At 45.4% G+C, this 121896-nt stretch overlaps 1 protein-coding gene and 1 long non-coding RNA gene across 9 annotated transcripts; one reads left to right on the top strand and one right to left on the bottom strand.

Annotated features, from left to right (window-relative positions):
• Positions 1-930: 930 nt before the first annotated feature.
• LOC143940564 (uncharacterized) lies at positions 931-85681 on the bottom strand. Of its 8 annotated transcripts, none has more exons than XR_013263892.1 (9): positions 85416-85675; positions 82703-82793; positions 74182-74256; positions 73262-73394; positions 69772-69862; positions 32095-32169; positions 31181-31322; positions 24064-24154; positions 931-1381 (listed from the first exon to the last, which is right to left on the bottom strand). It is a non-coding gene; the product is annotated as an uncharacterized LOC143940564 (long non-coding RNA). The 8 variants fall into 8 exon arrangements; XR_013263894.1 differs by lacking the exons at positions 931-1381; positions 24064-24154; positions 31181-31322; positions 32095-32169 and adding exons at positions 62412-63543; positions 63660-63725; positions 67761-67836; positions 68108-68444 and having other exon boundaries at positions 85416-85681; XR_013263888.1 differs by lacking the exon at positions 931-1381 and having other exon boundaries at positions 23683-24154; positions 85416-85673.
• Positions 55980-58958, top strand: LOC143940556 (P2X purinoceptor 7-like). The gene is made up of 4 exons (XM_077462049.1): positions 55980-56101; positions 56208-56273; positions 57543-57913; positions 58718-58958. The coding sequence occupies exons 1-4, from the start codon at positions 56099-56101 to the stop codon at positions 58905-58907; spliced, it is 630 nt and encodes a 209-aa protein (XP_077318175.1). The 5' UTR covers positions 55980-56098; the 3' UTR covers positions 58908-58958.
• Positions 85682-121896: the final 36215 nt, after the last annotated feature.

Below are 121896 nucleotides of genomic sequence, written 5' to 3'. Positions count from 1 at the left end.
TCTCAGTCTGATATCTGCTGCAGATAGGGGAGACAGTAGGGTTGCAATCTCTGGGGGTTTAGTTAATCTTTGGTAGAAAGTTCAACTGAATAATTTTTTCTTTAGCAGAGATGATCAGTTTGGTTTATTGTGAGTACAAGAGGCTTCATTGTCATAATCAAACAGTGAAATGCCCCCACCCAACCCTCAGGAGACTTCACAAGGCACTCAGGAGGTCACCGTGGACCATCTGGCAATCTGAGACTCCATCTCCATCCTAAATTCTGGGCAGTCTGCGACTCCTGCTCCTCCTCCTCACCATCCATAAATATTCAGACTATAAGTCATTGATAAGATAAAAAGGTTTGGGGGAGAAGACATATCGAGAGCGACTTCAGGAACTTAATATGTACAGTCTGGAGTAAAGAAGTGAAAGGGGAGACATGATTGAGGCCGGATTCTCATATGTGTGGCTGCAGGTTTCTGCCTTTTCACCGATTTAGGTGCGGACTTTTGCCTGAATTTGTACCTGACTTGGACACAAACACGCACAAGACCCTTTTACAATCCGCTCCCCGGCCAACCAAGACCTGTCTAAACCTGCTCCATTAAGAGCCAGTCTTACTCGCATTTCATGCAAATTGGATGCGGAGAAACACTCACATATATGAAGCCAGCCTTAAACCTTTAAATACATTAAAGGGAGTGTGAACAAGGTTCAGAAGGGCAGTTTTCTCAATAAAAAAACAAAAGCAAGCAAATGGGGACATGACGGCAAACTAACTGGAGTAAAGTTCAAAACCAATCTTAGAAACTAACATTTTACTGAACGGGTAGTTGATGCTTGGAATAAACTACCAGCAGAGGTAGTGAGACAGTCAACAGTAAATGGCTTCAAACATGCTTGGGACAAACCTAAATCTATACTATAACATAGCAAAACAAAAAATATGGACTGTTTCAATAAGTTTTATTAGTTTTACAAAAGACAGTAATACAATTTAATAAACATGTTTACATTACTGGGGCCTATCAAGAATGGTGAAGGCCTGCCTTCACTTTTTTTACGTAGCTAGGAATGAGCACCTCCTAATCTGTGATGTTCACCCCCCTCCCCTTACCTTTCTTAAGGATCACCCTCCAAACTGTGACTCCATCTTACATCCGCACCTGTACCCAATAACCTGCAATGTACCGGGCCTATCATAAGGGGCACCTCACAACCCTGTAAAGTAAAACCACCATTCCCCGATACCAGACAGCTGACAATCTATGTACTTGTGTAAGATGTAGTAGATCTGTTTTTAATATCAAATAGTGCAGGTGACCCATTCAGATAATCATGCCAATTGGCTTCAGAGGTGGTCTCATATGGCACAACAATCCCACTTCCATGAGGGTCCTGGAAGAAATCCAAAAACATAAGAAAAGCAGTTAGTGCCACACCAATGTTTGTAGAGTCCAGAAAGAATTAGAGCATTATAGAGAATTACACCAAGCATACAGGACAAGAGAAGTGGTACTGTGCTGATTCCTTACATGCCGAATAAGAACAGATACTGAGAAATATACCCAGCACAGGGGGCAAGAGAAGTGGCACTGTGCAGTGTATATACAGACAGAAAAAGAATGATGTGCTCAGGAGGCGACACTTATGGGCACTGAGGTGGCACCGATATGCAGCATTGATAATCAGTGCCCTGATTATCTGTACAGGTCTCACCTGCGAGGCTGCTGATTGGTTCTCCTCTCCTCAGACACTGTCAATGTGAGGCGAGGGGAATCGATGAACGGAACTTCCATATTTACATGTGATTGGTTGTGATTAGACACAGCCGATCACATGTTTAAAGAGCCGTCATTGGCTCGTTACAGTGATCGGGGTCTCGCCTCCAAGCCCAGACTTCTCCTTCATCTGGCACAACTTTCTTTTGGGACTTGTAGTACCACCAAGTCACTCAGTTTAATGTCTCCAGATGGGGACTACATCACCCACAAATCCCTATAGTTCCCAGCAGCCCTACGTGGTTCCCTGGGTGAACTTTCCCTTCCCAGGATATTCCTGCAGCCAATCCTTGCCCTCCTGCTGTCTGAGTGTTAGGTGGGACCGTCATCCAGAACCCGCAGAGTCCTTTTTCTCCTCTTCTCTAGCCCAGCAGCTCTGGCAGGGAGAAGTAGAGAGTCTGCAGGGTAAGCTGTGTGATGACCCATCATGCAGAGGGACAAAGCAGCACCACTGCTCAGGCTGCAAAAGCACTTATGTATTCAAATAACACTACATGGATTTAACCACTTCAAGACCAGGCTTTTTCTGACACTTGGTAAAGTCTGAATTTTTTTTTTTTTTTAAGTCTGAATTACTTGGAACCCCCAAAAACATTATATAGTTTAGCAGAGACCCTAGAGCATAAAATGGTGGTTGTTTAAATATTTTATGTCACTATTTGCGCAGTGGTCTTTCAAATGCAATTGTTTGAAAATAAATACACTTCAATACAGTACTTAAAAATCTCCATAGGTGATGCTTTAAAAATATTTTTACACACACACACACACACACACTATATACAGTACTTCTATAAGGGTGTGAGAGAAAGTAAAACAAATTTTAAATATCCAAAAACGAGGGGTGGAGAGGAGGTCTTTCGGTAAAGACCACTTCTCAAAATTGGGTGGAACTCCGCCTTAAAGGAACTTTAGCCACAGCAAAATAAAAGTTATTCTCTGGAGTAGAACAATTTTCAGAAAATAGATTCTGGAGCAACAATAGTTTCTGTACGACTATATTTATTTTTCCCTGCCCCCCCCCCCCCCCCATGGGTAAAATTAAAAATAAAATATAAAAAGCACCCCTCTAGGTTAAAGCCTCTTCAAAAGTTTAAATTAGTATATACATACACACACCAATCAGCCATAACTTTACAACCGCTCTCCTAATATTGAATAGGTCCATTTGCAGCCAAAACCACCCTGACCTGATCCAACAGATTCCACTAGACCTCTGAAGGTGTGCTGTACAGATGCTCAACCTGCGGCCCTCCAGACTTGTAGTTGGTTGGGCACCCATGCTGTGTGTCCAGCACTGAGCCATCAGTAGCAGATCCTGTAAGTTGTGCTGTATGGCCTCCATGGACTGGGTTTGTTTTTCCAGCACATCCTACAGATGCTCAGATGTCATTGTAACAAGATAATCAGTGTTATTCACCTTACCTCTCAGTGGTCATAATGTTATGGCTGTACAGATCACATTATTTATGTGTAAGAAACTGCGCAAAAGCAACATTATATTGTGTAGCCCATTATAGAGTATTATATATAGATGACATTATAGAGCAGGGATATGCAATTAGTGGACCTCCAGCTGTTGCAGAACTACAAGTCCCATGAGGCATTGCAAGACTCTGACAGCCACAAACATGACACCCAGAGACAGAGGCATGATGGGACTGGTAGTTTTGCAACAGCTGGAGGTTCACGAATTGCATATCCCTGTTATAGAGTATTATATCATACATAGATGACATCGTATGAGAAATAAAATGATATATAGTGCCCATATAGAGTATTATATATAGAGGAGATTCTAGAGTATATTATTATATATAGATGAGATTATAGAGTATAATATTACATATAGATGACATTATTGTATGTACTATTATATCTCTAGTATAATAGTAGAGGTATAGAAAAGTCATGCAGTGTGTAGATGGTCTGTCTGGGATCGCACAGCCTCCAATCACAGGGCGGCTCTCACCATTACTGTCCCGGGACTCCCCATGTCCACAGGAAGAAGCGGATCCGCTCCGGTCTCGGTAATTCTTCTCCAGGGAGGCGATGAAGTCCGGCTCCGCGCGCCAACTCCGATGCAAAGGGCCGAGCAGAGGGTCCGACTCCATCCCGGCACAGCAACACTAATCCTTTCCCCAATTGCTGCCTATGTGCCTAATACAGAACACGGGGCGGCGCGCTGCACTCTGGGAGATGTAGTCCTCCGGGCTCAGATCCTCTTCTGTGTGGGGGGGCGGCCGGCACAGCTGCGAACTACACTTCCCAGAAGGCAAGAGCTTGTATCAGGAAAACTTTATTGAAACCCATAAACTTTCAAGAAGTTTGTGAGTGGCTTGTTCAGCTGAAGGGGCGGGGGTCAGGGTAGAACTACTATTGGCCAGATGTCAGACAGCCGGGGAGGAGGGGGCGGAGCCTGGAGGTACCCCGGGAGAACGAGAAGTACAGAAGACAACTGACTGCATGTAGTGTGCTGTGAGTACAGCGGGGTGTATGGGGGATGCATGGAGTGTGGTGTACAAGAGTGTATGGGAAGCACATGAAGTATAGGATAGTCTATAGGAAACCTATGGAGAGTGTATGGTGGGCACATGGAGTGCACTATGGGGTATAGGTGAGTGCATGGGGGACACTTGGAGTGTGCTGTAGAAGAGTGTATGGGGAATAGGAAACATGGTGTATAGGAGAGTATATAAGGAGCACACAGGGGGTGCAGTAGAGGAGATGGGGGGGGTTTCGGGTTTCCTATGAGCCCCCATACTATATATAGGTGCGGGGTCAGTGTGGTGTGATGGGGGAGGGGAATGGATGGAATAGATCCCAGGATTAGTATGGAGTGTGGTGTATATGAGGAGAAATGGATGGGGGGGAGACATTCTATCACAAATTACAGAAATGTAATTACCATTCACAGATATCATAAGGAAATCATTGTCAGGGAAAGCACTGCGGCTTTTTAAAAATGTCAGCAGTATTGTGTTATGTGGTTATTACAAATAAACCATCAGAGACTATTGGAGTTTTATTTCTATTTGAAATGCAGTGTCTGCCTGAAAGCAAAGGTCACTTTTACTGTCACCATGGCAACAAGCCCACTGTGACAGTTGGTGATGACATCATAGTAGGAAGCCCACTGTGACAGTTGGTGATGACATCATAGTAGGAAGCCCACTGTGACAGTTGGTGATGACATCATAGTAGGTCTGTGGCTATAAACAGCTGTGCAGGAGAGCCGGTAGAGCAGACCAGCAGTGATAGGAGAAGGAGTTAGCAGCACATTGTTAGTTCTGAACCTTGGCGAGTTGGTTATTTTGCAATTTCTTTGTTATTTCCTGAAAAGATGGGAAACTGCTGTAGAAAAAAACACACTTATGTTGATGAGACAGCTTACTGTCCCAAGTCACAGGCAAAATCTACATCTAAGCCTTTAGTGACTGGAACACAACAGACATATCAGTCTGCTGTCTCTCTCCACCATGATGTGCCCAAGGTGCCCAGTGGCGCTTGGCCAACTGCCACTAATGGCAAACCAGAGCAGTCACTTCAGCTGGAAACACTTCCAGTGATCTATACTGATGTAAAGGAGTTTGTTCATTCTGAGAGAGGCAGTAGCCCTCAACTGAACATTCCTATTACCGATGAAGATACATCTGTTCAGTCTGATGGAGCCAGTAGCCCTCAGCTAAACAGTCCTATAAGCTATTCTGATGAAGAGGGGTCAAAGCCTGAAATTTCTCAGCTGAAAACTACAGTGGCCTATTCAATTGAAGACACATCTGTTCAGCCTGATTCCTCCAGTAGCTCGCAGCTTAGCGATGGAGAGGTGACCTTTTCCGATGGTGAGGTGACCTTTTCCGATGGAGAGGTGAGCCTTTTCTCCGATGGAGAGGTGACCTTTCCGCTTTTAACACTTCAGCTGAAACCTGGAGTGACCTATTCTGACACAGCTGTTCAGTCTGATTCCTCCAGCAGCTCACAGCTTAACAGTACTGTAAGCTATTCCGATGGAGAGGAGGTCACATCTGAACTAGAGGAGTTCACTCAGCCAAGCAAAAGAAAAGTGGATGACAGAGGAGCAATTAGCCAGTCTAGTTCTCCTGTTGAACCCACTTTCAAAATGCTGAGTCCCTATGAATCACCTATCTGCACAATGAACCCATGTGTGGAACCATATAACCTCCATATTCTGAGAAGAGACCTGCAGTACCTTATGGAATATGGAAATGAAAGCTATGCCTACAATCGGAGCATTGAACACCACTTCCTACCTGACAACTGTCTTAATCATACAGAACTGGATGAAGAAGACCGAAGGAAGATGGTGCGCAGACTGATCAAATCACACTCAAAGTACTCCCTGAGCTTGGAGTCCCTGTGTCTGGCCATAAACTACATGGACAGGCTCCTACTTAACCTCACGATGAAGCGGTCCACCTACAACATCATGGCCATCACCTCAATGGTACTTGCCTTGAAAATATCAGAAACATATACCAAAGAAGTGCACCAGTCAATTCAGGATTTTCGCACGTATTACACCAACACCACTATGTGGACTATGGAGGCAATGATCATGAGGGAACTCCAGTACCGGCTAATTGCTCCAACCACCAACTTTTTCTTGGAGCATCTCATCATGAAGCGGATGGCCAGTGCAGAGTTCACCGCACAGACAGTGGAGGAGAACCATAGGCTGATGGTATGTGCAAAAGCAGTCGTTAAACTCTGCCTGACAGAGTACTATTACTGCTCTATCCCTCCATCACTGCAGGCCATCTGCTGTGTCAAAGCTGCTGAATGGGTGCTCTCCCCAAACGACACTGTCACCATCACTGGTGTACAAGGATACCCAAATGAAAGGGTGCAGGAGGTGCTAGTATACACGATTACTCTCATGAATGACAACCAAGACTACTTCTGCAGCCTCATAGGATTTGAAGATTTTTACCCAGTTCACTACTGAGTACTCCACACAGAGAGTGTGTGTGTGAGAAGGGGTGGTAAGAGAGAGGGGGGGGGGCAGAGAGAGGAGGGGATAGAGAGAGGGGAACAGAGAGAGAGAGAGAGAGAGAGAGAGAGAGGGGCAGAGAGAGAGGGGGGAGATAGAGACAGGGAGGGGGGCAGAGAGAGATAGAGAGAGAGAGGGCGGGGACAGAGAGAGGGGAACAGATAGAGAGGGGGGAGAGGGGGGGGGAAGAGAGGTGGGAGGGAGGGGGAAACAGAGAGAGGAAGGGGAGAGGTCTTGCTGAGAGAGGGGGGGAGGAGGGGGCTGAGAGGAGAGTGAGTGGGGAGATTGGAGAGAGACCTCTTCAAATAAGTTTCACTGGCTGTGTGGGAGGTGGGGTGAGAGTATAGGGCATTGGTTTACATTTTAAATTTAATTCGGAAAGCGCCAGCGGGTCTCAAGTGAGCACTCCAGACCAGACTACAAAATGTGGTCACAAATTCAAATTATAACAGAAAAACACTCACCTTTATCTATTATATAAAATGACAACCTTGTCAGAAAAAATGAAGAGGTAAAGAACACCCAGCACCCTCCCCACTGTACTTACCTCCATGGGTGATGGGCTGATAGCGCTCACTCAGCAAGTGTAGCGGTCTGGGGGGGTTCGATATCCTCGGTCTCCTTCACCTTCTTTTTGAAGTACTTCTGGGACAGATCAGAGAAGTGCTAATTTCTCAGGGCTGTACCATCCAAGAAGCAGACAGAATGACAATGACAGCTAATCATCCATGGAGGAGCAGAGTACAAAATATAGCCACAAACTCAAAATATAACAGCAAAATAAACATATATGCAAGTTGAGCGCTGCCACCTAATGGTACGTGATATATCTGTATTTATCAACAAAAACAAACAAATATAATGTAATAAAATAAAATGTAAACGTAAAATAGGAAAGTGAACAGAGAGTTGCTGATATCACCTATGTGTTCTCACATCAACAACAGAAATGTTATGAATATGTAATATGTGATGGTGCTGCTCAACCACCTCCGGACCGGCTCACTCCGATATACGTCGGCATTTTGAAGAGGGATATCGTTGTTATGGTAGCAGATAGCTGCCAAAAACCCGTATCTTCTTCAGTGAGCGGCCCGGTTTCCGATAATAGTGGTCTCTCTGGGCGGATTCGCCGCTCTCCAGTGGTCTCTGCCGGTAGCGGTGGAGACGATGGATTCCTCCTTTTGGCTTGGCATGGAAATGAGTGAGGGGAAGATGGCCCCCACCCATCTCCATACCATTGCTGGGCAGAAGCGACATCAAAACGTCACTTCCACCCATAACTCTTAAAGCAATATTTTTTTTTTTTTTTATTAATTTCATTTTTTATTGCATTTTAGTGTAAATATGAGATCTGAGGTCTTTTTGACCCCAGATCTCATATATAAGAGGTCCTGTCATGCTTTTTTCCTATTACAAGAGATGTTTACATTCGACTTACATTTTCATTCGCTTCTGCGCACGCAAGGCAGGTCACTTTATATTTTGAGTTTGTAGCTACGTTTTATAGTCTGGTCTGGAGAAAATAAGAAAAAAAATGAAATGGCAAAACACATTATTTTTTTTAAACCAGAGTTTGATGTCATTTATTTAACATCTTACAAAGAAGGAGAGGTATTGGCCGACTATAAGGGGAGGAGGAGGTCGGATTTTTTTTTTTTGCAACGCTAAACTATATCCTTATTTTATAGTAAAAATCAATACACATCCACTAGGAAATGGCCCTGTTATCTAGTTTACAGAAAAACAAACAAAAAAAAAATTGAGATTTTTGGGTTAACAAACACATACATGAATTGGATGATTACATTCCTTGTAATAGGAAAAAAAGGTGATAACATTTTTTTTTTAAAGAACAGTTTAAAAATAAAAAAGGTAAAATAAATAAGAAAAATAAATATATATATATATTTTTTTTGAAACGCACCCTGTCCCGCCGAGCTCATGTGCAGAAGCGAACGCATACGCGAGCAGTGCCCACATATGAAAACAGTGTTCAAACCACACGTGTGTTATCGCTGCGATTGGTAGAGCAAGAACAATAATTCTAGCTTAGACCTCTGTAACTCAAAATATGCAACCTGTAGAATATTTTAAACATCGCCTATAGAGATTTTTTTCAGGGGTAAAAGTTTGACGCCGTTCCACGAGCGGGCGCAATTTTGAAGCGTGACATGTTGGGTATCAATTTTCTCGGTCTAACATTATCTTTCACAATATAAAAAAAAATAAAAAAAAACATTTGGGCTTTACTGTCGTCTTATTTTTTAGTTCATAAAAGTGTATTTTTTCCCAAAAAAGTGCGCTTGTAAGACCGCTGCGCACATACTGTGTGACAGAAAATATTGCAATGACCGCCATTTTATTCTCTAGGGTGTTAGAACCCCCAAACAATATACATTTTTTTCTAAGTGGATATGCGATGCTGTACCCAAAAAAAACATTAAAGTCCTTTTTTTACCACACATAGAGCTTTCTTTTAGTGGTATTTGATCACCTCTGCGGTTTTTATTTTTTGCACTATAAACCTAAAAAAGAGCGACAATTTTGAAAAAAAGACAATATTTTGATGGTCAGAGAGTGTGCTGAAATGGTACAAAAGATGGTCAGAGACTGCAGACATAGTATAGGAGATGGTCAGAGACTGCAGACATAGGAGAGGAGATGATCAGAGACTGCAGACATAGTACAGGAGATGATCAGAGACTGCAGACATAGTACAGGAGATGATCAGAGACTGCAGACATAGTACAGGAGATGATCAGAGACTGCAGACATAGTATAGGAGATGGTCAGAGACTGCAGACATAGGAGAGGAGATGATCAGAGACTGCAGACATACTACAGGAGATGATCAGAGACTGCAGACATACTACAGGAGATGATCAGAGACTGCAGACATAGTACAGGAGATGATCAGAGACTGCAGACATAGTACAGGAGATGATCAGAGACTGCAGACAGTACAGGAGATGATCAGAGACTGCAGACAAGATACAGGAGATGATCAGAGACTGCAGACAAGATACAGGAGATGGTCAGAGACTGCAGACATAGTACAAGAGATTTTGATTTTGTGTATTTAATTGAAGCTTGGACCCCTGCGTGGGATTCCTGGATGGACCTTTGTTTTGTTTTTCCCTTTAATAAACATGGGCTACCAGGCCCTTAACTATAAATGCCTGTCTGATGTGGAGTCACTGCACCAAAATGCATCTTTCCACTTGAGATAAACACCCCAATATCACAGTCTATAAATCATAATTAATATTCTGCCGTCTTCATAGCAATCATTGAATATTGCCAGATGAATGCCTACATATATTTATTTTCACCTTCTTTTTCAAATATTTATTGCACTGTAATCATCACCTAAAGTGGTATGGATTGTATTATGAGTTCTCACGTTTTTAGATATTTATTTGCTCAATGTCACATTATTTGAATTACCATTATTTACATCCTTGCACACCAATGTTAAGTTATCTTTCTTGCATAAATTAATTTGACAGTCACTACAGCAGTGCAGCCCCACCAATCACATTTAGATACGGATAAGCTATAAGGTGCCTACAGCAGCGAGTCACTTGCCATCAGTATATCCAATTCAAAAATTCAATGTGGTAGTATACACTACAGATATGTCCCCCAATCCTGCCTCCCAACTCACATCCCACTCCAATCCCTCCTTTCAGCCCAAATCACTTCTAGCACAACCCCTCCCCCCCATCCCTCATAGAGTTAAAAGCCAAAAATGACCTATGGATTTTGATAGATATAACCGATAAATGGAAATATTTTAGCATTGAAATCAGTGGGCAGCGCCGTGGCAGCAGCGCTTTGAACCCTTTATTTGGCTGCTAGCAGGGGTTAAAAGCGCACCGCTAGCGCCCAAAAAGCACGGCAAGGACGATGGCAATGCGTTTTTAAAAAAAAAAGTTAGAAATGGATTTACATTTAGTGAAATAAGCATTTGACCCCTTTGCAAAACATGACTTTGCAACCACAGAGGTCAGACGTTTCTTGAAGTTGGCCATCAGGTTTGCACACATCTCAGGAGGCATTTTGTCCCACTCCTCTTTGCAGATCCTCTCCAAGTCAATAAGGTTTCAAGGCTGACATTTAGTAACTTGTACCTTCATCTCCCTCTATATATTTTCTATGGGATTAAGGTCTGGAGAATGGCTAGGCTACTCCAGGACCTTAATGTGCTTCTTGAGCCACTCCTTTGTTTCCTTGGCCGTGTGTTGTGGTCATCATTATGCTGGAAGACCCATCCACGCCCCATTTTCAATGCCCTGGCTGAGGTTCTCACCCAAGATTTGACAGTACATGGCCCCTTCCGTCATCTCTTTGATTCAGTGAAGTTGTCTTGTCCCCTTAGCAGAAAAACACCCCCAAAGCATAATGTTTCCACCTCCATGATGGTGAGGATGGTGTTCTTGGGATCATAGACAGCATTCCTCCTCCTCCTCCTCCAAACACGGCGAGTTGAGTTGATGCCAAAAAACTTGATTTTGGTCTCATCTGACCACAACACTTTCACCCAGTTCTCTGAATTATTCAGATGTTCATTAGAAAACTTCAGACGGACCTGTACATGTGCTTTCTTGAGCAGGGGGACCTTGCAGGCACTGCAGGATTTCTGTCCTTCACAGTTTAGTGTGTTACCAATTGTTTTCTTGGTGACTATGGTCCCAGCTGCCTTGAAATCATTGACAAGATTCTCCCGTGTAGTTCTGGGCTGATTCCTCACCGTTCTCATGATCATTGAAACTCCATGAAGTGAGATCTCGCATGGAGCCCCAGACCGAGGGAGATTTACAGTTATTTTGTTTTTCTTCATTTGCAAATAATCGCACCAACTGTTGTCACCTCCTCACCAAGCTGCTTGGCGATGGTCTTGTAGCCCATTCCAACCTTGTGTAGGTCTACAATCTTGTCCCTGACATCCTTGGACAGCTCTTTGGTCTTGGCCATGGTGGAGAGATTGGTATCTGATTGCTTCTGTGGGCAGGTGTCTTTTATACAGGTAACAAGCTGAGATTAGTTGCACTTCCTTTAGGAGAGTGCTCCTAATCTCAGCTTGTTACCTTATAGAATAATCCTGGGAGCCAGAAATCTTGCTGATTGATAGGGGATGAAATACTTATTTCACTCATTAAAATGCAAATCCATATATAAAAATTTTTTCAAATGTGTTTGTTTTTATTTTGGATATTTTTGATATTTTGTCTCACTGTTAAAATAAACCTGCCATTAAAATTATAGACCGACCATTTCTTTGTTAGTGGGCAAACGTACAAAATCAGCAGGGGATCAAATACTTTTTTCCCCTCACTGTAGAGTACATACCGTATATACTCGAGTATAAGCCGAGATTTTCAGCCTCTTTTTTGAGGCTGAAAGTGCCCCCCTCGGCTTATACTCGAGTCATCGCTGTCTGCCCGCTCGATCAGCGTGTCGAGCAGACAGACAGCGGCCATTCTATAATTCAAAAGCCGCGCCTCCGGCTCCGCCTTCGCCTGTGATAGGCGGAACACTGAATTTCCCAGCAGCCTGTGTTCCGCCTATCACGGGCATCGTCTCATCCTCGTACTACGGACGAGGATGAGACGATGCCCGTGATAGGCGGAACACAGGCTGCTGGGAAATTGAGTGTTCCGCCTATCACGGACATCCGATAGGCGGAACAGCAGTCAGTGGGAAATTGAGTGTTCCGCCTATCACCGACGGAGGCGCGGCTTTTGAATCCTAGAATGGCCGCCGACGAAGAGCTGAAGGACGGAGGCTCGGCTCGGGACGGGACGGGCCGGGCCGGGCCGGGACGCAGGCTGGATGGGACGCAGGCTGGACGGGACGCAGGCTGGACGGGACGCAGGCTGGACGGACACAGGCAGGCTGGACACAGGTAGGCTGCACGGACACACACACACACACACACACACACACACACACGGATGCATGGACACACACACACACACACACACACACGGATGCATGGACACACACACACACACACACACACGGATGCATGGACACACACACAGGGATGGATGGACCCACAGGGATGGACGGACACACAGGGATGGACAGGCATGTCTCACCCTCGGCTTATACACGAGTCAATAATTTTTTCCAGTTTTTTGGGGGTAAATTGGGGGCCTCGGCTTATATTCGGGTCGGCCTATACTCGAGTATATACGGTATACTGTATATTTTTCTAGGTTTTCACATGGGATTAGCGCTTCTCTCCATTTTTTTTATTATGGGGCTAACATTAAAATTGACTGTATCCACTTCCCTACCGCAAAAGGAAAATAACGAATGAACAATGCCATAAAGTCTGGAGGACTACCAGACTCAGCAAGCCTACTATGGGGAAAATGTTGAATATGATATAGCAAAGGTAAAAAGAAAAAATATCGAACAGAAGTTCTGCATCCAAATGATAAATAAAATAAAAAAATCAATTTGCTGTGTGCAGTGTGTGCCCGGGCTGGACATCCTGGTCTGTGGGCTCTCCAGCATTTCTATGAACTGCCCCCAGCTCAGCACCCCTTCTCCCCACTCAGCCTCTCCTCCAGCCAGAGGAGCAGGGTGCTGTGGTGCTGGGAAACCACTGACTCCAGATCCCCCATGTTCCTGATCCAGGTTGATGTCTTCCTGAGCAGAGCCACCACCTCCCGCAATACCCTGGGGGGGGGGGTGGCAGCAGCAGTGGGGGTGACAGGCCACCATGGATCCCCAGCTGGACTTCACTCTGCTGGCCGCTCGCCCCTCCCGCAGTGTCAGCAGCTGCTCCACCACTCTTTTCCTGCTCCATCTCTGCGCCGTTGATCATGTTCACTAATGTTGGTGGTGCCAAGCAGCACTCTGTCCAGAGGGCCTGTGATGCCTGACCCGCCTCCACCTTCCTGGCCAAGACCCCGCAGCCTGCCCTGTAGCAAAAGCACCTGTCACTGACAAAAATCACAGGTGCCAGGGTGCAATTTCTAGTCGCCGTGGTGGTCCTGGCACCTGGGATTTGTCAAGCCACAATTTAAAAGCTTAAAAAAAAACTTGCCGAAAGCTCTAGAAATCCTTCATCAAAGCTCGCTGTTCACACTGCTCTTATACAAGATAATCACTTCTGGACTGCCCGCCGCCATTATACGTCAGTACTTTGACATTGAATACCGTTGTTATGGGAAGTAATATCTGCAATAACCCCAGTATTTTTAGAAATGGCAGGTGGTTCGCTCCCAGATAAAAGTGGTCACCACCAGATCACTTTTATCAGCGGCGGGAGAAGTATGGAGATTTTTAAGTATCAAAATTTGTCGCCATTCCACAAGCCGGCACAATTTTGAAGTGCGGCAAGTTGGGTATCAATTTAATGGGCGTAACATTATCTTTCACAATGTAAAAAATTGGTCTAACTTTACTGTTGTCCTATTTTTTTTTTAATTCAAAAAGTGCATTTTTTTTTTCAAACAAAATTGCGTTTGTAAAAGTGCTGCGCAAGAAGGGCGTGACAAAGTATTGCAGCAATTGCCATTTTATTCTCTAGGGTGTCTGAAAAAAAAATTATATATATATATATATATAATATCTTTGTATATATCCTCCTATCTGTTTGATTTTGGCACACAGCTGCATGATCCATTCACATTCTGAAGAAATTCATGTGTGTTTGTCTGTGTTCCTGTACTGAGTGGGTCTAATGGAAGTGGTTTCATAATTATCAGTCAGCTGTGGCAGCTGCAGGGCACTAATGAGGAAAGCTGCTGGGCCTGCATCCCTTTAGACGTGTTCCTATTGGAAATATCTCATTAAAAATTAAATTTTTGTTGCAGGGGATGCTCCATGCAGCCATATTGCTTTGCATTTATAGAATATTACAGCGGCTGCAGATTGAAAAGGAAAGGTTGTTTTTAATAGCATGGAAGTACAACATGACTTGTATCGCAATAGTACACGCTGTATTATTTTTTTCTTTATTTGCTATTTTTTTTCCCCACAAAAGTGGAGTTACCACTTAAAAGTGGACCAAAGACATTGAATTGTAGCTGGCCCTGCGCTTCACATCACTAAATAATCCTGATTCCAGCGATCAGAGAGATTCCATGTAGACCCAAAACAGGAACTGTAATCTGTGCAACACAAAAGAGCATATTTCATACTCCTATCCTTACCTGGATTGCATCTTCAATAAACACAACAGCTTGTTTTAAATGAAGAAGATCACACACAACACCGGAGGGGGGGAATAAATAAATAAATAAATAATTAGGATGCATTGAGGTGAAAATAACACAAGAGATTACAACTTTAAGATGTGTCCATTGTGTTGATTCTTCTTCTTTTAGTAGAAATCCTCCATGCCGCCCCCACCTCTGTAATCTTCGGGTGGGGGGGGGGGGGGGGGGGGGGTATAATACAAATAAGAAGCTGTCATAATCGCTCTTTAGAAAGTGTTAATACTGCAGCTGCTGACTTTTCATATAAGGACACTCACCTGTCCTGGAGTCCAGCAATGTCGGCACCGCAGGTGACGTTTCCATCAGCTATGGGGTGTTGCTGCTGCCGCAATTGCCTGTAAGGGAACCCAACAGTGAAGCATTGCGGCTTCACGGCCTGGTCTCTATTGTGCATGCGTGAAGCACGTTGCACTCTTACTGGCCCGGCGGTGGGGGAAGGAGGAGGGAGCCCTTGCCGTACCTTGAGCGGAAGTTCCACTTTTGAGTGGAACTTCAGTTTAAAGCATGTTATGCAGCACAGTGTTTGTGCTGTGTTATTTGGCCCCCCGCCCTCCATATCACCTGAAATACCTTGTTCTGCCCTGCCCTTTGTGAAACAGCTCAGGGTTCATCATGGCTGCTGAGCCCTGACACCCTGGTCAGTTTACTTGCCTCTTTCAGCCGAAGCTCCCCTCTGCCCTCCTGCCTGTCTGCTCGTGACAGTGTCACTCCTGCTGCTATAAAACGATCGCAGCCACTGTACCCATAAATTTCCTCCATGTCTTCTTCCGTCCTCTCTCAGGCATCCAATCACAGCGCCTGATGTTGCTCCTGATGTTTCAACCAATCGGGTAACAGACCCGAGCACCTGATTGGCTAAGAGGTGGTTCAGTATTAGCAAATCAAATTCCTTTGCTTACACAATGCTAAATGAACAGCGAACGCACAGAATGACGCCCGCTGTTCACCTTTTTTGGCATCTATTAGAGCCTATGGCTCTAATCAGGTGCTTGCAAAATATACCCAACCACTGTAATTCAGGATTACAATGCAATGCATGAATCTATCTATGGTGAAAGAGTGGTGCCAGGAGAGACGGGGCTGTGCCCCTTATGGACGCAACACCACTGTTCTTTGTACTCTTTGTTCTTTTGAAAAGTGTGCTGTAGATAGAGCATGTCAAGCTGTAGCTGTGCTCCCTGGGGATATGCTGATCGCCCATCCGTGCTGCTGGAGGGAGCCCAGACAACCATAAATGAGGGACCTGCAGGCTTGGTCATGGTGAGTCCACCCCATATCACACTCTATCTTCCACGAGGACAGGGACTCCCCTCTTTCCTGGGGACAGAGTCCCTCCTTCTCCCCTGAGGACAGGGGCCCTCTTGGCTACTCACCTGGGGACACGGACCCCCTGATGATTAACATAATTAACCACCTTTTTCCCCTTATTCCCCCTGACTGGGCACCCTGCAACTTTTCCAAAACAGCCCCCCAGTCTAACCCTTCCTCTACCCAACATGCCTGAGATTGTTATTGTTCCATCTCTTCTGGTTGCTCAGCTTTTACTGACTCGGGTTGGTTTCTGGGCATGTTTACCTCTGGGGGTTACCATCTCTTGATCCACAATACTCTCGTGCCTGTGGTAGTATTGGCACCGCACCTCATCCATTCAGATTCGGGCATTGGTAATCCAAATAGACCCTGGGCTGCAGGCAGTTCCTAGTCTTAAACAAAGTAAAAAGTCCTGCGCAAAGGGTGCCACTAAAAAATAAATATATAAAGAAATATAAATGTATAAAAAAATATAATATAAAAAGTCAATAAATCAAGGTGAACACACCGATGAGTGAAAAATAGGAGAAAAGGCGGGACCAGCTGTTCCAAAATAGATAAATCCAGGCTCTCAGAACTCTCACCTCAAAGATGGAATAATCAGGCAAAGTAACATAACCCCAGAGGATTCTCCTTAACCACTTCAGCTCCGGACCAATAAACCCCTTAAGGACCAGAGGTCTTTTTGCAATTTCGCACTGCGCTGCTTTAACTGGTAATTGCGCGGTCATGCAATATTGCACCCAAACGAAATTTGCGTCCTTTTCTTCCCACAAATAGAGCTTTCTTTTGATGGTATTTGAGTGCCTCTGCGATTTTTTTTTTTTTTCGATATAAATGGAAAAAGAGCGAAAATTTTGAAAAAAAAAAGATATTTTCTTCTTTTTGTTATAAGAAAAATCGAATAAACTAAATTTTAGTCATACATTGAGGGCAAAATTTATTCAGCCACATGTCTTTAGTAAAAAAAAATGTCAATAAGCGTATATTTTTTGGTTTGCGCAAAAGTTATAGCGTCTACAAACTAGAGTACATTTTCTGGAATTTACACAGCTTTTAATTTATGACTGCCTATCTCATTTCTTGAGGTGCTAAAATGGCAGGGCAGTACAAATCCCCCCCCAAATGACCCCATTTTGGAAAGTAGACACCCCAAGGAAATTGCTGATGGGTTGTTGAGCCCATTGAATATTTATTTTTTTTGTCCTAAGGGATTGAATAATGACAAAAAAAAAAAAAAAAAATTTTTTTTACAAAAAGTTGTCACTAAATGATATATTGCTCACACATGCCATGGTTATATGTGGAATTGCACCCCAAAATATATTCCGCTACTTCTCCCGAGTATGGGGATACCACATGTGTGGGACTTTTTGGGAGTCTAGTCGCGCACGGCACCCCGAAAACCAATCACCACCTTCAGGATTTCTAAGGGTGCAAATTTTTGATTTAACTCCTCACTACCTATCACAGTTTCGAAGGCCATAAAATGCCAAAATAGCACAAAACCCCCCAAAATGACCCCATTTTGGAAAGTAGACACCCCAAGCTATTTACTGAGAGGCATGTTGAGTCCATGGAATATTTTATATTTTGCCACAAGTTGCGGGAATATTACAAACTTTTTTTTTTTTTGCACAAAGTTGTCACTAAATGATATATTGCTCACACATGCTATGGGCATATGTGAAATGACACCCCAAAATACATTCTGCTGCTTCTCCCGAGTATGGGGATACCACATGTGTGGGACTTTTTGGGAGTCTACTCACGCACGGCACCCCGAAAACCAATCACCACCTTCAGGATTTCTAAGGGTGCAAATTTTTCGGGTGGGGGATCGGGGGGGGGGGGGGGGTTTGTGTGCCTGTGTGTACCTACATGTCAGTGTAGTGTTGGTGCACACTTACTATTAGTCTTCTCCTCGTAGTCCGGTCAAAAAGACCGCCCCGAGGAGAATGACATCACTTCCTCCCCACTGTGTATTGTTTACACAGGAAGAGGAGCTTCTCATTGGCCAGGAGCGATCCAGAGGGGGTGGCCGAAAACCAACGGCCATCCCCTCATCACGGAGCGCTCCCGGAGGGAAACAGACCGTCGTATCCAGCGGGAGGGGGTCCGATCGGACCCCCCACCCACTGGAAGGCATTCACGTACATCTACGTGATTGTGCCTGCCTGTGCCATTGTGCTGACGTACATTGGCAATACGGCGGTCCTGAAGTGGTTAATATTTCTCTATGTAATAACCAGGGAATTATAGATGAAGCCTGTAGTACATCCTTCTGCCACTAGAGGGCCATTTCCAATACTTGAATACAACACTGCAGCTTGTAATTCCGTGGTATAGAGCTTGAAAAAAACACAGAGGAGAGGGGGAGAGGGAGAAAGAGAGGGGACTCCAATAGTGTAGTAGTTGAATGAATGGACAAATTTATTAAAGCATAAAAAATGGACTCTCACATAAGCAAAAAAAGGTAACACAGAGAAGATAAAAATGAAGACCTTGCGTTTTCAGCCAGTCTTACGCTGTTTCCGGTTGTCCTACGGCCACTCCCTACGCGTTACGTCACGTCATGTGACTTCTTCGATGGGGATGACGTGACGTAACGCATAGGGAGTAGCCGTAGAACAACCGGAAACAGCGTAAGACTGGCTGAAAACGCCAGGTCTTCATTTTTATCTTCTCTGTGTTACCTTTTTTTGCTTATGTGAGAGTCCATTTTTTATGCTTTAATAAATTTGTCCATTCATTCAACTACTACACTATTGGAGTCCCCTCTTTCTCCCTCTCCCCCTCTCCTCTGTGTTTTTTTCAAGCTCTATACCACGGAATTACAAGCTGCAGTGTTGTATTCAAGTATTGGAAATGGCCCTCTAGTGGCAGAAGGATGTACTACAGGCTTCATCTATAATTCCTTGGTTATTATATAGAGAAATATTAAGGAGAATCCTCTGGGGTTATGTTACTTTGCCTGATTATTCCATCTTTGAGGTGAGAGTTCTGAGAGCCTGGATTTATCTATTTTGGAACAGCTGGTCCCGCCTTTTCTCCTATTTTTCACTCATCGGTGTGTTCACCTTGATTTATTGACTTTTTATATTATATTTTTTTATACATTTATATTTCTTTATATATTTATTTTTTAGTGGCACCATTTGCGCAGGACTTTTTACTTTGTTTATTCTTATGTGATAGTTGGTGTTAACTATTTTGTCCCGCTGCATTTTTTAGCAACACTTGCACTTTTGTATCACTTTCACTGTGGATTTTGTATTGCTATAATTTTTACTTTTCCATTTTTTGACACGTATTTAGTCACTTCTGCACGTTTGAGCACTTAATAGCGCGAGGGTCCATCTTTCACAGTTCCTAGTCTTGTTTAGTGAATTTTTGTTTTTGTTTTTTAAGCCGTTTCCAAATTCCCAAGTTTGACTGCTTTTGAATGTCTCAAATGTATCATATATATCTATATATATCTATATATAGATATATATATCATTTTTTTGTTTTTTAAGTGCCATAAAATTAATTTCTTGGGGTCCATTGGGGCACACAGTTCCAGCCCTATGTTTTTGTTCATGCCCTTGGTATTGCTTTACCACAGGACTGGGGCATGTTGGGTAGAAGAAAGGCTGGGGGTCCAATCTTCCTTGTAGGCAATAGTACGGTGTAATTCCTGTGATCCTCAAGGCTCAAAAAAATAAGGAATATCTAAAGGCCACCCCTTTTTAATAGCGTGAAAGGTAAACTGCTGTTTTTTTTTTTTTTGCCTTGTGTGTCTCATTGGGGAGATTTTCTTTCACTTCCTGTAGGCAAAACAGGTGGAAATCTCTACAAAGCAAGGGGAAAATCCTCCTATTCGTTGTCAATAGAAAAAGTATTCCCATTGGAAAATGTCACTATTCCTGTTCTGGTGACAGCTCGTGATTTAGAATTTTCCTCACTTTCAATCCTGGTGTAAATGGTTACCAACACACAGTGTAAATCTGCCCACCAGGGACAGAGAGAACATTAGAAACCAGACCCGGGTTCCAAACACTCACCACTTTATCCAAAAGTTTTTTGTTTTATCTTGTCAGAGCATGCACATCTCTCAGAAAAAATAGCTATTGATCTGACAGAATTCCAGATTTCCCAGCTTCCTTCCTCTGCTGCACTAAAAATCCCAACCAGCATTGTCAGCCCCGCTTGTGTTGCAGATCTCCACCTAACCCCACCAGTCTATCCCTCTCTACATGTACTGTAAATTCATACACCCAGGCGGAAAAATTCTTGTATGACCCGTCTTGCATTATATTATCCGCCTATGCATATAAAATGCACACAAACAGGGCCATGTTGTGGATGGTCACCAAAAAAATAACCTTTTGCTTTGTTTTGCACGGGTTCACCTTAGTTGAAGTTTAAGAAGAAATGTTCCATGTCATTGGGGTTGCACATTTCTTCAGGTGCAGTGGGCCCGTCAGAGGAAGGAACAGCCCATGTTGTATCCACAATGTGCATAAAGGGAGTGGTTGCCGGTGCTCCTGGCACATGGTGAGTAATTGTCAATTTGCGGAGATTTGTATAGAACCAGGTCTAAGGGGAGCCTCATCTTAAAATGATGGTCCAAATCAAAGCAATGTCATTGAATTTCATATCTGTCTGGATTTTCCTTTCCCCTGTTGTAGGTTAATATGCTGCATGTTAAGTAAGCATTTCATTTCCATGTAAGTATTCAACTGCCTGTTGATATTATTATTATTTTTTTGCACAAAGGTATTATTGGGTAAACAGGAACATACAATGGAAAAGTTCCAAGTACAGAACAAAGATTGCAAATTAGGTACAACATGTGGCATCATCATTTCCCACAAGAAAGCAGCGAAGAATATACACTGCAAAAAAAAAGTGATTTACATGATGTAATGTAGCTTAGATCTGGAATTACGTACTTGATTAAACCTTAGTGCCCTTTGTGGTATAGGAGTGTGTGTAGGGATGCATGTAGTGTGCGCTATAGGGTATAGGAGAGTGTATGGGGCATGCATGGGGTGCACTATGGGGTATTGGAGAGTATATGGGGGATGCATAGAGTGTGCTTTGGGGTGTAGGAGTGTGTATTGGGGAAGCATGGAGTGTGCTATGGAGAGTATATGGGGACACATGCAGTGTGCTATGGGGTAGCAGCTATGAGTAAGCACTAGTCTTAGTGCGAAACACGTCAGCTGTTAGCATCTTTTGCTGTGATGTAATTTGCTGTGTCCTAAATATTATTTGAACAAAGCATCATTTTAGCATTGGAGTGCGGCCGTCCAGAGTCCTGTCATTATCCACGTTATCTGCATGCTGTGGCTCGCACCCGGATCCCTTCACCTGGAGCAATTATCTCTGAGTTCCCAGGCCCTGCGTTTGAGCGGTGGTGTATATCTCTCTTGTGATTCTCTGGACTAAAAGAAATCTCTATTTGTGTGAAGAAATTGATTTAAAAATTCATTTGGGTACAGTGTTACATGACTGCGCAATTGTCGTTCACAGTGCGACAGCGCTGAAAGCTGAAATTTGGCCTGAGCAGGAAGGGGGTGAAAGTGCCCGGTATTGAAGTGGTTACTGTATGACCTGCTGTAGGGCTTAGAATTTATTTTATAAAAAAAGTGTATGGATGTTAAATATGTTTGTATTTTGTTCTGGAAACTCCTCGCAGTTTAGTCTTTGGTGTATGTGTTGAAATGCTTGAAGTCATTTTATAATTATGTTATATAAAAACATTTTGTATCTATGTAAGCACTTTTAATAAAGTATTTTGACACAAATAGGTTTAGTTTTTTTCTTGGTTTTCATGGAAATTGATGCGACAATCCTACAAGCCCCAGGAGTCCTGAGGGTGAGCTCTTTGGAGTGGGAGGAAGTGCTGTGTACAGGTGTGTGAATGGTGACAGAAGAGTGGAGAACTCCCCTGTCATTGCTGATTTCTCCAGCGTCCCTGTATGGAAAGGTCAGTGATTGTGCCTGCATAACAGTGATACATTTACTTACTGCAATGCTGTGGGCTAGTAAGCATTGGCAATGAGCGAGTTCTCATCCAGGGGTGCAATGTGCTAGTCCAGGTAAAACCCCCATTCCCCCCTGTCTATGGAAGCTGTAAAAGGAAAGATGCAGACTTATGCAAGCTGAGTGACTCAGTTGAGGCCACCCATGGGTGAGCCACTCAGTTTGCACCACCTGTGACCCACCCTTTACAGGCAGCACGTTTGAAGATAGTCTCTGCTAAATAGAAGAGGAGCCATAGAGGAACTTTATAAGTTAAGCAGAAGATCAATGGATTCTGTTGCTTGGACCCGCTTGCTGTAGCTCAAGGTGACCCCTGCCGTTGCCCAATTTGGGACAACTCCACACCATGTGATAAAGAGTGCCTATCTCAGTCTGATATCTGCTGCAGATAGGGGAGACAGTAGGGTTGCAATCTCTGGGGGTATAGTTAATCTTTGGTAGAAAGTTCAACTGAATAATTTGGTCTTTAGCAGAGATGATCAGTTTGGTTTATTGTGAGTACAAGAGGCTTCATTGTCATAGTCAAACAGTGAAATGCCCCCACCCAACCCTCAGGAGACTTCACAAGGCACTCAGGAGGTCACTGTGGACCATCTGGCAATCTGAGACTCCATCTCCATCCTAAATTCTGGGCAGTCTGTGACTCCTGCTCCTCCTCCTCACCATCAATAAACATGCCGACTGTAAGCCATCGATAAGATAGAACGAGTCTAGAGACGGGTAACAAAAATGGTGAAAGGTTTCGGAGAAAAACCATATCGAGAGCGACTTCAGAAACTTAATATGTACAGTCTGGAGGAAAGAAGAGACATGATTGAGGCCGGATTCTCATATGTTTGGCTGCGGGTTTCTGCCTTTTCACAGATTTAGGTGCGGATTTTTGCCTGAATTTGCACCTCACCTGGACACAAAACACGCACAGGACCCTTTTGCAATCCGCTCCCCGGCCAACCCAGACTGGTCTCAGCCTGCTCCATTAAGAGACGGTCTTACTCGCATTTCATGCAAATTGGATGCGGAGAAACACATATATGAAGCCAGCCTTAAACCTTTAAATACATTAAAGGGAGTGTGAACAAGGTTCAGAAGGGCAGTTTTTTCAATAAAAAAACAAAATCAAGCAAATGGGGACATAACCGCAAACTATCCGGAGAAAAGTTCAAAACGAAAATTAGAAACTAACATTTTACTGAACGGGTAGTTGATGCTTGGAATAAACTACCAGCAGAGGTAGTGAAACAGTCAACAGTAAATGGCTTCAAACATGCTTGGGACAAACCTAGATCTATACTCAGGTAACATAACAAAACAAAAAATATGGACTGTTTCAATCATTTTTATTAGTGTTACAAAAGACAGTAATACAATTTAATAAACATGTTTACATTACTGGGGCCTATCAAGAATGGTAAAGGCCTGCCTTCACTTTTTTTTTTTTTTTTTTACGTAGCTAGGAATGAGCACCTCCTAATCTGACGTTCACCCCCCCCCCCCTTACCTTTCTTAAGGATCACCCTCCAAACTGTGACTCCATCTTACATCCACACCTGTACCCAATAACCTGCAATGTACGATTCCCCATCCATTCCTATCATAAGGGGCACCTCACAACCCTATAAAGTGACCCACCATTTCCCGATACCAGACAGCTGACAATCTATGTACTTGTGTAAGATGTAGAAGAACTTCTGTTTTTAATACCAAATAGTGCAGGTGATCCGTTCAGATAATCATGCCAATTGGCTTCAGAGGTGGTCTCATATGGCACAGCAATCCCACTTCCATAAGGGTCCTGGAAGAAATCCAAAAACATAAGAAAAGCAGTTAGTGCCACACCAATGTTTGTAGAGTCCAGAAAGAATTAGAGCATTATAGAGAATTACACCAAGCATACAGGACAAGAGAAGTGGTACTGTGCCGATTCCTTACATGCCAAATAAGAACAGATACTGAGAATTATACCCAGCACAGGGGGCAAGAGAAGTGGCACTGTGCAGTGTACATACAGACAGAAAAAGAATGATGTGCTCAGGAGGCGACACTTATGGGCACTGAGGTGGCACCGATATGCAGCACTGATAATCAGTGCCCTGATTATCTGTACAGGTCTCTCCTGCGAGGAAATTCCACCAATTGGTTCTCCTCTCCTCAGACACTGTCAATGTGAGGCGAGGGGAACCAATGAACGGAACTTCCATATTTACATGTGATTGGTTGTGATTAGACACAACCGATCACATGTTTAAAGAGCCAAGTCATTGGCTCGTTACAGTGATCGGGGTCTCGCCTCCAAGCCCAGACTTCTCCATCTGGCACAATTTTCTTTTGGGACTTGTAGTACCACCAAGTCACTCAGTTTAATGTCTCCAGATGGGGACTACATCACCCACAAATCCCTATAGTTCCCAGCAGCCCTACGTGGTTCCCTGGGTGAACTTTCCCTTCCCAGGATATTCTGCAGCCAATCCTTGCCCTCCTGCTGTCTGAGTGTTAGGTGGGACCGTCATCCAGAACCCGCAGAGTCCTTTTTCTCCTCTTCTCTAGCCCAGCAGCTCTGGCAGGGAGAAGTAGAGAGTCTGCAGGGTAAGCTGTGTGATGACCCATCATGCAGAGGGACAAAGCAGCACCACTGCTCAGGCTGCAAAAGCACTTATGTATTCAAATAACACTACATGGATTTAACCACTTCAAGACCAGGCTTTTCCTGACACTTGGTAAAGTCTGGATTTTTTTTTTTTTTTTTTTAGTCTGAATTACTTGGAACCCCCAAAAACATTATATAGTTTAGCAGAGACCCTAGAGCATAAAATGGTGGTTGTTTAAATATTTTATGTCACTATTTGCGCAGTGGTCTTTCAAATGCAATTGTTTGAAAATAAATACACTTCAATGAATTAAAAAAAAAAACCTAAGCAGTAAAGTTATCCCAACTTTTTGCATAATATGAAAATGATGATGTTACACCGAGTAAATAGATACCCAACATGTCATGATTTGAAATTGCGCACACTCATGGAATGGCTACAAACTACAGTACTTAAAAAATCTCCATAGGTGATGCTTTAAAAATATTTTTACACACACACACACACACACACACATTATATACAGTACTTCTATAAGGGTGTGAGAGAAAGTAAAACAAATTTTAAATATCCAAAAACGAGGGGTGGAGAGGAGGTCTTTCAGTAAAGACCACTTCTCAAAATTGGGTGGAACTGAGCCTTAAAGGAACTTTAGCCACAGCTAAATAAAGTTATTCTCTGGAGTAGAGCAATTTTCAGAAAATAGATTCTGGAGCAACAATAGTTTCTGTACGACTATATTTATTTTTCCCTGTCCCCCCATCATGGGCAAAATTGAAAATAAAATATAAAAAGCACCCCTCTAGGTTAAAGCCTCTTCAAAATTTAAAATTAGTATATACATACACACACCCATCAGCCATAACTTTACAGCCGCTCTCCTAATATTGAATAGGTCCATTTGCAGCCAAAACCGCCCTGACCTGATCCAACAGATTCCACTAGACCTCTGAAGGTGTGCTGTACAGATGCTCAACCTGCGGCCCTCCAGACTTGTAGTTGGTTGGGCACCCATGCTGTGTGTCCAGCACTGAGCCATCAGTAGCAGATCCTGTAAGTTGTGATGTATGGCCTCCATGGACTGGATTTGTTTTTCCAGCACATCCTACAGATGCTCAGATGTCATTGTAACAAGATAATCAGTGTTATACACCCTACCTCTCAGTGGTCATAATGTTATGGCTGTACAGATCACATTATGTGTAAGAAACTGCGCAAAAGCAACATTATATTGTGTAGCCCATTATAGAGTATTATATTATATATAGAGCAGGGATATGCAATTAGTGGACCTCCAGCTGTTGCAGAACTACAAGTCCCATGAGGCATTGCAAGACTCTGACAGCCACAAACATGACACCCAGAGGCAGAGGCATGATGGGACTGGTAGTTTTGCAACAGCTGGAGGTTCACGAATTGCATATCCCTGTTATAGAGTATTATATTATACATAGATGACATCGTATGAGAAATAAAATGATATATAGCGCCCATATAGAGTATTATATATAGATGAGATTCTATAGTATATTATTATATATAGATGACATTATAGAGTATAATATTACATATAGATGACATTATTGTATGTACTATTATATCTCTAGTATAATAGGAGAGGAATAGAGAAGTCATGCAGTGTGTAGATGGTCTGTCTGGGATCGCACAGCCTCCAATCACAGGGCGGCTCTCACCATTACTGTCCCGGGATTCCCCATGTCCACAGGAAGAAGCGGATCCGCTCCGGTCTCGGTGATTCTTCTCCAGGGAGGCGATGAAGTCCGGCTCCGCACGCCAACTCCGATGCAAAGGACCAAGCAGAGGATCCGACTCCATCCCGGCACAGCGACACTAATCCTTTCCCCAATTGCTGCCTATGTGCCTAATACAGAACACGGGGCGGCGCGCTGCACTCTGGGAGATGTAGTCCTCCGGGCTCAGATCCTCTTCTGTGTGGGGGGCGGCCGGCACAGCTGCGAACTACACTTCCCAGAAGGCAAGAGCTCGTATCAGGAAAACTTTATTGAAACCCATAAACTTTCAAGAAGTTTGTGAGTGGCTTGTTCAGCTGAAGGGGCGGGGGTCAGGGTAGAACTACTATTGGCCCGATGTCAGACAGCCGGGGAGGAGGGGGCGGAGCCTGGAGGTAACCCGGGAGAACGAGAAGTACAGAAGACAACTGACTGCATGTAGTGTGCTGTGAGTACAGCGGGGTGTATGGGGGATGCATGGAGTGTGGTGTACAAGAGTGTATGGGAAGCACATGAAGTACAGGATAGTCTATAGGAAACCTATGGAGAGTGTATGGTGGACGCATGGAGTGCACTATGGGGTATAGATGAGTGCATGGGGGACACTTGGAGTGCACTATGGGGTATAGGTGAGTGCATGGGGGACACATGGAGTGTGCTGTAGAAGAGTGTATGGGGAATAGGAAACATGGTGTATAGGAGAGTATATAAGGAGCACACAGGGGGTGCAGTAGAGGAGATGGGGGGGTTTCGGGTTTCCTATGAGCCCCCATACTATATATAGGTGAGGGGTCAGTGTGGTGTGATGGGGAGGGGAATGGATGGAATAGATCCCAGGATTAGTATGGAGTGCGGTGTATATGAGGAGAAATGGATGGGGGGAGACATTCTATCACAAATTACAGAAATGTAATTACCATTCACAGATATCATAAGGAAATCATTGTCAGGGAAAGCACTGCGGCTTTTTAAAAATGTCAGCAGTATTGTGTTATGCGGTTATTACAAATAAACCATCAGAGACTATTGGAGTTTTATTTCTATTTGAAATGCAGTGTCTGCCTGAAAGCAAAGGTCACTTTTACTGTCACCATAGCAACAAGCCCACTGTGACAGTTGGTGATGACACCATGGCAACAAGCCCACTGTGACAGTTGGTGATGACATCATAGTAGGAAGCCCACTGTGACAGTTGGTGATGACATCATAGTAGGAAGCCCACTGTGACAGTTGGTGATGACATCATAGTAGGTCTGTGGCTATAAACAGCTGTGCAGGAGAGCCACTAGAGCAGACCAGCAGTGACAGGAGACGGAGTTAGCAGCATATTGTTAGTTCTGAACCTTGGCGAGTTGGTTATTTTGCAATTTCTTTGTTATTTCCTGAAAAGATGGGAAACTGCTGTAGAAAAAAACGCACTTGTGTTGATGAGACAGCTTACCGTCCCAAGTCACAGGCAAAATCTACATCTAAGCCTTTAGTGACTGGAACACAACAGACATATCAGTCTGCTGTCTCTCTCCACCATGATGTGCCCATTGTGCCCAGTGGCGCTTGGCCAACTGCCACTAATGGCAAACCAGAGGAGTCACTTCAGCTGGAAACACTTCCAGTGATCTATATTGATGTAAAGGAGTTTGTTCATTCTGAGAGAGGCAGTAGCCCTCAACTGAACACTCCTATTACCGATGAAGATACATCTGTTCAGTCTGCTGGAGCCAGTAGCCCTCAGCTAAACAGTCCTATAAGCTATTCTGATGAAGAGGGGTCAAAGCCTGAAATTCCTCAGCTGAAAACTACAGTGACCTATTCAATTGAAGACACACCTGTTCGGCCTGATTCCTCCAGTAGCTCGCAGCTTAGCAGTCCTGTAAGCTATTCTGATGAAGAGGAGTCCTTTCAGCTTGAAACATCTCAGCTGAACACTACAGTGACCTATGCCTTTGAAGACAAAGCTGTTCAGTCTCGTGGAGCCATAATCTCAGAGCTGGACAGTTCTGAAACCCTTTCCGATGGAGAGGTGAGCCTTTCTGATGGAGAGGGGACCTTTTCCGATGGAGAGGGGACCTTTTCCGATGGAGAGGGGACCTTTTCCGATGGAGAGGGGACCTTTTCCGATGGTGAGGGGACCTTTTCCGATGGAGAGGGGACCTTTTCCGATGGAGAGGGGACCTTTTCCGATGGAGAGGGGACCTTTTCCGATGGAGAGGGGACCTTTTCCGATGGTGAGGGGACCTTTTCTGATGGAGAGGGGACCTTTTCCGATGGAGAGGGGACCTTTTCCGATGGAGAGGGGACCTTTTCCGATGGTGAGGGGACCTTTTCTGATGGAGAGGGGACCTTTTCCGATGGTGAGGGGACCTTTTCCGATGGAGAGGGGACCTTTCCGCTTTTAACACTTCAGCTGAAACCCGGAGTGACCTATTCTGATGAAGACACAGCTGTTCAGTCTGATTCCTCCAGCAGCTCACAGCTTAGCAGTACTGTAAGCTATTCTGATGAAGAGGAGTCCTTTCAGCTTGAAACATCTCAGCTGAACACTACAGTGACCTATGCCTTGGAAGACAAAGCTGTTCAGTCTCATGGAGCCATAATCTCAGAGCTGGACAGTTCTGAAACCCTTTCCGATGGAGAGGTGAGCTTTTCCGATGGAGAGGTGAGCTTTTCCGATGGATGGGTGACCTTTTCCGATGGAGAGGGGACCTTTTCCGATGGAGAGGTGAGCCTTTCCGATGGAGAGGGGACCTTTTCCGATGGAGAGGTGAGCCTTTCCGATGGAGAGGTGACCTTTCCACTTTTAACACTTCAGCTGAAACCTGGAGTGACCTATTCTGATGAAGACACAGCTGTTCAGTCTGATTCCTCCAGCAGCTCACAGCTTAGCAGTACTGTAAGCTATTCCGATGGAGAGGAGTTCACATCTGAACTAGAAGAGTTCACTCAGTCAAGCAAAAGAAAAGTGGATGACAGAGGAGCAATTAGCCAGTCTAGTTCTCCTGTTGAACCCACTTTCAAAATGCTGAGTCCCTATGAATCACCTATCTGCACAATGAACCCATGTGTGGAACCATATAACCTCCATATTCTGAGAAGAGACCTGCAGTACCTTATGGAATATGGAAATGAAAGCTATGCCTACAATCGGAGCATTGAACACTACTTCCTACCTGACAACTGTCTTAGTCATACAGAACTGGATGAAGAAGCCCGAAGAAAAATGGTGCTCAGACTGATCAAATCACACTCAAAGTACTCCCTGAGCTTGGAGTCCCTGTGCCTGGCCATAAACTACATGGACAGGCTCCTACTTAACCTCACGATGAAGCGGTCCACCTACAACATCATGGCCGTCACCTCAATGGTACTTGCCTTGAAAATATCAGAAACATATACCAACGAAGTGCACCAGTTGATTCAGGATTTTCGCACGTATTACACCAACACCACTATGTGGACTATGGAGGCAATGATCATGAGGGAACTCCAGTACCGGCTAATTGTTCCAACCACCAACTTTTTCTTGGAGCATCTCATCATGAAGCGGATGGCCAGTGCAGAGTTCACCGCACAGACAGTGAAGGAGAACCATAGGCTGATGGGATGTGCAAAAGCAGTCGTTAAACTCTGCCTGACAGAGTACTATTACTGCTCTATCCCTCCATCACTGCAGGCCATCTGCTGTGTCAAAGCTGCTGAATGGGTGCTCTCCCCAAACGACACTGTCACCATCACTGGTGTACAAGGATACCCAAATGAAAGGGTGCAGGAGGTGCTAGAGTACACAATTACTCTCATCAAAGACAACCATGACTACTTCATCAGCCTCATTGAATTTGAGGTCTTCTACCTAGATCTCTACTGAGTGCTCCACACAGAGAGTGTGTGTGTGAGAGGGGGTGGTAAGAGAGAGAGGGGGGGACAGAGAGAGATAGAGGGGGGGGAGAGGGGGACAGAGATGGGGGGAGCGAGGGGGGAACAGAGAGAGGGGAACAGAGATGGGGGGGGGGGGGCAGAGAGAGGGAGGGGATAGAGAGGGCAGGGACAGAGAGGGGGGAACAGATACAAGGGGAGGAGGGGAGGGGGGAACAGAGAGAGGGAGGGGAGAGGTCTTGCTGAGAGAGGGGGGGAGAGGGGAGGAGGGGGGCTGAGAGGAGAGTGAGGGGGGGAGATTGGAGAGAGACCTCTTCAAATCAGTTTCACTGGCTGTGTGGGCAATGACAGCTAACCACCCTCGGGGCAAGTGCAGGGGGTGGAAGGAGGGCAGGTGGGGTGAGATTATAGGGAACTGGTTTACATTTTAAATTTCATTCTGAAAGCGCCAGCGGGTCTTAAGTGAGCACTCCAGACCAGACTACAAAATGTGGTCACAAATTCAAATTATAACAGAAAAACACTCACCTTTATCTATTATATAAAATGACAACCTTGTCATAAAAAATGAAGAGGTAAATGAACACCCAGCACCCTCCCCACTGTACTTACCTCCATGGGTGATGGGCTGATAGCGCTCACTCAGCAAGTGTAGCGGTCTGGGGGGGTTCGATATCCTCGGTCTCCTTCACCTTCTTTTTGAAGTACTTCTGGGACAGATCAGAGAAGTGCTAATTTCTCAGGGCTGTACCATCTAAGAAGCAGACAGAATGACAATGACAGCTAATCATCCATGGAGGATCAGAGTACAAAATATAGCCACAAACTCAAAATATAACAGTAAAATAAACATATATGCAAGTTGCGCGCTGCCACCTAATGGTACGTGATATATCTGTATTTATCAACAAAAACAAACAAATATAATATAATAAAATAAAATGTAAACGTAAAAGAGGAAAGTGAACAGAGAGTTGCTGCTATCACCTATGTGTTCTCACATCAACAGAAATGTTATGAATATGTAATATGTGATGGCGCTGCTTAACTACCTCCGGACCGGCTCACTCCGATATACGTCGGCATTTTGAAGAGGGATATCGTTGTTATGGTAGCAGATAGCTTCCAAAAACCCGTATCTTCTTCAGTGAGCGGCCCGGTTTCCGATAATAGTGGTCTCTGTGGGCGGATTCGCCGCTCTCCGGTGGTCTCTGCCACTTACCAGAGCCGTCGGTACCGGTGGAGACGATGGATTCCTCCTTTTGGCTTGGCATGGAAACGAGTGAGGGGAAGATGGCCCCCACCCATCTCCATACCATTGCTGGGCAGAAGCGACATCAAAACATCACTTCCGCCCAAAGCTCTTAAAGCAATTTTTTTTTTTTTTTTTTTTTTATTAATTTCATTTTTTTTATTGCATTTTAGTGTAAATATGAGATCTGAGGTCTTTTTGACCCCAGATCTCATATATAAGAGGTCCTGTCATGCTTTTTTCCTATTACAAGAGATGTTTACATTCAACTTACATTTTCATTCGCTTCTGCGCACGCAAAGCAGGTCACTTTATATTTTGAGTTTGTAGCTACGTTTTGTAGTCTGGTCTGGAGAAAATAAGAAAAAAAAATGAAATGGCAAAACACATTATTTTTTTTTAAACCAGAGTTTGATGTCATTTATTTAACATCTTACAAAGAAGGAGAGGTATTGGCCGACTATAAGGGGAGGAGGAGGTCGGAATTTTTTTTTTTTTTTTGCAACGCTAAACAATATCCTTATTTTATAGTAAAAATCAATACACAGCCACTAGGAAATGGCCCTGTTATCTAGTTTACAAAAAAAATGGAGATTTTTGGGTTAACAAACACATACATGAATTGGATGATTACATTCCTTGTAATAGGAAAAAAGGTGATAACATTTTTTTTTTTTTTTAAAGAACAGTTTTAAAATAAATGAGAAAAAATAAATATATATATTTTTTGAAACGCACCCTGTCCCGCCAAGCTCATGTGCAGAAACGAACGCATACGTGAGCAGTGCCCACATATGAAAACAGTGTTCAAACCACACGTGTGTTATCACTGCGATTGGTAGAGCGAGAGCAATAATTCTAGCTTAGACCTCTGTAACTCAAAATATGCAACCTGTAGAATATTTTAAACATCATCTATAGAGATTTTTTTAGGGGTAAAAGTTTGTTGCCGTTCCACGAGCGGGCGCAATTTTGAAGCGTGACATGTTGGGTATCAATTTTCTCGGTCTAACATTATCTTTCACAATATAAAAAAAACATTTGGGCTTTACTGTCGTCTTATTTTTTAATTCATAAAAGTGTATTTTTTCCAAAAAAATGTAATGCTTGTAAGACCGCTGCGCACATACTGTGTGACAGAAAATATTGCAATGACCGCCATTTTATTCTCTTGGGTGTTAGAACCCCCAAACAATATACATTTTTTTCTAAGTGGTTATGCGATGCTGTACCCAAAAAAAAACATTAAAGTCCTTTTTTTACCACACATAGAGCTTTCTTTTAGTGGTATTTGATCACCTCTGCGGTTTTTATTTTTTGCACTATAAACCTAAAAAAGAGCGACAATTTTGAAAAAAAGACAATATTTTGATGGTCAGAGAGTGTGCTGAAATGGTACAAAAGATGGTCAGAGACTGCAGACAAGATACAGGAGATGATCAGAGACTGCAGACATAGTACAGGAGATGATCAGAGACTGCAGACAAGATACAGGAGATGGTCAGAGACTGCAGACATAGTACAAGAGATTTTGATTTTGTGTATTTAATTGAAGCTTGGACCCCTGCGTGGGATTCCTGGATGGACCTTTGTTTTGTTTTTCCCTTTAATAAACATGGGCTACCAGGCCCTTAACTATAAATGCCTGTCTGATGTGGAGTCACTGCACCAAAATGCATCTTTCCACTTGAGCTAAACACCCCAATATCACAGTCTATAAATCATAATTAATATTCTGCCGTCTTCTTTGCAATCATTGAATATTGCCAGATGAATGCCTACATATATTTATTTTCACCTCCTTTTTCAAATATTTATTGCACTGTAATCATCACCTAAAGTGGTATGGATTCTATTATGAGTTCTCACGTTTTTAGATATTTATTTGCTCAATGTCACATTATTTGAATTACCATTATTTACATCCTTGCACACCAATGTTAAGTTAGCTTTCGTGCATAAATTAATTTGACAATCACTACAGCAGTGCAGCCCCACCAATCACATTTAGATACGGATAAGCTATAAGGTGCCTGCAGCAGCGAGTCACTTGCCATCAGTATATCCAATTCAAAAATTCAAAGTGGTAGTATACACTACAGTTATGTCCCCCAATCCTGCCTCCCAACTCACATCCCACTCCAATCCCTCCTTCCAGCCCAAATCACTTCTAGCACAACCCCTCCCCCCCCCATCCCTCATAGAGTTAAAAGCCAAAAATGACCTATGGATTTTGATAGATATAACCGATAAATGGAAATATTTTAGCATTGAAATCAGTGGGCAGCGCCGTGGCAGCAGCGCTTTGAACCCTTTATTTGGCTGCTAGAAGGGGTTAAAAGCGCACCGCTAGCGCCCAAAAAGCACAGCAAGGACGACGACAATGCGTTTTTCAAGAAAAAGTTAGAAATGGATTTACATTTAGTGAAATAAGCATTTGACCCCTTTGCAAAACATGACTTTGCAACCACAGAGGTCAGACATTTCTTGTAGTTGGCCATCAGGTTTGCACACATCTCAGGAGGCATTTTGTCCCACTCCTCTCTGCAAATCCTCTCCAAGTCAATAAGGTTTCAAGGCTGCCATTTTGTAACTTGTACCTTCATCTCCCTCCATATATTTTCTATGGGATTAAGGTCTGGAGAATGGCTAGGCTACTCCAGAACCTTAATGTGCTTCTTGAGCCATGTGTTATGGTCATCATTATGCTGGAAGACCCATCCACGCCCCATTTTCAATGCCCTGGCTGAGGTTCTCACCCAAAATTTGACAGTACATGGCCCCTTCCGTCATCCCTTTGATTCGGTGAAGTTGTCTTGTCCCCTTAGCAGAAAAACACCCCCAAAGCATAATGTTTCCACCTCCATGATGGTGAGGATGGTGTTCTTGGGATCATAGACAGCATTCCTCCTCCTCCTCCTCCAAACACAGCGAGTTGAGTTGATGCCAAAAAACTTGATTTTGGTCTCATCTGACCACAACACTTTCACCCAGTTCTCCTCTGAATTATTCAGATGTTCATTAGAAAACTTCAGACGGACCTGTACATGTGCTTTCTTGAGCAGGGGGACCTTGCAGGCACTGCAGGATTTCAGTCCTTCACAGTGTAGTGTGTTACCAATTGTTTTCTTGGTGACTATGGTCCCAGCTGCCTTGAAATCATTGACAAGATTCTCCCGTGTAGTTCTGGGCTGATTCCTCACCGTTCTCATGATCATTGAAACTCCATGAAGTGAGATCTTGCATTGAGCCCCAGACCGAGGGAGATTTACAGTTATTTTGTTTTTCTTCATTTGCAAATAATCGCACCAACTGTTGTCACCTCCTCACCAAACTGCTTGGCGATGGTCTTGTAGCCCATTCCAACCTTGTGTAGGTCTACAATCTTGTCCCTGACATCCTTGGACAGCTCTTTGGTCTTGGCCATGGTGGAGAGATTGGAATCTGATTGCTTCTGTGGGCAGGTGTCTTTTATACAAGTAACAAGCTGAGATTAGGAGCACTTCCTTTAGGAGAGTGTTCCTAATCTCAGCTTGTTACCTTATAGAATAATCCTGGGAGCCAGAAATCTTGCTGATCGATAGGGGATCAAATACTTATTTCACTCATTAAAATGCAAATCAATATATAAAAACTTTTTTGAAATGTGTTTGTTTGTTTTTTTTTGGATATTTTTGTTATTTTGTCTCTCACTGTTAAAATAAACCTACCTAAAATTATGCATCCAAATGATAAATAAAATAAAAAAATCAGTTTGCTGTGTGCAGTGTGTGCCCAGGCTGGACATCCTGGTCTGTGGGCTCTCCAGCATTTCTATGAACTGCCCCCAGCTCAGCACCCCTTCTCCCCACTCAGCCTCTCCTCCAGCCAGAGGAGCAGGGTGCTGTGGTGCCGGGAAACCACCGACTCCAGATCCCCCATGTTCCTGATCCAGGCTGATGTCTTCCTGAGCAGAGCCATACAACAACAATATTGCGCAAATGGAAATAAAAAGTGAAAGAGGTAAAATAAAAAAATGAAAAATAATATGAAGATATAAGCGACCAGCTGCTGACACGCTAAAATTAGGGACCCTTTAGCTGAAAGACATGTCAAAAGTGTAGTGTAAGCGCTCTACTTATATATATACATATACCTTAAGGTGATACAAAATGATATGTGCTCATGTGTATCAAAATATATAAAAATATATAAAAATACCCCAAAGAAACGGGGGTAGTGCTACGTGGCAACAAAACTTGAAAGTACATATGAAGTGACTTCCAAATGTGTGTGTAAACAAGAAAAACAAAAATTATTGTATGGAAGCTGTGTGAATATTTGTCCCAATGGTGAAACAACCGGTAACTACAGATAAATAATCACAGTGATGAAGTCCATATATAAATATATAATCCAAATAAGCGTGCAAGATGTCAATCCGGATGTGTTATGATGACAACCAGAATTCTGTGATATTGTGATCGAGGAAAATAATATTTCACCCTGTGACGATCCCACCACCTTATAGGGCACGAGCTTACCAGATCTATATGACCCTAGTAGACATACGCCTCAGGGGTCAATCAAAGCTTGTGATCTCAGCCAGTATAATGGACGTATCAATCATGGCATTTACGATCCCAACAAACGACTAGATGTAGTCACAGTTCTTCGTGTACAAATCCGACAACAACTCAGGCATGGAAGATGAAGAAACAAGGCCAACATGGCATAATAACGTTTTTTTTAAAAAACTCTTTAATAAAAAAATATTGCTAAAACTCACATTTCCAAGATGGGCAATAACAGCATGTCAGAGAGAAAAGGTGGCAGTAGCGAAGTCCTCCCGACGCGTTTCGACCCACCGGTCATCATCTGGGGTGGGCTACCGCTACTGCCATACTGCCTTATATAGGTACTCACACCATAAAATGAAGTCATTCCCCCATATGTCGCAATTATGCCCACTTCCGGTATTTCCAAGATGGCGGACGGGCGTGCGTTCCACGCCTCGATAATTATGCATTCCACCTATATGTCTAATCTGTTTAAAATTAAAGTTGGAATTGGAAACAGGAAGTAATGATAGCCCCACTTCCGGTATGGGTGAAAATGGTGGCCTAGCGTGCGTTCCACGCCACGGCTTGGCGTGCGTTCCACGCCTCACATTATGTGCGTTCCGCCCATTTACATCAGTGTATGGAGAAAAAAGGAAGAACCACTTCATACAATGCGGTGTTGAATAACAAGAAAAGGGGGAGACCAATCCTCTATATAAGTTTTTTTGCCATTCGAATGGACATAGAGGGATGTCACCAACTCTTTCCCCAATTGTGAACCGGAACCGGAAGTGCGCATCAGCGAACACCGGAACCGGAAGTGAGTGAACATCACTTCCGGTGCATAAAGGGAATGAAAACAAAGCCTGAGTCTCGAGAGAGAATTATCTCTGGTACTCTTAAAAGGTGGCGTGATGACACCTAGTGGCCATTAATGAAATGAAACTTAGTAATACAAAATCAACACTTAAAATATATCGCATTGTACATAATATACCATACAATAGTGATTGTGTGATCTAAATAACTGTTTTACCATAGAACATAAAAATAAAAAAATATAAATAAAATAAGAATAAAATAAAATGAATCAGGTCATAAAATGAGTAAATGAGATGAAAAATAAAAAATCTGATAAAGTACTTATAAATATACATATGTGATGCCAGATAGCAAATTACCAATAATGCTACAAGATCCTATGAATCGTCTATGAAAGCGTTAATGTCCCACTCCACATTCATCCCGAATGGGGAGTGGGACTGAAGCTCATAGATCCAGAAAGTCTCAAGTCTAGAAACCCCACGAGTAAGAGGCCCCCCTCTCCAAGGTGGGGTATATCTATCTATCGCAATGAAATGTGTGCCACGTAAATCATTATTATGACACTCCCTGTAATGTTTCGGCACCGTGTGCTTGGACAATCTACTTCTGATCAAGGAGATATGTTCACCGACCCTTGTGGAAAAAGTTCTAGTAGTACGACCGACATACTGCTTCCCACAAGGGCAGGTTATTAAATAAACCACATATTTGGTTTTACAGGTGCAGAAACATGCTGTATTGCCCATCTTGGAAATGTGAGTTTTAGCAATATTTTTTTATTAAAGAGTTTTTTAAAAAAAACGTTATTATGCCATGTTGGCCTTGTTTCTTCATCTTCCATGCCTGAGTTGTTGTCGGATTTGTACACGAAGAACTGTGACTACATCTAGTCGTTTGTTGGGATCGTAAATGCCATGATTGATACGTCCATTATACTGGCTGAGATCACAAGCTTTGATTGACCCCTGAGGCGTATGTCTACTAGGGTCATATAGATCTGGTAAACTCGTGCCCTATAAGGTGGTGGGATCGTCACAGGGTGAAATATTATTTTCCTCGATCACAATATCACAGAATTCTGGTTGTCATCATAACACATCCGGATTGACATCTTCCTGAGCAGAGCCACCACCTCTCGCAATACCCTGGGGGGGGGGGGGGGGGTGGCAGCAGCAGTGGGGGTGACAGGCCACCAGGGATCCCCAGCTGGACTTCACTCTGCTGGCCGCTCGCCCCTCCCGCTGTGTCAGCAGCTGCTCCACCACTCTTTTCCTGCTCCATCATCACTGCGCCGTTAATCATGTTCACTAATGTTGGTGGTGCCAAGCAGCACTCTGTTCAGAGGGCTTGTGATGCCTGACCCGCCTCCACCTTCCTGGCCAAGACCCCGCAGCCTGCCCTGTAGCAAAGGCACCTGTCACTGACAAAAATCACAGGTGCCAGGGTGCAATTTCTACCTGGCATCTGGGATTTGTCAAGCCACAATTTAAAAGCTTAATCAAAGCTTGCCGAAAGCTCTACAAATCCTTCATCAAAGCTCGCTGTTCACACTGCTCTTATACAAGATAATCACTTCTGGACTGCCCGCCGCCGTTATATGTCGGTACTTTGACATTGAATACCGTTGTTATGGGAGCTAATATCTGCCATAACCCCAGTATTTTTAGAAATGGGAGGTAGTCCGCTTTCAGATAAAAGTGGTCACCACAAGATCACTTTTATCAGCGGCGGGAAAAGTACCCATCCCCCTCCCTCCACGTTTTCGGTTATCTCCGCCGATTACAGGAGCCATCGGTAGCAGCGGAGACAATCCGATCCTTTCCCCTCTGAGGCTGGAAGTCGAGTGAGGGAATGATGGCCGCCACTCCACTCCATACCTTTGGATGACGGAAGAGACATCAAATGTCTCTTCCATCCAATGGTCTTAAAGGGTGGAATTTTTTAAAGTGACCCGTCCCGCCACGCTCGCGTGCAAAGGCAAACACATATGCAAGTCACACGCACATATGTAAACGGTGTTCAAACCACACATGTGAGGTATCGCCACAACCGTTAGAGCGAGAGCAATGTCTAGAAAAAGACCTCCTCTAACTCAAAACTGGTCACCTGTAGTAATTTCTAAATTTCGCCTATGGAGATTTTTTAAGTATCAAAATTTGTCGCCATTCCACAAGCCGGCACAATTTTGAAGCGCGGCAAGTTGGGTATCAATTTAATCCGCGTAACATTATCTTTCACAATGTAAAAAATTGGTCTAACTTTACTGTTGTCCTATTTTTTTTTTTAATTCAAAAAGTGCATTTTTTTTCCAAACAAAATTGCATTTGTAAGAGTGCTGCGCAAATACGGCGTGACAAAGTATTGCAACGATTGCCATTTTATTCTCTAGGGTGTCTGAAAAAAAATATTTATATATATATATATATATATATATATATATATATATATAAATAATATCTTTGTATATATCCTGTCTGTTTGATTTTGGCACACAGCTGCATGATCCATTCACATTCTGAAGAAATACATGAAGAAATACATGTGTGTTTGTCTGTGTTCCTGTACTGACTGAGTGGTTCTAATGGAAGTTGTTTTATAATTATCAGTCAGCTGTAGCAGCTGCAGGGCACTAATGAGGAAAGCTGCTGGGCCTGCATCCCTTTAGATGTGTTCCTATTGGAAATATCTCATTAAGTACATTTACATTCGCCCACTCCTTCAAATCATCAGATGCTCAGATCTCTGCTTCCACTCTTACGCTGACGACACGCAACTTTATTTCCGGATCAATGGAAAAAAAGATCACCAACAACAACTTGAAAACTGCCTCAAATCAATAGAGGACTGGATGACCACCAACTCCCTCCAGCTGAACCAATCAAAGACAGAGCTTCTTATCTTACACCCAAATCATAAGCCCGCAACCAAAACCTCCTGGTCTCCACCAACCGTCTTTGGGCAGACTATCTCCCCAAAGACCAAAGCGAAGAGTCTCGGGGTTATTTTAGACGCACAAATGTCAATGGATGCGCAAATAGGAGCAGTAGTCAGTCGATCTCACCATCTGCTGCGCATGCTTCGCAGACTCATCCCTTTTATCCCAAAGAATGACAAAGCAGTGGTAGTTGGAACAATCATTAATTCACGACTGGACTACGCAAACTCGCTTTACATAGGATTACCACAATATCAACTTGCGCGATTACAACTGATCCAAAACATGGCGGCAAGGCTGATAACAGGAAAAAAACCCTGGGAATCCATTTCTCCTTCACTGAGGAGCTTACATTGGCTAACCGTAAAAAATCGGATCACGTTCAAGACCCTTTGCCTCACCCACAAATGCGTGCATAGAGAAGCTCCGCAATACCTAATGGAGAAAATAAATCATTACACACCAAACCGCAGTCTTCGATCAGCCAACAAAAACCTCCTCCTCGTGCCCAAAGCCCGGTATAAATCCAAGGGGGATCGGAGATTCGCTGTCCAAGGGCCTCGGCTATGGAATGCTCTACCAATCAACATCCGCCTGGAAGAAAATCACCTGGCTTTTAGGAAAAAACTCAAGACCTTCCTCTTTTAGCAGATGATCAAAGCTCGCCACAGCGCCTAGAGGCGATTCAGTTCGCATTGTGCGCTATATAAGTATTTCATTCATTCATTCATTCAAGGCTAGGTTCACATTGCAGCGATGCGGGAAAGCCGCGAATCCGCGGCGGGTTTCCCGCATTGCATACCTCCCGACGGCAGTTCACACTGCCCTATGCGAACTGCTGGGAGTGTCAGTGAAACGTTAATGACACCCCCAGATCAGTTCGCATATCGCAGTGCGATCTGCAAACTCGGACAGGAATCGGATCGCATGGTGTGAACACCCATGCGATCCGATTCTGCTGTGGACAAAAAAAAAAGGGTCCTGTGCGAGTTTGGGCCCTGTGCGATGTGAATTCAGCCATACTATCTGTATGGCTGAACTCGCATCGCACAGAGATCGGATGTGATTTTCACTGCAGTGCGAATCACATCCGTTCTCATAAACCGCTGCAGTGTGAACCCAGACTTAAAACAGGGGTTGACAAATTTGCTTGGAATCTAGGAGCCAGCTAAAAAAGTTAGGAGCCAGGTCCGTGACGGCGATCTGGACCTGTCCCTGGCCTGACATGGAGACGAGTGAGGGGAAGATAGCCCCCAGCCCCCCACATATGAGATCACCTCTCATTGGACACACCGCTCGAGTGCTTAATGGCCGCTGTGATTGGCCATTTAGCATGATCTGTGATTGGCTGTATCCAAGGGACACGGCCAACACAGAACTTCCCCGATGCTCGCCCATGGCGGCGTGCAGAGGGGAAGTAAACAGGAGGATGTCTAGGGACGCCCTCCCAGCAATTGGTGTCCGCGCTGTAGACATCTTTCGTCTATAGCGCGGGCACGAAGTGGTTAACAAAAGAATGTGACTATTATTTCCGACATATTCCCGCTCATTTACTGCCATTTCCCTGCTAAGGGTTCGATCAGGTCCGGCTGAAAAACTGACAGGTGAACCTGATCAGACAGCCCTTGTGAAAGGGGTCAAGCAGGGAGGATTACAAATAATATTTTTTTTTTCCTTAATTAAAATAATTTTTTTTTTTACTTTTTACAAAAAAAAAAAAAAAAATTATATATATATATATATATATATATATATATATAATTAAATTAATAAATAAATTAATAAATTTAATAATATATATATAATATAATGAGAAGCCATTTACCAGCCACCACACTCACCGTTGGGCAAAAAACAGGCAGGGGAGCTTCACTCCATTAGGAATTAGCATTATTGGAATAGGGTGTAATTTCTACATCCACCACAAGATGGCGCCAGACTACCGAAAGATTTTAGAAGGCCGCATAGCCGCGGCCTCAATTACTGGCCGGCGCGGCCCGATGGAATTGCGCGGCGGAGTTCGGGGTCCAAATGGAGACAGGTACCCCAGCAGCGTTGCCCCAGTCGCCAGGACACGAAATCTAGGCGCAAATGCGACCTGGCGACCGGGGTTTGTCGAGCCCTGCCTTAAAATGACATTTTTGTTGCAGGGGATGCCTGAAATCTGACTTGTATCTTGGTGCAGACTTCTGGGAAAGCTGGTGGGCCAATCACACAAGCAGGAAATGATGTTTCTGGGGAGAGGTCAGTACGCATTCTGTGTACAGAACAACTCCATGCAGCCATATTGCTTTGCATTTATAGAATATTACAGCGGCTGCAGATTGAAAAGGAAAGGTTGTTTTTAATAGCATGGAAGTACAACATGACTTGTATCGCAATAGTACACGCTGTATTATTTTTTTCTTTATTTGCTATTTTTTTTCCCCACAAAAGTGGAGTTACCACTTAAAAGTGGACCAAAGACATTGAATTGTAGCTGGCCCTGCGCTTCACATCACTAAATAATCCTGATTCCAGCGATCAGAGAGATTCCATGTAGACCCAAAACAGGAACTGTAATCTGTGCAACACAAAAGAGCATATTTCATACTCCTATCCTTACCTGGATTGCATCTTCAATAAACACAACAGCTTGTTTTAAACAAAGAAGATCACACACAACACCGGAGGGGGGGATAAATAAATAAATAAATAGGATGCATTGAGGTGAAAATAACACAAGAGATTACAACTTTAAGATGTGTCCATTGTGCTGATTCTTCTTCTTTTAGTAGAAATCCTCCATGCCGCCCCCACCTCTGTAATCTTCGGGTGGGGGAGGGGGATAATACAAATAAGGAGCTGTCATAATCGCTCTTTAAAAAGTGTTAATGCTGCAGCTGCTGACTTTTGATATTAGGACACTCACCTGTCCTGGAGTCCAGCGATGTCGGCACCGCAGGTGACGTTTCCATCACCTATGGGGTGTTGCTGCTGCCGCAATTGCCGGTAAGGGAACCCAACAGTGAAGCATTGCGGCTTCACGGCCTGGTCTCTATTGTGCATGCGTGAAGCACGCTGCACTCTCTTATTGGCCCGGCGGTGGGGGAAGGAGGAGGGAGCCCTTGCCTTACCTTGAGCGGAAGTTCCACTTTTGAGTGGAACTTCAGTTTAAAGCATGTTATGCAGCACAGTGTTTGTGCTGTGTTATTTGGCCCCCCGTCCCCCATATCACCTGAAATACCTTGTTCTGCCCTCCCCTTTGTGAAACAGAACACGGTTCATCATGGCTGCTGAGCCCTGACACCCTGGTCAGTTTACTTGCCTGTCATCCGAAGCTCTCCTCTCCTCTGTCCTCCTGCCTGTCTGCTCGTGACAGTGCCACTCCTGCTTCTATAAAACGATCACAGCCACTGTACCCATACATTTCCTCCATGTCTTCTTCCGTCCTCTCTCAGGCATCCAATCACAGCGCCTGACATTGCTCCTGATGTTTCAACCAATCAGGTAACAGACCTGAGCACCTGATTGGCTAAGAGGCGGTTCAGTGTTAGCAAATCAAATTCCTTTGCTTTGCTAACACAACGCTAAATGAACAGCGAACGCACAGAATGGTGCCCGCTGTTCACCTTTTTTGGCATCTATTAGAGCCTATGGCTCTAATCAGGTGCTTGAAAAAAATACCCCACCACTGTAATTCAGGATTACAATGTAATGCATGAATCTATCTATGGTGAAAGAGTGGTGCCAGGAGAGACGGGGCTGCGCCCCTTATGGACGCAACACCACTGTTCTTTGTACTCTTTGTTATTTTGAAAAGTGTGCTGTAGAAAGAGCATGTCAAGCTGTAGCTGTGCTCCCTGGGGATATGCTGATCGCCCATCCGTGCTGCTGGAGGGAGCCCAGACAACCATAAATGAGGGACCTGCAGACTTGGTTATGGTGAGTCCACCCCATATCACACTCTTATCTTCCACGAGGACAGGGGCTCCCTTCTCTCCTGGGGACAGGGACTCCCTTCTCTCCTGGGGACAGGGACTCCCTTCTCTCCTGGGGACAGAGTCCCTCCTTCTCCCCTGAGGACAGGGGCCCTCTTGGCTACTCACCTGGGGACAGGGACCCCCTGATGATTAACATAATTAACCACCCTTTTCCCCTTATTCCCCCTGACTTGGCACCCTGCAACTTTTCCAAAACAGCCCCCCAGTCTAACCCTTCCTCTACCCAACATGCCTGAGATTGTTATTGTTCCATTTCTTCTGGTTGCTCAGCTTTTACTGACTCGGGTTGGTTTCTGGGCACATTTACCTCTGGGGGTTACCATCTCTATCCTGGTCTGGAGCATAAGGTTGATCCTCAATACTCTCGTGCCTGTGGTAGTATTGGCACCCCACCTCATCCATTCAGATTCGGGCATTGGTAATCCAAAAAGACCCTGGGCTGCAGGCAGTTCCTAGTCTTTTTTTTTTTTTTTTTTAAGCTGTTTCCAAATGCCCAAGTTTGACTGCTTTTGGATGTCTCAAATGTATCATATATATTTTATATTAATATATATATATTTTTTTTTTACCTGCCATAAAATCAATTTCTTGGGGTCCATTGGGGCACACAGTTCCAGCCCTATGTTTTTGTTCATGCCCTTGGTATTGCTTTACCACAGGACTGGGGCATGTTGGGTAGAAGAAAGGCTGGGGGGTCCAATCTTCCTTGTAGGCAATAGTACGGTGTAATTCCTGTGATCCTCAAGGCTCATAAAAATAAGGAATATCTAAAGGTAACCCCTTTTTAATAGCGTGAAAGGTAAACTGTTTTTTTTTTGTTTGTTTTTTATTTATTTTTTTGCCATGTGTGTCTCATTGGGGAGATTTCCTTTCACTTCCTGTAGGCAAAACAGGTGGAAATCTCTACAAAGCAAGGGGAAAATCCTCCTATTAGTTGTCAATAGAAAAAGTATTCCCATTGGAAAATGTCACTATTCCTGTTCTGGTGACAGCTCGCGATTTCGAATTTTCCTCACTTTCAATCCTGGTGTAAATGGTTACCAACACACTGTAAATCTGCCCACCAGGGACAGAGAGAACATTAGAAACCAGACCCGGGTTCCAAACACTCACCACTTTATCCAAAAGTTTTTTGTTTGTTTTTTGTTTTATTTTGTCAGAGCATGCACATCTCTCAGAAAAAATAGCTATTGATCTGACAGAATTCCAGATTTCCCAGCTTCCTTCCTCTGCTGCACTAAAAATCCCAACCAGCATTGTCAGCCCCGCTTGTGTTGCAGATCTCCACCTAACCCCACCAGTCTATCCCTCTCTACATGTACTGTAAATTCATACACCCAGGCGGAAAAAATGGAATTACGTACCGGTAATGTCCTTTTCCAGGAGTCTTTCAGGACAGCCACCTTAGAGAGACACCGGCTCCTCCCCTCTGAGGAAACACCGCCTTCAATTTCATAATTTAAGCCTCCTCCTCCCTTCGTTCCTCAGTTCTTCCAGAGTACCTCCGGCCAAACTGGGGAGACACAAGAACACGTCAAACAAATAAACTTTTTAAGTCTTACCTGACGATCTCATGCAATGAGTTCCCGATGATCTGCAACAATTTGGGTGGGAACCGGTGCTGTCCTGAAAGACTCCTGGAAAAGGACATTACCGGTACGTAATTCCATTTTTCCCCAATCGTCTTTCAGGACAGCCACCTTAGAGAGGATAAGCGAGTATATTACCTTAGGGTGGGACTACTGCCTGTAGCACCTTTCGACCAAAGGCTTGGTCTTTGGCTGACAGAAGATCCAGTCTATAGTGTCTCACAAACGTAGAAAAACTGGACCACGTTGCAGCTCTACAGATCTGTTCCGGAGACGCACCAGCCCACTCTGCCTGAGAAGTTGCCACGGCCCTGGTTGAGTGTGCTCTAATGCCCGCTGGAGGATCTAATCCCCCTGCCACGTATGCCTGCCCAATGGCTAACCTTAACCATCTAGCTATGGTACGTCTAGAGGCTTTGGAACCCTTCCTGGCCCCTGAAAATAAAACAAAAAGTGAATCTGTCTTTCTGAACTGACTTGTGCAGTCTAAATAATAAAGAACACATCTTCTAACATCTAGTCTGTGAAACATGTGTTCCTGTTCTCTAACTGGATTTGAACAAAATGTAGGTAGCACAATCTCCTGCATCCTGTGGAAACTAGAAGCTACCTTAGGCAAAAAGGCCGGATCTATCTTCAAAACCAGACGATCCGGAAAAGCCTGAAAAAAGGGAGCCCTGACAGAAAGGGCTTCGAGTTCACTTACTCTTCTTGCTGTAGTGATCGCCACCAAAAACACCGTTTTGAGAGTGATCAGCTTTAATGAGCAAGATTCTAACGGCTCAAAAGGTTCCCCTGTGAGAACCTGTAAAACTAAAGAAAGATCCCAAACCGGGAAGGGGGAGCTTGAAGCTGGTCTTTGCCTACCTAGGGCCCTGAAGAACCTTACGACCCAAGGATCTGACGCTAGATGTTTCTCTAAAAACACGCTCAAAGCGGAAACCTGAGCTTTTAGTGTTCCAAGCGCTAACCCCTTATCCGCCCCTGCCTGCAGGAACTCTAGAACGGCTATAGGGCTATGCACGTTGAAGGAACCCTCTGAACACCAGCTGTTAAACCGTTTCCATACCTTTAAGTAAATGGACTGGGTTTCCTTTTTCCTACAGTTTAGAAGAGTGGCTACCAACCGGTCTGAGAAGCCCTTGGCTTTTAGCAATTCTTCCTCAGAAGCCACGCTGCCAGGTTCCATCGTCCTACCTGAGGGCAGAACACCGGACCTTGAGACAGAAGATCCTCCTGCACTGGGAGAATCCAGGGGGGTTCTACAGACAGGCCCTTCAAGATCGAGAACCACGGCCTCCTGGGCCAGTGAGGTGCAATTAGAATGAGGGTAGTATTCTCCGCTTGAAATTTCCTTAATACTGCTGGAATGAGCACTGGAGGGGGGAAAGCATAGCACCGGGAGAAACCCCAACTCTGTGCTAGTGCGTCCACCGCCAATGCCCCGTCCCCCCTGTTTATGGAGAAGAACGTTGCTACCTTCGCATTTTCCCTTGCGGCAAAGAGATCTATTGCAGGAATCCCCCATCTCCGGGTGATCATTTCGAATATTTCCTGCTTGAGAACCCAATTGCCTTCTCTCAGAGTTCTCCTGCTGAGAAAATCTGCCACCTGATTTTGTTCTCCCTTCAAGTGGATTGCTGAAAGGGACAGGATATTTGCTTCGGCCCATCTGAGGATGGCTTCCGCTAGGGCCCATAAGGACTTGCTCCTGGTGCCCCCCTGTCTGTTGATGTAAGCTACCACCGAGGAGTTGTCCGACCTTACCCTTACGTGCTTCCCCCGGAGCTCCTTCTGAAAGGTTCTGAGAGCTAGATCTACTGCCCTCAGCTCCCTCCAATTCGAGGATCTCCTCGAGTCCCTCTTTTCCCAAATACCCTGTATTAATTGGGAGTCTAGGTGTGCCCCCCAACCTGAGCTGCTTGCATCGGTCGTGACCACCCTGGAGGTTGGCATGACCCACTCTAGACCTTGGGACAAATTTGCTCCCTTCCTCCACCACCAGAGGAACCTCTTTACCTGATCTGGAATCGAAACCAGAGAATCCAAAGATTCCTGGCTGTGATCCCAAACCTTCAGCACAAATAATTGTAGAGGGCGGTAATGTAACCCTGCCCACTGAACCGCTGGAAGAGCGGATGTCAGCAACCCTAGCGCTGACATGATCTTCCTTATGGAGATCTGGTGGTTGCCCTGAAGACACAACAGAGCCCTGTCTATCTTTTGAATTTTTTCCAAAGGAAGAAAGACCCTTTGTACTGTTGAGTCCAACTCGTACCCTAGGAAAGTGACCCTCTGGGAAGGGATTAAGTTGGATTTCTCCAGGTTCAGGAGCCAACCCAGGCTTACTAACAGGTTTCTTGTGACCTGTAAATCCTGAATTAATTGTGCTGGGGAAGGGGCAAACAGAAGGAGATCGTCGAGATATGCGATCACCGAGATTCCCCTGAGACGCAGAAATGCCAGAACTTCTGCCATCACTTTGGTGAAGATTCGGGGGGAAGAGGATAGTCCGAAAGGAAGCGCTCTGAACTGAAGGTGTAGTACTTCCATTGGAGTTCTCACTGCCAGTCTGAGAAAACGCTGGTGGGACTCTGCGATTGGAATATGCAGGTATGCATCTTTCAGATCTATTGATGCCATGAAGCAGTTCGGAGGTAGGAGTGCTTTTACTGAGTAAACCGAATCCATCCGAAACCTTCTGTAGGTAACTGAGACATTCAGGGGCTTCAGGTTCAGGATGAGCCTGAACTTTCTCGAAGGCTTGCGAATCACGAAGACGTGAGAGTAGAAGCCTCTGCTTGTCTCTCCTACTGGAACCCGTACTACCACCTCCTGTTCTTCCAACTCCTGAAGAGAGGAAAGAAGGGCAGATGATTTTTCTGCGCATTTTGGCAGCTCGGTGACAAGGAACCTCAGAGGAGGGAGTTCCGAAAACTCCAAATGGTAACCTCCTCTGACGATCCCCAAGACAAACTGATTGGAGGAAATCATTTCCCACTGTGGGAGGAAGGCCCCCAATCTTCCTCCCACCGTGACCCTGTCACTGAGATTTTTTGGGCTGTTCAGGAGGGCGAAAAATTGCTCCCCCGGGGCCCTTGCTTTTGGGTCCCCAACTTTTCTTCTGCTGAACCGTACGGGGTGGTACAACCCTTTTCTGGGGACGAGTCTTTCTTTTGGCTTGTTCCCCAATTTTCCTTTTAACAGGAAAGGCCTTTCTTTTGTCTGCTGTGCGATCTAGCACCGCTTCAAGGCCTGGTCCAAACAGTAGATCTCCTGTAAAGGGGATTCCACAAAGTTTAAGTTTGGATGCATTGTCTCCAGGCCAGGTCTTCAACCATAAGGCTCTCCTGGCAGAGTTGGTCAGGGCCAAGGACCTTGCCGACATCCTCACGGATTCCGCCGAGGCGTCCGCTATGTAGGCTATCCCTTTAAGAAGCATGGGAAAGGAGGATAGAATAGTCTCCTTTGCTGTCCCTGCTTCAATGTGTGCGCTAATCTGGGTGAGCCAATACTCCATGTTGCGGGCCACCACCGTGGTTGCCATGGCTGGCTTAAGATTTCCCTGTGACGAATCCCAGGCCTTCTTAAGAAGGTAATCCATCCTTCGATCCATAGGGTTAGACAGTACCCCCATATCCTCAAAAGATAGATCAGTGTGTCTGGACACCTGGGAAAAAGCAGCGTCTAGTCTGGGAGATTTATTCCAGACGAGAGTCTCTTCCTCCGAAAAAGGAAACCTACGTCTTAATGCCCCAGAAAAGAAAGGTTTCCTTTCGGGATCCCGCCATTCCTTCTTGATGGTATCGATCAAGACGTCATGCACTGGGAACACCCGCTTCTTTTGTTCCCCCATGCCCTTGTACATCCGATCATGGAGTGACAATGTCTTAGTTTCTTCTTGAATACCTAAAGTGGTATGAATCGCTCCCAAGAGCTCATCCACCTCCTCCAGGGAAAGCTTATACCGCGAGATTCTGCTGGATTCCCCATCCAGCATCTCTGCGTCAGACTCCCCCTGGGAGTCTGAAACGACACTGTCAATTTCCTCCTCAGCTTCCTCCCTGGGACCCTCTGAATTCTCTCCCCTTGCAGGAGGAACATCCACAGGGCTGGATGGTACACTCTGCTGCGCTGGTGTAGGAGTACTCGGAGGCTGGGGCCACTGAAAACTGGAAAAAAAGTTTTGGAAGGACTGAAAGGTACCAGAGAGTTCCTTCATAGAAGCTACCAGATCTGCACCCTGCTCTACTGCCTGTTCCTTAAGTAAATCCTCAACACATTGTTTGCAAATAGCTTTAGACCAAGAGTCTCCCATAGACGTTCTACACGAAGGGCACTTCTTCTTAGAACCATGGGGGGACTTGCTCGTGGCTTTCTGAAAGACACAAAATACAGGAAGGGGCAGCATGAGCCTAAAAAACTGCAACACCAGCGCTACATAGAGGACCACCGGGAGTGCCCCCCCTAGGATCAACCATCACCAGGATCCCAGACACACTACCCTTCCCCCCGACCACCAAGGAGGAACACCAGTGGAGCTACTGGATACAAGTAAGGGAACACCTCCCCAGGTTTCCTCTTACCTTCGAGTGGCTGGTGCTATTATCTCCAGGAGTTTTTGAAGCCTCTGCCTCGGACATTCTCCCGTTGAGGAAGCGTGGTACGAATGCGCCTCTAACAGCTACCTGTGCAACTGTGAAAAGAGAGGCTGCACCAGCCGAACGCTAGGTTCCCTTTCACGTGCCGCGTCCGGAACCGGAAGACGCGGATCGAACGAAGGGGTCCGCCCCCACCGGAACTGACGTCGCCCGCCTACCGGTCCGGCTTCCAGCTCCCAGCCGGCTGCGTACACAGGGGGGCCCTGGACGCCTTCGTTCAGCACCCCACTGGGCGAAACGCAAGGATGAACCTCTCCAAAGACTTCCTGCTTTCCCCAAGCGAAGATTGGAGTGCGTGTAAAGGTCAGTCGAGTATTCAGCTTCCCCAGCCGACTGGACTGTTTGTTCCGTTGAAACCCCCGCGGGTGAACGAACGGACGACCCCATAAACTTCCCGCTTTCCCCAAGCGGAGTTTAGGGTATATGGACAGTACGAACACTACAGCTCCCCGCTGATAGGACTGTCCTGGACCGACCGATGAACGGTCGGATAGCCGAACGGGGCCAGGGCTCCGCTCGGGTGGCTTCAGTTTCACCAACCGAATTTAGCCTAAGGTTCCTTGGCGATGTCTCCCCGCCGGAGGAAACACCATAACTGAGGAACGAAGGGAGGAGGAGGCTTAAATTATGAAATTGAAGGCGGTGTTTCCTCAGAGGGGAGGAGCCGGTGTCTCTCTAAGGTGGCTGTCCTGAAAGACGATTGGGGAAAATTCTTGTATGACCCGTCTTGCATTATATTATCCTCCTATGCATATAAAATGCACACAAACAGGGCCAACTTGTGGATGGTCACCAAAAAAAGAACCTTTTGCTTTGTTTTGCACGGGTTCACCTTAGTTGAAGTTTAAGAAGAAATGTTCCATGTCATTGGGGGTTGCACATTTCTTCAGGTGCAGTGGGCCCGTCAGAGGAAGGAACAGCCCATGTTGTATCCACAATGTGCATAAAGGGAGTGGTTGCCGGTGCTCCTGGCACATGGTGAGCAATTGTCAATTTGCGGAGATTTGTATAGAACCAGGTCTAAGGGGAGCCTCATCATCTTAAAATGATGGTCCAAATCAAAGCAATGTCATTGAATTTCATATCTGTCTGGATTTTCCTGTCCCCTGTTGTAGGTTAATGTGCTGTATGTTAAGTAAGCATTTCATTTCCATGTAAGTATTCAACTGCCTGTAGTTATTATTATTTTTTGCACAAAGGTATTATTGGGTAAAGAACATACAATGCAAAAGTTCCAAGTACAGACTAAAGATTGCAAATTAGGTACAACATGTGGCATCATCGTTTCCCACAGGGAAGAATATACAGTGCAAAAAAAAAGTGATTTACATCATTTAATGTAGCTTAGATCTGGAATTAAAGTACTTGATTAAACCTTAGTGCCCTATGTGGTATAGGAGTGTGTGTAGGGATGCATGGAGTGCGCTATAGGGTATAGGAGAGTGTATGGGGTATGCATGGGGTGCACTATGGGGTATTGGAGAGTGCATTGGGGAAGCATGGAGTGCGCTATGGAGAGTATATGGGGACACATGCAGTGTGCTATGGGGTACCAGCTATGAGTAAGCACTTGCCTTAGTGCGAAACGCGTCAGTGGTTAGCATCTTTCACTGTGATGTCATTTGCTGTGTTCTAAATATTATTTGAATAAAGCATCATTTTAGCATTGCAGTGCGGCCGTCCAGAGTTCTGTCACTATCTGCATGCTGTGGCTCGCACCCGGATCCCTTCACCTGCAGCAATTATCTCTGAGTTCCCAGGACCTGCCTTTGAGCGGTGGTGTATATCTCTCTTGCGATTCTCTGGACTAGAAGAAATCTCTATTTGTGTGAAGAAAAGGATTTCAAAATTCATTTAGGTACAGCGATACATGAATGCACAATTGTCGTTCACAGTGCGACAGCGCTGAAAGCTGAAAATTGGCCTGAGCAAGAAGGGGGTGAAAGTCCTTGGTACTGAAGTGGTTAATGTATGGCCTGCTTTAGGTCTTAGAATTTATTTTATAAAAAAAAAAGTTAGTGTATGGATGTTAAATATTTTAGTATTTTGTTCTGGAAACTCCTCGCAGTTTAGTCATTGGTGTATGTGTTGAAATGCTTGAAGTCATTTTATAATTATGTTATATAAAAACATTTTGTATCTACTTAAGCTCTTTTAATAAAGTATTTTGACACAAATAGGTTTAGTTTTTTTCTTGGTTTTCATGGAAATTGATGCGACAATCCTACAAGCCCCAGGAGTCCTGAGGGTGAGCTCTTTGGAGTGGGAGGAAGTGCTGTGTACAGATGTGTGAATGGTGACAGAAGAGTGGAGAACTCCCCTGTCATTGCTGATTTCTCCAGTGTCCCTGTATGGAAAGGTCAGTGATTGTGCCTGCATAACAGTGATACATTTACTTACTGCAATGCTGTGGGCTAGTAAGCATTGGCAATGAGCGAGTTCTCATCCAGGGGTGCAATGTGCTAGTCCAGGTAAAACCCCCATTCCCCCCTGTCTATGGAAGCTGTAAAAGGAAAGATACAGACGAAAGCAAGCTGAGTGGCTCAGTTGAGGCCACCCATGGGTGAGCCACTCAGCATGCACCACCTGTTACCCACCCTTTACAGGCAGCATGTTTGAAGATAGTCTCTGCTAAATTGAAGAGGAGCCATAGAGGAACTTTAAAAGGTAAGCAGAAGATCAATGGATTCTGTTGCTTGGACCTGCTTGCTGTAGCTCAAGGTGACCCCTGCCGTTCCCCAATTTGGGACAACTCAACTCCATGTGATAAAGAGTGCCTATCTCAGTCTGATATCTTCTGCAGATAGGGGAGACAGTAGGGTTGCAATCTCTGGGGGTAGAGTTAAAGTGGGATTCCACTGGCTTGATCCTTTTTTTTTTTTTGGCATACCGGCAATCCTTATTAAAATCAAATCTAACACTTACTTTTTACTTTTTTACATCCAGCAGCATGTTGTTTTCTTATTCAAAACGATTTTATAAAACCGTCTCCTGACGGTTGTCATTTTGCCTGTGGGCATGTGAAGCCCACAGGCATCCTCTTCCGGGAGAGTGCGCTGATAAAAGACCAGCATGCACCGCCCGTTCGATTAAATCTCGCGCATGCGCAGTTAGCGCTATATCGAGCGCCGTCTTCTGCTCCTGTTGCCATGACAACGGTTGTTGTCGACGGAAGTCCCGCCCCGTTGTGATGGCAATGAAGATAAACACTGAAACAAAGAGGACAGATGGGACGATCATAGACGAGAGAGCGGCGCGGGATTAAAAGGAAAGGTTAGTACAAAAATGTCTTTTACCTTGCAGTTTTCATCTAAAAAATATTGCTCTTTTAAATTTAAATTGTGCACATTTAATTATATATATAGAGAGACATCTAGGTAGTGTGTGTGTATTTTGTGGGAGATATTGCCTGCCTCTCTCTCTCTCATATATATATATATATATAATCTTGACCTTTTCTTGTCAACACAATGCTTATCTATGTTGCCTTAGCAAAGTGGCAGCCAACCATTTATCTTGCAAGCCGTGGTTGACTATATTTTTAAATGTTTTTTTAATAGGTAAAAACATCTGATTGAGATCTATATATTTTGTATAAGATATCGCAAATATATAGCGAGAGAGAGTTATGTATTGTGCATATATATTGCGAGAGATCGATTTCTATATATAGTGATATAGTATATATATTTATAGATATATATATATATATATATATATATACATACATATATATCTATAAATATATATACTATATCACTATATATAGAAATCGATCACTCGCAATATATATGCACAATACATAACTCTCTCTCGCTATATATTTGCGATATCTTATACAAAATATATAGATCTCAATCAGATGTTTTTACCTATTAAAAAAACATTTAAAAATATAGTCAACCACGGCTTGCAAGATAAATGGTTGGCTGCCACTTTGCTAAGGCAACATAGATAAGCATTGTGTTGACAAGAAAAGGTCAACATTATATATATATATATAGAGAGAGAGAGAGATATGTGTGTGTGTATATATATATATATATGTTGAGAGAGATCGATTTCTATATAGTGATAATATATATAGTGATAATATCTCTCTCTGTGTATATATATATAAATATATAAAATCTAGCTCTTATTTACATTTGTGACACACACAGTCAGATTATTTATTTTTAAAATGTTTTTTGTTTTTTTTTAGCACTTCGCGCCCGCTCTATAGCCAAAAGATGGCTACAGCGCGGACGATTAGCGCCGGGAGGGCATCCCTGGACATCCTCCTGTTTAATTCCCCTCTGCGCCATGTCACAGGCGCGCATCGTGAAGTACTGTGCTGGCCGTGTCCCTTGGACACAGCCAGTCAAAGATCGCTGTAAATAGCCAATCACAGTGGATGTTTACAGCACGATCGGTGTGTCCAATGAGAGATGTGCTCATATATGTAAACATATGAGATCATCTTCCCTCGCCGGGTCTCCCTCCTCACACAGAGACAGCGTGTGAAGAGGGAGAGATGAACCGCTGAGAGATGCAGCGGTTATTTTAAAAAAAAATTATAAAAAGAAAACAAAAAAGAAAATAAAGTGGCCATCTTTCCCCACTGCCATCTGTCATCATTGCCATCTGCCCCCAGTGCCATTTGTCGTCAGTGCCACATGTAATCAGTGCCATTTGTCATAAGTGTCACGTGTCATCAATGCCACATATTAGTGCCATCTGTCATCAGTGCCACCTGTTAGTGTCACCTGCCATCTGTTAGTGTCATGTGTCATCAAAGACAGGTATCAGTGCCACATGTCATCAGTGCCACGTCTTAGTGGCATTCTGTCTTCATTTCCATGTTTTATTGCCATGTATAAGTGCCATCTGTCATTGGTGCCACATATTAGTGCCAGCTGTCATCAGTGTCACATGTCTTCAGTGCCACGTTTTAGAGGCATCTGCCATCAGTGTCACCTGTCATCAGTGCCACGTATTAGTGTCATTTGTTATCAGTCACACGTATCAGTGCCATCTGTCATCGGAGCCACGTCAGTGCCATGTGTCATTGTCCTGGTGCTCCACGGCCTTCAAAAGAGTAATAGGTAGTCACCAAGTTAGATGTGTAATTTATGCCCCTAGAACACATGAAGGTGCTCCCTGAATGTTGTGTCTCTCTGAGTGGCTAGGCTGTGTAAAAGTCCCACACGTTGTATCGTAATACTCTGTATGAGTAACAGAATTTTTTTGTGGCCTTTATTTGTGGTATACACATGCCAAGTGCGAGAAATAACCTATTACACTGAATTTTTTTTTTTAAATGTAATAACATAAAAAAAAATTATTCTTTTTTCATTTTGCTGGAGGCGATAAAATGCGCAAATCAAAATACTCACTATGCCTCTTACTCAATAATTTGTAATGTATACTTTCAATAAAGTTGTCATTTGGGGGGTATTTTTACTTTTCGTGCTTGTTCGGGTCGCAATAAATGAGATAGACCACTAGTACATCAGATGTTAGCATTTTTGAGTAATTCGCAACACAGCTTTTAGACTCCCTAACTTTCACAAAGAACAAATAATATCCAGCAGTTTGGGTTATTTGTACCAAAGAAATTTAGGTACATAGATATACATATACATATATAGATATATATATAGATCGCCAAGATAATATATTTTTCTATTCAGTTACAGATATTCTATATTTACACAATATTCTAAATCAATTGGTTGATCCTTTTATTTTAATCAACTGCCATGGTAAGTAAAATTTAAATAATTAATTTAATTCAATTTTTGTCTACAATTAGTATATAAAAAATAACTAACATGTCAATTGACAATTATTGTTTTAATACATTTTAAGGACAATCCTGCTGTGACCGAACCGTCGACCATTCAAAATACCATGCCCTTGACTCAGGATGAAAAAGTAAGTATAATTAACTGCTTTATGGCCGCCGGCTGTCAAACGACGGCCAGGCGGTGCAAGTATTGTGGCTGGAGGGCGTCATATGACGGCTTCCCCTTTAAATAGGCAGGGTGTCATGGAGACACCCCTCGCCACTGAGGGGGGTTAACAGCCATTGGGTATGGCTGTTAACCACGTGACTTCATCACTGCCGATCACAGATGGTTAGACACACACTGTGCGCGGCGCAAACGCGAGCGCGCTTTGTGTGCACGCCGCTAGCTGCGTGTTCACGGGAACACTGCTTCTCAACGACGCTAGTAAACAGCCATTGGCTGGCTGTTTGCCGACGTGATCGATACACACAGCCGATCAATAACTGTTAACAAACCGCGGTAACGCGATGTTACTGGGTTCTCCTCCTAAGACACCGATCGTGTGTGAGGAGAAGATTGCGTAAACATATTGTTACCGCATACAGTGTACAACAATCGCACTGATTGACCCCCCCCAATAGAGGACCTATAAACAACTATCATAGTACCTGTCACTCACAGTCCATCAGAGTACCCGAGTACCTGTCATCGGCACATCAGAGTACCCGAGTACCTGTCACCAGTCCATCTCAGTACCCGAGTACCATGTTACTTTCAATTTTTCTCATTAAATACTGTAAATAATAACAAGAACCCTTAAAAAGACACATTATGACTCATAGATTATACGTTGAGGTGTTTGCTTTTAAAAACATGGTCATTTTGTGGGCTATTCCATTGTACAGGTACTCCATGGCCTTCCATTGTGTAATAGATGGTTGTGAAATGAGATGTGTCATTTTGGTCATCGAACGTCTCAAGGTGCTATTCAATGTTGGTGCTCTGTTTGTGGCCAGGCTCTGCAAAAGTCTCACACATGTGGTATCGCCATACTTGTGATAAATGTATTTTGCATTGTAACTTGTTGGATGCATATGCTGTAAGTGAGAAATAATGACAATTTCTCTAAAAATTCTTAAAAAAAACATACATTTATATTATTCTTCTGTTTGCTTTGAATTGTGTGTAGAAATTTGGATCACCGTCCGCCACTGGTTCTTGCCAGTGCAGCCAATGAGTCCTGCCTCCTTGTTGAGGATAAGGGCATTCTTTCTGTATACATCTGTGAAGCCTCTTCCAAGTACATTAATGACGCTTAAAGCATCATATTTTTGGAAAAAAAAATTAATAAAAAAAAATTTTGATAAACAAAATCTAAGTATAAGCTACTTTTCTTTTCGTTGTGTACTTATAGCGCAGAATGCTGATAAAGAAAATATGGGCTCGGTATCCAGCAAGAGAAAATGATCCGGCTTTCCCCAATAACCCAACCCTGCCCTCTAGCAGTGATAGATTGTCTACATCAGAAACCCAACCGAGCGAAACCGATCGAATTGGCAATGTCACGTGGTGTTCATGTGAAAGGTGCATTAAAATGCCCACCCAAGTGGAGTCTGTCTGCTGCCGGGAAATATACGCCGTTGACGCCTGCATACCTGAGGGACATCAATGCATTACGCAGGCAGATACCTTTATTTCTCAAATAGTGCACCATGAGCACGTGAGAATTGCGTATATGGCGATTCATATGGATAATCTCCCTCTGGTAGATGCCAACAACAACAGGTGATTACTTTATGCCAATATTTCTTCTAAAGTTTATAAGTCAGAATTATAAGTACCGTATATACTCGAGTATAGGCCCACCCGAATATAAGCCGAGGCCACCAATTTTCTACCCCAAACAAATGTGAAACTTATTGACTCGTGTATAAGCCGAGGGTGAGACATGCCTGTCCATCCCTGTGTGTACGTCCATCCCTGTGTGTCCGTCAATCCCTGTGTGTCCATCCATCCCTGTGTGTGTGTCCGTCCATCCCTGTGTGTGCAGCCTTGTGTGTCCAGCCCAAATGTGTCCCGAGCCTGTGTGCTTCTGCCATGCCAGGATCAACGCTCTTCTCGTCTGACAGACGGCGTTGGCGCCTCGGAGGCCATTCCACTGTTCAAAAGCCGCGCCTCCGTCTGTGATAGGCGGAACAGTCAATTTCTCAGCAGTCTGTGTTCCGCCTATCACGGACATCCTCTCATCCTCGTCCGTAGTATGAGGATGAGCGGATGTCCGTGATAGGCGGAACACAGACTGCTGGGAAATTGAGTGTTCCACCTATCACAGACAGGGAGTTGCGGCTTTTGAATTGTAGACTGGCCGCCGTCTGTCTGCTCGACACGCTGATTGGGCAGGCAGACGGCGATGACTCGAGTATAAGCCGAGGGGGGCACTTTCAGCCTCTAAAAAAGAGGCTGAAAATCTCGGCTTATATTGGAGTATATATGGTAGTAAAGGAATAAGCTAATAATTAATATAAATTAGAAATTTGTGACTTTATTTATAAAATTTCATATTTACACTTTTTATTCTATTTATTCCAGGAGATTACGTAAAACCGCGTATCGCACTTTCATAGCATGGATTTATGGTATTTTAGGAAAGGGAAACCGAAGGGTTATACCTTCCTGTGCAGTCAATGCAGTACGACTTGTTTTTCCAGATCCCAATGGATCATATGTCGGATTTCTTTATGCCAATGATTATGATGCTTCCGAAATGGCTTTATATTAAACGAAATAATGTTTAATGTGATTTTTTTTTGAAATATTTGTGCAATTAAAATAAAAAAAAAAATTTTGAAATACAATAGGTGTGTTACTTTGTTAATGCTAAGTACTATTAATGATGTTGATTTAATGTGTAATTTTAGAAATTAGATGCATATTACTGTTCCTAATACTTGATTCGGAATCAATTATATTAAATTTTTTTATTACAAACTCAAAATAAATACCAAAAATCAGTAAATACATAGATTGCAATGTGCATACACAAACCATAAAAATATATTTCTTTTAGACAGTAATTAACCAATAATTAAAAAAAACATTTAACATTCTAAAGAATAGAATCCAAAATTAGATTTAATATTTTATACAACAGGAAATCGTGTTCTGTGCTTAGCAATAGCAGCACTGGTTTCAGGCCTTTCTTCGGTTGCAATATTTTTTGGAAATTGTACATTTTTGGATTTCCATGTACTTTTTAAAGTACCTTCTGTGATTGACAGCATGTTTGCCAAAATAGTTTTGGCATGTTCGTTCGACATTTTTTCAAAAACGTTTCGAACGATCCATTTTTTACGTCCTCGGGGGAATTCCAAATTTTTACGCTCAACTTGAAAGACTTCTCCACTGTCATCAATTTTAGTTACTGTTGCCATTTTTCTACCAATATTATTGTTGTGCTGCAATGCAGCCAATCGTGTTCTAGCCTCCATAGAATCATATTTATAATGGATTCTCTTCGGTCTATATTTTAACATCATGCTATGGTATGTTTCAATGGTCCCAGTCTGGCAGAAATAAGTAAGATGCTTTAAATCCTTTTCGATTTGTGCGTCCATTATAATTGCAGATAATGAATCGAAGGCAGGTGTGTTTTTTTCAAGCCATGGAATTTTTGGAAAAAGAATACTCTGATCATCATGTAAGCACTGATGTTGTATGTCTCCATCTCGCCATGAATGTTCATTCACTACATGATGTAGCAGAGATTGCCATTGTTGTCTGAAAACATCTTCATTTCCGTCACAAGTTCTGCTACACCAGTAGAAATGCGTCAGTATGGCTCCAATCCACGGTAAAATTGGCCGAAAAGCTTTTTTTTTGGAGATTTGCATCAATTTGCGCTTTAAATTTTTGACATAATGCCATATATCGAATTGATGATTTATATTTTCGTATTTAGTCGTAGTCAATAGTTTTCGAATTCCCGTGTGGCGATCAGTGCCTACAAATTGAACATCATATTCATTTTCCAATATTCTGTCAAGTGCTATGGTAAAGCCCAATTTTTCCATGGCAACTGAGGATGTGGTTTGGGAGACTTGCACCAATTCAAAATCTACAATTTTTTTAGAATAGATATCCATAAAGGTATACGTTGTATATTTTGCACAAAAACCAGGACTATCGCATTGTCCGTCACCAATGAGGAATAGTGGAGTTCCTGTCAATTCCTCCTTTACATTTATACAATTTTGATTCCAGCTGTAATCTATGGAAGGATAAATATACTGTTTTTTAGCACGGTTATAGGAAGATTTCCCAAACATAGAAATTCCACTAAGATCAAACATTTCCTTTACCTTTTGGTAACTACCACCTGACAAACAAATGGCGCCAGCAAGTACAATATTGCCTGCAGCATAATTTTTTATCTTTGGTTGGCTTTCCCAAAGTTTGATGCGGTGCTGTGCATTACATGTTGAAAACACTATCAGCATCGTACCGACTATTTTCTTTTCTATTTTTGTAATTTTCGAAAAGCAGGTCAGGTCGGGGCATCGCATTTTAAAAAGCAATGTATCTAGACTGCTTTCGAAGACAATAAATTTCTTTTCAGTAATCATATTAAGGGGGTCATTAATTTGATCGACAGTTAGTGGCTCAATTATACTGTCATTCAAAGTGAAGTCACTTTTTTGAGGTGTATCAAAATCTGACTCGTGACAACTTGGGTCGTCTTCATATGCCAGTTTTCTTTTTTTTTTAATGATTGGACTCTCTATTTCTAGATCATCAAGTGTACTTTCTATATTTATATCTTCTGATGGAAGATCACAGACTGTAGGTGAAAGTATGATCAACGGATCCACCTCACCTGTATCCGAAATCTGATCAATCGCTGAAGATCGGCGATTCTCAGACTTTGACTTAAAATCTGGTGTTGAGGCTTCAAGTGGCCTCATAAAATCATGTTCACAATAGGAATGATCTAAATGAATACAGCGTTCGTCAGCTATTTTTATGTAGCTTTCCTCCGACTCAAAAGAAGGAAAGTCAAACATGCCAGTCTGCGTACCCACATCAATTTTTAGGACACTTTTTTCAGGACAGTCACATTTGCATTGTCTTTTTGAACCCGAATAAGTAGTGTTCTGCATTGTGGACATAAGCTCTTTACGAGCTAGTTTAGAAAGTCTATTTTCCCATTTTTTGGTGGTATGTTTTGAAGTTGTTGGCATTTCTTGAAAAATGGTCGGTATTGATCCCGTTTTCAATTTTCTTCTATTTCCTTCCATTTCAAAGCAATCTTCTGAGAAATGTTGGGAACATATACGGAAAGAATCTCCCTTTTTGTCTTCCATTATGAGTGTTGTGAATCGCTCAATCTTGTAATGCTCCATTCCTGCCTTTTCTAACCAAATTTTTATTTGATCGCAATCCTTGGGGAATCGAAACAATGTAGTATTATCAGAAGTAACTTGTTTGCCACTGACGTGGCTGCAATGCTGTACAAAGCAGCTCGGCATATCTATGAATAGAAAACTTTCATTAAATACATTGTATTGATTTCATCACAATGTTTTGTGATGGCTATAGTAGGAGTTAAAAAAAAAAAAAAGAAGAAGAAGAAGAAGAAGAAGAAGAAGAAGAAGAAGAAGAAGAAGATCGCAAGATATATATATATATATATATATATATACATACATATATACATATACACATATACACACACATATACACACCCACACAGACACACACACACACATAAACAACAAATATAAAAAAAATTAGAAAATAAAATTTTTGGTATTACCTTCCAATGTCTATTTTAGAATAAATATAAAATAAATTAGTAAGATTTAATATATCCATGACAAATTACAATTATTATTAAAAATAAAATGTATTAATCGATGATTGTGTTTTCATTATGTTAAAACTAAAAAATTCAATTTATAATAATATTGATGTATAATTTTGAAGTGTGAAATTAAATATAGCATTTAGAATATTAATTTATGTGTAATGTTATAAAATAAGAACAAAAAATATAAAATCAAAATAATAAAACCAATAAAAGTGTTTATAAATTAAAAATTTATTGTAATTATAAAAATATTACAAAACATATAAAAGTACAAACAAAGACAAAATCCGATCACTTATAAGAAAATGTCAATAAACAATATTGATACAAATTTTAATCTATAACACTTCAAATAACTTAATTACACAATTTAAGAGAGAGAGAGGGAGAGAGAGAGAAAGAGAGAGAGAGAGAAAGAGAGAGAGAAAGAAAGAGAGAGAGAGAGAAAGAGAGAGAGAGAGAGAAAGAGAGAGAGAAAGAAAGAGAGAGAGAGAGAGAAAGAGAGAGAGAGAGAGAGAAAGAGAGAGAAAGAGAAAGAGAGAGAGAGAGAAAAAGAGAGACCAAGCCAGACAGACAGAGAGCAAGCGCAAGCCAGAGAGAGAGAGAAGGTAGATCAGGCACACGAGAGAGAGAGAGCGAGCGAGAGAGCGCGAGCCAGAGAGCGAGAAGTAAGGTAAATGAAGAGAGAGAGAGAGAGAGAGAGAGAGAGAGAGAGAGAGAGAGAGAGAGAGAGAGAGAGAGAGAGAGAGAGAGAGAGAGAGCGCGCAAGACAGACCAAGCCAGACAGACCGAGCCAGACAGAGAGCGAGCGAGAGAGCGCAAGCCAGAGAGAGAGAAGAAAGGAAGATCAGGCGCACGAGAGAGAGAGCGAGCAAGACAGACCAAGCTAGACAGACAGAGAGCGCGAGAGAGAGCGCGCGAGCCATACAGCAAGAGCGAGAGAGAAACAGAGATAGAGAGAAGTAAGGTAGATGAGGCGCACAAGAGAGAGATAGAGAGCAAGCAAGACAGACCAAGCGAGACAGACAGAGCGAGCGAGAGAGCGCGAGCCAGAGAGAGTGAGCCATATAGAGAGCGCGCGCCAGAGAGCGAGAGCAAGAGAGCGAGAGGGATCGCAAGAGAGCGAAAGACTAACGAAAGATCAAATAGTATGTAGACTTAGCGTTTACAAAATAAAAACTAAGAACAAAATTGATATTGAAAAGTGAAGGACAAAAATAACAAAATGGCACTAGCGCAAAAATATCCATAATAAGAATAAATATAAAAATGGACGAGATTTAAAAAATTAAATAAAGAGCAAGTGATAAATATAAATACCAAAAATTAGTTTGTAAAAAGCTTGATAATTGGACAAATAAAACCTGCAACATAGACAAGAAAGATAAAGATAAAAAAAAAAAAACAGAAAAAGAGAAAGAAAGATAAACAAACAATCGAGATTAATAACAATCAATAAAGGTGATAAATATTCAACATTGTAGATATATAATACACAATTCTGAATAGCTTGGTTTTGAAAAAGATCAAATCCAATTGTCTCTTCAATCTAGATAATAGGAAATAAAAAAAATAAAAAAAAATGATTATTATTTGTATAAACAAAATAAATGTTAAACTAAACAATATTAAAATTACCGTAACAGAAATATCCAGGCTACCTACCTTCAACAGAAAGCGAACCAATGTACTCAACGTCTGATAATCAAATAGGATTACGACCAGTATTACCTAAACATATATAAAAAAAAAAAGTGAGTTTAAATGAGTTTATTATACTTGTAAGATGATCACTTGTGTTAACATGAGAGCCAACTTCCTGAGATGTAATAAGTAGTTTCTGATGATGAAGAGAAGCAGTAAGTATGATAGATCCGTTACTTTTTTTGGAAATATTGAGCCTGACACTGAGTGAGCGGTGGTGAGCATGGTGGTGAGTGTTATTAAGTCGGAAGGTGGGTGGTAGCGAACTTGAAGGTGGGTGGTATTTATCGAGGAGGTTGTAGATAGCGATTGTCTTAGGTTAGTGGAAGTGTGTAGGAAGGTGATTGTTTAAGAACAAAAAACTTGATGGTACTGTGCATGGTGGTTGGCGTTTTTGAGCAAGGAGTTATTACTTAGGGAGATAGTGGTTGTTCTGTAGTTAACAAGGAGGTGGTTGGTGGTGATCATGGAGACGGGTGGTTTTGACCGGGTCGGTGGATGATATTGGGAAAACGGGGATATCTAAGGCCGATAATAGTAAGTGAGAAGACTAGTGGGTGGTACTAGGATACTGGGCGGTAGTGAGAGAGATGTTGGGTGGGAGTGAGAAAGATGCTGGGTGACAGTGAGAGAGAGATGCTGGGTGACAGTGAGAGAGAGATGCTGGGTGACAGTGAGAGAGAGATGCTGGGTGACAGTGAGAGAGAGATGCTGGGTGACAGTGAGAGAGAGATGCTGGGTGACAGTGAGAGAGAGATGCTGGGTGACAGTGAGAGAGAGATGCTGGGTGACAGTGAGAGAGAGATGCTGGGTGACAGTGAGAGAGAGATGCTGGGTGACAGTGAGAGAGAGATGCTGGGTGACAGTGAGAGAGAGATGCTGGGTGACAGTGAGAGAGAGATGCTGGGTGACAGTGAGAGAGAGAGATGCTGGGTGACAGTGAGAGAGAGAGATGCTGGGTGACAGTGAGAGAGAGAGATGCTGGGTGACAGTGAGAGAGAGAGATGCTGGGTGGGAGTGAGAGAGAGATGCTGGGTGGTTGTGAGAGAGAGATGCTGGGTGGTTGTGAGAGAGAGATGCTGGGTGGGAGTGAGAGAGAGATGCTGGGTGGGAGTGAGAGAGAGATGCTGGGTGGGAGTGAAAGAGAGATGCTGGGTGGGAGTGAAAGAGAGATGCTGGGTGGGAGTGAAAGAGAGATGCTGGGTGGGAGTGAAAGAGAGATGCTGGGTGGGAGTGAAAGAGAGATGCTGGGTGGGAGTGAGAGAGAGATGCTGGGTGGGAGTGAGAGAGAGATGCTGGGTGGGAGTGAGAGAGAGATGCTGGGTGGGAGTGAGAGAGAGATGCTGGGTGGGAGTGAGAGAGAGATGCTGGGTGGGAGTGAGAGAGAGATGCTGGGTGGGAGTGAGAGAGAGATGCTGGGTGGGAGTGAGAGAGAGATGCTGGGTGGGTTGTTGGGTGGGAGTGAGAGAGATGCTGGGTGGGAGTGAGAGAGATGCTGGGTGGGAGTGAAAGAGAGATGCTGGGTGGGAGTGAGAGAGAGATGCTGGGTGGGAGTGAGAGAGAGATGCTGGGTGGGAGTGAGAGAGAGATGCTGGGTGGGAGTGAAAGAGAGATGCTGGGTGGGAGTGAGAGAGAGATGCTGGGTGGGAGTGAGAGAGAGAGATGCTGGGTGACAGTGAGAGAGAGAGATGCTGGGTGACAGTGAGAGAGAGAGATGCTGGGTGGGAGTGAAAGAGAGATGCTGGGTGGGAGTGAAAGAGAGATGCTGGGTGGGAGTGAAAGAGAGATGCTGGGTGGGAGTGAAAGAGAGATGCTGGGTGGGAGTGAGAGAGAGATGCTGGGTGGTTGTGAGAGAGAGATGCTGGGTGGTTGTGAGAGAGAGATGCTGGGTGGGAGTGAGAGAGAGATGCTGGGTGGGAGTGAGAGAGAGATGCTGGGTGGGAGTGAAAGAGAGATGCTGGGTGGGAGTGAAAGAGAGATGCTGGGTGGGAGTGAAAGAGAGATGCTGGGTGGGAGTGAAAGAGAGATGCTGGGTGGGAGTGAGAGAGAGATGCTGGGTGGGAGTGAGAGAGAGATGCTGGGTGGGAGTGAGAGAGAGATGCTGGGTGGGAGTGAGAGAGAGATGCTGGGTGGGAGTGAGAGAGAGATGCTGGGTGGGAGTGAGAGAGAGATGCTGGGTGGGTTGTTGGGTGGGAGTGAGAGAGATGCTGGGTGGGAGTGAGAGAGATGCTGGGTGGGAGTGAAAGAGAGATGCTGGGTGGGAGTGAAAGAGAGATGCTGGGTGGGAGTGAGAGAGAGATGCTGGGTGGGAGTGAAAGAGAGATGCTGGGTGGGAGTGAGAGAGAGATGCTGGGTGGGAGTGAGAGAGAGATGCTGGGTGGGAGTGAAAGAGAGATGCTGGGTGGGAGTGAAAGAGAGATGCTGGGTGGGTTGTTGGGTGGGAGTGAGAGATATGCTGGGTGGGAGTGAGAGAGAGATGCTGGGTGGGAGTGAGAGAGAGATGCTGGGTGGGAGTGAGAGAGAGATGCTGGGTGGGAGTGAGAGAGAGATGCTGGGTGGGAGTGAGAGAGAGATGCTGGGTGGGAGTGAGAGAGAGATGCTGGGTGGGAGTGAGAGAGAGATGCTGGGTGGGAGTGAGAGAGAGATACTGGGTGGGTTGTTGGGTGGGAGTGAGAGAGATGCTGGGTGGGTTGTTGGGTGGGAGTGAGAGAGATGCTGGGTGGGAGTGAGAGCGATGCTGGGTGGTAGTGAGAGAGATAGGATGGATGAGAGTATGCAGGATGGTGGGTGGTTTGTGGGCAGGCTGGTGGGTGGGAGTGGACAGGCTGGTTGTGGGAAGGCTGGTGGGTGGGAGTAGGCAGGCTGGTGGGTGCGAGTATGCAGGATGGTGGGTGGTTTGTGGGCAGGCTGGTGGGTGGGAGTGGGCAGGCTGGTTGTGGGAAGGCTGGTGGGTGGGAGTAGGCAGGCTGGTGGGTGGGAGTGGGCAGGCTGGTTGTGGGAAGGCTGGTGGGTGGGAGTGGGCAGGCTGGTGGGTGGGTGCGAGTAGGCAGGCTGGTGGGTGGGAGTGGGCAGGCGGGTGGGTGGTTTATGGGCAGGCTGGTGGGTGGGAGTGGGCAGGCTGGTGGGTGGTAGTGGGCAGGCTGGTTGTGGGAAGGCTGGTGGGTGGGAGTGGGCAGGCTGGTGGCTGGGTGCGAGTAGGCAGGCTGGTGGGTGGGAGTGGGCAGGCTGGTGGGTGGGAGTGGGCAGGCGGGTGGGTGGGAGTGGGCAGGCAGGTGGGTGGTAGTGGGCAGGCTGGTTGTGGGAAGGCTGGTGGGTGGGAGTGGGCAGGCTGGTGGGTGGGTGCGAGTAGGCAGGCTGGTGGGTGGGAGTGGGCAGGCTGGTGGGTGGGAGTGGGCAGGCGGGTGGGTGGGAGTGGGCAGGCAGGTGGGTGGTAGTGGGCAGGCTGGTTGTGGGAAGGCTGGTGGGTGGGAGTGGGCAGGCTGGTTGTGGGAAGGCTGGTGGGTGGGAGTGGGCAGGCTGGTTGTGGGAAGGCTGGTGGGTGGGAGTGGGCAGGCTGGTGGGTGGGTGCGAGTAGGCAGGCTGGTGGGTGGGAGTGGGCAGGCTGGTGGGTGGGAGTGGGCAGGCTGGTGGGTGGGAGTGGGCAGGCGGGTGGGTGGGAGTGGGCAGGCGGGTGGGAGCGAGTATGCAGGATGGTGGGTGTGAGTAGGCAGGCTGGTGAGTGGGAGTAGGCAGGTGGGTTGTGTGTTAGGCCGGTGGGTGGGAGCAATTCTGCAGGATGGTGGGTGGGAGTAGGCAGGCTGGTGGGTGGTTTATGGGCAGGCTGGTGGGTGGGAGTGGGCAGGCTGGTTGTGGGAAGGCTGGTGGGTGGGAGTGGGCAGGCTGGTGGGTGGGTGCGAGTAGGCAGGCTGGTGGGTGGTTTGAGGGAAGGATGGTGGGTGGGGAGTCGGTAGGCTGGCGGGTGGGAGTAGGCAGGATGGCGGCTGGGAGTAGGCAGGCTGGTAAATGGCAGTGGGCAGGATAGAAAAAATAAATAAATGTATAAATAAATTATTAAATAAATACCGTTCAATTGACGAAATTTCTTATTTTTTCACCAAAAATTCGACAGTCACAGAAGAGACTACTAAGAAAATTAATTCTGAAATATAAAATAAAATAAAAAAAAAAATTAAAAAAAATATTATTAAATCAATAAATAAATAAATGAAAAAAAAAAAATATTTCTTAACATTCAAACAGTAACATGGAATTGCTTTTTTTTTTTTTTTTATAATACAAAGGCAAGTAAATGTGATGCAATTAAATTAATTAAATGATATGGAGACTGAAAAAAAAAAAAATACCAAAAAATAAATAAATAAAAGATTAAAAAAATGAATACACCAGAATTAAAAAGATTTATTAATTACCTTTTGTAGTTGTAAGATTGCTGCTGCAGAATCGATAGTCGGTAGTTGGATAGATAAGTGGAGATAGTCGGTGGAGCCCCTCGACGCACGTCCTTCACCTATCCAGATCACTCAGCCTCTGCTAACAAAGGGATTCCCAAATCGAATATGGCGCCAATTTACACATGCAATCGCGTCACTTCCGGTCTCGAAATAACGCGATTGTAGCCCTCGGTGATGCCCAAGGCATCCTGGGAAATGGTGTCATACTTCTCCCAGGAGCCTCAGCGAGCCGGGCTGCCGAGGGAAGTGACGTTCTTAGCCCGGGCAATGGAAGAGGCAGATTTCGTGGGACCACCTAGCAACCGCAAGAAATAGGTAAGTAAAAATTTTTTTATTATCCAATTAATTTTAAGTAGAACATTTGATGCACATACAAATTAGGTTGTATTTTTGGTGGCAACACCACTTTAATCTTTGGTAGAAAGTTCAACTGAATAATTTGGTCTTTAGCAGAGATGATCAGTTTGGTTTATTGTGAGTACAAGAGGCTTCATTGTCATAATCAAATAGTGAAATGCCCCCGCCCAACCCTCAGGAGACTTCACAAGGCACTCGGGAGGTCACTGTGGACCATCTGGCAATCTGAGACTCCATCTCAATCCTAAATTCTGGCCAGTCTCACTCCTGCTCCGCCTCCTCCTCACCATCCATAAACATGCCGACTGTAAGCCATCGATAAGATAGAACGAGTCTAGAGACGGGTAGAAACTAACATTTTACTGAACGGGTAGTTGATGTTTGGAATAAACTACCAGCAGAGGTAGTGAGGCAGTCAACAGTAAATGGCTTCAAACGTGTTTGGGACAAACCTAGATCTATACTCAGGTAACATAACAAAACAAAAAATATGGACTGTTTCAATAATTTTTATTAGGTTTTACAAAAGACAGTAATACAATTTAGTAAACATTTTTACATTACTGATGCCTATCAAGAATGGTGAAGGCCTGCCTTCACTTTTTTTACGTAGCTAGGAATGAGCACCTCCTAATCTGTGATGTTCACCCCCCTTACCTTTCTTTGACCCCTTTCACACCACACCGCCCATTGCGTCGGTGGTAAAACGCCGCTATTTTTGGCAGCGTTTTACCGCCGGATTTGCGGCGCATTTCGCCCACTAGCGGGTCGCTTTTACCCCCCGCTAGCGGCCGCGAAAGGGTTAAAACCGTCGGCAATACGCTGCAATAGCGGCGTTTTGCTGGCGGTATTACAGCGCTGCCCCATTGATTTCAATGGGGAACAGCGGTGGAGGAGCGGTAAACACACCGCTCCAAAGAAGCTGCTGGCAGGACTTTTTTCTGACGTCCTGCCAGCGCACCGCTGTAGAGTGAAAGCCCTCTGGGCTTTCACACTACAGACAATGGTGCAGCTTCTTTAGGGCGGATTGCAGGTGCTATTTCTAATGATATAGCGCCTGCAAAACGCCCTGGTGTGAAAGGGGTGTTAAGGATCACCCTCCAAACTGTGACTCCATCTTACATCCGCACCTGTACGATTCCCCATCCATTCCTATCATAAGGGGCACCTCACAACCCTATAAAGTGACCCACCATTTCCCGATACCAGACAGCTGACAATCTATGTACTTGTGTAAGATGTAGTAGATCTTCTGTTTTTAATACCAAATAGTGCAGGTGACCCATTCAGATAATCATGCCAATTGGCTTCAGAGGTGGTCTCATATGGCACAGCAATCCCACTTCCATGAGGGTCCTGGAAGAAATCCAAAAACATAAGAAAAGCAGTTAGTGCCACACCAATGTTTGTAGAGTCCAGAAAGAATTAGAGCATTATAGAGAATTACACCAAGCATACAGGACAAGAGAAGTGGTACTGTGCTGATTCCTTACATGCCGAATAAGAACAGATACTGAGAATTATACCCAGCACAGGGGACAAGAGAAGTGGCACTGTGCAGTGTATATACAGACAGAAAAAGAATGATGTGCTCAGGAGGCGACACTTATGGGCACTGAGGTGGCACCGACATGCAGCACTGATAATCAGTGTCCCGATTATCTGTACAGGTCTCTCCTGCGAGGAAATGCCACTGATTGGCTCTCCTCTCCTCACACACTGTCAATGTGAGGCGAGGGGAACCGATGAACGGAACTTCCATATTTACATGTGATTGGCTGTGATTAGACACAGCCGATCACATGTTTAAAGAGCCAAGTCATTGGCTCGTTACAGTGATCAGGGTCACGCCCTCAAGCCCAGACTTCTCCTTTCTCCTCCATCTAGCACAATTTTCTTTTGGGACTTGTAGTACCACCAAGTCGCTCAGTTTAACGTCTCCAGATGGGGACTACATCACCCACAAATCTTTATAGTTCCCAGCAGCACTACGTGGCTCCCTGGGTGGGCTTTCCCTTCCCAGGATATTCTGCAGCCAATCCTTGCCCTCCTGCTGTCTGAGTGTTAGGTGGGACCGTCATCCAGAACCCGCAGAGTCCTTTTTCTCCTCTTCTCTAGCCCAGCAGCTCTGGCAGGGAGAAGTAGAGAGTCTGCAGGGTAAGCTGTGTGATGACCCATCATGCAGAGGGACAAAGCAGCACCACTGCTCAGGCTGCAAAAGCACTTATGTATTCAAACAACACTACATGGATTTAACCACTTCAAGACCAGGCTATTTCTGACACTTGGTAAAGACTGAATTTTTTATTTATTTTTTAAGTCTGAATTACTTGGAACCCCAAAAAACATTATATAGTTTAGCAGAGACCCTAGAGAATAAAATGGTGGTTGTTTAAATATTTTATGTCACACTATTTGCGCAGTGGTCTTTCAAATGCAAATGTTTGAAAATAAATACACTTCAAAATTAATAAAAAAAAAAAAAAAAAAAAAAAACCCTAAGCAGTAAAGTTCGCCCAATTTTTTGCATAATATGAAAAAGATGATGTTACACCGAGTAAATAGATGTCATGATTTGAAATTGCGCACACTCATGGAATGGCTACAAACTACAGTACTTAAAAATCTCCATAGGTGACGCTTTAAAAATATTTTTACACACACACACACACACACATATATTATATACAGTACTTCTAAAAGGGAGCGAGAGAAAGTAAAACAAATTTTAAATATCCAAAAACGAGGGGTGGAGAGGAGGTCTTTCGGTAAAGACCACTTCTCAAAATTGGGTGGAACTCCGCCTTAAAGGAACTTTAGCCACAGCAAAATAAAGTTATTCTCTGGAGTAGAGCAATTTTCAGAAAATAGATTCTGGAGCAACAATAGTTTCTGTACGACTATATTTATTTTTCCCTGTCCCCCCATCATGGGCAAAATTGAAAATAAAATATAAAAAGCACCCCTCTAGGTTAAAGCCTCTTCAAAATTTAAAATTAGTATATACATACACACACCAATCAGCCATAACTTTACAACCGCTCTCCTAATACTGAATAGGTCCATTTGCAGCCAAAACCGCCCTGACCTGATCCAACAGATTCCACTAGACCTCTGAAGGTGTGCTGTACAGATGCTCAACCTGCGGCCCTCCAGACTTGTAGTTGGTTGGGCACCCATGCTGTGTGTCCAGCACTGAGCCATCAGTAGCAGATCCTGTAAATTGTGATGTATGGCCTCCATGGACTGGGTTTGTTTTTCCAGCACATCCTACAGATGCTCAGATGTCATTGTAACAAGACAATCAGTGATATACACCTTACCTCTCAGTGGTCATAATGTTATGGCTGTACAGATCACATTATTTATGTGTAAGAAACTGTGCAAAGGCAACATTATATTGTGTAGCCCATTATAGAGTATTATATATGGATGACATTATAGAGCAGGGATATGCAATTAGTGCACCTCCAGCTGTTTCAGAACTACAAGTCCCATGAGGCATTGCAAGACTCTGACAGCCACAAACATGACACCCAGAGGCAGAGGCATGATGGGACTGGTAGTTTTGCAACAGCTGGAGGTTCACGAATTGCATATCCCTGTTATAGAGTATTATATTATACATAGATGACATCGTATGAGAAATAAAATGATATATAGCGCCCATATAGAGTATTATATATAGAGGAGATTCTAGAGTATATTATTACATATAGATGACATTATTGTATGTACTATTATATCTCTAGTATAATAGTAGAGGAATAGAGAAGTCATGCAGTGTGTAGATGGTCTGTCTGGGATCGCACAGCCTCCAATCACAGGGCGGCTCTCACCATTACTGTCCCGGGACTCCCCATGTCCACAGGAAGAAGCGGATCCGCTCCGGTCTCGGTGATTCTTCTCCAGGGAGGCGATGAAGTCCGGCTACGCACGCCAACTCCGATGCAAAGGACCAAGCAGAGGATCCGACTCCATCCCGGCACAGCGAAACTAATCCTTTCTTTCCCCGATTGCTGCCTATGTGCCTAATACAGAACACAGGGCGGCGCGCTGCACTCTGGGAGATGTAGTCCTCCGGGCTCAGATCCTCTTCTGTGTGGGGGGCGGCCGGCACAGCTGCGAACTACACTTCCCAGAAGGCAAGAGCTCGTATCAGGAAAACTTTATTGAAACCCATAAACTTTCAAGAAGTTTGTGAGTGGGTTGTTCAGCTGAAGGGGCGGGGGTCAGGGTAGAACTACTATTGGCCAGATGTCAGACAGCCGGGGAGGAGGGGGGCGGAGCCTGGAGGTACCCCGGGAGAACGAGAAGTACAGAAGACAACTGACTGCATGGAGTATGGGGGGTGCATGGAGTGTGGTGTACAAGAGGTCTTGCTGAGAGAGGGGGAGAGAGGGGGGAGGAGGGGGGGCTGAGAGGAGAGTGAGGGGGGGAGATTGGAGAGAGACCTCTTCAAATCAGTTTCACTGGCTGTGTGGGCAATGACAGCTAACCACCCTCGGGGCAAGTGCAGGGGGTGGAAGGAGGGCAGGTGGGGTGAGATTATAGGGAACTGGTTTACATTTTAAATTTCATTCTGAAAGCGCCAGCGGGTCTCAAGTGAGCACTCCAGACCAGACTACAAAATGTGGTCACAAATTCAAATTATAACAGAAAAACACTCACCTTTATCTATTATATAAAATGACAACCTTGTCAGAAAAAATGAAGAGGTAAATGAACACCCAGCACCCTCCCCACTGTACTTACCTCCATGGGTGATGGGCTGATAGCGCTCACTCAGCAAGTGTAGCGGTCTGGGGGGGTTCGATATCCTCGGTCTCCTTCACCTTCTTTTTGAAGTACTTCTGGGACAGATCAGAGAAGTGCCAATTTCTCAGGGCTGTACCATCCAAGAAGCAGACAGAATGACAATGACAGCTAATCATCCATGGAGGAGCAGAGTACAAAATATAGCCACAAACTCAAAATATAACAGTAAAATAAACATATATGCAAGTTGAGCGCTGCCACCTAATGGTACGTGATATATCTGTATTTATCAACAAAAACAAACAAATATAATGTAATAAAATAAAATGTAAACGTAAAAGAGGAAAGTGAACAGAGAGTTGCTGCTATCACCTATGTGTTCTCACATCAACAACAGAAATGTTATGAATATGTAACATGTGATGGCGCTGCTCAACCACCTCCGGACCGGCTCACGCTGATATACGTCGGCATTTTGAAGAGGGATATCGTTGTTATGGTAGCAGATAGCTGCCAAAAACCCGTATCTTCTTCAGTGAGCGGCCCGGTTTCCGATAATAGTGGTCTCTGTGGGCGGATTCGCCGCTCTCCGGTGGTCTCTGCCACTTACCAGAGCCGTCGGTACCGGTGGAGACGATCGAGTCCTCCTTTTGGCTTGGCATGGAAACGAGTGAGGGGAAGATGGCCCCCACCCATCTCCATACCATTGCTGGGCAGAAGCGACGTCAAAACGTCACTTCCGCCCATAGCTCTTAAAGCAATATTTTTATTTTTATATATTTTTTATTAATTTCATTTTTTTTTATTGCATTTTAGTGTAAATATGAGATCTGAGGTCTTTTTGACCCCAGATCTCATATATAAGAGGTCCTGTCATGCTTTTTTCCTATTACAAGAGATGTTTACATTCAACTTACATTTTCATTCGCTTCTGCGCACGCAAGGCAGGTCACTTTATATTTTGAGTTTGTAGCTACGTTTTGTAGTCTGGTCTGGAGAAAATAAGAAAAAAAATGAAATGGCAAAACACATTATTTTTTTTAAACCAGAGTTTGATGTCATTTATTTAACATCTTACAAAGAAGGAGAGGTATTGGCCGACTATAAGGGGAGGAGGAGGTCAGATTTTTTTTTTTTTTTGTAACGCTAAACAATATCCTTATTTTATAGTAAAAATCAATACACATCCACTAGGAAATGGCCCTGTTATCTAGTTTACAGAAAAAAATGGAGATTTTTGGGTTAACAAACACATACATGAATTGGATGATTACATTCCTTGTAATAGGGAAAAAAGGTGATAACATTTTTTTTTTTTTAAGAACAGTTTAAAAATAAAAAAGGTAAAATAAATAAGAAAAAATAAATATATATATTTTTTGAAACGCACCCTGTCCCGCCGAGCTCATGTGCAGAAGCGAACGCATACGTGAGCAGTGCCCACATATGAAAACAGTGTTCAAACCACACGTGTGTTATCACTGCGATTGGTAGAGCGAGAGCAATAATTCTAGCTTAGACCTCTGTAACTCAAAATATGCAACCTGTAGAATATTTTAAACATCGCCTATAGAGATTTTTTTAGGGGTAAAAGTTTGTCGCCGTTCCACGAGCAGGTGCAATTTTGAAGCGTGACATGTTGGGTATCAATTTTCTCGGTCTAACATTATCTTTCGGAATATTAAAAAAAAAAAAAAAACATTTGGGCTTTACTCTCGTCTTATTTTTTAATTCATAAAAGTGTATTTTTTCCAAAAAAAAGTGCGCTTGTAAGACCGCTGCGCACATACTGTGTGACAGAAAATATTGCAATGTCCGCCATTTTATTCTCTAGGGTGTTAGAACCCCCAAACAATATATATTTTTTTCTAAGTGGTTATGCGATGCTGTACCCAAAAAAATTAAAGTTCTTTTTTTTACCACACATAGAGATTTTTTAGTGGTATTTGATCACCTCTGCGGTTTTTATTTTTACACTATAAACCTATAAAAGAGCGACAATTTTGAAAAAAAGACAATATTTTGATGGTCAGAGAGTGTGCTGAAATGGTACAAAAGATGGTCAGAGACTGCAGACATGATACAGGAGGTGATCAGAGACTGCATACATAATACAGGAGATGATCAGAAACTGCAGACATGATACCGGAGATGATCAGAGACTGCATACATAATACAGGAGATGATCAGAGACTGCAGACAGTACAGGAGATGGTCAGAGACTGCAGACAAGATACAGGAGATGATCAGAGACTGCCGACATAGTACAGGAGATGATCAGAGACTGCAGACATGATACAGGAGATGATCAGAGACTGCAGACATAGTACAGGAGATGATCAGAGACTGCAGACAGTACAGGAGATGATCAGAGACTGCAGACATAGTACAGGAGATGGTCAGAGACTGCCGACATAGTACAGGAGATGATCAGAGACTGCAGACGGACTACAGGAGATGGTCAGAGACTGCAGACATAGTACAAGAGATTTTGATTTTGTGTATTTAATTGAAGCTTGGACCCCTGCGTGGGATTCCTGGATGGACCTTTGTTTTGTTTTTCCCTTTAATAAACATGGGCTACCAGGCCCTTAACTATAAATGCCTGTCTGATGTGGAGTCACTGCACCAAAATGCATCTTTCCACTTGAGATAAACACCCCAATATCACAGTCTATAAATCATAATTAATATTCTGCCGTCTTCATAGCAATCATTGAATATTGACAGATGAATGCCTACATATATTTATTTTCACCTTCTTTTTCAAATATTTATTGCACTGTAATCATCACCTAAAGTGGCATGGATTGTATTATGAGTTCTCACGTTTTTATATATTTATTTGCTCAATGTCGCATTATTTGAATTACCATTATTTACATCCTTGCACACCAATGTTAAGTTATCTTTCTTGCATAAATTAATTTGACAATCACTACAGCAGTGCAGCCCCACCAATCACATTTAGATACGGATAAGCTATAAGGTGCCTGCAGCAGCGAGTCACTTGTCATCAGTATATCCAATTCAAAAATTCAAAGTGGTAGTATACACTACAGTTATGTCCCCCAATCCTGCCTCCCAACTCACATCCCACTCCAATCCCTCCTTCCAGCCCAAATCACTTCTAGCAGAACCCCTCCCCCCCATCCCTCAGAGTTAAAAGCCAAAAATGACCTATGGATTTTGATAGATATAGCCGATAAATGGAAATATTTTAGCATTGAAATCAATGGGCAGCAGCGCTTTGAACCCTTTATTTGGCTGCTAGCAGGGGTTAAAAGAGCACCGCTAGTGCCCAAAAAGTGCAGCAAGGACGACGGCAATGCGTTTTTCAAAAAAAGTTAGAAATGGATTTACATTTAGTGAAATAAGCATTTGACCCCTTTGCAAAACATGACTTTGCAACCACAGAGGTCAGACGTTTCTTGAAGTTGGCCATCAGGTTTGCACACATCTCAGGAGGCATTTTGTCCCACTCCTCTCTGCAGATCCTCTCCAAGTCAATAAGGTTTCAAGGCTGCCATTTTGTAACTTGTACCTTCATCTCCCTCCATATATTTTCTATGGGATTAAGGTCTGGAGAATGGCTAGGCTACTCCAGGACCTTAATGTGCTTCTTGAGCCACTCCTTTGTTTCCTTGGCCATGTGTTGTGGTCATCATTATGCTGGAAGACCCATCCACGCCCCTTTTTCAATGCCCTGGCTGAGGTTCTCACCCAAGATTTGACAGTACATGGCCCCTTCAGTCATCCCTTTGATTCGGTGAAGTTGTCTTGTCCCCTTAGCAGAAAAACACCCCCAAAGCATAATGTTTCCACCTCCATGATGGTGAGGATGGTGTTCTTGGGATCATAGACAGCATTCCTCCTCCTCCTCCAAACACGGCGAGTTGAGTTGATGCCAAAAAACTTGATTTTGGTCTCATGTGACCACAACACTTTCACCCATTTCTCCTCTGAATTATTCAGATGTTCATTAGAAAACTTCAGACGGACCTGTACATGTGCTTTCTTGAGCAGGGGGACCTTGCAGGCACTGCAGGATTTCAGTCCTTCACAGTGTAGTGTGTTACCAATTGTTTTCTTGGTGACTATGGTCCCAGCTGCCTTGAAATCATTGACAAGATTCTCCCGTGTAGTTCTGGGCTGATTCCTCACCGTTCTCATGATCATTGAAACTCCATGAAGTGAGATCTCGCATGGAGCCCCAGACCGAGGGAGATTTACAGTTATTTTGTTTTTCTTCATTTGCAAATAATCGCACCAACTGTTGTCACCTCCTCACCAAGCTGCTTGGCGATGGTCTTGTAGCCCATTCCAACCTTGTGTAGGTCTACAATCTTGTCCCTGACATCCTTGGACAGCTCTTTGGTCTTGGCCATGGTGGAGAGATTGGTATCTGATTGCTTCTGTGGACAGGTGTCTTTTATACAGGTAACAAGCTGAGATTTTGAGCACTTCCTTTAGGAGAGTGCTCCTAATCTCAGCTTGTTACCTTATAGAATAATCCTGGGAGCCAGAAATCTTGCTGATCGATAGGGGATCAAATACTTATTTCACTCATTAAAATGCAAATCAATATATAAAAACTTTTTTGAAATGTGTTTGTTTGTTTTTTTGGATATTTTTGTTATTTTGTCTCTCACTGTTAAAATAAACCTGCCATTAAAATTATAGACCGACCATTTCTTTGTTAGTGGGCAAACGCACAAAATCAGCAGGGGATCAAATACATTTTTCCCCCTCACTGTAGAGTACATATACTGTATATTTTTCTTGGTTTTCACATGGGATTAGCGCTTTTCTCCATTTTTTTTATTATGGGCCTAACATTAAAATTGACTGTATCCATTTCCCTACCGTAAAAGGAAAATAACGAATGAACTATGCCATAAAGTCTGGAGGAGTACCAGACTCAGCAAGCCTACTATGGGGAAAATGTTGAATATGATATAGCTAAGGTAAAAAGAAAAAATATCGAACAGAATTTGCTGTGTGCAGTGTGTGCCCGGGCTGGACATCCTGGTCTGTGGGCTCTCCAGCATTTCTATGAACTGCCCCCAGCTCAGCACCCCTTCTCCCTACTCAGCCTCTCCTCCAGCCAGAGGAGCAGGGTGCTGTGGTGCCGGGAAACCACCGACTCCAGATCCCCCTTGTTCCTGATCCAGGCTGATGTCTTCCTGAGCAGAGCCACCACCTCCCGCAATACCCTGGGGAGGGGGGGGGGGTGGCAGCAGCAGTGGGGGTGACAGGCCACCAGGGATCCCCAGCTAGACTTCACTCTGCTGGCCACTCGCCCCTCCCGCCATGTCAGCAGCTGCTGCCCCACTCTTTTCCTGCTCCATCATCGCTGCGCCGTTAATCATGTTCACTAATGTTAGTGATGCCAAGCAGCACTCTGTTCAGAGTGCATGTGATGCCTGACCCGCCTTCACCTTCCTGGCCAAGACCCCGCTGCCTGCCCTGTAGCAAAGGCACCTGTCACTGACAAAAATCACAGGTGCCAGGGTGCAATTTCTAGTTGCCGTGGTGACCTGGCACCTGGTATTTGTCAAACCACAATTTAAAAGCTTAAAGCGGGAGTCCGCCGTTTTTTTTTTTTTTTTTAAAAGCCAGCAGCTACAAATACTGCAGCTGCTGACTTTTAAAATAATGACACTTACTCGCCCAGCGCGCCCGCGGTGTCGTCACCGAAGCCGATCTCTCGATCGTCTCTCGGGTGCTACCGCCGCCATCTTGGGTATGGGAATCAGGAAGTGGAGCCTTTCGGCTTTATTTACCGGTTCCCTACTGTGCATGCGCGAGTCGCGCTGCGCGATAAGGATTTTCCCGCTGTCTCTGGGATCCATGCGTTTCTCAGCCGGCAGCGGGGGACCTTCGGAAAGGATCGTAGATTCTGCTGAAAGGGGCGTAGCTTCTGCAGAATCTACGCCGGAAGTGGGTGCAGATACCTGTACTGTACAAGTACCCGCACCCCCCTGAAAGGTGCCAATTGTGGCGCCGGAGGGGGGGGAGGGTTCCAATGAGTGGAAGGTCCACTTTAGGGTGGACCTCCACTTTAAAAAAAAACTTGCCGAAAGCTCTACAAATCCTTCATCAAAGCTCGCTGTTCACACTGCTCTTATACAAGTTAATCACTTCCGGACTGCCCGCCGCCGTTATACGTCAGTACTTTGACATTGAATACCGTTGTTATGGGAGCTAATATCTGCCATAACCCCAGGATTTTTAGAAATGGCAGGTGGTCCACTTTCAGATAAAAGTGGTCACCACCAGATCACTTTTATCAGCGGAGGGAGAAGTACCCATCCCCCCTCCCACCGCTTTTTCGGTTATCTCCGCCGATTACAGGAGCCATCGGTAGCGGCAGAGACAATCCGATTCTTTCCCCTCTGAGGCTGGAAGTCGAGTGAGGGAATGATGGCCGCCACTCCACTCCATACCTTTGGATGATGCAAGAGACATCAAATGTATTTTCTGCCCAATGGTCTTAAAGGGGAGGAATTTTTTTAAGTGACCCATCCCGCCACACTGGGGTGCAAAGGCAAACACATATGCAAGTCACACCCACATATGTAAACGGTGTTCAAACCACACATGTGAGGTATCGCCACAACAGTTAGAGCGAGAGCAATGTCTCGAAAAAGACCTCCTTTAACTCAAAACTGGTAACCTGTAGTAATTTCTAAATTTCGCCTATGGAGATTTTTAAGTATCAAAGTGCGCTATAGGGTATAGGAGAGTGTATGTGGCATGCATGGGGTGCACTATGGGGTATTGGTGAGTGTATTGGGGATGCATAGAGTGTGCTTTGGGGTGTAGGAGTGTGTATTGGGGAAGCATGGAGTGCGCTATGGAGAGTATATGGGGACACATGCAGTGTGCTATGGGGTACCAGCTATGAGTAAGCACTAGCCTTAGTGCAAAACGCGTCAGCTGTTAGCATCTTTTGCTGTGATGTAATTTGCTGTGTCCTAAATATTATTTGAACAAAGCATCATTTTAGCATTGGAGTGCGGCCGTCCAGAGTCCTGTCATTATCCACGTTATCTGCATGCTGTGGCTCGCACCCGGATCCCTTCACCTGGAGCAATTATCTCTGAGTTCCCAGGACCTGCGTTTGAGCAGTGGTGTATATCTCTCTTGTGATTCTCTGGACTAAAAGAAATCTCTATTTGTGTGATGAAAATGATTTAAAAATTCATTTGGGTACAGTGTTACATGACTGCGCAATTGTCGTTCACAGTGCGACAGCGCTGAAAGCTGAAAATTGGCCTGAGAAGGAAGGGGGTGAAAGTGCCCGGTATTGAAGTGGTTACTGTATGACCTGATTTAGTGCTTAGAATTTATTTTTATAAAAAAAGTTAGTGTATGGATGTTAAATATGTTAGTATTTTGTTCTGGAAACTCCTCGCAGTTTAGTCATTGGTGTATGTGTTGAAATGCTTGAAGTCATTTTATAATTATGTTATATAAAAACATTTTGTATCTATGTAAGCTCTTTTAATGAAGTATTTTGACACAAATAGGTTTAGTTTTTTTTCTTGGCTTTCATGGAAATTGATGTGACAATCCTACAAGCCCCAGGAGTCCTGAGGGTGAGCTCTTTGGAGTGGGAGGAAGTGCTGTGTACAGGTGTGTGAATGGTGACAGAAGAGTGGAGAACTCCCCTGTCATTGCTGATTTCTCCAGCGTCCCTGTATGGAAAGGTCAGTGATTGTGCCTGCATAACAGTGATACATTTACTTACTGCAATGCTGTGGGCTAGTAAGCATTGGCAATGAGCCAGTTCTCATCCAGGGGTGCAATGTGATAGTCCAGGTAAAACCCCCATTCCCCCCTGTCAATGGAAGCTGTAAAGGAAAGATGCAGACTAATGCAAGCTGAGTGACTCAGTTGAGGCCACCCATGGGTGAGCCACTCAGCTTGCACCACCTGTGACCCACCCTTTACAGGCAGCATGTTTGAAGATAGTCTCTGCTAAATTGAAGAGGAGCCATAGAGGAACTTTAAAGGTAAGCAGAAGATCAATGGATTCTGTTGCTTGGACCTGCTTGCTGTAGCTCAAGGTGACCCCTGCCGTTGCCCAATTTGGGACAACTCCACGCCATGTGATAAAGAGTGCCTATCTCAGTCTGATATCTGCTGCAGATAGGGGAGACAGTAGGGTTGCAATCTCTGGCGGTAGAGTTAATCTTTGGTAGAAACTTCAACTGAATAATTTGGTCTTTAGCAGAGATGATCAGTTTGGTTTATTGTGAGTACAAGAGGCTTCATTGTCATAATCAAATAGTGAAATGCCCCCGCCCAACCCTCAGGAAACTTCACAAGGCACTCAGGAGGTCACTGTGGACCATCTGGCAATCTGAGGCCCCATCTCCATCCTAAATTCTGGGCAGCCTGTGACTCCTGCTCCTCCTCCTCACCATCCATAAACATGCCGACTGTAAGCCATCGATAAGATAGAACGAGTCTAGAGACGGGTAGAAACTAACATTTTACTGAACGGGTAGTTGATGTTTGGAATAAACTACCAGCAGAGGTAGTGAGGCAGTCAACAGTAAATGGCTTCAAACATGTTTGGGACAAACCTAGATCTATACTCAGGTAACATAACAAAACGAAAAATATGGACAGTTTCAAAAAATTTTTTAGTGTTACAAAAGACAGTAATACAATTTAGTAAACATTTTTACATTACTGGGGCCTATCAAGAATGGTGAAGGCCTGCCTTCACTTTTTTTACGTAGCTAGGAATGAGCACCTCCTAATCTGTGATGTTCACCCCCCCTTACCTTTCTTAGACCCCTTTCACACCACACCGCCCATTGCATCGGCGGTAAAACGCCGGTATTTTTAGCGGCGTTTTACCGCCGGATTTGCGGCGCATTTTGGCCGCTGGTGGGGCGCTTTTACCCCCACTAGCGGCCGCGAAAGGGTTAAAACCGCCGGTAATACGCCGCAATAGCTGCGTTTTTCCGGCGGTATTACAGCGCTGCCCCATTGATTTCAATGGGGAGCAGCGGTGGAGGAGCGGTAAACACACCGCTCCTTCACCGCTCCAAAGAAGCTGCTGGCAGGACTTTTTTCTGACGTCCTGCCAGCGCACCACTGTAGTGTGAAAGCCCTTGGGGCTTTCACACTACAGACAATGGTGCAGCTTCTTTAGGGCGGATTGCAGGCGCTATTTCTAACGCTACAGCGCCTGCAAAACGCCCTGGTGTGAAAGGGGTGTTAAGGATCACCCTCCAAACTGTGACTCCATCTTACATCCGCACCTGTACCCAATAACCTGCAATGTACGATTCCCCGCCCATTCCTATCATAAGGGGCACCTCACAACCCTATAAAGCGACCCACCATTTCCCGATACCAGACAGCTGACAATCTATGTACTTGTGTAAGATGTAGTAGATCTTCTGTTTTTAATACCAAATAGTGCAGGTGATCCGTTCAGATAATCATGCCAATTAGCTTCAGAGGTGGTCTCATATGGCACAGCAATCCCACTTCCATGAGGGTCCTGGAAGAAACCCAAAAACATAAGAAAAGCAGTTAGTGCCACACCAATGTTTGTAGAGTCCAGAAAGAATTAGAGCATTATAGAGAATTACACCAAGCATACAGGACAAGAGAAGTGGTACTGTGCTGATTCCTTACATGCCGAATAAGAACAGATACTGAGAATTATACCCAGCACAGGGGACAAGAGAAGTGGCACTGTGCAGTGTACATACAGACAGAAAAAGAATGATGTGCTCAGGAGGCGACACTTATGGGCACTGAGGTGGCACCGATATGCAGCATTGATAATCAGTGTCCCGATTATCTGTACAGGTCTCTTCTGCGAGGAAATGCCCGATTGGCTCTCCTCTCCTCACACACTGTCAATGTGAGGTGAGGGGAACCGATGAATGGAACTTCCATATTTACATGTGATTGGTTGTGATTAGACACAGCTGATCACATGTTTAAAGAGCCAAGTCATTGGCTCGTTACAGTGATCGGGGTCTCGCCTCCAAGCCCAGACTTCTCCTCCATCTGGCACAACTTTCTTTTGGGACTTGTAGTACCACCAAGTTGCTCAGTTTAACGTCTCCAGATGGGGACTACATCACCCACAAATCCTTATAGTTTCCAGCAGCCCTACGTGGCTCCCTGGGTGGGCTTTCCCTTCCCAGGATATTCTGCAGCCAATCCTTGCCCTCCTGCTGTCTGAGTGTTAGGTGGGACCGTCATCCAGAACCCGCAGAGTCCTTTTTCTCCTCTTCTCTAGCCCAGCAGCTCTGGCAGGGAGAAGTAGAGAGTCTGCAGGGTAAGCTGTGTGATGACCCATCATGCAGAGGAACAAAGCAGCACCACTGCTCAGGCTGCAAAAGCACTTATGTATTCAAACAACACTACATGGATTTAACCACTTCAAGACCAGGCTTTTTCTGACACTTGGTAAAGTCTGAATTTTTTTTTTTGTCTGAATTACTTGGAACCCCCAAAAACATTATAAAGTTTAGCAGAGACCATAGAGAAAAAAATGGTGGTTGTTTAAATATTTTATGTCACACTATTTGCGCAGTGGTCTTTCAAATGCAATTGTTTGAAAATAAATACACTTCAATGAATTTAAAAAAAAAAAACCTAAAGCAGTAAAGTTAGCCCAACTTTTTGCATTATATGAAAAAAAGATGATGTTACACCGAGTAAATAGATACCCAACATGTCATGCTTTGAAATTGCGCACACTCATGGAATGGCGACAAACTACAGTACTTAAAAATCTCCATAGGTGACGCTTTAAAAATATTTTTGTGGTTACCCGTTTAGTCACAGAGAAGGTATTGTGCTAGAATTATTGCTCTTGCTCGAACGATCGCGGCAATACCTCACGTTTGTGGTTTGAACACGGTTTACATTGGCGGGTGCGGGCGCGGAGGGATGGGGTATTTAAAAAAAAAAAAATGTTTTTCTTATTTTTTTAATCACTTTAATTGCTGTCACAAGAAATGTAAACATCCCTGTGACAGCAATTGTCACGTCTCAGGTATTTTTTTGGGGGGACCTGACTAAATAATTGATAAAAACACTGGGGTCAATAGTCCAGGATTACCGCTTATCGCAAATCAAAAACCGCCCCATCCAATAGGGTGGGGTCCCTCAACAACAGAAACAAGATACTCAAAAATGTCAATGAGGGTCAAGGGGAGGGTGGGGTAGAGAGGGGGTGTCTGGGGGGGGTGGTGAGGAAGAGAGGGGGTGTCTGGGGGGGGTGGTGAGGAAGAGAGGGGGTGTCTGGGGGGGGGTGGTGAGGAAGAGAGGGGGTGTCTGGGGGGGGGTGGTGAGGAAGAGAGGGGGTGTCTGGGGGGGTGGTGGTGAGGAAGAGAGGGGGTGTCTGGGGGGGGGGGTGGTGAGGAAGAGAGGGGGTGTCTGGGGGGGGGGGTGGTGAGGAAGAGAGGGGGTGTCTGGGGGGGAGGTGAGGAAGAGGTGAGGAAGAGAGGGGGTGTCTGGGAGGGGGGTGAGGAAGAGAGGGGGTGTGGGGGGGAGGTGAGGAAGAGAGGGGGTGTCTGGGGGGGGGGAGGTGAGGAAGAGAGGGCGTGTCTGGGAGGGGGGTGAGGAAGAGAGGGGGTGTCTGGGGGGAGGGAGGTGAGGAAGAGAGGGGGTGTCTGGGGGGAGGGAGGTGAGGAAGAGAGGGGGTGTCTGGGAGGGAGGGAGGTGAGGAAGAGAGGGGGTGTCTGGGAGGGAGGTGAGGGGGTGTCTGGGAGGGGGGTGAGGAAGAGAGGGGGTGTCTGGGAGGGGGGTGAGGAAGAGAGGGAGTGTCTGGGGGGGGAGGGAGGTGAGGAAGAGAGGGGGTGTCTGGGGGGGAGGGAGGTGAGGAAGAGAGGGGGTGTCTGGGAGGGGGGTGAGGAAGAGAGGGGGTGTGGGGGGAGGTGAGGAAGAGAGGGGGTGTCTGGGGGGGTGAGGAATAGTGGGGGTGTCTGGGAGGGGGGTGAGGAAGAGAGGGGGTGTCTGGGAGGGGGGTGAGGAAGAGAGGGGGTGTCTGGAAGAGGGGTGAGGAAGAGAGGTGGTGTCTGGGGGGTGTCCAAAGAATAGAGGAGAGTTGCTGGAGGAGTAGAAAGGGTAGGTGTGAGGTAAGTTGTCTTCCCCCACTCACCTCTTTTGTATTTTGCAGTCACCGTGTGAATGTGAAACGTCCTCTTCCTCCTCCAGTCATGTGACAAGGGGATAGAGGCTGGAGGGAGGAGTAACCCGACTCCTCTCCTGTCTGTACATCGGGGCTGTGAGTGTGAGACAGCCAGCTTGTGCTCTGTGCGGGAGGAGAGGTGGGGGGGACGCGCGCTTCCTGATTGGCGGAGGGGGCGGCGGATGACGTCATCGCGAGTATAAAACAGCTTAGCGGCGCCATTTTGACCATTGGATTGTCGGCTGCGTCACGGAGAGGGGCGTATCTTCTCACCGCTCTTTTGACTGATCAGACACAGCGCCTTCCAGTGGAATAACCGCAAACTACACCCCCCAGCTTTTTTGGAGACATAGTAAGTGTCATTAGCTCTGATCTCACCTTAGCGGGGAGGCGGGTCCAGTGCGGGGATGGGGGAGGGGTCTGTCTCTCCCGAACTGCCCCGAAATCATGTGACCCCCGCTGGCTGTCAATGATCCGTCTCGGTGTTTTCTCTCCTCCTTTCTGGTCTGAGGGAAGAGAAATCCCGGGCAGTGGTCCCCGACACCCTCCGTGACAGGAGCCCCCGACACCCTCCGTGACAGGGGCCCCCCACACCCTCCGTGACAGGGGCCCCCCCGACACCCTCCGTGACAGAGGCCCCCCGACACCCTCCGTGACAGAGGCCCCCCCGACACCCTCCGTGACAGAGGCCCCCCCGACACCCTCCGTGACAGAGGCCCCCCCGACACCCTCCGTGACAGAGGCCCCCCCGACACCCTCCGTGACAGAGGCCCCCCCGACACCCTCCGTGACAGAGGCCCCCCCGACACCCTCCGTGACAGGGGCCCCCCGACACCCTCCGTGACAGGGGCCCCCCGACACCCTCCGTGACAGGGGCCCCCCGACACCCTCCGTGACAGGGGCCCCCCGACACCCTCCGTGACAGGGGCCCCCCGACACCCTCCGTGACAGAGGCCCCCCCCACACCCTCCGTGACAGGAGCCCCCGACACCCTCCGTGACATAGGCCCCCCCGACACCCTCCGTGACAGAGGCCCCCCCGACACCCTCCGTGACAGGGGCCCTCCACACCCTCTATGACAGGGGCCCCCCTGATTTCCTCTATGACAGGGGCCCCCCTGATTTCCTCTATGACAGGGGCCCCCAATTTCCTCCATGACAGGAGCCCCTGACCTCCTGAATGTCAGGGGCCAGAAAACTTCCTCCATGATTAGGGGCCCCCGACACCCTCCGTGACAGGGGCCCCCCCGACACCCTCCGTGACAGGGGCCCCCCCGACACCCTCCGTGACAGGGGCCCCCCCGACACCCTCCGTGACAGGGGCCCCCCCGACACCCTCCGTGACAGTGGCCCCCCCGACACCCTCCGTGACAGGGGCCCCCCACACCCTCTTGGACAGGGGCCCCCGATTTCCTTTATGACAGGGCCCCCCCGATTTCCTCCATGACAGGGGCCCCCCCGATTTCCTCCATGACAGGGGCCCCCGATTTCCTCCATGACAGGAGCCCCTGACACCCTGAATGTCAGGGGCCAGAAAACTTCCTCCATGATTAGGGACCCTAGGATTACAAGAGAGAACAATTTAGGGCACTTTCACACTGGGGGGGGGGGGATGGGGGGATCGGCGGTAAATTGCCGCTATTTTTCAGTGTGAAAGTCGCCTCAGATTTCTCATCTCCCCCTTTACTTCGGAGTCGTCTGTTTATAAATCACTATTAATATTCTGCTGTCTTCATAGCAATCGCTGCACATTGACAGATGAATCCTCCGTATTTTATACATTCATCTCCACCTTCTTTTCATATATTTATTACTGTTATCAGCACCTAAAGTGCTCTGGATTGTATTATATGAATTCTCACGTGTTGGATATTTATTTGCTCATTATTGTCACATTATTGGAATCGCCATTAATTACATCCTTGTACACCGATGTCATGTCAGCTTTGATGCATCAATTCATTTGCCAATCACTACAACAGCCCCTCCATTCCATATATATACCAATCACATTACATACCCATAAGATATCGGGTGCCTGCGGCAGCGGGTCACTTTTCATCATTATATCTAATTCAAAGTGGGAGTATCCACTACACAGTTATATGCCCCCCCACCAACTCACATCCCACCCCTATCCCCCCTCCTAAAAGAAATCTACCCCCCAATCCCTCCTCCTAGAACAAATCCCCCAAATCACTAATCCACCCAGTCCCTCCTCCTTGCAAAAATCCTCCCAATCCCTCCTTCTAGCAATAACCCCCCAATCCATTCTCCCAGCACAAATCCCCCCTCACGACAAGGAAAGGAGGAGGAGGGAGGGGAGCACTCTGGCGCTTGACCGCCCCCCACCTCTGTGGCGCCCGGGTGAACTGCACCCATCTAGGATCGGCCCTGGTTCCCAGTGTCAGTTTCATTCCGGGACACTGTATTGTCCCGGAATGAAGGTGCACGTGACCGGGGACAAAAATGTAAATTACGGGATAATCCCGGGCAATCCGGGACACGTGGGCACCCTATATGGAGCAGAGTGGGGGCATCTTTCCCTCACGTGGCATCCAGCCTCACAGGGAAGAGGACAGGATCGTCTCTGCCACTACAGACGGCTCTGGTAAGCGGTGGAGATGACGCAGCACGGCGGGGGGGGGGGCCCTTCTCCCGCCGACGATAAAAGTGATCTTGCGACAAATCCATTGCAGAGACCACTTTTATCTGAAAACGGACTGCCTGCTGTTGAAGAGGATACCAGGGTTGTGGCATTCCCAACGGTATGCCCACAGGGTGAGCCTGGGCACATCCTAATCACCACGTGCGGCACATATTCCCCTGTTTTACTGACACTGGTCACTGCCCTATTGACACCATCCATGATTTCATGTTTTAATATGTTTGTTTACATTTATTTCTAAACGTCTGTGTATACAAACACTATATTATCAAAAGTATTGGGACACCTGCCTTTACATGAAATTTAATGGCATCCCAGTCTTATTCCGTAGGGCTCAATATTGAGTTGGCCCACCCTTTGCAGCTATAACAGCTTCAACTCTTCTGGGGAGGTTGTCCACAAGGTTTTGGAGTGTGTCTATGGGAATGTTTGACTATTCTTGCAGAAGAACATTGGTGGGGTCAGGCACTGATGTGGATGAGAAGTCCTGGCTCGCAGTCTCTGCTCTAATTCATCCCCAAGGTGTTCTATCAGGTTGGGGTCGGGACTTTTATATATTTAAAAAAAACAAAGTTGTCATGAAATGCCACCAAAATAAGATGTATTAAACCTGTCAGATGTCAGGGGATCAAGGGCACCACATCCCAAAGAGATGTATACAAATGTAGCACTAACCCCCGAAGGAGCTGCTGGTTCGATTGGGCCACGGGGTGTCCCGTGGTAGATGGCCCAGTAACTTGAGAGACTGACGACAGATCCACTTAAATGGATTTTATTTGCAAAAACCGTAGACAATGAACAGTCTCTTAACATGGGATCAGAGGGTTGGAAAGGAAGTTCAGGTACTCTTATGCCGCGTACACACGATCAAACAATCCCCCCGTGTGTAGCCTCAGGCGGACTTTTTTTTACCCAAAAGTACGGCGGGCTTAGAAAGTAGTTTTGCAGTCCAATCTTTCCGTCGGACTCGCATTTCAGCGGACAATCCGGCCGTGCGTGTGCCAGTCCGCCGTACTTTTGAAATGAACGGACTTTTCCCGCCCGGAGAAAAGTCCGCTCATTTTGAGCACGTCTCCAGGTAGCCGGGGCCAGCGAAGGAGGCGTCACTGACTACAACCCCCCCCACTGACTACAACCCCCCACTCTGTCCTCTGTCCATGAGATACTGTTATAGCGCCATCAATTTACACAGCACTTTACATATACAGTAAAACCTTGGTTTGAGAGTGTTTTGCAAGACAAGCAAAATGTTTTAAATAAACTGTTTCCACGCCTATATCCATTGAGGTTCTTCGATCCTTGGTGTGTAATCACCGACAAGCCTGAAAAAGCTGCCACTGTGCCGCCCATCTCCCCAGCACTTGCCTTGTCTCGGGTGGGCATCGGGTGACGGTGATGTCCGGTGTCCCCCATTTCTTCCCTGACCCTGATGTCTTCTCCAGCCTGCTCCTCCTCTGCTATGATTGGACACCTATCACATGTCCAATCACAGAGCCTGTCATTTCAACAAATCAGGTGACAGGTAACACAAACCCTGCGCACCTGATTGGCTGATAGGGGGTTCAATGTTAGCAAAATGAATCCCTTTGTTTTGCTAACATAAAGCTGAGTTTTTGGGTGCCTATTAGAGCCGACGGTGGGGATTAAAGCGGTGCCAGGAGAAGGGGGGGGGGGAGGGTTGGCGGCGCTCCTGTGCCCTTTATGAACACACCGCCGCTGGTGCCATGCAATTATGCTCTCCAACTGCTAGGAGAGCAGCTAGACTCAAAATCAGCTTACTACAGCAGATCAGGCAGCAATTGAGATTGGTTGCCAGAGAATACAGCACATCATTACCACTCAATAACTGGTTGCTAGAGGAAACAGCACACATTACGGCTGCTTTGTTGCTAAAAGTTACTGCACATTACGGCTCACTGATTGGTTGCTATAGGTCAGGGATCCTCAAACTACGGCCCTCCAGCTGTTGGAGCTACGCATCCCATGAGGCATTGTAAAACTCTGACATTCACAGACATGACTAGGCATGATGAGAATTGTAGTTTCTGACCAACTGGAGGGCCGTAGTTGGACGACCCCCTGCTATTGGTTACTGTGCATCATTACCACTTAATGGTTGCTAGAGACAACAGCACATCATTAAAGCTCACTGCTTGGTTGCCTGTGACATCTCCAGTAGGCACTGCAGCAAGGTCTATATCCTGGCAGTGGCTCAGCAACACATCTTCTCACTCTTCCAGTCTCCCCCACATAGTATTCGCTTGGTGGTTTTTCAGCAGCTCAGTCTCTCACAGGGGGAACTGTACTGCTGTACCGCTCACCAACTCTCCCATAACACTGCACCATCCTGGTGAATTTTTGCCTGGACAAATCTTGCTCCCTTTACAAAAAGCAGGGTTGAGTTCAGGCCCCATGGACTTTGGTGAATAGGCCATTCCTTGAGACTACATGTCCCATTCATGCCCCTCAAGTCTCTTCTGATTGGCAGCTCATTCTTCTTAGCTGGAGAGAGGGGGAAGAGGGAGCGAGCAGTGATTAGACAGGGCTGGTGCTGACAGGAGGGGGGGGGCAGGAGGTTGCGAGCGCACAGACAACCTGCAGCTGCGCCTTTTCCCTGTGATAGCACAGCAGACCCGAGACCTGTAATGCCTGTGCAGCGGTGTGAGGGGAGAGCGCTCAGCTACACTGATATGATAGGGAGGCAGCATGGGCCCCTGTAGCTATGAGCAACCCTGGGCTCAAGGGGCAGCTGCTTTGGTCCCCACAAAAATAACTGGGCCCGGGGCAGCTTCTCCTTTTGCCCCGCCTGACTGGATCTCTTCGCACACACCTTAGTCTGCTCAGGCCACATACCTCTGGTACACTTTTCCCCGCTCATACCACACCCTGGCTTGGAGTTAGCGGAACACACTTTCACCCTGAATCTGATGGAGCCAATGCACCTCGTTAATATGTGGCCTGCAGTATACCCTTTTAATGCTGCAGAGGATGCATGAAAAAGACCATTTAAACAGCCTTGCAAATACCACACACAATGTCTGCTGGACTGAATAGAAAATAAATAAAAAAAAGACACATTAACAAAACCATAATTGTGTTTTAATGTTTTTTTTTATTTTTTTAAACAAATATATTATAATGGAGTCAATATCAGCAAATTGAGATATATACTGTAAATAAATGGGAAAAAAAATTCATTTTTCACACACAAGCAGTGGGGGAAAAAAATGAAGAGAGCAAGAAAATAAAGATTAATAAAAGTTGAAAATACTACTGGGGTAATGGGGGGGGGGGGGGGTGTTTGAACCAAGAGTTGCACTATAAACGTTAGTCCTTTAACCACTTTCAGACCGGACCATTTTGCTGGTAAATGACCAGAGGTCTTTTTACACTTTGGCACTGCGCTGCTTTAACTGGTAATTGCGCGGTCATGCAATGTTGTACCCAAACAAAATTTGCGTCCTTTTCTTCCCACAAATAGAGCTTTCTTTTGATGGTATTTGATTGCCTCTGCGATTTTTATTTTTTGCGATATAAACGTAAAAAGACCGCAAATTTTGAAAAAAAATGATATTTTCTACTTTTTGTTATTAGAAAAATCCAATAAACTCAATTTTAGTCATACATTTAGGCCAAAATGTATTCAGCCACATGTCTTTGGTAAAAAAAAAGTCAATAATTGTATATTTATTGGTTTGCGCAAAAGTTGTCACATCTACAAACTAAGGTACGTTTTCTGGAATTTACGCAGCTTTTAGTTTACGACTGCCTATCTCATTTCTTGAGGTGCTAAAATGGCAGGGCAGTACAAAACCCCCCCAAATGACCCCATTTTGGAAAGTAGACCCCCTAAGGAAATTGATAAGAGGCATGTTGAGCCCATTGAATATTTTATTTTTTTGCCTCAAGCGATTGAATAATGACAAAAAAAAAATTTTTTTTTTTTTTTTTACACAAAGTTGTCACTAAATGATATATTGCTCACACATGCTATGGGCGTATGTGAAATGACACCCCAAAATAAATTCTGCTGCTTCTCCTGAGTACGGGGATACCACATATGTGGGACTTTTTGGGAGCCTAGCCGCGTACGGGGCCCCGAAAACCAAGCACCGCCTTCAGGCTTTCTAAGGGCGTAAATTTTTGAGTTCACTTCTCACTACCTATTACAGTTTTGAAGGCCATAAAATGCCAAGATGGCACAAAACCCCCACAAATGACCCCATTTTAGAAAGTAGACACCCCAAGCTATTTGCTGAGAGGCATGTTGAGTTCATGGAATATTTTATATTTTGCCACAAGTTGCGGGAAAATTACAAACTTTTTTTTTTTTTTTTTTTTTTCACAAAGTTGTCACTAAATGATATATTGCTCACACATGCCATGGGCATATGTGAAATGACACCCCAAAATAAATTCTGCTGCTTCTCCTGAGTACGGGGATACCACATATGTGGGACTTTTTGGGAGCCTAGCCGCGTACGGGGCCCCGAAAACCAAGCACCGCCTTCAGGCTTTCTAAGGGCGTTACAGTTTTGAAGGCCATAAAATGCCAAGATGGCACAAACCCCCCCCAAATGACCCCATTTTGGAAAGTAGACACCCCTAAATTTAGGGGTACACTAGTGAGACTAGGTAATAAATGGCGGGTGCCCTGAAACTATAAAAAAAATAACTAACCAACCAGCGTCACCTGTAACAGTTATATGGTGATCACTGGTGAAAGGGTTAACTAGGGGGCAATCAGGGGGCTTTATGCGGTAGTATATGGGGGTCCCTGGCGCTATAAAAAGCTGCGGCGAACCTAAATACCTACCTGCCTAACTAGCGTCACCTGTGACACTAATACAGCGATCAGAAAAACGATCGCTTATTAGGCTGGGTTCACACTGGAGCGATGCGGGAACGCCACGAATGCGCGGCGGGTTCCCGCATCGCATGCCTCCCGGCGGCAGTTCACACTGCCCTATGCGAACTGCTGGGAGTGTCAGTGAAATGTTACTGACACCCCCAGATCAGTTCACATATCGCAGTGCGATCTGCAAACTCGGATCGCATGGTGTGAACACCCATGCGATCCGATTCTGCTGCGGGCCAAAAAAAGGGTCCCGTGCGAATTTGCGGCGGGTGCGGCGGGTGTGGCGGGTGCGGCGAATGGCTGAACTCGAATCGCACAGAGATCGGATGTGATTTGTACTGCAGTGCGGTGCGAATCACATCCGTTCTCAAACCGCTGCAATCTGAACCCAGCCTTAGTGACACTGGCGACGGGGGGTGATCACGGGGTTAAACCTTTATTGGGGGGGTTAGGGGGGTACATCAGAACTAAAGGGGGCTAACTCTAACTGCCCTAACAGTTATTACAGTCACAAATGACACCAATGCAAAAAAAAAAAAAAAAAAAAAAAAAATGACATTGGTGTCACTGTGACTGGGGGGCAGGGGTAATTGGGGGGGTGATCGGGGGGTAAAGGGGGGGTGTGAGTGTGCCTGGCATGTTCTACTGTGTGTGTAGAGTGTTGGTGCAACTCACCGATCCGTCCGTGTCGGAACGGAAAATACCGACACGGAGGAGAGAATACATCACTTCCTCTCCTGTGTTTACATTACAGGAGAGGAAGTGATGTCACGGGGGATTTCCATTCGTCGAGAGCGATCGCGAGGGGGTGGCCATGAATGAATGGCCGCCCCCTCATCCCGGATCGCTCTCGAAGAAATGCCGACCGCCGCAGGCACCGGGGGGGGGCCCGATCGGGCCCCCCACCCGCGGGCAGGCAGGGACTTATATATACGCCCATATGCCTGCCCGTGCCATTCTGCCGACGTATATCGTCGTGCGGCGGTCGGCAAGTGGTTAAAAAAAACGAATAAAAAAAGCAGGGGGGGGGGGGGGCTAGAAATACATCTGGAAGTCCATTTGTTTTCATTGAAAAAAAAATCAAAAATGAATCTCCTGATGTAATAAAGAATATACAAAATCTAGAAATAATATGGCTTTAGTGCCTGCCCCAGATATTTAACCTGAATAGATCCCCAAGCAAAATACAGAATTAAAGTGCTTTGTAATATTAACCCCTTCAGATCTGCATTATAGCCGAATGACGGCTACAGTGTGGACCTACATTGCCAGGAGGCCATCAATAGACGCCCCCCCCCCCCCCCCCCCCGCACTGTGATCACCGAGTCAATGAGAGGAGCGCGAGGAGAAAAAATAGCCAATCACTGGCTTCTGTGCAAAGGACATCAGTCCCGAAGAGGAAGATGCACAGCCATCTCATCTGTGCCCACCAGTGCCGCCTGCCAGTGCCCACAGTGGCACGAATCACAAATCAGTGCCATCTATCAATGCTCACTAGTGATGCCAATCAGTGCCACCTTGCAGTGCTGCCTATCAGTGTCACCTACCAGTGCCACCTATTAGTACCCCTTCTCAGTGCCCACCAGTGTCACCTATCAATGCCCTTCAGTGGGATTCCCTTAAAGCGGTAGTAAACTGCAGTAAAACAAAACAAAAAAAAAACTTCCCGCGTAAGGCAATGTCATAATGTGCTAGTATGTATCGTATACTAGCACATTAATAGAGACTTACCTTAAAACAAAGCCATGCAATGGCGCACTTTCACTGCTGACAGGACTTCCATCTTCATCCGGCCTCCCGGGTTCATGGCCTCCGGGTACATGAGTGGCCAGGGGCGCTATGACGTCACTCCCGCCCATGCGCATAGGAGCCACCATTTATGGCATGGGCTCTGACAGTCTGGCACTGTATGCTTCCTCTCACATCCTGTTTGGATATGAGACAGGAAGTGAGGGAAAATCTCCAAAATGGGACACAGATGGTGAAAACAAATAATAATAATAATAAAAAAAATCTGGCAGGGGTTATAACCCTCTCTTGCTCTATCCAAAAATAAAACGTTTTACCTATACTTCCATTTTTAAATAGGGTTGCCCCAATACCACTTTAAGACGGAGTACAAGTACTGATCCTTTTTTTATAAAATTCTTGCTGATACCGATTGCTGATACTTTTTTTTTATGTCATGTGACAGTGACACTAATATGCAGTACTGATGGGCACTGATAGGTGGCACTGATGAGGTGTGGACTTTGTAGGGCAGCTACAGCACTGGAAACAAGTTACATATTTCACCCTAAAATAAGGCGACCAGATTTTTAAAATGAAATACGGGAACATATTTTTATTTTTTACTAGTAATGGCAGCAATCAGTGACTCATAGCGGGACTGCGATATTGCGGTGGACAAATCGTACACTAATGCCACTTACACACGACTGGTTTTCCCGTCGGAATAAACTTCGAAGGTTTTTCTGACGGAAAATCGTGTGTCTTGCCTACACACAATCACACCAAAGTCCGACCGTCTAGAACGCGGTGACGTACAACACGTACGACGGGACTAGAAAAGGGAAGTTCAATAGCCAGTAGCCAATAGCTGTCGTCTCGTACTTGCTTCAGAGCGTGCGTCGTTTGTGGAACAGCAAACAGACAAGGGTTTTCCCCATAGGAATTGGTTCCGCCGGAAATATTTAAAACTATTTTCTATTTCTAGGTCCGTCAGAATTTTCGAAAAAAAAATAAGTCAGATGAGGCCCACACACGATGGGAATATCCGATGAAAAGATTCCATCTGACTTTTTCTGTCAGACATTCCACTCGTGTGTACGCGGCATTAGTGACACTTTTGACACTTTGTGGGAACCAGTGACACTAATACAGCGATCAGTGCTAACAATATGTACTGAGAGAGAGCCCCATGTAATCTCTTCTGACAGCAGCAATGTGCGGTTTGTTTTTCCCTGCAAAGCAGGAAGTAGAAAACAGCACAGAGCGCACACAGTACCACACGTTGGTCACACATTTAACCCTTTGATCGCCCAAGTTGGTAAACCCTTCCCTGCCAGTGTCATTAGTACAGTGACAGTGCATATTTTTAGCACTGATCACTGTATTGGTGTCACTGGTTCACAAAAATGTGATGTAAGGTGTCCAGTTTTAAAGCTGCAATCTCCCAGTCCCGCTATGAGTCCCTGATCACCACCATTACTAGTAAAAAAAAAAGAAAATAAAAAAAATTCCATAAATATATCCAATAGTCTGTAAACACAACTTTTGTGCAAACCAATCAATATTCGCTTATTGGGATTTTGTACCAAAAATATGTAGCAGAATTCATATTGGCCTCAACTGATAATAACATGTGATTTTTTTTTTTTTTTTTTTACATTTTTTATCAGATGTGTTTAACCACTTCCAGCTCCGGACCAATAAACACCTTAAGGACCAGAGGTCTTTTTGCAATTTCGCACTGCGCTGCTTTAACTGGTAATTGCGCGGTCATGCAATATTGCACCCAAACGAAATTTGCGTCCTTCTCTTCCCACAAATAGAGCTTTCTTTTGATGGTATTTGAGTGCCTCTGCGATTTTTTTTTTTTTTTTGCGATATAAATGGAAAAAGAGCGAAAATTTTGAAAAAAGATATTTTCTTCTTTTTGTTATAAGAAAAATCGAATAAACTAAATTTTAGTCATACATTGAGGGCAAAATTTATTCAGCCACATGTCTTTAGTAAAAAAATGTCAATAAGCGTATATTTTTTGGTTTGCGCAAAAGTTATAGCGTCTACAAACTAGAGTACATTTTCTGGAATTTACACAGCATTTAATTTATGACTGCCGATCTCATTTCTTGAGGTGCTAAAATGGCAGGGCAGTACAAATCCCCCCCAAATGACCCCATTTTGGAAAGTAGACACCCCAAGGAAATTGCTGATGGGTATGTTGAGCCCATTGAATATTTATTTTTTTGTCCTAAAGGATTGCAGCGGCGCTTTGCGGGCGGGTTTAACCCCTTTTCGGCCGCCAGCGGGGGTTAAAACCACCCCGCTAGCGCCCGCGCACCGCCGCTAAAACGACGGTAAAGCGCCGCTAAAAATAGCGGCGCTTTACCGCCGACGCTGCTCTCGCCCCAGTGTGAAAGCAGCCTAAGGGTGCAAATTTTTGATTTAACTCCTTACTACCTATCACAGTTTCGAAGGCCATAAAATGCCAAAATAGCACAAAACCCCCCAAATGACCCCATTTTGGAAAGTAGACACCCCAAGCTATTTACTGAGAGGCATGTTGAGTCCATGGAATATTTTATATTTTGCCAAAAGTTGCGGGAATATTACAAACTTTTTTTTTTTGCACAAAGTTGTCACTAAATGATATATTGCTCACACATGCTATGGGCAGAAGTCAAATTACACCCCAAAATAAATTCTGCTACTTCTCCCGAGTATGGGGATACCACATGTGGGGGACTTTTTGGGAGCCTAGCCACGTACGGGACCCCGAAAACCAAGCACTGCCTTCCGGATTTAAATATAAAATGCTACCAAAAAACCTGTTAGCGATGGCAGGGATCAGGCCTGACTCTGCGATCGCTGCAGTTATGTGTTTAGTGTTTTGTAAGTGACAGTGATCGATCGATACTGCACTTGGGTGGGCTGGGCAGAGGGGCAAAACGCAGGTGCTAGCGGGTATCTGGGCTGATCCCGCTAACAATGCGTTTTTTTGGAACCCTAAACTGCTGGGGACGCTAGTATAGATCTGATCAGATCAGATATTGATCTGTTCAGATTCTATAGCACTACGGGAGGTGTATGCTTTGCGTGTGGGTGTTAGCGGTACTGGCACTAACCTAGCGCTGCCTGGGGCGACGCAGACCCTGACCCTAAATTGATATCACCCGCTGGGTGATCAGGGGGTTAAACCTTCATTGGGTAATAAATGGTGGGTGCCCTGATGCTATAAAAAACAAACTAACTAGAGTCACCCGTAACACTTATACGGTGATCAGTGGTGAAAGGGTTAACTAGGGGCAATCAGGGGGTTCAAATTTTTATTAGGTAGTATATGGGGGTCCCTGGCGCTATATAAAAACCTGACGGGGAACCTAAATAACTAACTGGCTAACCAGCGTCACCAGTGACACTTATACTGTGATCGCTGGTGAAAGGGGGTGAAAGGGTTAACTAGCAGCAATCAGGGGGTTAATTATTGGGTAGTATATCGGGGTACCTAGCGCTATAAAAACCTGGCGGTGAACCTAAAAAAATAACTAGCTACCTAGCGACACATGCAGCGATCAGAAAAATGATCGCTTAGTTACACTGGCAAAGGGGGGTGAAAGGGTTAACTAGCGGCAATCAGGGGGTTAAAACCATTATTGGGTAGTATATCGGGGTACCTAGCGCTATAAAAACCTGGCGGTGAACCTAAAAAAATAACTAGCTACCTAGCGACACATGCAGCGATCAGAAAAATGATCGCTTAGTGACACTGGCAAAAGGGGGTGAAAGGGTTAACTCTAGGGGCAATCAGGGGGTTAAATCTTTATTGGGGGGTGATAGGGGGCTACCCTGGACCTAACACTAACTGTCCTGACAGTTTTTACTGTCACAACTGACACTGAATGCATTGATCAGTAAAGAAATGATCAATGCAATCAGTGACACTGTGACTGGGGGGGGGGGGGGGGGGGGGGGCGGATCGGGGGGGGTTTGTGTGCCTGTGTGTACCTACATGTCAGTGTAGTGTTGGTGCACACTTACTATTAGTCTTCTCCTCGTAGTCCGGTCAAAAAGACCGCCCCGAGGAGAATGACATCACTTCCTCCTTCCTATGTAAACAATACACAGTGGGAGGAAGCTTCTCATTGGCCAGGAGCGATCCAGAGGGGGTGGCCCAAAACCAACGGCCATCCCCTCATCACGGAACGCTCCTGGAGCGAACCGGACCGCCGTATCCAGCGGGAGGGGGTCCGATCGGACCCCCCACCCGCTGGAAGGCAATCACGTAGATCTACGTGATTGTGCCTGCCTGTGCCATTGTGTTGACGTACATTGGCAATACGGCGGTCCTGAAGTGGTTAAGGCTGGGTTCACACCAGTGCGATGCAGAAACCCTGCGAGTTCCCGCATCGCACCCGACTCGCACAGCACTTCACATTGCCATATGCGAACCACTCTGAGTGTCAATATAATGTTAATGACGCTCGCATACCGCACTGCGAACTGTCAGTTCGGCCATGAATCGGATCGCATAGGTGTGAACACCCCTGCGATTCAATTCTTGTGCAGACCAGCATGCGACTATCTGTATGGCTGAAATCGTATCCCACGGACATTGCATGTGAATTGCACTGCAGTGCGGTGAAAATCACATGCGATCTCACACAGCGAACCAGTGTGAATCGGCCCTTATAGCACAAAGCAAAAAATATTTATTTGTTCCAAAATTGTCTTTTTTTTCTATCTATATTGTTTCTGGAGCAAAAAAACAAAAAGCAGAGGTGATCAAATACCACCAAAAGAAAGCTGTATTTGTGGGGGGGGGGGGACATTTTATTTGGGTACAGAGTCGCATGACCATGCAATTGTTAGTTAAAATAAGGCAGTGCCATATCGCAAGAAATGGCTCGGTCATTAAGGGGGAGGGGGGGTAAATCTTCTGGACCTGAAGTGGTTAATGTCCGAAATATATATATATATAAAAAAAACGTAACTCACACCACATTCAGTCCAGTGCATTTTTCCCCCAAACGCATTGGAAAGTAGGTTATATGATTTCCAATGACATAGGTCCCCCCAGTGCAGTGCCCCGGGGCTTTCCAGTTCCAGGGAAAAAAAATTTGCTACACTGGAAGGCAATAAAACGCATAGAAAACTGCACTGGAATGCATCAAAAATGCACCGGACCCCAGTACAGTGAAAAACTGAAAAAAAAAAGAAAAAAGCATCTGGAAGTGCATCAAACACACACCGGAACGCACCAAAAACGCATTAAACACATTCATGCAAAACACATGCGGAAGGCGTTTTTGCGGAGTGAAGCAGCCCTAAGTGTTCCTGACATCTCCTTACATATGTCACCGTTATTTCCCACTTCAATCGTCTTCTCCATTGGAATATAACATGAAATGTACCTGAAGAGTAAATAAAGGAACTCGGGATGCACACCAACGTTTTGGCCCCTCCCACACGATCGGCGCGCTCTGATCTGTGCGTTTTTCAGGTGGATCTGAGCGGGCCCCCCATTGACTCCTATGGGGAGACGGATGTCAGCAGAGATGTGCCCCCTGACACCCGCCTGCCACCCGAACCGCTAAAAACAGACGTATGGCGACACGTTCAGCCAGCCACCTGATTGGATGTCATCTATTGCAGCTTAACGATCAGTAGATGTGGTGGCTGTATTCGTTTTCTTTTTTAAGGACTCCTTCACATAGACGTGTCCGTGTACGGACTCTGCGATGCTCAGTAGGGATCGCTCCGTTGATCCCCGCTCAGCAGGTGGATGACAGCTCCATCTCTGTACACTGTGCAGGACGGACCTATCAGAGCTCCGCTCTCCCCTATGGGGGATGGGATGAAGATAGACTGTAGAGTTTGTCTTCATCTGATCCGCCAGATGGATGGAAAATAGGGTTTCCATCCGTCTGACTTTAGCGGGTCGGATGTCGGTGGACATGTCACCGCTGACATCCGACCCTCCATAGACCTGTATGGAGCCTCTGTTCAGGTCGCCCCTTAAAAACTGACAGGAGGACCTGAGAGGTCCGCCCGTGTGAACGGGACCGAAGGCTTTTCCCCTTGGTAATCTGGCCAGTAACACACCTCCTGTACTAGATTGCCCCCCTCTGGATGAAGGAGCACAGGGGGCACATCTTAGGACAGAAGCATTGTTGGTCTGGGGGGAGGGGGTATTAGATGTACTAGCAGATTTACATATACTACCAAATTGGAGCCAATCTCCAGGTCACACTTTAGACTCATAAGCAGTTAGAACAACAGATTTAAATAATATAAAAGAGCTGATCACTGCAATCACCTATCAGTGGCACATGGTTTGGCTCAACCCTCTAACTGCTACATCTGCATGACAGCTTGTTTTGCTGATAAAAAAACAGACTTCTTCCAGGAGGATGACATGGAGGGGATAGAAATGTCCAGCTGAACGCATAAAATTTCACACCAACAATTCAAATATCTGCAAAAGTAATACAGGAAGTACTTATTGGGAATTGGTCATCCGATTCAGGTGGTGCTGAACACGGGGGGGATAGTGAGCACTGAGGTGGGTGATGGGGGCAGATGAGTGAATACAGTGGTGTTGATTAGGGAAGGGGGGGTGATGAGTGAACAGGTGGGGGGTGAAATAGATGAGTGAACATGGGGGGTTAGTGAGCATGGATGGGGAGGGGGGTGATGGGGCAGTTGAGTGAATGGGGGGTTAGTGAGCACTGAGGGAGGTAATTGGGGGAGGGGGGATGATACATGAATGAAGATGGGGAGCAGATGAGTGAACATGGAGGGGGGGTGATGGAGGGGTAGATGAGTGAACACGGGGGGGGGGGGAGTGATGGGGGGCAGATGAGTGAACAAGGAGGGGGGGTGATGAAGGGGTAGATGAGTGAACACGGTTGGGTGATCCAGGGTAGATGAGTGAACACAGAGGGGGGGTTATGAGGGGTAGATGAGTGAACACGGGGGGGGGGGGGGTGATGGGGGCAGATGAGTGAACTAGGAGGGGGGGTGATGGAGGGGCAGATGAGTGAACACGGTTGGGTGATCCGGGGTAGATGAGTGAACACAGAGGGGGGGTTATGAGGGGTAGATGAGTGAACACGGGGGGGTGATGGGGGCAGATGTGTCAACTAGGAGGGGGGATGATGGAGGGGCAGATGAGTGAACACGGTTGGGTGATCCGGGGTAGATGAGTGAACACGGAGGGGGGAGTTATGAGGGGTAGATGAGTGAACACAGAAGGGGGGTGATGGGGGTAGATAAGTGAACACAGAAGGGGGGTTATGGGGGTAGATAAGTGAACACAGAGGGGGAGTTATGAGGGGTAGATGAGTGAACACAGAAGGGGGAGTTATGAGGGGTAGATGAGTGAACACAGAAGGGGGAGTTATGAGGGGTAGATGAGTGAACACAGAAGGGGGGTGATGGGGGTAGATGAGTGAACACAGAAGGGGGGTGATGGGGGTAGATAAGTGAACACAGAGGGGGAGTTATGAGGGGTAGATGAGTGAACACAGAAGGGGGTTGATGGGGGTAGATGTTGTTATACCCAACAGAGTTTTGCATTTTAGACGTATTTATAACAGTAAAGTTAGTTTCTATAGTGAAATACAGAACTTAGAACGTCTGACTGCTTAGATGTTGAATTTTAAAAGCAGCGAAGTTCTGTCAGATTAGCAAACCTATGAGCTCCCGTATTTCACTGCGATTTTCAGCGACTGATGGCAAATAACCACAATTTTTATCATTTTTATTGATATTTATCGCTATTACTAACCCTTATTAGAATATTATCATTAATTTTGTAGTTTTTTGCAGGTATACAGACTTTCAACAAGATGCCTCGGCCTTCACGTCCCAGATCCCGGCGAAGGCGCTCACGCCAGGACAGCGACGAGTCACCAATCGCCCACAGGATGCGATTCAGAGCCCCACATCAGCGGAGACAGGAGGCAGACCCACCCAGGAACAGGAGCCGTTCGCTGAGAGACCGCGACAGGGTGGCTGAACATCTTCCAGCACCGCCGCCGGCCATGGAGCTGCGTGGCGAGGAGGAGGTGAGATGTACAATTTGTCTTCTAGGGTATGAACCTGGAGAAGACACGGCCATTCTGACCTGCGGTCACGAGTTCCACATGGGCTGCATCGAACATTGGATCGAGCAAAGGGCAACCTGTCCACTGTGCCGTGCTCTTATTCCCATCCCCCAGCAGGACCAGCAGGACCAGCAGGACCAGCAGGACCAGCAGGACCACGGAATCCGCTTTTTTAACATTGTCATCGATGAGGGGCTCAACGACAGGTTTGAGATTGAGCTTGATGAAAATGAGTATGCGTTGTACTTTAACATGCAACACCTGATGCTTCACTTTCAGAATTTTGAAGAGGACGATGAGGACGATGAGGGCGATGAGTATGCGTATGGGTGGTAATGTGGTAATGATCCCTATAGAGCAGGGCTCAACAAATCCCAGGCGCCAGGTCACCATTGCGACTAGAAATTGTGCCCTGGCGCCTGGGCTTTTGTCAGTGACAGGTGCCCCTGCTACAGGGCGGGCTGTGGGGTCTTGACCGGGAAAGTGGAGATGCCTTGCAGGCCTCGTAGGCCCTCCACACACAGAGCACTGTCCGGTAAAGTTATTAGCGGCAGGAGTGGGGATGGAGCAGGAAGGGAGCAACGCAACAGCCGCTGACATGGCGAGAGCTTCCTCCTCCCTTCTCCACACTCTGTTGGCAGAGCAGCGCCACGGTGTGAAACTGTATGGAGAGAGAGAGGAGCTGTCAAAATTGAGGTTGAATGTCGGGGTGGGCGGGACCCGGGATGGGCGAGACCCAGCTATCCAACACCTGCCCCTTTCTTAAACAGCCCAATCATTGGCTGGATAGCTGCCGGGTCCCGCCCACCCCGTGTCCCGACCACCTCCAACATCACTCTGAATTTGTCAGCGCCTCTCTTTCTCCATACAGTTTCACACACCGCAGTGCTGCAGAGAGCATTCAGTTACACTATCGGCTGTGAAACCCACCATTGCCATCCAGTGCCATCTGCCAATCCCAACTAGTGACACATGCCAATTAGTGCTACCTGCCAGTGCCAACCATTGCCACCTGCGAGTGCCAACCAGTTCCACCTCAGTGCTGCCCAGTGCCACCTTTCAGTGCCACCTGTCAGTGCTGCCCATCAGTGTCACCTGTCAGTGCCACATGTTAGTGCTGCCTATCAGTGCCCATCAGTGCCACCTCAGTGTTGCCTATAAGTGCCACCTATCAGTTCCCATCAGTGGCACATCAGTGCTGCCTATTGGTGCCCATCAGTGCTTCCTGTCAGTGCCCATCAGTTCCAACCTCAAAGCCACCTCATCAGTGCAGCCAATCAGTGCTCATCAGTGCCATCTCATCAGTGCCCAAGGAGTTGCTTCATCCTGATGCAGCTTCAAGCTTTCCATTTGAACGCTTCAGACAATTATCACCGAAAAGGGGTCGCCTCATCCTGATGCAGCGTCAAGCTTTCCAGGTTGGCGCTCCAGACAATTACTACCGAAAAGGGGTCGCCTCATCCTGATGCAGCGTCACGCTTTCCAGGTTGGCGCTCCAGACAATTACTACCGAAAAGGGGTCGCCTCATCCTGATGCAGCGTCACGCTTTCCAGGTTGGCGCTCCAGACAATTACTACCGAAAAGGGGTCCCTTCATTCTGATGAAGTTGAGGATTCCAGACCAGACTACAAAATGTAGTTACAAACTCAACATATAAACAGCAAAACACATTTTTTTTTTTAATCTTACAAAGATGGAGAGGGATTGTTGGGTATAAGGGGTGGAGGAGGCCGGATTTTTTTTTTCCACTAAACAATATCCTTATTTTTCATTAAAAATTCATACACATCCATTAGTTAATGGTCCTCCTACACCCCTTCTTTTTCCCCTCACGTCTGTTTCGAATGAGCAGTGCACGTTAGTTGCAGTCATGTACACTGCTCTATGAACACTACAAAGCCCAGAGCCCAAAGATTATAGGCCAAATCTTATAGCCCAAAGCCCATAGCATAATGTCTAAAGCCCATTGCCCTTTTCAGGAAGTTGGATGATAAAATAAATGAAGGGACCGGAGTTTAGTGTCACTTCTTCTTTACCAAAGTACACAAAAGAAGTGTGATTGGGCGGCTAATTGGGGAGAAAGCCCACAGTCCAAAAGCCCATAGCTACTTTTTTGGGTTAAGAACACATACTTAAATTGAATATATACTTTTAAAACAGAGTTTACTATATGAGTAGTGTGTGACAGGTCCTCTTTATGGACCCCACATCTCTCCTCCAGGCTGGAAAGGCTGAGATCGTTAAAAATAAAAAAATAAAATGAACGCTCTCGGCTTTGTTTACATCCGCCAGCCCGGACGTGACATAACGTCATAAATCTCTACGGTAAACTTCCGTTGGTGACGATTCTTTCTCTGGGTCGCCAATTGTACAGGCAAGCCCATGAAGAGCACCAGAGAGTGGGGGGGGGGGAAGACATCCCCTCCCGCCGCCTGTAAGAACGGTCAAGCGGCTGAGCTGTTGGGATTGTTCTTACGGTGCGCAGTGTCGCTGGCTGAAAAAATACAATACAGGCATCATTCAGATATCCCCCTCAAAGTCTATGACATCATATCACATACTTTCGGCATGAAGTGGTTAAACTACCGGACCTCTCCCTTTCCCCTCACCTCTGTTTGAAAAAAAAAAAAAGTAAAAAAAATAAAAGTAAACATAGATAAGATAGTGATATGATAAGACAGTATGTATGATTTTTGTTCTTGTATAGATTTTTATAGATAAGATGGATATTATTAAGTCAATGTACTTGTAAATTATTTGTCATGAAATTGTTTCTTATGTGCGTTTCCGATTCCTCGTCACATCCTCTGTTAACTCCCAAACCCCTCCCTTTCCCCTCACCTCTGTTTGAAAAATAAAAATAAAAAAAATAAAAAAATTATATATATATTTTGTAAATAGAGATAGGATAGTGATATGATAAAATAGTATGTATGTTTTTGGTCTTGTTTTAAAAAAAATAATCAAATATAAAGATAGACATTTTAGTTAACGTCCTTGTAAACTATTTGTCATGGAATTGTCTCTGTATGTTTGTGCCTCCCTCTGTCATTCTCCATTAATTCCCAAACCTCTCCTTTAGCTCACAGTCCAAAGCCCACAGCCCATATCCCAAAACCTGCAGCCCAAAGCCCAGTGGAGGTCCGTCCATAGGGGGCGCCCAGGAGCTGCCCACTCCCCTCCCATGTAGTAAAAAAAATAAAAAAATACAAAAAAAATATTTTTTTTAAACATGTCCCTTTAAGAATTTTTGTTTTTAAAATTACCCTCCCTATGTGCACTGGCGCCGGGCGCAGTGCAATTAAGGAAACGCCACATCTAAACAATCACAAGATTGCAGACGAGGCGCTTCCTTTGGCCAAAAAAGAGCACTCTGCGGCGCAGCCGATCGCGCCAGAAGCTGTGCAAGTGCATAGACTTGCACATGAGTGAGCAGTGGGCAGTGCTTCCGACGTCACTCAAGGAAGTGACGTTGGCACGGCACTTCTCTGTTCTGCCCGCCTGAGAGGTAAGGGGCTGCCGCATGGCAGCTTAGAAATTCTTGATTATTCATTCATTGTTAACCATCAAGTGCTTAGCAGGTACGTCATTCAGTTGCAGCGCGGATTTATTTATCTTGGCAGCAACAGCGTTTGCTCCCATGATACATAAAGCCGTGACTCCAGCGCTGTAGGAGGTGATTTCACCACCACAGTTAAACAAAAACAAAAAAGAGCATATATGCCAAAGCATGGGGGCAGCAGGGGTGGAGGATCAATTTGCTCCTAACTTTTGGGGCGGATGCCCCCATTAGTGATGGACGAACTTCCGACGGGACGTTTCGCGAACGCGAAACGCGAACGGACACAAACGTTCGCGAAAACGACCGTTCGCCGCGGGCTCCATTGACTTCAATGGGAGGCGAATTTCGCAAACCTTTAGGTCGAATTTGCGGCCACGGGGTAATTATTAGGGGGTAGCACGTAGTCCCACCACCTGGACAATAGCATAATACATGTATGAGGTGAATTTGGGATCGATAACTACAAGCATTTTTTTTTTATTTGGGAAATTGTTCTGACAATTCAGGACTATGGAGCTAATGAAGGCAATGGAGGAGAGGGAAGGTCAGGGACCAGGGTAGGCAAACAAGAGGGTGCAGGAGATACAGAGCACTGACAGCAGCACCGTAATACAGAGCACTGACATCAGCACCGTGACATACAGCGCTGACAGCAGCTCCGTGACATACAGCGCTGACAGCAGCTCCGTGACATACAGCGCTGACAGCAGCTCCGTGACATACAGCGCTGACAGCAGCTCCGTGACATACAGCGCTGACAGCAGCTCCGTGACATACAGCGCTGACAGCAGCTCCGTGACATACAGCGCTGACAGCAGCTCCGTGACATACAGCGCTGACAGCAGCTCCGTGACATACAGCGCTGACAGCAGCTCCGTGACATACAGCGCTGACAGCAGCTCCGTGACATACAGCGCTGACAGCAGCACCGTGACATACAGCGCTGACAGCAGCTCCGTGACATACAGCGCTGACAGCAGCTCCGTGACATACAGCGCTGACAGCAGCTCCGTGACATACAGCGCTGACAGCAGCTCCGTGACATACAGCGCTGACAGCAGCTCCGTGACATACAGCGCTGACAGCAGCTCCGTGACATACAGCGCTGACAGCAGCTCCGTGACATACAGCGCTGACAGCAGCTCCGTGACATACAGCGCTGACAGCAGCTCCGTGACATACAGCGCTGACAGCAGCACCGTAAGCAGCCCCAGGAGGAAGTCAGCACAGCACAGGGATGGTGTGATCCCCTCATAATAAGAACCCCCAGGAGGAAGTCAGCACAGCACAGGGATGGTGGGAGCCCCTCATAATAAGAACACCCAGGAGGAAGTCAGCACAGCACAGGGATGGTGGGAACCCCTCATAATAAGAACACCCAGGAGGAAGTCAGCACAGCACAGGGATGGTGGGAACCCCTCATAATAAGCAGCCCCAGTAGAAATATGACACCGCTCAACCTCTTCAAAGAGGAGGGTAGGGGCATATAGTACGGTGTGCTTTTTTGGGTCAGGGAAGTGAGCCAAATGAATTAAGAAGGTCTGTGTGCTTGATTCCAAAAATTGTTTATAGACATATACATGGTCTACTGATCACATGTGTTGAATTCCTCCGAGATCCATGCCTCATTCATTTTTAGAAATGTGAGGTAGTTAACACTGTGGTGAGCTAGGCGAGTACGCTTATCGGTCACAATCCCCCCTGCTGCGCTGAACGTCCTTTCGGACAGGACACTGGATGAGGGGCAAGCCAACAGTTCGATTGCAAATTGGGCAAGCTCTGGCCAGAGGTCAAGCCTGCCCACCCAGTAGTCTAGGGGTTCATCACTCCTCAGAGCGTCCACATCGGCCGTTAACCCAATGTAGTCGGACACCTGACGGTCTAGGCGTTCCCTGATGCTGGATCCGGATGACACCTGTCGATGGGTCGGCTGAAAGAATGACCTCATATCCGAAGTCACCAACACATCTTCAAACCGGCCTCTTCTTGCAGGCGCTGTTGGATTGGTACCCGCAAATCCTTCTCTGGGAGTGGGAATTGCTCCTCTGCCAGCGCACGCAAAAGCAGAATGCAGCATTTCTCGAAGCAAGGCCTGGAAGTGCTGCATTCTGACAGCCCTCTGCGACGGCGGTAACATTTCCGCCATTTTGTGTTTGTACCGGGGGTCTAAGTACGTTGCCACCCAGTACTGGTCCTTGACCCTCATGCTTTTTATACGGGGGTCCCTATTAAAACACTGGAGCATGAAGGCCCCCATTTGCACTAAAGTGGAAGCGGTGTGGTGGCCTGGCTCCTGCTCATCATCCAGGATAATGTCGTCCTCTTCATTCTCCTCTCCCCATCCTCGCACAACAGGGATCCCAGAAAGGTTTAAAGCATGCTCTTCTTGCTCCTGCTCATCCGCCCCGGCACCATCCTCCTCTGACTCCTCATCAGACTCCTGTTGTTGACTTGTCTCAGATAGAGTAGCCCCCCCTGGGAATTCATCCAGCATTGCGACTTCCTCATCTTCCCGCTCCTGCTCCTCCACAGCCTGATCAATGACACGACGCAATGCACGCTCCAGAAAGAAGGCATAAGGTACCATGTCACTGATGGCGCCATGGCTGCGACTGACCAGTTTGGTGATCTCCTCAAATGGCCGCAGAAGTCTGCATGTGTCGCGCATGAGCAGCCACTGGCGCGGTGAAAAAAAACCCAGCTCCCCAGAACCGTTTCTTTCGCAGAGTTCATACAGGTAGACGTTAACTGCACGTTTCTGCTGGAGCAGCCTATCAAGCATATAGAAGGTTGAGTTCCATCGCGTCGGGCAATCGCAAATAAGACGTCTGACCGGCAGATGGTGTCGCCGCTGAATGTCAGCAAGGCGAGCCATGGCCGTGTAAGATCTTCTGAAATGGGCCGAGATTTTCCTTGCCTGCCGCAAGATGTCCTGGACCCCAGGGTATTTGACAAGGAATCGCTGCACGACCAAGTTTAAGACGTGTGCCATGCACGGCACGTGCGTGATTTTGCCCTGTTTCAATGCGCTAAGCAGATTGGCACCGTTGTCACACACCACTTTACCAACTGTCAAATTGAGCGGTGTTAGCCACTCATCTGCCTGTGAACGCAAAGCTGAAAGGAGTGCCGGGCCAGTGTGGCTCTTTGCTTCCAGGCACAACAGACGCAGCACGGCATGGCAACGTCTCACCTGGCATGTGGAATAGGTTCTGGGGAGCTTGGGCGGTGCAGTGGAAGAGACGCTAGCAGCGGAAAAGGAGGAGGCAGCTGAGGAGGAGAGGGAGGAGGATGGAGTAGGAGGAGGAGAAGAAGAGTCAGGCCTGCATGCAATCCGTGGCGGTAAAACCAAATCTACACGGGTGCCACGGGTTACATGCTTGACGGCCGTCAGAAGGTTCACCCAGTGGGCAGTAAAACTGATATACCTTCCCTGCCCGTGTTTGCTAGACCACGTGTCTGTGGTCAGATGTATCTTGGCACCGACACTGTGTGCCAGAGATACATTCACTTGCCGCTGAACATGGCCATATAGCTCTGGGATGCCCTTCTCTGAGAAATACTTCCTTCCTGGGACCTTCCATTGTGGTGTTCCAATGGCCACAAATTTGCGAAAGGCCTCCGAGTCCACCAGTTTATATGGCAGTAGTTGGCGGGCTATGAGTTCTGACAAGCCAGCCGCCAACCGTTGGGCAAGAGGGTTATCCGGCGTCATCATTTTTTTACGCTCAAACATTAGGCCCACGGAAGCCTGCCTTTTTGCAGAAAAATGTGAGCTTGGCGTGATGGAAGGTGGAGTGGAGGACAATTGTGAGGAGAGAGGAGAAGGAGAAGTAGAAGACGAGGCTGGACGGTGAGAGCCTGCAGTGTGGCTTTGTGTGTTCCGTTGCTCCCACTGGGCTCGGTGATGGCTGCTCATGTGCCTTCTTAAGGCGGTCGTCCCTAGGTGAGTATTGGGCTTACCGCGACTAACGCGTTGACTGCAAAGATTGCAGATGGCAACGCTATTGTCAGCAGCGGACACGTTAAAAAAAGCCCACACTGCGGAGCCATGTGCCGGTGTCCTGGGAGCGCCAGATGTGACCGTACATGGTCGATGACTCGCTCCTGATACATTTGCAGTCTGCTTTGTCCCTGCTGTGCAATGTAAGTCATTGCTGCTTCTCCTCCCTATCTGCTGGTCCATATCTCCCTCTGAACTCCCCTCCTCTTCCTCTCTTGTGGGCACCCACGTGACATCACTAGACACGTCATCATCAACGTCACCTTCCCCACCGCTATAAGTAGAGTAGGCAGCAACACCGGGGACCAACCTCCTCCTTGGGCTGATCTGGGTACTGGCGTCAGACTGCTGAGTAGCGCTTGTTGCTACCTCCTCTTCCTGATCCAATACCAAGAGTGGCTGCGCATCAGAAATGTCCTCTTGATATGGATCGGAAAATAATTCCAGTGACTCAAGCGGAAGGTATGTGGTGGTGGTGGTGGTGGTCGTGTTGTTGGTGGTAGTGTCTTTGGGGGTGCACATAGCAGAGAGTGAAGAAGAGGGTGCAGATCGAGAGGATGAGGAGGGTGCAGAAGAGTAAGGCTGAGCGAGCCACTCAACCAAGTCTGGTGCATCCTTTAAAGTAATTGAACGCACCTTCTGCAACTTCCCACTTTGGCTCAAGCCTGTTGCTCCTGCCCTACCCCTACCACCCCTGCGGAAGGGCCTGCCTCTTCCTCTGCATGTCATTTTTTAAATGACCCTGTGACAAAACTCTTAGTCCCTATACCGCTGAAGGACTGCTGCAGTATAGGTGAGCGGTCAGCAGTGGTGCACGTCAACCCTATCTATTGTGGACCTATAGCGGTCCTTACAGAACAGCAGACTGTACCGCACTCAAGCCTATGTACCGTAGCACCCTATACCAAGTTACCAGTCCTTATAAGAACTTTTGTGGAACAAGCAGGTTGTGTGTTAGTGATTAGCAGACTGTACGTCAGTCCCTATACCGCTGAAGGACTGCTGCAGTATAGGGCAGCGGTCAGCAGTAGTGCACGGCAACCCTATGTATTGTGGACCGATAGCGGTCCTTACAGAACAGCAGACTGTAACGCACTCAGGCCTATGTACCGTAGCACCCTATACCAAGTTACCAGTCCTTATAAGAACTTTTGTGGACCAAGCAGGTTGTGTGTTAGTGATTAGCAGACTGTACGTCAGTCCCTATACCAATGAAGGACTGCTGCAGTATAGGGCAGCGGTCAGCAGTAGTGCACGGCAACCCTATGTATTGTGGACCGATAGCGGTCCTTACAGAACAGCAGACTGTACTGCACTCAGGCCTATGTACCGTAGCACCCTATACCAAGTTACCAGTCCTTATAAAAACTTTTGTGGACCAAGCAGGTTGTGTGTTAGTGTTTAGCAGACTGTGCGTCAGTCCCTATACCGCTGAAGGACTGCTGCAGTATAGGGCAGCGGTCAGCAGTAGTGCACGGCAACCCTATGTATTGTGGACCGATAGCGGTCCTTACAGAACAGCAGACTGTAACGCACTCAGGCCTATGTACCGTAGCACCCTATACCAAGTTACCAGTCCTTATAAGAACTTTTGTGGACCAAGCAGGTTGTGTGTTAGTGATTAGCAGACTGTACGTCAGTCCCTATACCAATGAAGGACTGCTGCAGTATAGGGCAGCGGTCAGCAGTAGTGCACGGCAACCCTATGTATTGTGGACCGATAGCGGTCCTTACAGAACAGCAGACTGTAACGCACTCAGGCCTATGTACCGTAGCACCCTATACCAAGTTACCAGTCCTTATAAGAACTTTTGTGGACCAAGCAGGTTGTGTGTTAGTGATTAGCAGACTGTACGTCAGTCCCTATACCAATGAAGGACTGCTGCAGTATAGGGCAGCGGTCAGCAGTAGTGCACGGCAACCCTATGTATTGTGGACCGATAGCGGTCCTTACAGAACAGCAGACTGTAACGCACTCAGGCCTATGTACCGTAGCACCCTATACCAAGTTACCAGTCCTTATAAGAACTTTTGTGGAACAAGCAGGTTGTGTGTTAGTGATTAGCAGACTGTACGTCAGTCCCTATACCGCTGAAGGACTGCTGCAGTATAGGTGAGCGGTCAGCAGTGGTGCACGTCAACCCTATCTATTGTGGACCGATAGCGGTCCTTACAGAACAGCAGACTGTACCGCACTCAAGCCTATGTACCGTAGCACCCTATACCAAGTTACCAGTCCTTATAAGAACTTTTGTGGACCAAGCAGGTTGTGTATTAGTGTTTAGCAGACTGTACGTCAGTCCCTATACCGCTGAAGGACTGCTGCAGTATAGGGCAGCGGTCAGCAGTAGTGCACGGCAACCCTATGTATTGTGGACCGATAGCGGTCCTTACAGAACAGCAGACTGTAACGCACTCAGGCCTATGTACCGTAGCACCCTATACCAAGTTACCAGTCCTTATAAGAACTTTTGTGGACCAAGCAGGTTGTGTGTTAGTGATTAGCAGACTGTACGTCAGTCCCTATACCAATGAAGGACTGCTGCAGTATAGGGCAGCGGTCAGCAGTAGTGCACGGCAACCCTATGTATTGTGGACCGATAGCGGTCCTTACAGAACAGCAGACTGTAACGCACTCAGGCCTATGTACCGTAGCACCCTATACCAAGTTACCAGTCCTTATAAGAACTTTTGTGGACCAAGCAGGTTGTGTGTTAGTGATTAGCAGACTGTACGTCAGTCCCTATACCAATGAAGGACTGCTGCAGTATAGGGCAGCGGTCAGCAGTAGTGCACGGCAACCCTATGTATTGTGGACCGATAGCGGTCCTTACAGAACAGCAGACTGTAACGCACTCAGGCCTATGTACCGTAGCACCCTATACCAAGTTACCAGTCCTTATAAGAACTTTTGTGGACCAAGCAGGTTGTGTGTTAGTGATTAGCAGACTGTACGTCAGTCCCTATACCAATGAAGGACTGCTGCAGTATAGGGCAGCGGTCAGCAGTAGTGCACGGCAACCCTATGTATTGTGGACCGATAGCGGTCCTTACAGAACAGCAGACTGTACTGCACTCAGGCCTATGTACCGTAGCACCCTATACCAAGTTACCAGTCCTTATAAAAACTTTTGTGGACCAAGCAGGTTGTGTGTTAGTGTTTAGCAGACTGTGCGTCAGTCCCTATACCGCTGAAGGACTGCTGCAGTATAGGGCAGCGGTCAGCAGTAGTGCACGGCAACCCTATGTATTGTGGACCGATAGCGGTCCTTACAGAACAGCAGACTGTAACGCACTCAGGCCTATGTACCGTAGCACCCTATACCAAGTTACCAGTCCTTATAAGAACTTTTGTGGACCAAGCAGGTTGTGTGTTAGTGATTAGCAGACTGTACGTCAGTCCCTATACCAATGAAGGACTGCTGCAGTATAGGGCAGCGGTCAGCAGTAGTGCACGGCAACCCTATGTATTGTGGACCGATAGCGGTCCTTACAGAACAGCAGACTGTACTGCACTCAGGCCTATGTACCGTAGCACCCTATACCAAGTTACCAGTCCTTATAAGAACTTTTGTGGACCAAGCAGGTTGTGTGTTAGTGATTAGCAGACTGTACGTCAGTCCCTATACCAATGAAGGACTGCTGCAGTATAGGGCAGCGGTCAGCAGTAGTGCACGGCAACCCTATGTATTGTGGACCGATAGCGGTCCTTACAGAACAGCAGACTGTACTGCACTCAGGCCTATGTACCGTAGCACCCTATACCAAGTTACCAGTCCTTATAAGAACTTTTGTGGACCAAGCAGGTTGTGTATTAGTGTTTAGCAGACTGTGCGTCAGTCCCTATACCGCTGAAGGACTGCTGCAGTATAGGGCAGCGGTCAGCAGTAGTGCACGGCAACCCTATGTATTGTGGACCGATAGCGGTCCTTACAGAACAGCAGACTGTACCGCACCCAAGCCTATGTACCGTAGCACCCTAGACAGACCAAGTTACCAGTCCTGATAAAGAGCTTTGTGGAACAAGTGAGTTGTGAATGATTAGCAGACTGCAGCAGAAGGGCAGCAGTCAAGTATAATATTCTTTCTATATTTGGAAGAAAGAATATTATACGTGTACAAGCCTATTACCGTACCACTGATACCAGTCCTGAAAAGAACCTTTGTGGAACTAATAGTAACAGCAAGTCTTTAAAATTATCCTCACTGCCTGACACACTGCTTCCTGCCTGTCCCTATACAAATTGGCAAAAAAGAGTAGGCTGGAACGATTAGCTGGAACAGCTCTTTTGTGGACCTGATAGTAACAGCTAATGATGATGATGATGATGATGATGAAGAAAGACTAATCTGGCTGAGCTGTCCCTAAAATAGCAGCATACAGCGCTCTGTCCCTTTATCTAAACTGACAAAAGAAACTCAGGCTGCTGACCTAACACCTATACCAGTCCTGAAAAGAACTTTTGTGTACCAAATAGCTAGCGTTTTCTCTGTCCCTACTCCACACAGGATCCTTTCCCTACAGTGACAGAAGAAAGAATGTAAAATGGCCACCGGATCGGGTGTATTTATAGGTTAGGGGGAATGTCCAAGTGTCCATGAGCTGTCATGTCTCAATTGGTTGTCCTGTAACACATGATAAACGTGTCACGAAAGGTTAAAGTTCTTGTATACATTAAACACGTAAGTCCGCCGGGGCGAACGACGGAAAAAGGCGTTCGAACCCGCGGACGGCGAAAGTCGGAAATTCGCCGCGAAACGACCGCCGGGCGAACCGTTCGGCCATCACTAGCCCCCATGCTCCGGCATATATAAATGGTGCGCGTATGCCCATCATTATGTGCGATTTGCATGTTGTAGATGTGTGCGATTTTCATGCTGTAGATATGTACGATTTTCATGCTGTAGATATGTGCGATTTACAGAATGCAGATATGTCCTATTTACAGGTTGTAGATGTGTGCGATTTAAAGGTTGTAGATGTGTGCGATTTACAGGTTGTAGATATGTGCGATTTGCATGTTGTAGATATGTGCAATTTACAGGTTGTAGATATGTGCGATTTGCATGTTGTAGATATGTGCAATTTACAGGTTGTAGATATGTGCGATTTACAGAATGCAGATATGTGCTTTTTACAGGTTGTAGATATGTGCGATTTACAGAATGCAGATATGTGCTATTTACAGGTTGTAGATATTTGCGATTTGTATGTTGTAGATATGTGGGATTTACAGAATGCAGATGTGCAATTTACAGAATGCAGATATGTGCGATTTACAGAATGCGATTTACAGGATGCAGATATGTGCTACTTACAGGTTGTAGATATGTGTAATTTACAGGTTGTAGATATGTGCGATTTGCATTTTAACCATCATTTGCTTAGCAGGCACGCCATTCAGTTGCAGCGCGGATTTATTTATCTTGACAGCAACAGTGTTTGTTCCCACGATACATAAAGCCGTGACTCCAGCGCTGTAGGAGGTGATTTTACCACCACAGTTAAACCAAAAAAAGAGTATATATGCCGAAGCATGGGGGCAGCAGGGGCGGAGGAGCGATTTGCTCCTAACTTTTGGGGCGGATGCCCCCATGCTTCGGCATATATAAATGGTGCACGTATGCCCATCATTAGAAGTGGGTGGATGAGGGAGGTATCTAATGGTGGGCTTACCCACCGATCAATCTCTTTTTCATTCAGCCCACAGGCTGCATGAAAAAAAAAAAGATTACAATATATGCCCAACAAGGACCAGCAACGTACTGGTATGTTGCTGGACTGAGTGGTTATACCAGAATGATGCCTGCAGGTTTAGGTATCATCCTTTTCAGGCAGCAGTCGGCTTTCATGTAAAAGCAATCCTAGCAGCTAATTGGCCTCTAGACTGCTTTTAGAAGCAGTGGGAGGGAATGCCCCCCCCCTCCATCTTCCATGTTTTTCTCTGGCTCTCCTGTCCCAACAGGGAGCCTGAGAATGCAGCCAGTGATTCGGCCAGCTGACTATAGAGTTCATCAGAGACCAGAATGGCTCCAATCATCTCTATGGTCTAAGAAATCGGAAGCTACAAGTTTTTCATGACTTAGATTTTGCCGGATGTAAACAGCGCCATTAGGAAATTGGGAAAGCATTTTATCACACCGATCTTGGTGTTGTCAGATGCTTTGAGGGCAGAGGAGAGATCTAGGGTCTAATAAAACCCATTTAAAAAAAAAAAAAGCACCCCTGTCCCCCCCTGCTCTCGTGCAAATGCAAGCATCGGTCTGGCGTCAAATATAAACAGCAATTGCACCATGTGAGGCATCGCCGCGAAGGTCAGATCGAGGGCAGTAATTTTAGCAGTAGACCTCCCCTGTAAATTTAAAGTGGTACCCTGTAAAGGCTTTTCAAGGCTTTTAAAAATGTATGTAGTTTGACGCCATTGCACGTTTGTGCTCAATTTTAAAGCAGGTTGTGTTTCGTATCCATGTACTCAGCCAAAGATCATCTTTTTTATTTCATCAAACATTTGGACAATTTAGTGTGTTTTAGTGCATTCAAATTTTAAAAAGTGTGTTTATTCCCCAAAAAAGCGTTTGAAAAATCGCTTCGCAAATACTGTGTGAAAAAAAAATGAAACACCCACCACTTTAATCTGCAGGGCCATTGCTTTAAAAAATATATAATGTTTGGGGGTTCAAAGTCATTTTCTTGCAAACATTTTTTTTTCATGTAAACAAAGTGTCAGAAAGGGCTTTGTCTTCAAGTGGTTAGAAGAGTGGGTGATGTGCGACATAAGCTTCTAAATGTTGTGCATAAAATGCCAGGATAGTTCAGAACCCCCTCAAATAACCCCATTTTGGAAAGTAGACACCCCAATGACCCATTTGCTGAGAGGTATGGTGAGAATTTTGCAGACCGTTTTTTTGTGCCATCTTGGCAATTTATGGCCTTCGAAACTGAGATAGATAGTGAGGAGTGAAATCAAAAATGTACACCCTTAGAAAGCCTGCAGGCGGTGATTGGTTTTTGCGTGCCCCGTACGCGGCTAGGCTAGATATGTGCAATTTACATGTTGTAGATATGTGCGATTTGCATGTTGTAGATATGTGCGATTTACAGGTTGTAGATATGTGCGATTTTCAGAATGCAGATATGTGCGATTTTCAGAATGCAGATATGTGCGATTTGCATGTTGTAGATATGTGCAATTTACAGGTTGTAGATATGTGCGATTTACAGAATGCAGATATGTCCTATTTACAGGTTGTAGATATGTGCGATTTAGAGGTTGTAGATATGTGCAATTTACAGGTTGTAGATATGTGCGATTTGCATGTTAACCATCATTTGCTTAGCAGGCACGCCATTCAGTTGCAGCTCGGATTTATTTATCTTGACAGCAACAGTGTTTTCTCCCACGATACATAAAACCGTGACTCCAGCGCTGTAGGAGGTGATTTCACCACCACAGTTAAAAAAAATAAAATAAAAAGAGTATATATGCCGAAGCATGGGGGCAGCAGGGGCGGAGGAATGATTTGCTCCTAACTTTTGGGGCGGATGCCCCCATGCTTCGGCATATATAAACGGTGCACGTATGCCCATCATTAGAAGTGGGTGGATGAAGGGAGGTATCTAATGGTGGGCATACCCACCGATCAATCTTTTTTTCATTCAGCCCACAGGCTGCATGAAAAAAAAAAGATTACAATATATGCCCAACAAGGTCCAGCAACGTACTGGTATGTTGCTGGACTGAGTGGTTATACCAGAATGATGCCTGCAGGTTTAGGTGTCATCCTTTTCAGGCAGCGGTCGGCTTTCATGTAAAAGAAATCCTAGCGGCTAATTAGCCTCTAGACTGCTTTTAGAAGCAGTGGGAGGGAATGCCCCCCCACCATCTTCCATGTTTTTCTCTGGCTCTCCTGTCCAACAGGGAGCCTGAGAATGCAGCCGGTGATTCGGCCAGCTGACTATAGAGCTCATCAGAGACCAGAATGGCTCCAATCATCTCTATGGTCTAAGAAACCGGAAGCTACGAGCATTTCATGACTTAGATTTCACCGGATGTAAACAGTGCCATTAGGAAATTGGGAAAGCATTTTATCACACCGATCTTGGTGTTGTCAGATGCTTTGAGGGCAGAGGAGAGATCTAGGGTCTAATAGAACCCATTTAAAAAAAAATTGAAAATAAAAAAAAAAGCACCCCTGTCCCCCCCTGCTCTCGCACAAATGCAAGCATCGGTCTGGCGTCAAATGTAAACAGCAATTGCACCATGCGAGGCATCGCTGCGAAGGTCAGATCGAGGGCAGTAATTTTAGCAGTAGACCTCCCCTGTAAATTTAAAGTGGTACCCTGTAAAGGCTTTTCACGGCTTTTAAAAATGTATGTAGTTTGACGCCATTGCACGTTTGTGCTCAATTTTAAAGCAGGTTGTGTTTCGTATCCATGTACTCAGCCAAAGATCATCTTTTTTATTTCATCAAACATTTGGGCAATTTAGTGTGTTTTAAAAAGTGTGTTTATTCCCCAAAAAATGCGTTTGAAAAATCGCTTCGCAAATACTGTGTGAAAAAAAAAAATAAATGAAACACCCACCATTTTAATCTGCATGGGCCTTTGCTTTAAAAAATATATAATGTTTGGGGGTTCAAAGTCATTTTCTTGCAAAAAATTTTTTTCATGTAAACAAAAAGTGTCAGAAAGGGCTTTGTCTTCAAGTGGTTAGAAGAGTGGGTGATGTGCGACATAAGCTTCTAAATGTTGTGCATAAAATGCCAGGATAGTTCAGAACCACCTCAAATTACCCCATTTTGGAAAGTAGACACCCCACTGACCCATTTGAGAGGTATGGTGAGCATTTTGCAGACCCTTTTTTTTGTGCCATCTTGGCATTTTATGGCCTTCGAAACTGAGATAGGTAGTGAGGAGTGAAATCAAAAATTTACACTCTTAGAAAGCCTGCAGGCGGTGATTGGTTTTTGCGTGCCCAGTATGCGGCTAGGCTAGATATGTGCAATTTACAGTTTGTAGATATGTGCAATTTACAGAATGGAGATATGTGCTATTTACAGGTTTGTAGATATATGCGATTTGCATGTTGTAGATATGTGCGATTTGCATGTTCACCATCACTTGCTTAGCAGGTACACCATTCAGTTGCAGCGCAGATTTATTTATCTTGACAGCAACAGCGTTTGCTCCCACGATACATAAAGCCGTGACTCCAGCACTGTAGGAGGTGATTTCACCACCACAGTTAAACAAAAAAAAGAGTATATATGCCGAAGCATGGGGGCAGCAGGGGCGGAGGAGCGATTTGCTCCTAACTTTTGGGGCGGATGCCCCCATGCTTCGGCATATAAAAATGGTGCACGTATGCCCATCATTAGAAGTGGGTGGATGAAGGGAGGTATCTAATGGTGGGCATACCCACCGATCAATCTCTTTTTTTCGTTCAGCCCACAGGCTGCATGAAAAAAAAGATTACAATATATGCCCAAGGACCAGCAACGTACTGGTATGTTGCTGGACTGAGTGGTGGTTATACCAGATTGATGGCTGCAGGTTTAGGTATCATCCTTTTCAGGCAGCAGTCGGCTTTCATGTAAAAGCAATCCTAGCGGCTAATTAGCCTCTAGACTGCTTTTACAAGCAGTGGGAGGGAATGCCCCCACCACCATCTTCCATGTTTTTCTCTCGCTCTCCTGTCCCAACAGGGAGCCTGAGAATGCAGCCGGTGATTCGGCCAGCTGACTATAGAGCTCATCAGAGACCAGAATGGCTCCAATCATCTCTATGGTCTAAGAAATCGGAAGCTACAAGCATTTCATGACTTAGGCCGCGTACACACGGGTGGACTGTCTGTCCAACTTAGTCCGCTGAAACATGTTTCAGCGGACAGTCCGCTCGTGTGTGGGCTTCAGCTGACTTTTTCAGCGGACAGTCTGGCGGACTAAGTCTTTCGGAATTTCCGTAATATTGTCCGTCCAACTTTGGTTTCAGCGGACAGTCCGCTCGTGAGTAGGCAAGTTGGACGGACTAAGTATGGGGCATGCTCAGAAAGGATTTACACGGCCGAAGGTTGCATTGCAGCGTATTGGACGTCGTATTTCTAGTCCCGTCGTACGTGCTGTACACGTCATCGCGCAAGCTTTCAGCGGACTGTCTGTTCATCGTGTGTGTGGTCAAGTCCGTTCATTCAAAAGTAGGACGGACTGTCTGTCGGATTGTCTGACGGACTTAGTTGGCCAGACAGTCCGCCCGTGTGTACGCGGCTTTAGATTTCGCCGGATGTAAACAGCGCCATTAGGAAATTGGTAAAAACACATTTTATCACACCGATCTTGGTGTTGTCAGATGCTTTGAGGGCAGAGAAGAGATCTAGGGTCTAATAGAACCCATTTAAAAAAAAATTGAAAATAAAAAAAAGCACCCCTGTCCCCCCCCGTTCCCGCACAAATGCAAGCAAAGGTCAGATCGAGGGCATTAATTTTAGCAGTAGACCTCCCCTGTAAATTTAAAGTGGTACCTTGTAAAGGCTTTTCAAGGCTTTTAAAAATGTATGTAGTTTGACGCCATTGCACGTTTGTGCTCAATTTTAAAGCAGGTCGTGTTTCGTATCCATGTACTCAGCCAAAGATCATCTTTTTTATTTCATCAAACATTTGGCCAATTTAGTGTGTTTTAGCGCATTCAAATTTTAAAAAATGTGTTTATTCGCCAAAAAATGCGTTTGAAAATTCGATTCTCAAATACTGTGTGAAAAAAAATAAATAAATGAAACACCCACCTTTTTAATCTGCAGGGCCTTTTCTTTAAAAAATATGTTTGGGGGTTCAAAGTCATTTTCTTGCAAAAAAAAGTTTTTTCATGTAAACAAAGTGTCAGAAAGGGCTTTGTCTTCAAGTGGTTAGAAGAGTGGGTGATGTGCGACATAAGCTTCTAAATGTTGTGCATAAAATGCCAGGATAGTTCAGAACCCCCTCAAATAACCCCATTTTGGAAAGTAGACACCCCAATGACCCATTTGCTGAGAGGTATGGTGAGCATTTTGCAGACCATTTTTTTGTGCCATCTTGGCATTTTATGGCCTTCGAAACTGAGATAGGTAGTGAGGAGTGAAATCAAAAATGTACACCCTTAGAAAGCCTGCAGGCGGTGATTGGTTTTTGCTTGCCCCATACGCGGCTAGGCTAGATATGTGCAATTTACAGTTTGTAGATATGTGCAATTTACAGAATGGAGATATGTACTATTTACAGGTTGTAGATATGTGCGATTTGCAGGTTGTAGATATGTGTGATTTACAGGTTGCAATTTAAAAATTGCTTTGGCATATATTTAAGGCACAGATTGCGTTAAAAATGTTTTTTTTTTTAATTCTTTTTTTATTGTATTTGCTTTGCAGGTATGATATGTCTTACTGTTATACTGTAATGTTACTTTGTTTTATTGTTAACCATCATTTGCTTAGCAGGTACGCCATTCAGTTGCAGCATGGATTTATTTATCTTGACAGCAACAGCGTTTGCTCCCACG

Source organism: Lithobates pipiens, unplaced genomic scaffold (assembly GCF_037356315.1).
Source record: "Lithobates pipiens isolate NorthernLeopardFrog02 unplaced genomic scaffold, aLitPip1_a1.2 Scaffold_10, whole genome shotgun sequence".
Taxonomy (NCBI): Eukaryota; Metazoa; Chordata; class Amphibia; order Anura; family Ranidae; genus Lithobates; species Lithobates pipiens.
The sequence above is the reverse complement of the archived record's forward strand: the minus strand, read 5'-3'. Positions and strand labels throughout refer to the sequence as shown.

Bases quoted from the DNA above. Each gene is read 5' to 3' on its own strand.
- LOC143940556 (XM_077462049.1), top strand. The intron at 56,274-57,542 runs GTAAGTATAATT...GTGTACTTATAG, and splicing joins CCTTGACTCAGGATGAAAAA to CGCAGAATGCTGATAAAGAA. The intron at 57,914-58,717 runs GTGATTACTTTA...TATTTATTCCAG, and splicing joins GTAGATGCCAACAACAACAG to GAGATTACGTAAAACCGCGT.